The sequence below is a fragment of the Microtus oregoni genome, unplaced genomic scaffold, assembly GCF_018167655.1.
Source record: "Microtus oregoni isolate MIOR12 unplaced genomic scaffold, Mior012 000005F_ref0000423, whole genome shotgun sequence".
NCBI classification, from domain to species: Eukaryota; Metazoa; Chordata; class Mammalia; order Rodentia; family Cricetidae; genus Microtus; species Microtus oregoni.
The window spans coordinates 35,741,251-35,852,576 of record NW_024543064.1 but is presented as its reverse complement, the minus strand read 5'-3'; the positions used below and the strand labels follow the sequence as shown (position 1 = coordinate 35,852,576).

Below are 111,326 nucleotides of genomic sequence, written 5' to 3'. Positions count from 1 at the left end.
TTGTAATAACCAAATAAAGTTCTAGCAATAAATTGAATTATTCTGCTATATTTGTATATATTGTAACATAAATAGCATGTCTGTACCTGGAAGGTATTTTTTTTTGAGAACTGATTTATATGATATATACTGAGGGTAATGTAGCTTGTCCTTTTTAGTTTTAAGTTTTTATTTGTAGGCAGATACTTTCAAGACACCTTAACTCTTTGTGGTATATGCTTTCGGGGGGAAGCAGGGTTTGTTTCTTGGTCTTTCTTCTGTTCTTCTTCCTTCAAGCTTGTCTGCCAGCATTACCCCTGAGCCATGCATTGTCTCCTCCCCTACCCTACCAAGTTGGCCAGAGGTATCCATAACTGTCCTCTGCCTATGATAACTCATCCTGCCTGAGGCATTACCAGATCTCTTGGGTAGAGGTAGGCATCTTATCCTCCTTTGCTAAAAACTGGAGAGGCTCACTGGCTTCGGAGCCCCAGACACCTAGCACTCGGTGCAGACTGGGGTTTTCATTTGTATACTGTTAACTTGTGCATCGGTGCCTCGTGTTAGTCAGCCTTCACCAGCCACAGATCTCCTCTAGGAGAAGAACCAGATGGTGGCGGCGTTTAAATCCTGTGGCCTTGCCAATCAGCAGCTCTTGAGTGCTTACCACCTTAGTTTCTTCAAGCATTGCTCCCTGGCCCTTCGCTCCATTGCTGTGTACCATCCAGCATTATATTTGCTGAATAATCTTTCTCAAGCTATTCATGGTAGTACATGCCTGTAACTCCAGCCCTTGGGAGGCTGAGGCAGGAAAATGATGAGTTCTAGTCCAGTCTGGGTTACACAGTGAGATCTTGTCTCAAAAAAAGGACCTAGCTTAGAGATGACTGCAGTGGCATTTAAGGAGCAGAACAATGCTTGGCACTTGAGAATGAGTCTGATGCGAAAGAGCTAAGGAGTGGACAGTCGCATTTCACTGCTGGCTCTTTCCCCTTCCGGTGTAGCCTTCTCTTTGTCGTTTCTGGACACAGCCCTATCAGCCTCCCTCTCTGGTGCCTGCGGTCACAGTTGAAGATTTTGACTGTGATAGGCTCACACTCATAATGGCCTGTTGAGTTGTTTCTAGTGACAGCTTTTGTTTGCTGCACACCTCATTGGCTTGCTTACCAGCCATCGAGATGTGGTCCCTTCTCTCATAGTCAAGCCAGAATACATTTGGGTATTTCTGAGACTGGAGAGAGCATGTATTGTTTGTTATATGAACCTAACCTACCTTGTTGTTTTCTCATATTAAGAAATGTAAATCTACTTTATATTAATGGAGCTATTTTGGCAATGTATAAGCAATTTTGGTTCTGTTTAGGGAGTGGATTCAAGGTTTCCATGACTTCCTTTGAGCTTTACTGACTTCCTATCAGTATAGCCATTTTAATTTAAATAAAACATTTCCTTTCTCTCACTGTGTCTGACTAAAATCTTCCCTGCTTTCCTAATCCCGATTTTTGTGAACTGCTTTCTGCCTCCGCTTAAAATCAAAAGCTATTAGTATCACAAGACAGTATTCAAGACTCTGCCTTAGGAATTACCATGTTTTGTCAAGAAGGCTCCTGAGGCAAAAAAAAAAAAACCCTGCAAGAATTGTCTCTGCTGTTGGCTACCTGCCAGACCCCTTTGTGGGACCCGCCTGCAATACTCGTTTGCTGAAGACACCACATACTCTGTTCACGGGACAGAAATCAAGTTGGAATTGGACAGGAAGCTTCCTTCCTGATGGATAAGTAGCCCTCCTAATGCATGGAGGTCTCTCCAGGCTGCAGGAGAGAAAAGCCATCAGCAGTCAGCTGTGGATCCTGTGTACCATGCTACCGACTGCCAGGCAAGATGTGCCCATGTGACAACAGGGAATTCAGGACTAGTATCGTAAGCCCAACTAAAAGCCTCTGGCTGGGAACCACCCAAAGTGAGGGTTGAATGTCCATCCATAATTGAGACATATGTCCTCTCCAGGCTCAGGGCCCATTGTAGAAGGGGTAGACGGAATACACGAGCTGGAATAAATAGGGCAGGGGATAGAATACTAACATTGAACTTGATGTGGCTTTGTGCTCTCAGACCCACTGTAGTTGTGATCACCTACACAAGACAGGACCTGCCAACATCCGGTCATAGGTCAGGAAAGGAGCTCATGAGGCCCCACCCCTCCCTGAGGACTTAAATGCAGTTCATGGTTGTCCTGGATGGGACATTTATTTTTGTAAGTAATTAGTGTAGCCACTGGTAAGCAACCCTAATGAAATTCATTGTTGGGTTTTTCTTTGCCTTTTTTGTTTTTCAAAGAAGACATGAAAGGATTATAGTGTTTGACCTGAGTAGTGAAGGCTGCAGAGCTCAGGCTTTGGGCAGATTCAGGATGAGAGGGAGCGCAAGGTGGGGCAAGGACTGAGGCTGCACTGATGTCCATCCGAAGCTCCACGTGGACCTGTTTATGTTTTCAGATTCTATTTAAAGAACGTGGTTTTAAAAAAAAAAAAGTTCCATTGGATTGGAGGAAGTAAAAAAGAAAGATAAGGGCCTAAAACCCATTGCTAGAGAGTTTGTATAGACAGGACTGGGATTTTTATATACACAAAAAAAGTAAGTACATGTTTACCAAGTTCTGGGAAGCCTCTTCTCTCCCTTACCATACACACACAAAATCTGAGGACCTTCCACTCACCATTCACAAACACGGCTTTGGCTCATTTCCCTAGTGAAAGGGTGTCTGGGAATACATAGTTCAGTGATAGAGCTCTTGCCAGGCATCCACAAATCCATGTTCAATCCCCAGTGCTGGGGTCGGGGGGAGCAGGGGATGAAAAGGAGAAATTCCTGTTCTATGGCTGAGCCACTCCTAATCCTAGAACTGGTAGTGTTATAGGTAGTGTTAATCATCAGTCCTTTAAAGGTTGTTTGCAGAAGATAGTAACATTCCCATGTAACGGATCTTAACTTCTGAGGAGCCATGTTTATCTTTAGGAAAGATATAAATGGTGCTATAGAAGTGGCTTAGTGGTTAAGAGCGCTGGTTGGTTTTCCAGAGGACCCAGATTCAATTCCCAGCGCTCACATAGAGGTCCACAATTGTCTGTAACTCCAGTCCTAGGAGATCTAATGTCCTCTTCTAGCTTCCATGCGCACAGACATACATGAAGACAAAACATCCATACACATAAAATTAAAGAAAAATTTAAAGAAAGATATAAGCAATTAAGCCAAGTATGAGGATGCAAACCTGAAATCCAGCACTCAGAAGACTGAGGCAGGAGGAGCAGGAGTTTAAGGGTAGCCTACCTACGCAAGCCAGCCTGGAATATAGTGAGCCCCCATCTCAAAAAAAGAAGATGGGAGAAGAGGAGGAAAGAAAGGATAAGATACAAACTAGGTGTAATTCTAGAAGATGTGCTGACCAACCAGTCTGTCAATTAATGACAACCTCCACACACTAATGCTTTTAATCAGTGTTCTAACAAGACATGGCTAAGCAAATACACCGTGGGGTATGGTTGGTAGAATTACTAGGAAGTTAGATGCCAGAAAAATGTGAACTGGAGAGCTAGCCATGCAACAGTGAAGGCATATGCACGGAGAACCCGAGTCTGCATCTCCTGACAGGAGGATCTGAATTGCAGCTGGTTGGCACGGTGCTTGGGGATATTAGAAATACAGGACAAAGACAGCCAGCTAAGAATCAATACATGGCAAATAACAGTCCAGCTATACTGTCATGGCATTTGTTAGGCCTATGACGTAGCCAGCGTTGGTCACCACAGCCTCCAACAATGTCCTCTTATGGCCCCTGTGCTTCCCACCCTGCTGAGCAGTAGTGTCTGGAGGCCTGCCTAGGTCAGAGCCTAGCACTCGTTTGGGCTTGAGTACTGGCTGGAGGGATATTGAGTCCAGCCACAAGTAGTGGTTCAGCGTGTCTCCCAAATGCTAACCTTCATTCAGTTCCCGGAACATGCAACAGTGAAACTCGTGACCAGATTGATTTGCAAAGTGCTGTAGTCACATGCTAAAGACATTGTCCTTCTAGGAACTAATGAGACAGGGGAGAGACTTAAAACTTTTTTAAAAAAAGAATTTATTGATGTGATGTCCAGATGGCTCTAACCTCTTTGCCAATACCAACTCCTTGAGGTTATTTCTGCTTTCTACCAAAAAGGAGCCTTTGGTACCTGCAGCTCCCACCCTCAATGAGAAGAGACTACAGTTCTGAAGCAAAGGGCTTGGCATTAAAACAGTTTGTTCCATGGGCCAGTATGGGGAGGGAACAGAAATGAACTTTCTTCTCAGGGTAGTTGGTCAAAGGGTAGGAGACAGAGTGGTTCAGCATGGGAGGCAGGTTGTGGAGGGGCAGGGCAAAGGGCACCTCTTGAAAAATGGGTAATGGGATTGGGGAGTCAGTCCGAGGCTGTGGCATTGTTGAAGGCTGGGGCTGCTTTGGAACCACCAAAGCATGTTGCAAGGGACCAGCGGCTTCACCTCTAGGACTGCTGTCTTGCACAATACAGTTCCCACCTTCAGAGATCTCCAGCTCCCATAAAGAATCTGAATTCTGAACTTCGGTCTCGGTCTTGGTGCCAGCAAAGGGAGGGCCAGTATTAATGGCTGTGTTCATGCCATGGTGACGCCGCTTGTTTATCCAGTACAACAGTGGGCTGTAGGTGAACATGGCAGCTCTCATCACTTCCACCCACTGCTGGGCGTGTTCTTCTCTCTGCAAGTTCTTCTTCCAATGCAGAAAGAGTATGCAGCTGCCTACTAGCGAGGAACACAGCCCCAGGAATCCAACGCACAAGGAGATCCACACTAAGGCAGTGAGAAAGAAATCCGATGTGCTCAAGTAAGGCCTCATGCCTCTCTTGCCCTCATCACCATTACTCTCTCAACTCCTTCCCTCCCTCCTCATTCTCTTGCTAGACTTCCAAGTTACTTAAAGGACCATTTTAGCTATTTACAGATAAGAAACACTAGGTCTAGAAATCGTAAGAGCTAAGTCGGCATCTCAGGAGTCCTGTTTCTAGGAAAGATTACCATCTAATTGCTTAGCACCCCAAGCAGCCACTACTCCTTTGTCCATGCAAAATATTTTCCCTATTTGTCCCCCATGTTAAGGGCACAAAGTGAGGGGCAGGGACTAGAGGTCTCTTACTTACTGCCAGGGAAGCTCAGGTCCTCCTTTTAGGAATCCATAAAGGTCAGCCTTAGCGTCCAGCCTATCGCTCTGGGGAGAAGAAATTCTCTCCACCAATAGGAGTCCTCAGAAGGCCCAGGCCTCATTGTTCTCTAAAGGAAAGGTCACCAGGTTCTGTCCACTGAGCATTCCAGGGGCCATGTTTGTGGAGTAGTCCTGTTAATGGACGGGAGGAACCCATCCAGTGGCATCTCATAAACATTACCTACTGCTTCTACCAAAGGAGAGTTGTCTGCCCTCACCCTTGCAGTGAACCAGTAGAACTAGCCCCCAGGAAAGGGCCCTGGCACTCTCAAGGAGCTAACCACGTGGTTGGTGATTAAGGAAACATCTCTGGATACCTTCCCCAATGCCGATTGGGACAGAGAGCACACAGAACACCGGGCACGCCTGCCCTCGACAAATCTTGAGCGAAGTTGTCAGAAGAAAACTGGCTCAAGGGAACCAAGTAGTCAGCACCTCCTTTGGCTCCTACAGTCTCTTTTATTTATGTTTCATTTCTTCAACAAGTGCTGGCAAGTGTCTTGGGCCCTGCAGGAATCTCCTCCATCCTTCTCCAGCCTAACCTCCCTCCTTGTCCTTCACACTCCATTCCCTTCTGGCCAGCCCAACAGAGCCCCTCCCCTACACACACACACACACACACACACACACACACACCCCCTTGGGAGTTTTGCTCATGCTTATCATTTTCCCACTGAGTACCCCCCTAATCCTCTGCAGTATAACAAGTAGCTTCTCTTCCCAGAAGAGCATTAGAGTTGTCTAGTCCAACTCCCTTCAGGTTGCCTGAGCCCTGAGGCGTCCAGGGCTCACCTACCCAGCAACCAGTCTCCCAGGATTTATTGAAGCCAGGGCCTTGCTTATCACTTTGTAAGGTAGCTTGATCTATTTATGGGCAGCTCAGTTAGAAAGCCCTTGCGAGTTAAGCCTAAATCAACCTACAGAAGGATATACCAACCTGTCCTAACTTGAATTCTTACCATTTAGTTTTTCTCATTATAGCCCCCATTGTGCCTTGAGACACTCTTGGTTGCTTTTGTATTTCCCTGACCTAAATACCAGACAGAAACCATGTAAAGAGGAAAGGTTTCGGGCTGGAGAGATGGCTCAGAGGTTAAGAGCACTGGCTGCTCTTCCAGAGGTCATGAGTTCAATTCCCAGCAACCACATGGTGGCTCACAACCATCTGTACTGAGATCTGGCGCTCTCCTCTGGCGTGCGGGCATACATAAAGGCAGAATGTTGTATACATAATAAATAAATAAATCTTTAAAAAAAAAAAAGAAAAAAAAAGAAGAGGAAAGGTTTCATTTAGCTCCTGGTTCAGAGGGTTCAGTCCATAGTTGCCTGATCCCATGTGGATGGGCAGAACATCCCCACCTCGGAGGAACAAGTGGTAGAAGACCCAACCACAGAGGAACATGTGGTAGAAGACGCAGCCGCAGAGGAACATGTGGCAGAAGACGCAGCCGCAGAGGAACGTGTGGCAGAAGACGCAGCCGCAGAGGAACGTGTGGCGGAAGACGCAGCCGCAGAGGAACGTGTGGCGGAAGACGCAGCCGCAGAGGAACGTGTGGCGGAAGACGCAGCCGCAGAGGAACGTGTGGCAGAAGACCACTGCTCATATGGCGCTCACATCGCAGCAAACGGGAAGCTCAGTGCAGGGCCAGAGCCCAGGTCTGAGCCATAACCTTCAAAGTCCTGCCCTTTGCGACCTTCTAGCCAACCTCTTCACAGTTTCCACAGCCTCCCAAAATAGTGCCACCAGGTGGTATTTTGAGCTCGTTGAGGTCATTTCAGATTCAACCCAGAGCAGCACTGTTTACAGAGTTCTGTTCTACCTATTGCCCCCACTTTTCCTCCTCCTTATTGGTGCTTTCCTTTTCTCCTGGTCTCTAAGTGTTAGCATGCTCCAGGGCTCAACCCTTAGCATTCTATCTACATTCCCTTCTCAGGGAACTTATCCGCATTTCTAACATTAAAGAACACAAATACCATGATAATTCACAACTTCATACCTCCAGCCTGGAACACACCTTGAAACTTTAGAGTCACATCCCCAACAGCCTGGTTGCCGTCCTTCCTTACCTTTCAATTAAGTTATACTTACTCTTGGTTTTAGAGTAGGAAAATTACTCACCCTTAGAAGTTTCCATATTTGCTCCACATACTGGAGCAAATTCCACCATCAGGATGACCTTTTGAAAGGAGGCCATGTTACTCCTCTGCTCAAAGCCTATGGCAATTTCCCATCTCGCTCGGATAAAAGCCAGTTAGCCACAGCCTCCAAAGCCACCCATGGGCCTCATCTCTGCCTCTGTCTCCTCACTCACTCAGAACTTGTGCTTGGGCAATCCCCCTGTTTGTGTCTCTCCTCGCCCTTTGTTTTTTCTACATACAAGCATTGTCACTTATCCTTCCCCCACTAAAACGTAAACTCCATGGATTTATGTAAGCATTGTGCTTGCATTAGTTACTTTTCTGTTGCTCTAATAAAAAAATTACCCTCTCTGAGGAGTGGATGGGGTAGGGGTGAGGGTGGGGAAGAGGGTGAAGGGAAATGGGAGGAGGGGAGGGAGTGGGAACTGGGATTAGTATGCAAAATGAAAGAAGATAGTTTGTTTTCTTTTTTAATAAAAAAATTAAAAAGAAATTTCCTTCAGGTCACAGCCAGCATGAAAAAATTAGTAAAGAGAGATTCTGCAAATATTATGTAAATGTGTGTAACAATGTACTGTATTAAGAGTCAAAATCAGAATCTATTTTAGTGTTAACATCAAGCCCATAGGAGAAATTAAAAACAAAAATTTAAAAAAAGATACCATGACTGAGGCAATTTATAGAACAAGGATCTTTTTGGCTTAGAGTTCCAGAAAGAGGGTCCGTAATGACAGAGGCAGCATGGCAGCAGGAGGATGGGGCAAGAAGCTGAAAGATCACATCCTTATCCAAATGCAGGAAGCAGAATGCAGTAACTGGAATTGGGGCAAGCCTACAAACTCTCAAAGCCTGCCCGCTGTGATACACTTCCACCAGCAAGGCTCTGCCTCCTAAAGGTTCACAGCCTCCCCAACAGGGGAACAAATGTTCAGAAACCCGAGTCTATGGGGTAGTCCTCCCTCAAACCACCATAGGTCTAAAGTTTTAGCGATAACTTCTGTAAAAAGGAGAGGGCGGTAACAGGGTGAAGTCAAGTAAAAATACTCTAAAGGGAGATGGGGGTGATATGGCTCAGCAGTTTAAGGCACTTGCCATGTGAGCCTGGTGACCTGTGCTGGATCCCTGGAAACCATGGAAAGGAGGAAGGAGAGAAAACTGTCCTCAAAATTGTCTTCTGCCTGCCACACAATTGTCTCCCCAACCCCAACGCACATACTTTTTTCAGTGGTGGAGAGGTTCATCAAGAGAGGTCTCTCTGAGGTGCTGAGATGTGAACTGAGTTCTAGATGAGGAGGAGGAAGGCAGTGGTTGCCTTATTTGAGCCAGGAATCCAGAGCCAGATGCAGAGCAGCAAAGCGAGACTTTCATAATCACACTGCGGTGTCCCAGCACTGGGTGTCTCATGTCTAACAGCAGGCTGCATTGAAGTTTAGAGGCTCTGCTCCTGCTTCAGGAAGAGTTCCTATCAACCGAGGCCCAGATAAGGACTTCCATGTGACTGCCCTCACATAGGGTACACTCGTGATGGCAGCAGGTGAAACAGAGATGAGGTCATTGTCCCCAAGCTCACATCTTGTTCAACAGGTGAAGACTATGGTGACATTTTAGTTCGGTGGAAGTGGGAGAACCAACACATTCTAAGGATGAAAACAGAGCCTGAATAAAGATTTGTCAAGGACAATGCCTAGCGTCTCTGAGAGTAGTTTAATTACATGCCAGAAACAGAAGGAACCAGACTTCAGAGACACTGTGTTTTAAAAAGAGTTCAGCTCTTAGGTGGAATTCGTGTTTTAATGAGTTACAGCCAATTTAGCATCCCCGTCTGTAAAATGAGGGTAGTGCCTACTTCATAGGGTATGAGGCCAATGGAACCTTCTGCAAATAGAAACCAAAAAAGAGAAGCTTCAGCTGTAGATGTTCAAACATCCTCTGCTGCTAAAGTAACTATTAACAGCTAGAGCCAAGTAAATTTAGAAAAGGGGCAAATCCAGCGAGAACCCGAAGATCCAAGCCAGTTTTCTAGAAGCTTGGCGCGCAGAGGCTGCTGGTCCTGGGACGTGAATCCCGGCAGACTCCTAGGAGGAGAAGCACCACTACATTCACAGAGCCGGTGGGCAGAGAGAGCCACCAGCCCCTAGCGTCGCTATCCCTTCTCCACTCCGGCACCCGGAACCTTGCGCGCGCGGAACCTCGGTGGCGGAACACGGGCGTCACGGACCTTGAATGCGATGGAGCAGGCGCGCGGGCCGGGGGCCGAGGCTGACGCCCCAGAGGAGGAGGAGGGGGAGGCGCGGGCGGCCATGGCGGCCGTGGTGTCTGCTGCGGGTGGAGCGTGCCCCGCAGTCCTGCAGGTGGCCGGCCTCTACCGGGGTCTGTGTGCAGTTCGCAGCCGCGCCCTGGGGTTGGGGCTCGTGTCACCAGCGCAGCTGCGCGTGTTCCCGGTACGCCGGGGCTCCGGCCTGCCCTCTGGGGGAGCAGAAGGCAGCGGGGTCAGCGAGTTGGAAGCTAACCCCTTCTACGACCGCTACCGGGACAAGATCCAGCAGCTGCGCAGGTGCGGTACTGACAGGCGGGGCGTTGGGGGTGGGCACTCGCGGCGCGCGGGCAGAGAGCTTCCGTCATCTACTACTAAACTACCCTCCTTGGTGGGCTTGTAGTGTCCCCACTATACCAATAGTTTGTTTCCTAGTTCAGAGAGGCCTGGTCCCTTGCCTAAGGTCACATCGCTGGTCTCTGCAGCACAGTTGCCCTTGTGCTTGGTTCTCAGAACGCTCCGGTGAACTCTAATTAAAGCCCTTTGAGGAAGACAGCTCCGAGAGAGTTGTCCCCTCTGTAGAAATGTGAAAATGAAGCCCTCAGAAAAGGCACTTGGTTTGCTCAAGGTCACATGTTGAATCAGAGCAGACACCTGGCCAAGAGATCAGATTCCCAGGCTCCAAGCTGATCCCTGGCTGAGCGGAGAGGAGACTGGGAGTGGGAAAAGTGCTGCAAAGACTAGTTTTTGGATCGCCCATTGAACCCGTTCACTAAGGAAATGTAGGGGGTCTGGAGAGAGGTGAAGGCTTGCAGGAGGTCTCACAGTTGCTTATGGTTTGCCTGACGCAAACCAGGGTTCCTAATGCTTCAGCTTCCAGAAGGTAAAACCTAGAGCGGAAGAGCACTTGCTTAGGATGCACAGGGCCTTGAGTTGCATCCCCAGCACTGAGGGGGAAAAATGGGGTAGGGTCATGGCTGTTAAGATAGGTATAGTGGGTGCCTAGTTCCGGGTGGATGAGTTGAAGGTCGAAATGGAAAGGGGCTTTGAGAGAGAGTTTGGTGGTGTCAGAAGGCAATTTGAAAGGACTGTAAACTCTCTGCATTTTGTCTCATTTTAGTTCCACTCCCTTAATTTCTTCTTCTTCACGTGTACAACATCATCCTCTAACTAACTAGCGTTCACCCCTTCTAGTCTTGGAACCCTCCTCCCATCCCCTTTACATGAACATCGTGATCTGTCACACTTTTTGAAGCAATGATGAAACAAATGAATGGGTACTTCTACTGTCCTTCAAACATTAGATATTCTCAAATATTTGTTATTTTAAAATAGTTTTTTGACCCACAGTTCTCCCCACCCGTTTCTCTCTGATCTTTTACCCACCAGCATCTTCAAAGAAATGTCTACTCGCACTCCGAATACTTAGCGGTTCCAGTCACACTTACTCAAGAGCCCATAATGATTTCTTCCCTTTCTCTAGGTCATTCCCATCAACAATTATACCTACTGATATTCCAGAACATGGCCCATTGAATTCTGTGCTGCGTCCAAACAGCTTAGTGTTCCACATAAAGCTTTCACACCCTAGCTCCTGCTAGTCTCTCTCACCTGATGTAGTACCAAAACTTCTAATAGTATGGTCTAGGTCTAGCTCGCAGATAATGGAGGGAAGGGAAGGGAAGGGTGAAATGTGCTCCAAATATGAGAACAACACAGTTGAAAGTACAGTCATGAAACCATCTCGGTCATTTAGGGCTGTTTGTGCACTTTTTTGTTTTAATGATCAGTAGTGCTCATGTACATATTTACGTATCTGCAACTAGATAGTAAGTTTCAAGTAAGGACGGTGTCTTAGTTATTTTCTATATTTCCCTGGAGCCTAGGAAGAGCTCTGCTGCCCAGGGTACCCCACTGTGACAAGCTCAGGTACATCTGTGACTGCTAGCCATGCTTACCTAGTCCTTCCAGACAGAAAGAAAAAGGTCAGCCCATCTACATAGTAATGAAAAGAGTGACATTTGGTGTCACATCCAAATGGAAGAGAGGGTACCCTATATGTCTTGACTGTGAAGGTCTACCAAAGGATTAAACAAGATGACTTTGTCTCCTCACCCATGGTGTTGTGTGTCTCCCAGCCAAGTAGCTAGAATGATGTTTTCATCTTAGCATATAAAGCCAAACATCCGTGGTCAGCTACACATTCTGAAGTATTCCTGGCAGCCCCAGCCTGGCTTTCAAGCCAGAAGAGTGTCCCCATTTTAAGATAAAAGGCGAATTCTGATGTTCTGTCTGCAGGTTCTCTGGAGGATAGGTCAGGGAGATACTGGGTACTAACTCTTCTCCCAAAGCACCCACTTGGAGCCCAGGATCTGAGGGTAGGGATAGAGGGAGACGCCAAAAATTAGATATATTCAGGTAAAAGCTTAACACCTAGTAGGAGTGCTACAGGATTTCTGCCTGCAGAGCTGACCCAGCAATATGACTTAAAGTATTCTTTCTATCTTGAGTAGTATGAGTATCTACAATGTTTAAGTATCCGAAACTAACATATGCATCATCTGGGAATAATCTGCAAGAGATAAAAAATGTTGAGGCTTAATAGTTGATGAGCTGGCTTTGCTTTCCATTTTCTTGACTTCCAGGTTTATGCCCAGTTCTTAACAACTGAAAGCAAACCTTCATAATGCCTGTGTCCTGTCTTTGTGGATGTGATCTATGATGCTTTGTTATTTCAAAATCCTTTGATTTCCTTTTGGGCAGGTCCGACCCAGCTGCCTTTGAGTCCCGCCTGGAGAAGCGCAGTGAGTTTCTAAAGCAACCAGTGGGGCACTCCAAACAAAGTGAGTTTATCAGACGTGTGGAGCAGAAGGTAAGGCCTGCCTGGTCCTTTTGTGTGTTATAAGTTTACTAGCATTCCTCTCAGCCCTTACCCTTGTAGTGATCTCATTGATGGGTGAGATGGTAGTAACCTGAACATCTGATCTTCATCAATAAATGCATGTTCAGTTCTTTCTGGGCAAGATCCTGTAGTCATGATGGAATGTAAAGGAATGAAAGAATGGCCTCTGCTCACAAGGAATGCAGTCTAGAGATCAAATCAAGGTACACATGGCACTGGGCTATTGGGAGCAGGGAAGTGTTTACACTAGAGGTCCGGGGTTTAAAGACAGGGTCTCACTGTCAATCTGGCCTGGAACTTGCCATGTAGACAGGCTGACTTTGAACTCGTAGATTCTCTTGTGTCTGCTTTCTGGTAGCTGGGATTAAAGTTGTACACCACCACACCCAGCAAGTTTTTTTTTTTGTTGTTGTTTTTTGTTTTTTTGCTGTATGTAGGTGTGTGTGCATGTGAATATGTACACATGACTGCAGAGCCAATTGAGTATAAGAAGTGAGGTAGATGACTTCCCTGCTGAGAAGACAGGTCTGGAAGCAAATGCCAGGGGCTCAATCACAGCCTTTAGCTACCAGCTCGGTAATTATAGACAGATTGTGTGCCTCGGTTCTGCCTATTTGTGAATTAGAAATAATATCATTAACACCTGTCTCACAAAATCATGCTAAAGATCGAGTGAACTAGTATCATCAGAACTTAATGTATTATTAGCCATTGGGACCCTTGAGCAGTCAAAGCTGGAGAAAGCACATAGAATGCTGTGTCTATAATTACCCAGGACAAGGCTTTCCAAACTCTTTGACCATAACCCACACTAGGAAATACATTTACACTGCTACTTAGAATACACATGTATAACATACACATTTTTTATGGGACAGCACTCTTGTGATATGTAATACATTCCTATTCTATTTTTAGGCTGGCTCTCACCCTGTAGACCAGTCTCACCTGGCCCCCTCCACCTCGGCCTCCCATGTGCTCAGATCGCAGGTGTTGCAGGTGTGAGCCATCATGCCTGGGGAGCACATTCTTAGTTTCATTTTCTGAATAATTCTGATAACAATCCACCGAATTGATTTTACAACCTATAATTTGAAAACTTCCAAGCTGGGAGATGCATGGAACAAATTCAGGAGCGACTTCAGCCAGGTTGGGCCACTTTCAGTCGTTTCCGGCTGTGTTAGTTGTTACCAAGTTTCTGTGACGGAATGATGGGTGGATGAATGAGGACATGGTTCTGGCACATGGTTTCAAACATGTCAGCACATCATGTCAACTAGGGTGTGGGCTCAGGAATCAGAGAGAGGGGACTATGAGAAGAGACCACGATAAGGTAGGGCCTCTAAGGACATGCCCCTAGTGACATACTTCCTCAGGTTAGCCATCCTTCATCACTTCCCAATTTCATAATACAATGAATCCGACAGAAGATTAATCCATTCATCAGGTCAGAGTCCTCATGACCGCATCATCTCAGGAAATGCCATCTCACACTGACCAGAGGTGTGCTCTGCAAGTCCCTGGGCACCTTTCAGTCCAGTCAGTGTAACAGGGACTATTAGCCATCACCAGAAGTTGAATTAATAGAGAGAGTGAGAACTCAGCAGAACTCTAGAATGTTGACGACACCTACCACAAGAAATGCTATCAGAAATAATTAGTTTTAGAAAATACATCTCTCTATTTCCCACCTGATCTATGGCTGGTGTGGAATAGGTCAGAGGGCCAAGCACAGAAAGCCCAAAAAGAAATGGGAAGGAACCCATGGATTAGAATGAACTTTCGTACTGGGATTCAGTGATTACTAACAACCCCTTTCTCATCTTTGCATCTCAGGATCTTAGTGGAAGGAAAATTATCTTTAAACAATAACTCTTAGAATAGTATGTACGGTGTTATAAAGAGTGGATAGAAGTGAATTCTTAGGTACAGAATTACTTAATGAGATTGAGTACTTCTGTGACTTGGTTTTCTTTTTTTATGAGGAAAGATAGTTTAATAACCTGTCTCATCATGTATTTCAGACAGATGCCTCAGGGAAACAGCCTGTGAGCAAAGGATTCACTAAGGACAAGGTAAGTTTCTAATTAAATACCGAAATCCAAGTCTGAAGTCATATGGGACATCTATAATAAGAGACTGCAAATTTGAACATATTTATTGTGCTCAGTGATTTTTTTGTATAAGGCGATTTTTTTTTCCAACAGTAGAGATGAGAAATACTTCTAGATTTTTGTGTCCTTGACATGACCCCCAGCTTCAGTGTGAGTCCAAGGAGGCTACAAGAAATGGAAAGAAATGAGTGCTCTCCTTTCTATAGGAAGGAACTTTCAAAATCAAAACACCATTTGTAGCCTGCCCTTAACCGATCAGATAAGGAGCTTCCTGGTAGAACAGCAGCCAGGGTTTCTTCTTTCTCATCAGTTACAAAGTGCTGCAGGACTCACTGGTGAGACAAGCATTTGGGGAGCACTTGATGACCTAATAGCTACTCCCCAGGAATAGAACTGTGAAGGTCTGTGTGGGAGCAGAGACTCACATTCTCGGAGCATGTGAGTGTCGAATGCTTATTCTGTACCTACTAAAATCTGCTTCGCTGCTGACATTCTTTTCTACGAGGCTTTAGACAGAATTAAGCTGGGGTTGTCGTTAATTGTAAATATTAATTGCTATTTTTTTCTTTCAAGACTCTCAGTTCAATCTTTAACATTGAGATGGTGAAAGACAAAACTGCAGAGGAAATAAAACAGGTAATGAATGAAAATGAGTAGGTATACTCCCTGGAAGTATGTGCTCTGAGCAAGTCTGAGAACAGAAAAGGTCACACGTTTTTCTGACACCATTTTCTATCCCAGATGCTTTCATACGTCTAGTCAACTTAGGCTTGCCCTTTGTTTTTTCTTCCTGTTGCCGATGTACTATTTAAATCATCAGAACTCTATACCTGGATCACTGCACTGCCTTTCCAAACAGGCTCCCTGGGGCAGTGCTGATGGATAGTGGTGAGCAGAGCTGTCCTGCAAGTCGCCTTACCTGCGCCCACTTTACCTTCTCATAGCTGAGTGTGCTTAAGGTTCTGCTTGCCTTGCAGAGAAGATAGTATGCTGGTGAAAGTGGAGACTTTCCAAATGAGCTGCCATTTTAAGTCCTAGCTTTGTCACTTATTTGACTAGACAAGTTAATTTTGGGGGGCCTCGGTTTCCCCACTGTAAAGTGATAACTACTGGACACCTACTTCTTGAGCCATTTGAAAATTAAGAGTTAACTTTTGTGAAGCACTCAGAACAAATCCTGGCACAGAGTAAGTGCTATAGCTATGTTTTAAAATAAATGAAAAATTACTGTGTTGGGAGCTTGTTTGCAGGTGTCCAGTGACAACCACTCCCCTAACCCTGTGTTCACTTCCTTAGCATTGTGTCCTAAGGACCTTCTCTAGAAGCTTCCTGAACCTTCCCCTAGGAAGCACTCGTGATCTCTCCTGCCTCTTCGTCATTCTGTGTACCTTGATTTGCATGGCTTGTTTTGTTGTTGTTGTTGTTTGTTTGTTGGTTTTTTTTTTCCTTCTTGAGACAGGTTTCACTGTGTAACCCTGGCTGTCCTGGAACTCACTCTGTAGATCAGGCTGGCCTCAAACTTAGAGATCCACCTGCCTCTGCCTCCCAAATGCTGGGATTAAAGGCATGTACCACCATTGCCTGGTGTTTGTTACATTTTTTTATACCTATAGGTTTTTTTCTCTCTAGCCTGTATGAAACTATTTGAGCATTCTTTATACTTCCAAGAGTCATATTTTAAGTGTATGTGCTGATTAACAGCATAGTAATAAAAGAATAATAAATAGGCAGTCATATGCTTATTGCTTCACTGGTATTTCTTCGTTAAATTCTAATGTCCACCCTAGGAAATACGTGCTGTTATTCTCAATTTAAAGACATGGGGTTAAAAAATGAATATTTATGCAAAGCAGTGTTCTCAACATTGGCAATTTTAAATTTAAAAAAATATAACCAGAAGCATACTGAAGATTCTTTATAGCCTATTGTAGTAATAAGGGTGGCGGCGGGGCTGCGTCCCCAACACCCCAGCCGCCTGCCCGGCTAGCTTATGCCCCGAAATAATTACACGGACACTGTATTCTTTTAATCACTGCTTGGCCCATTCTCTTCTAGACTAATTCTCACATGTTAATTTAGCCCATTTCTAATCATCTGTGTGTAGCACCCCAAGGTGCGCTTACCGGGAAGATTCTAGCCTATGTCCATCCTGGGTCGGAGCTTAATGCCGTGTGTCTGCCCGGGAGCGGGGCATGGCGTCTCTCTCAGGCATCTGCTCCCAAGAGGAGAGATGTCGAGACTCTGACCTCACTTCCTCTTCCTCCCAGCGTTCTGTTCTGTTTACTCCACCCACAGGGCCAAGCAGTTTCTTTATTGGCCAATGACCTTCCTCCATCAGCCTATAATATCAAATTCCAGCCAAGATTCAGTTATTTGTTTAAAAATAAGCATACCCCTCTCAATAGTATACAATTATACGTATGTGAGAATTATTTTGAATGTTTCTTTATGATTTATTATCAGTAAATGTTTGATTTATATGCCTATTTTCTATTATATATACCTATATTCAAATTTCTCAGTCAAAAAGGAAGTAACAAGTGGAAAAGTATAAATCAAATTCCCTCCCCTTGCAAGCCCTGCTTCAATCCTCCAGCAGTTCTGGGAATTGAACCAAGACCTCATGCATGCTAACCAAGTTCTCTGCTACCGAGCTATACCCCAGCATCACAGTCATCTAATACTGTTGGATTGCTTACTTCCTCGCTCAGCCTGGTTTTTTTTTTTTGTTGGTTGTTTTTTTTTATTTTGTTTTTTTGTTTTGGTTTGTTTTGGCTTTGGTTTTGGTTGTTTTTTATTTTTTGTTTTTTGTTTTTGTTTTTGTTTTTGTTTTTTTTTTTACTGACAGATGGCAAGATCCACAATAGGCTGGATCCTTCCACATCAATCACGAAGAAAATTAAGAAAATGTTGGGGGGTTGGCTCAGCAGTTAAGAGCACTTACTGCTCTTGTAGAAGACCCAGGTTTGATTTCCAGCATCCACATGGTGTCTCACAACCATCTAGAACTCCAGTTCCAGAGGATCCAACAATCTTCTGACTTCTTAGGAACCTAGCACAAATACAGTGACATACATATATGCAGGCACAAGAGTCATATACATAAATGCACCATAGCTTTGTCCACAAGCCAGTCTGGTGGGAGCATTTTCTCAACTGAGGCTCCCTCTTCCAAATGACTTTCTTCTGTCAAGTTGACACAGAACTAGCCAGCACAATCATTAGAGAGATATGAGGTGCAAACATTTCATAGGAAAACTTCTGACTGACGAAATGAAGGAATATTACATGGCGGGGGGGGGGGGGAGCATATAAACTTAGCCTTGAATGTTAGGAAGAATTAGTGGAGAAGGAAATCAGAGATAGGAAAATGAAAGCTTTCCAGTAAAAACCAGTAATGTGAAAAGGCATGGGGGATAATAAAGTCAATAGGAGTGAAAAGTACAGGCAAATGTGCATATGATGTGCTGAAGGGGAGTAGTGCATGGCTACGATGTCTGTATAATACATCGTAAAAACATATTTCTTAGACACCAGAATAACTCATCTAGGTTTATAAAACTGGATTTATTTTTTTCCTTTTCTCTGTTCTCTAATTTTACACTGTGTAAACCTATTCGCTACTTTTAGGTATTTGCATCATGAAAGTCAGCTATACCCACTGCCTTCTTTGCTGCCAGGAGGAGGGGTAGGATTGTGGCCGCTCTGTAGTCTAGTCAGACCAGCAGACTCTATCTCTTCCTGATATGTAGAACTTTCTGGAAGCAAAATTTTAAGAGCTGCCTAAAATATAACAATAAAAGCTGGTGTGATTTTTAGTGTCTGTTCTGCCAGTCTCGGGGTTCTATTGGTTCAGTCAGTCTTCATAACAACTCTGAGAGGTTGGCATCACTGCTATTTTATTGATATTATTTAGGAAGTTTCAGTGATTTGCCCAAGGTAGAATAGCTAGTAAATTATCAGGGCTACCATTTGCCTCCCAGGCCGTTGACTATAGACCCTAAACTCTGAAAGGGCCATATCCTTGCTCCCTGAGAAGGCCCACAGTTGACTCGGGAGGTGTGGGTTTGGGAAGGGATAAAGAACCTGCTAAAAACCTATCACCAACAAGATCTATCCTGAGAACAATTATTTCAGAAATCTAGAGGCAATTTCTTTGACAAGAGTTTGTTATTTTTTTAATCTTATTACTATTTTTTATGTGTATAGGTGTTTTGCCTGCATGTAGATCTGTGCACCATCTGCATGCAGTACCTGTGGAGGCCAAAAGAGTGTCAGATCCCCTGGAACTGAGGTTACAGATGGTTGTTAGCTGCCATAAAAGCAGTAGGAATTGAACCCAGGTTTTCTGCAAGAACAACCAGTGCTCTTAACTGCTGAGCCATCTTTCCAGGCCTTTTTATTGTTTTCAGTTGTCTGCTTGTCTACGGGTATGTACACATGAGTGCAGGAGCCTGCAGAGGCCAGAGGGTTGGGATCCCATTGGTCTCCTGACACTGGAATTACAGGTAGTCATAAGTTGCCTGATGGATGCTAAGAACCAAACTCAGGTTCTCTTCAAGAACAGTAGATGCTGTTAACTGGGCCATCTCTCCAGCCCCCAGGGTTATTAAGAGGTACAGTTTGGGGCTTGGAAAGATAACTCACAAGTGAAGAGCACTTTCTGCTCTTCCAGAGACCTGAGTTCAGCTTCCAGCACCCACATCAGCTGGCTCACAACTGCCTTTAACTCCAGCTTCAGGGAACCCAAGGGCATCTAAATAGTGCTGTATACACAAACATATACGTTTTTAAAAACTGAATCTTAGGCAGTTTTAAAGAATTACAGTTTAATCATTCAGAAGAGCATGTGTTATTAAATTTGTTATAATTATGTACTAGTTGTAAAAACATTACAGTGTGTTTTCCTCCCTGTTATCAGATAGAGTAATCCTCGACCAGTTTAAGCTATCACTATTCCTTGGCATACAAGGAAAGATTACCCATATGTCACAGATTAGTTATGTATTTATTTATTTATTACAGATTTGGCAACAGTATTTTTCAGCAAAAGACACAGTCTACGCAGTTATTCCTGTAAGTAAATTGAAGGGGAAGTAGAAGTATTACAGCATGAAGGTCAGCGCTCTAGCCCTCTCGGGCAGTTGCCTGTACTTTTCCTGTGTTTATGACATCTTGAGAACTTACACTTTACAGCTCTAAGAGTTTTTATTATGCCCTGAGCACCAGAGATTGGATGTTCCATGTGGTATATTTATGACGTTTGCTTTCCCTCCTTCTGGTTCAAAAATGTTTCCAAGTCTCTGACCAGGGAGGCTAGTGTATGTACATGTTTCTGAGTGGTTTCCAGATACATTTTATTTCCTTCTCATTTTCCAACCAAACTGCTGGTATTCAAGACACTGCCTCCAGCATTCTTGTCTGGAAACGGCAGATGCCTGAGCTGACCTGGAGCTCCCTCCTGGCCTTTCTCCAGTTTTCCCCTTAGCAAGTGGCATTTTCTTGGTTTTACCGTATTGAAATTGTCTTTAGAGATGATCACTGGCCATTGCCTTACCCTTAAGGTCTATGACTAAGAAAGGATAAAGCTGTCTTCTCCAGTTAAAATTAAATCTTACTCTACACCAGGCATGGTGGTGCATACCTTTAATCCCAGTGCTTGAGAGATAGGTCTCTATGAGTTCGAGGCTAGCCTTAAAGTACACTGAAGAACAGTTATATTTTCAACTTGCTTATGTGTAAGATTAAGGAGGAAAATGCACACAGAAGGAAAAGCCAGACCTTTTGGTTATGAAGAAGTCCCTATCCTTTGTTTTTTAACTTCCTATGCATATATATATACTCTTGCCTTCATGAACTCCATAGTCTAAAGTCTGTACTTGTCGTTATGTTTTAGATCTTTCGTTCCAACTCATTGTTTGAACAGGCTTTCACAAGTCTCTCTTGGATTCAGCCGGTTCCGTGGAGACTTTAAAGCATGAAGCACTTCATCTTCACATGGAATTTGTAGCAATGAGCAGCAAAGCATGCATCTGGTTTTTCCTGCTTTTTGTCATAGGATGATTTGTAAATGATAGAACTTAAAAGCCTGTTTCAACCATAATAGAGTTCTAGAATTCAGCCTTGGAAAACTCAGTTGATCATGACTTTTCATGTTTTCCTATTTGTAAGTTAATTTTATTCTTTTCTAATTTGCAGAAAGAGAAGTTTGATTTGATCTGGAACCGGGCTCAGTCCTGCCCAACAGTAAGTCTGTGGTAACCATGTAGAATTGTTTATAAATGCTACCAAATAGTTGGCTTCAAACAGTCCTCATGATATAATGCTCTATGAACAGAGGTCCTCACATGTCATTTGTTTGATAAGTGATATTTTCATCCTTATAAATGGCGTTTTAGCTCTCTACCACATTAGGCCTTTCTGATTTGGATCTTAATCTCTCAGTGTACGTCCATAGGAAAAGGCACCTAAGAGCCCAGTGCCTTTAATTCCATTCAGCCTGGTCTATATAGCAAATTCCAGGCCTGCTAGGGATATAGAGAGACCCTGCCTCAATAAATGAATGAATGAGCCAGGCAAGGGTGGTGCACACCTTTAATCCCAGCACTCAGGAGGCAGAGGCAAGCGGATCTCTGTGAGGTTGAGGCCAGCCTGGTTTACAGAATGAGTTCCAGGACAGGCAGCAAAGCTACAGAGAAACCTTATCTTGAAAAACAAAACAACAACAAAAATGAATGAATGAATGATACTAGACCTTAATCTTTGCTGCCTCCTTCAGGTTCCTGTATTAGAATTTCTCTTTACAGTTTTGCCCATGCTATTCTGATAGTATGTGCCAAAACCAAATGATTATTTTGTTGCTGAAGTAGTGAACCACCAGAAGGCTCCAGGAAAAGGGAATGGATAGCTGATGTGACAGCCAACTTGTCAGCAATGGTTGCTAGGGTTTTTTCCAAACATTGCTTGCAGAAATAAAAAATACCTAAGTAAACTGGATATATATATATATATATATATATATATATATATATATAATTTTTGCGTGTTGGACAGCAATATCGCTTAATGTCAGCTCTCCTCAAATTTCATCTCTAATGCTTTTCTTCTTAGATAGGTTTGAGAAAGGTAGAATGAGAAATGTGTATGTTTGTTATGCTATCACATAATTAATTTCATAATTTAAAAAATGTTCTTAAAGCCAAGCATTATGGGATGGGAATATAAGTCAGTTGGCAGGTTTCTTCACCTAGCATGCACAGAACCCCAGCTTCAATCCCCAGCACCCTATAGACTGGGTGTGATAGCACATGCTTAATCTAAGTACTTGAGAGATAGAGGCAGGAGAATTAGGAATCAGGTCTTGCTTGGCTGTATGGAACTTTGAGGCCAGCCTGGGATATTTGAAACATTGGCTTTTACAAAAAAAAAAAAAAAAGGAGGCAGAGAAAAGAAGGAATGAAGGAGGAGGAGAAGGGAGGAAGGAAGGAAGGAAGGGAGGGAGGGAGGGAAAAAAGGAAGGTAGGAAAAATTAAAAAGCCAGACATTGAAGAAATAGAGTGGTACAAGTGATTAGACATTGAAAATAACTTCATTTGTCCATCTGTCTGCTTGTTTTTCTGTTTCCCACAGTTCCTTTGTGCACTACCAAGAAGAGATGGTTATGAGTTCTTTGTAGGACAGTGGACGGGTACTGAACTCCACTTCACTGCTCTTATAAATATTCAGGTAGGTCACGTATGCCCTACACAACACAGGAGGCACTAGAAGCCTTCCCAGGGCTGGAGTACAGTATCTTCTGACTTCAGCAGTACTTGCTGTGCACTGATGAGCTGTCATATGTTGACAAGTTAGGCTAGTTTTCTAGGCCTCACTTAATACCAGAAATTTGAAGTCCGTATACTTTTCTCCCACTTCACTGTTATCTTTTGTCTTCTCCCTAGAACTCTGTGGCATCTCTTGCATGTGCATACTGAATAAGCATGGATGAGTTAAAATGTTATCTTCTTAACCCAGATGTAAACCCTTTGAGGAAGGCTCCATGTCTTACCTGTGTTTTATTAACCGCACTGTTAGGTGAATAGCTTTCATTTCATAAATATGAGTTTATTTGCTTTCTTTTCTTTGTTTTATTCCCAAATTGTTTATTACAGTAAAAAAAAAATAAGCTCAAAATATACTTAAAGCTCTTTCAAAAAGAAGTCAGTATTTTTGTTCACAGTAACTAGGATTGACATTCTATGTTTAGAGTTCACAGCTGGTAAAAAAAAATCATATATTGTTTTGACTTTAGTGTTGAGGCAGATGGCACAGAATAGAATAAGGAGAAATTTTTACATTTTTGTCTGATAAATTATTGAGTATATACTGTGTTAACATTTGATAGATATTATACAATGTGTTGGAAGAGGCTGCTTGTTCATTTCCCGGCTGCTCACAGCTCAGACCCGAAATAATTACACTGAAACTGTATTAATTAAATCACTGCTTGGCCCATTAGCTCTAGCTTCTCATTGACTAACTCTTACATATCAATTTAACCCATTTCTGTTCATCTGTGTATTGCCATGAGGCTGGGGCTTACCAGGTAAAGTTCCAGCATCTGTGTCCAATACGGTACATAGCTTCTCTCTGACTCTGATTCTTTTCTCCCCGCATTCAGTTTAGTTTTCCCTGCCTACCTTAGTTCTGCTCTATCAACAGTTTCTTTTTTCACTGATGGTATTCACAGCATACAGAGGAGAATCCCATATCACCTCCCCTTTTCTGTTTAAATGAAAAAGGAAGGTTTTAACTTTAACATAGTAAAATGACATATAACAACAGGTATTATAGTTACAGGGCTGGAGAGATGGCTCAGTGGTTAAGAGCTTGCCTGCTCCTCCAAACGTCCTGAGTTCAACTCCCAGCAACCACATGGTGGCTCACAACCATCTGCAATGAGGTCTGGTGCCCTCTTCTGGCCTGCAGGCACGCACGTACAAAGAATATTGTATACATAATAAATAAATAAATAAATAAAATTACAATATTTATTTCTACTCATCTTTTATCATAACTAAGAAAAATTATAATTATCAATTCTTCAACTTCATCAAAGACCACAGAAGGATATAATATTACCTAAGTTAACAGGACATTCATTGTAAGCAACTTCCAAAACTCTAGAAATGACAGAGACATCTCGCTGCCTGGACAGTCACCCAAAGTTCTTCTGTACCATTGGGGCATCCATCTTCAGTTTACAGGCCCATAGTATCCAGCAGACTTTTCCACAGAGCAGGAAATTTCAAAGACATTTCTGCCTATATTGGTAGTTTGTCAGTCACGTTTTTCTGTGTCCTGTAGAATATGTAGCAGACTCTTTCATGAAGCAGGAACCCTGAAGGATGGTATCACCTTTAGGCAAGTTCAACAGTCATTTCTCTGCAGGTCCTGCATGTCCAGTTCATAAAGCAGTCCAGGCAAGAGCAGTTTCTTGCCCAAATGGCTAACCAACTCTATAAGAAGCCTCTTCGATGCCTATCTTCCTCTTGATGTAGATTGGTGTTGCCAGGAGCAGATGTGTCTTATTGTCATGAAAAGTCCTAAATTCTTAAACATTTTAAGTGCCATATTCTCTAGTCTTTGAAAGGTTTGAAGAATGCTTATCTATCTGCAATACATCTCTGTACATATAGAAAATCTAACTAGCATGACTACAAGCTTGACTATTAACCTATATTTCTTAATTATACATTACATTTTTTAATGAGCTGTACAAACATAATACCTTAATCTAGAGCAGAAATATGTATATATACATATATATAATATATATACACTGTAGTAATAGGAGCGGCGGGGCTGTGTCCCCAGCACCCCGGCCGCCTGCTAGCTTATGCCCGAAATAACAACACACAAACTGTATTCATTTAAACACTGCTTGGCCCATTTCTATCTAGCCTCTTCTAGGCTAATTCTCACATATTAATTTAGCCCATTTCTAATCATCTGTGTAGCACCGCTAGGTGCGCTTACCGGGAAGATTCTAGCCTACGTCCATCCTGGGTCGGAGCTTCATCGCGTGTGCCTCAGAGAGCAGAGCTATCACGTCTACCCGGGAGAGGGGAGCATGGCGTCTCTGCTCCAGAAAGCAGAGCTGTTGAGTCTGAGCTCACTTCCTCTTCCTCCCAGCATTCTGTTCTGTTTACTCCTCCCACCTATGTTTTAACCTATCAGGGCCAAGCAGTTTTCTTTATTGCTTAACCAATGAAATCAACAGATTGATATATGACACTCCCACATCACGTCCCCTTTTTCTGTTTAAACAAAAAAAAGGAAGGCTTTAACTTTAACATAGCAAAATTACATATAACAAAACAGTTATCAAGAAAAAATTACAATAATCTTTATCATAACTAAGGAAAACTGTAACTATAACTAACTATTCTTAACTCCATCAAAGACTCCAGAAAAGATACAATATTACCTAAGCAAACAAGAAAAAAGCAACTTTCAAACTCTAGAAATGACAGAGACATCTCACTGCCTGGACAGTCATCCAAAGTTTCTCTGTACCGTTGGGGCATCCATCTTCGGCCTACAGGCCCATAGTATCCAGAGACATTTCCATGAAGCAGGACATTTCAAAGGCAGTCACTATCTGCTTGTCCTGAAGAATGTCTTGCAGACTCTTTCATGAATCAGGAACCCCGAAAGATCACCTCACCTTTAAGCAAGTTCAGTAGTCCTCTCTCTGTGGGTTCTCTGTGTCCAGTTTATGCAATAGTCCAGGCAAGAACAGTTTCTTGCCCAAATGGCTATCAAACTCCATAAGGATCCTCTTCGATGCCCATCTTCTTCTTGAAGTAGATTGGTGCTGCCAGGAGCAGAGTGTCTCATTGTCATGAAAAGTCCTAAGTTATTAAAACATTTAATAGCATATTCCGTAGTCTTTGAAAGATATGAAGAATGTTGATCTAACTGAAATATATATCTATATATCTAGAAAATCTAACATGACTACAAACTTGACTATTATTAATGATTATCCATTAACAATCTATATACATTACATTTTTAAATGAACTACACAATCATAATACCTTAATAAAAATCAGAAATACATATACATATAACAAAATTGACCGTAAATCTCTATCAATAAAGCAAAATCTATACTAATGCAAATTATTCATACCTATATCATATCCCCCTTTAAATGTTAAAGAACGTTTATAAACCATATTTGGGAACATGGGCGCAGTTTTTTCTCTCCAAACTGCTTCCTGCTGAATGGGGGCATCGTTAATTAGGTCTTTCATGGTATAACCTGTGTGCTAGTTTCATCTCAGTTGGCAGTTGAGCGAAGCAATTTTCTGAAGATGTTTACAGCAACCCTTCAGGAGGGCGTGGTCCATCATACCATATTCGGATAGAAGAAATCCACAGACTCTCACCCTCTGTGAAAACAAAATAAGAAACTCCTTTCCAAAGCATCATGTCCTTAGATCCAAATTTCAAAGTCAAGGCATTTTCAAAATATCTATTTTGGATTAGTTCAGCAGCATTTATAAACAAATACCTTTTAGCAGCTATTGCTCTTTTCTCATCATTCAAACAATTCAAACAGCATAATAGCATACAGTATCAAGATTCTCTGTGTATTTTTCATCTTTGTGCAGCTTTGTTTTAACCTCTATTTTGTTTATTTTTACTTTTAACTTTTTGCTTTTTGAGACAGGTTCTCTGTATCTTTGACCTGGAATAACTCTGTAGACCAGGCTGTCCTTGAACTCTCAGATATCCGCCTGTCTCTGCTCCAAGGCATTCGGGATTAAAGGCGTGTGCTACCACACCTTGAAGTCACAGAGGTCAATCTCCCTCTGCCTCCCAAGTGTTGGGATTAAAGGTGTGTACTACCACACCCAACTACTTTCTTTCTTCCTCTTTTTTTTTTTTGTTTTTTACTTTAAGAACTTTAACTTTTAGTCTGAATATATTTTTAACACACTTTAAACCATTTAGAAATTTTCTTTGTCTTTGAATCTCTCTTTACTGTATATCTCTCTTTTTCTGACCACACAAGCCTTTAAATTACCAAGCAATATCAGTAGGACTAAAGCCGTGGCTATGCCAGCTAGATCCAGTCCATTCCTTAGCTTTCTGCCATTCCAACCTTGTGGCTGAGGTACCGGCCAAAGCCGCATTCAGTGCCAAAAGTCTACAGCGTTTCAAGGTCCTTGCCATCAAACAAGCTGCAACAGACAACACTCAAGTCCTCTCTGTAGCTGGCCCTCCTGCCTCAAACAGTCAGAGTTTTCCCTGGCAGGACGGCCCAGAAAGCCGGCATTTTAAAACAACACAGGTTTTTTTCCTGTTACTGCTGAAAACAAACAAGCATTCAGTCGACTTTTATCAACACAATTTAAATGTTTCGTGGCAGGACCTCTTAAGAGCTGCAGGGTTTTACAGCTGAAGCTGAGTCAGGAAGCCTCTCTTAGATGAGAGCGCTTGCTTGCTTCTAGCAAGCAGAACAGACCCGAGAAATCACTGCTACCAAGAAAACATGCTTTACTCTTTCCCAAGCTTTTTCAGGCTTTCAGTGGATTCAGTTGTCCACACATCTGGGCACCATTCTGTTGTAATATGAGCAGCAGGGCTGCGTCCCCAGCACCCCGGCCGCCTGCTAGCTTATGCCCGAAATAACAACACACAAACTGTATTCATTTAAACACTGCTTGGCCCATTTCTATCTAGCCTCTTCTAGGCTAATTCTCACATTAATTTAGCCCATTTCTAATCATCTGTGTAGCACCGCTAGGTGCGCTTACCAGGAAGATTCTAGCCTACGTCCATTCTGGATCGGAGCTTCATCGCGTGTGCCTCAGAGAGCAGCGCTATCACGTCTACCCGGGAGAGGGGAGCATGGCGTCTCTGCTCCAGAAAGCAGAGCTGTTGAGTCTGAGCTCACTTCCTCTTCCTCCCAGCATTCTGTTCTGTTTACTCCTCTCACCTATGTTTTAACCTATCAGGGCCAAGCAGTTTTCTTTATTGCTTAACCAATGAAATCAACAGATTGATATATGACACTCCCACATCAATACACAGTATAACAAAATTGATCTTAAATTTGTATCAGTAAACCAAGATCCATACCAATGCAAATCTTTATTGCATATTAAACATATAGCAAATATTGTTTAAGTATTTATAAACAATATTTGGGAATTTGGGCGTAGTTCTCTAGACTACTTCCTGCTGAATGGGAGCACTGTTAATCAGGTCTTTCATGGTATTTCCTGTGTGCTAGTTTCATCTCAGTCAGCAGTTGGGCAAAGTAATTTTGGGGGAGTGTTCACGGAAACTTTTCAGGGTGTCTTGGTCCATCAAACCATATTAGACTAGAAGCAATCCACAGGTTCTCATCTTCTGTGGAAACAAAAGAAGAACCTCTTTTCTAAAGCAACATATCCTTAGACCCAAATTTTGAAGACAAGATACCTTTAAAGTATATATGTTGGTTACTTAGCATCTTCACAGTCAAAAAATTCATAGAAAACACAATAATATACATAATCCAGACTCTCTGCATATTCTCCATCTTTACGTGACTTATTTTTTTAAATCTATTACTTTTTCGTATTTATTTTATTATATTTACTTTACTCCTTTAATCTGTGACTGTCTGTACTCTTTCTCTTTAAAGACTTTACCCTTTTTTAAAACCATTTACTTCTTTTTATAACTGTCTATATGCTTTTCCTTTTCTCTCCCAAGCCTACGTACATCCAACATTTTACTTGTCATTTAATATCCTCAAATGAATAGGTTACTGTTGCTATTTTTATTTATAAAGAAGAGAGTGAACTTAGGGAAGTTAATAAGCTACGCTGAGTCCAGGTTGTCTGACTCCAAAGTCTATAAACTTAAATATTTACCATTGTCTTGAAAACTCTGCTAGGTCCTGTAGATCTATGAAGAAAGGAAGGAAGGGAAGAAGGAGGGAGGAGTTTATAGAGAAATATATTTAAGAGAAAGCCAAATACAGAGTAGATGTTAACTCTAAAATGGGATTGGAAAGGGATACAGAAGGATCCTCTAATTGTATCTCTGTCCTTGTTTGCTTTCTGTTGCTGTGATAAAATACCATTCTAGAAACAACTCATGGAAGAGAGGGTTTATTTAGGCTTACAGTTCCAGAGGTAGACTCCACAGTGGATGGGGAGGCATGATAGCAAGTGGTAAGAGCCAAAAGTTGAGAGATCACTCTTCATCCACAGACATAAAGTGCAGAGCAAACTGGAAATAGGTGAAGCTATAAACTCTCACGGCCTCCCTCTGCCTCCAAGATGTTCTTCCTCCAGCAAGGCTCTACCTCCTAAAGGTTCCATAACTTTCCCCAAATAGTGCCACCAACTGCAGAGCAAGCCTTGAGGAGACATTTTCATTTAAACTACCAGTCTCTAATGCTTTCTTTCTTACATGGATTGAGAAGTGTATGTCTGTCTATGATATTATCATGTGTATTTCATAATAAACTATTAGTATATTTTATAGTCTACTATTGTATATTGTATATTAGCATGTTGTGTAGTATCCTACTATCTTATAAGTAGAATTATCAGTATATTAGAAGCGTGTATGAGGGAACCAAGAGGATGAACTGTTAAGATTGCCTTAGCAATAGTTAGGTACAATAATTAAAGGATGCTTGCTGAAGCTTCAGAGATGAAGCCCTGGGAGCTGTTTTCTGTCATTCTACATGAAGGCGTTGGCTTTAAATTCAGCTTCTCTTCCTAGACTAGACTTAAAATCTGGTGACCTCACTTATCATTCTTCATGAAGTTACACAATTCCTATTTTTTTTGTCTCCTTCCTGCCACAACCAAATAATATTTTGAAGCCACACAGCAAAAATCTGGCTCCATACACAGACTCTACAGTGCTTTGCTATAGCGTAAAAGAGCTCCATTTTCAGAGCCACCACAGGGAGTAGATGAAATGCACTAGTCCATAGAAGTGGCAATTACACAGGCACATCGCTTTCTTTAGAACTTGACTTGGTAGCTGCCTGTACCATTTTGTTTTTAAATGTATGACCACAATGAAGGATTCACTGCCTTCGTAAACATTCTCTGGGAAAAAAGCCAGATCTTTTCCAATTGAAGACACAAATAACACCGTGAAAACTGTCAGTTCACCATGCCTTTGCAGGCCTGACCTTGCCCATACATACCAGTCCTCTAATTCACTAGCTACCCAGAGGGCTATTAAGAGCTAGAATTTCCTCCAGACTCTGTTGCTTTGAAACTGCAGTTTGTTGTGGTGGTACCTTATTGAGCTTTGATAAGTGTTTCTCCGTGTAGACCCGAGGGGATGCAGCAGCCAGCCAGCTGATTTTATATCACTATCCTGAACTTAAGGAAGAAAAGGGCATAGTGCTGATGACAGCTGAAATGGATTCCACATTTCTGGTAAGAATCTACATTTGTCTCTTTGGGTTTACCTCGTAGTTCTGTAGGTGTTAACTCTTGTCAATGCCTCAGGTCTAGATTAGAGAAAGATACCTTTGTGTATTTTGTTTCTCATGGTTGAAAATAATTTTGTCTTGCTTGTATACATTTAAGTTGAAGTACAGTTAGCTACAGATAAATGGATGGTTTCCTTTGTCGGTGCTAGTTTGTTTCATTTTACTTTTTAAGTGTGTGTGTGTGTGCACGCATACATTGTGGGTATGGGGCAAATGCCAAGTGCATGTATGAAAGTCAAAAAATAATTTCTGGAAGCCCGTTTACTCCTTCCACCCTCCAGGTTCCAGGGGTCAAACTCAGGTCATCAAACTTGCAGCAAGCACCTTAACCCACTGAACTACCTCACTGGCCCTAGAAATAGGTTGTTTTATTTTATTTGAGACAGGGACTCACTATATAGCCCTGGCTGTCCTGGATCTCACTAAGCAGATGAGGCTTGCCTTAGAATCAGAGACCTGCTGAGTGCTGGGTGATGTGGGAGTGACTTCTTTCTAATCTGTTGCTTTCATTGGTTAATTAATAAAGAAACTGCTTCGCCCATTTGATAGGCCAAGCCTTAGGTGGGTGGAGTAAACAGAACAGAATTCTGGGAGAAAGAAGCCAAGTCAGGAGTCACCATGATTCTCCCGCTCCAGACAGAAACAGGTTAATATCTTCCCTGGTAAGCCACCTCATGGGCTACACAGATTATTAGAAATGGGTTAGATCAATATGTAAGAGCTAGTCAATAAAAGGCTGAAACTAATGGGCCAGGCAGTGATTAAAAGAATACAGTTTCCGTGTAATTATTTCAGGTAAAGTTAGCCGGGTGGCTGGACACAGCCCCGCAGCTTATTACAGCAGCTGGGCTAGAGGCTGATGGTGAAAATAGTTTCACATCCTCATTTGATCACAAATTTTCCCTGTGTTAAATTCTTTTGAAGCTAAATTTTCATTTAAACTGATATGAGGTCATTTATAGTCATTATTCTCATGTAATATAGAATACTATATATTTTATTAAGGAAATATGAATGTGTTTGATTATGGGGCATAATGTAGTTACATATTTTCTTCACCTATGGCTTTTTTAAATCCAGTAATGCCAAAACCAAGACACATCTGGCCCTGGAGATTTCAAACAAGGTTATGGGCATATAGCTGACTTCTGAAATGTAAGATGAGTTCAAAATCTAGAGTAATAGTTGTGTCTTTTTCTTCCTTTACCTTGTTCATGGGAACATTCACCATTGGATTTCCTTTTCTCCTTTTCCATTCCCAGTTGTGTTGCTAGGGAGACTATCAACCACATACCCATAACTAATGATGCCCATTGTGTTTCCCTGTGCATCTAGGTACCAGAGACATTTGTCTGACAGAGACTGTTTAGAATGCCCTCAGAGGACTGGGCATTTCAAAGCCTCTTCCTCCATTCCAACATTCCACTTATATTTTTTCTTCATCTTTATCAGATACATAGTGAGAAAGTGATTTCAGCCAGCTACTGTCTTGTAGTAACAGTAGACTCCAAACCTGGAACATAATGGGGACTCTGCCTCCCTGACTGTTATTCCTAAACTACTCAGTTTTATTTCTCCCATTTTTCCTTCCTCCTAAACTGTTTTTGTATCATACTCAACCGGAAGTCACTGATCCAGAATCTTATTTATAAATATATATTTACCATTAATTGAGGTAAGGCTGCAGAAAAAAATAGTTTTGAGAAGACCTCACTTTTAGACTGTTAAGTCTGAGATGCCCATTAGTTATCTTTGTAGTGTAGACAGTTAGATACCTGAGCCTGGTGTTCAAAAAAGTGACCCAGGTCTAGTATGTGGGTTGTATTTAAAGCTGTGGATTGAATGAAATACCAAGAAAATAAATGAGGATGTAGAAGAGAAAATATATAAGAACTAAGTCCTTGACAGATGAAGAAACATCAGAAAATTAAAAAAAAAAAAGCAAAACAAAAAACAGTTGTGATACGGGTGAGATTAAGATGGTAGAATGCCTGGAAATAAAAATAAAGTATTCTAAAAGCAAAAGGGGGTGTTTAGTTGGTCACTCTAACTTGCTTATAGGGCAAATGAAATAAAGACTGAAAGTGCACTAGATTTTATAAACATGAAACTATTTAGTGACCTTTATAGGAACAGTTTCAGAGGAATGGTAACACTATAAATAAACATAATTAAATTTAAGAATGATGGGAAGAAAAATTAGGAAGGGTATGCATTAATGCTTTCAGGGGAAAGAATAGTGTTAGATGGAGGAAAGAAGTGGGAACAAGGATGTCTTTTATTTTAAATATCGAGTAAATATATGGAAAAATATGGTAGGGAAAAATATTGGTCATATAGGAAGAGGAGTAATATTCTGGATAGACAAGTCTGGAAATGAGGGTTTAATCTTTGCCTGGAGTATGGTAACTGAAAGAAGTTAGGTTATGAGGACATAGGTATGGAAAGTTAGATGAATGGTTAGTGGCAGCTTGTGGAAGTTCTTGCCAGATTTTATTTTATATATATATATATATAGTGTGTGTGTGTATTAGATACATTATTGTGTATATATATATATATATATATATATATAGAGAGAGAGAGAGAGAGAGAGAGAGAGAAAGGCCATCAGCTTGAAGTAAACATGTAAGAATAGAGTTAGATATTTGAGTCAAAAAGAAATAGTATGCCAGCCATGGTGATACACACCTTTAATCCCAGCACTTGGGAGGCAGAGGCAGGTGGGTCTAAATATCAAGATCCAGGACAGCCGAGAACTACATAAAGAATCCCTGTCTCAAGCCAAAAAGAAAAAGGAAGCTTTACTTACATATCACTTAAGATTGCTTTAGTTGGGGCTGGAGAGATGGCTCAGTGGTTAAGAGCATTGCCTGCTCTTCCAAAGGTCATGAGTTCAATTCCCAGTAACCACATGGTGGCTCACAACCATCTGTAATGAGGTCTGGTGCCCTCTTCTGGCCTGCAAGCATACATGCAGACAGAATATTGTATACATAAAGAAAAAAGATTGCTTTATTTCTGTAACAGAGTTGAGTAGTTTGACTTTATGGCCCCCAGAGCCATAAAGTCCCTAGACTTTGGTTTAGGGAGATGGAAAAGAGAATGTGTGTAAATACATGCATGGAGAGGATGTCGGATTTAACTGGTCAGCCATGTGGTGTAATGAGGGTCAAAGAAGCTTAGAATGAATACAAAAAGACGCTTGCTTACACTCATTGACCAGAGAATAAGGCTGGATAAAGGAGAAGTGAGAAGACAGACACACTAAGAATTGTGGAGTTCAGCTGCAGGCTGTTAGAGTTTGCAGTGAACTAGGAAGGTAAAAATAATAGACAGTGCAAATGTTTCAGACTGAGATTTAGGGAGGTTATCATTGTTGATGGCAAAGAAACAGAAATAGGACATACAGACTGTTCTATATTTTTTGGTCTTTAGCAAAACACGGTGTCTAACCATGTTTCAGTGAACTCTAGAGGTCAGAGGAAAGAAACTTTTTCTTGGTTCACTCTGGTAGGCTCAAACTGATGCAGTTTTAGCATCATTAAGATTTTGGAGGGTGGGAGTTTTCTTTTTTAGCTTTTTTTTCTGGCTTTATAACATTTGACAACATATCAGACAATATTCATTTGCCTTGTATAAACCACATTGACTGTGAGATCCCTGTGCACTTGGCTCAGCAGATAAAGGCACCCATCACCAAGCCTAATGGCCTGAGTTCAGTCCCCCAGGACCCACGTGGTAGAAGAAAAGAACTAACTCTTGGAACTTGTTCCTGACCTTCACTGGATAAACCATGGCATACCTACTAATATATACACATAATAAAATGCAATTTTCAAAGATATACCTTATTATTTTTAAGATATACCTTATTATTATGTGTATATATGTGGGTTTGAGTATGAGTATGTGCAAGTGCCCTCATTGGATATCCTTAGAGCTAGAGTTATCCACTCAGCATGGATACTAGAAATTGAACTCAAGTCCTCTGCAAAAGTAATACATGCTCTTAGCCACCAAGCCACCTCACCAGCCCCAATTTAAAAAATAGAGGTTTAACTGAATGCTTTATAGGAAGAAGTGCAGCATACAGAGACAAGAAGCACAGCCTCTGGTATTTATAAATTCATCTGCATCGTTGTTATGTGAACCCACAAGAGTCTGTTAAAGGTCTCAATAATAGCATCCCATAGCACATCATTCTATAGCTAGGCATAGCATACTTTTCTTCTTCCAGTGCTAAGAGTTGAACTTAGACCTTGCATTTGTTAAGGCAAGTGTCCTACCACTGAGTTAAGTTCACATTCACATAGCATACTTTAGGCAGTCATTTTTTTTAAAACTTTTTTTTTATTTATTTACTTAACTTTATTATGTTTGTTGGTGTGAAGGTGTCAGATCTCATGGAACTGCATTTTCAGACAGTTGTGAGCTGCCATGTGGGTGCTGGGAATCGAACCCGGGTCCTCTGGAAGAGCAGTCAGTGCTCTTAACCGCTGAGCCATCTCTCCAACCCCTAGGCAGTCATTTTTCAAGTGATTTTTTTCCACGTTTGAGTAATAATAGATAAATGTTTCTGGCCAGCTAGATCTACAGAATATGTAGAAAACAATAGTTATTTCAGTTCATTGTTTTCCTTTCATTTTATTTACTGTTATTATACGTGTATACACGTGTGTGATAGAGGTTACAACCACATCACATGTGTGTGCAGATCAGAGGACAGACTTATTGCACATGTATATACATGTATGATAGAGAGAGGTTACAACTACACCACCTGTGTGGAGATCAGAGGACAGACTTATTGCACATGTATATACATGTATGATGGAGAGAGGTTACAACTACACCACATGTGTGGAGATCAGAGGACAGACTTATTATTGCACATGTATATACATGTATGATGGAGAGAGGTTACAACTACACCACATGTGTGGAGATCAGAGGGCAGCTCTTATTATTGTACGTGTATATATGTGTATGGTGGAGAGAGGTTACAACCACATCACGTGTGTGGAGATCAGAGGACAGCTCTGTGGAGTCAGTTTCTTCCCTCCATCTTTATTTGGGCTCCAGGGATCAAGCTCAGGTCCGAGGCAAGGCCCTTTTCCAGCCCTCAACCAGTTCTTCCATGAGGTTCCAAGGATGTTGCCCATGCATTCTCCTGTATATTCACCTGTCATGTAATATGTTCCCCATTTCCTGATAGTGCACTTTCTGTACCTTGGAACTGGTTATAAATGGTTGTATAACAAAGAGTCCCACAGTTTCTATGGGACAAGAACTCAGAAATAGCTTAGCTGGGTGATCCTGCTCAGTCTAATGAGGTTGCTGTCGGGATGTTGGTAGGAATGCAGTCATCTGAAGATTGACTGAGCTTAAGGGTCCATCTTTTTCCTGAACACATTGGCTTTTCTGCAGGCCTACTTGAAAGTCTTTTTAATACGTTAACTTTCCCCAGACAAGTGATTCAAGACATATTCTTTAGTGATTCAGTTGTTAGAAGCAACTCGTTAAGTACAGCCTCACACTCAGAATGGAGGTTGGACTCGCCAAAGGAGGTATATGTACCAAAGTGATACATACACAAGTATGTGTATGACTCTGTAGCTCAAGTTCATTGGTGAAAAAATGGTGGCCATACAAGCCTTATGAACTCAAAGCCGTTGGTGTCCTTCAGTATTATTGCTGGTCCCTATACCACACCTCTCAAAATGTGGACATTTTATAACTATCACAACTGGCTTTGATACTGTGTTCCTGACTGGGGTACCATCAATAATAGATTTTATTCAAGGGTATCTAATTAGCCAGAAACTTAGTACTTACAAACTGATTCTTAGAGCTGGGTAGCTTTTTCCCCTCTTCCTCAGATGGATGTAATAGCTATTTAAGAACTAAATAAAAAGAGAAACTGTGAACATATGAACTAACTTACCTAGCAAACATCATGTCACTATGTACAGGAAAATACAAACAAGCCTCGATATCTGTATCTTTGAGGAATTTAAATTAGAGAGTACAAACCAAAAGTGACAAGTAAGAGAAAGGGATGACAGGTGTACAAAATGCCATGCTTACATGAGGAAGGAACGTCTAGCAGAGACTTGAGAAGTCAGGGAGTCAGAGAAGCTAAGAACAGTGCCTCCACCACGAACTCAGGCACAGGGCTTTGATCCTCTGCGGGAAGGTGCCTCACTCCTCTCATTGCCTTGCAGAATGTTGCTGAGGCACAGTGCATCGCCAATCAGGTTCAACTCTTCTATGCCACTGATCGGAAGGAGATCTTTGGGCTAGTAGAAACCTTTAACTTCAGACCAAATGAGTTCAAATATATGTCTGTCATCGCTGAATTGGAGCAAAGTGGACTTGGAGCAGAACTGAAATGTGCCCAGAACCAGGATAAGACTTAGAGATATCTGAATTGACCCTTCGCAGAGTTGACTCAGTCCTGGATAGCCTGAAGTCCACCCAAACCCTTGACCTCCAGAGTTCAACGCAACACGCAGTCTGTAAAGAGTTACCATGTATGCTACTACAAGAAGAGACTATGGGCATGAGCCCTAATACTTGATATTCAGAACGAAGGTATACAAATACTTTGATAATTACCTCTCACTCTAACGGTTCCTTTTATGTGTTTCTGGGCATTTAAACAAGAAATATTCAGGGATCTGCAAGACTATTGACAGGGTTTTATTCAGTGTAACAGTGAAGTTGCATTCTGGCCATTTTGACTTCATAGCTCCCAGTTCTTTGTCTTTCTAAACCTGTAGCAATAAGCTTGAGGATCTTAAGAGATGTCGGCTTTATGCATTCTTTCCATGCACCAGTGAACTGGCTGAAAACAACCCGAGAATCCTGGCCAGACTCAACACAACTTGCTATTCTCCTCAAAATAAAGACTTCTGGCTGCCCCTCCAGAGTTGTCTTCCGTGTAACTCAGCGATTGCAGGTACAAGTGCCTGCAATAATAAACAAATACAATGCCTGCACACTGTTAAACCGTTGCTTTTGGCCCTGCTCCCTGAACTCTGCCTGTGAGAAGCTAATGAATCAGTTCAGTGTAAATAAAACCTTTTTAGAAGATCATTCCAGATTTGCATGATTTGAAAAGTTATATGAAAATGTGGTAGAGCACATGTTCCCAGACTTGAGTGTGGAGAATGTAGCAGAAAGTCTGGTTTTCAGTCTTTGCTCACAGAACAGTGGAAACTCAGCTGTGTGCTGTTGGTGGCATCAGCTGTGGGCTAATTTTATCAGAACTCTTCTTGGGGCTCAGTGATTTCTTGAAATGCCACAAATAAGCAAGTTATTCTTCACCAGAAGTACATGTCTCTCTCTAGCTCCAGGTTCACTTGTGAAAAAGAATGGTGGATCCAGACCAGCCTTATGAACTCAGCCTCAGGTGTCGCCCAGTGTAGCCGGTCCCTGTACCACACCTCATCTTATCTAATGTGCTCCACTTTAATCAACCTCAGTCTGATGTTGTTAGATGCCACCAGACATGGTGAATAGAAAGTTAAGTAGTAGTTTCAGCTTATGTCTATATATTATTCATTACAGGTTTTTTTAGGGTGGGCTTCTCAAAGCTTTTTAAGTGGGTGTGGTGGTCTGAATAAGAACGGCTCCCATAGGCTCATAGATTTGAATGCTTGGTCACCAAGGAAGGAGTAGAACCGTTTGAAAGGGTTAGGAAGATTAAGAGGTGTAGCTTTGGAGGAGGGGAGAGGGGCTTTGAGGTTAAAAGCCTGTGCCAGGCCCAGAGTGTGTCTCTCTCCCTCTTCCTCTCTCCCTCCCTCCCAGCATGCAGGTCAGGATGTAGCTCTCAGCTACTCCTCCAGTATCATTCCTGCCTGCTACCATGCTCTCTGCTGTGATGATGATGGACTGAGCCTCTGAAACTGTAAGCAAGCCCCAATTAAATGCTTTCTGTTATGAAATATGCCGTGTCATGGTGTCTCTTCACAGCAGTGAAATGTGACTAAGACAGCAGGGTTGGCCAGCCCATTATTTTCTGGATGGAGAAACAGATAGTGTTTCTTTAACCTGGAGAAGCTATGCTGTGCTTTCAGTTTCTCTGAAGGTTGAGTGTTTTCTGATGCAGCTTCTAGACCTGCCATGGTCACAATAGTCCACATTTTAAGAACTTGAATGCTATCAACTCTGCAGTTTTCCTTAAATGCCTTCCACGCTTCTGGGTGATATAAGTCTGGAGACTCGGCCTTGGGTGGGGCTGCTTTTGTGGGTATCCAGCTATGTTTGTTTTTCTCTAGAAAGGCCCAGTTCTTAGTCACAGAACATTTTCATGACACCACTACTAGCAGGTAAAAAAAAAATGATGATGATGAAAAAAGTAAAGAACTAGCTGTTCATGTCATATCTCCTCCCAGCTTTACCCTCAATCCCATCTTGCCAAAGAAGGATGCCATCTGACTGTTGTTAATATTTATTTTACCAAAGAGATCTAACAGATAAATGAAAACCGTAGTAGTTAGTCTGTAAATGCATTCCCTGATTCCAGCATACTGTTTCTAAGGTGGGCTTTGGAGCTCATTGAATTGGGTTCACATAGCAGCGTTACTTTTCTTAGCTTGTTAATGATAAATTACTTAAACTCTAATTCTTACCTTTCTTCTGAACACGGGGACAATATCTACCTCATTGGATTATTTTGAGACTTCGATAAGCTTCTATATAGACTACAATAGAATTCAGTACATGCTGGATCCCTTCTTCTTTAGTTCTTCATTAAAGACCAACACAGGGGCTCGGAATAGCTCAATGGTGGAACTATGTTTCTAGCATGTATCAGGCCCTGCATTTGGTTCCCAGCACCAGACAGGAAGAAAGTTAAGTCAGCATTTCAAATGCAGAGATCACAACAAATTCTATCTCACTGGTTCCCAACTTGAGATGCAGTGGAATCACTTAAGAGCACTTAAAGATGCAATTCGTGGGTGCTGGCCGGCTGACTGAAGTATGCAGAAAGCCCTGACAACCTACATTTTAGTATGTATGTACTAGGTAATTCTGATGTGGGTAATTCGTGAGCTTTTGTGAGCCATCACCTTGTCTCTTATGAAAATGTCCACTAGGCGGTCTTTTCTCACCTACAGACATTCACAAAGGATTTAGATTCCTCTGCTCGCTGTCTTTCTAGTAGTACTCTAGTTACATTGCATTATATTTATTTTTGTGTGTTTACCCCACTAGACTGTGAGCTCCTTGAGGGCCAGGATTTATCTTTATTCTCAGTGCCAAGGACATGACGTGAACCACAAAAGAAACTCAACTGTTGAACAAATAAATGATACAGATTTTAGCCATAAACTCTTATTGATGTATGTGTTTCTCTATTTGAATCATGTAATGTTGTGGTACCCCACAGGTTCCTGTATTTGAACACTTGGTCCATGGCTGGTGACACTACTTTGGGAGGTGTGGGACCCAGCTGGCAAAGGTAGGTCAGCAAGCAAGGCCTTAAACATTATGCCAGCTTCTAGTTCAAGATTACTCTGTTTCCTGATCCATGGCCTCAGTGTGAACAAGCCTCAGCTACCACCATCCAGCTGTTGGGAACTCTGCCAGGCCTTCCCAGCCCTGATGGGCTGACTACACCTGCTGAAAGCACAAACCCAAGTAAATCTTTATTTTAAGCTGTCTGTCAGGTGTGCCGTCACAGAGACACAAAGTAACTAGTGATACACTTGAACTTAAGACTATCTATCTATCTATCTGTCTGTCTGTCTATCTATCTATCTATCATTTCTATCCCTCTTTCACTCTCACACTCATTCTCGCTCTCTCCCACCTGCCCTCCCCGGGTCTTCTTTTATTATTATTTAAAAATTTTATGCCAGGGAGTAGTGGCACGTGCCTTAATTCTAGGACTCAGGAGGCAGAGACAGCCAGATCTCTTGAGTTCACGGGCCCGCCTGGTCTACAGAGTGAGCTGTAGGAAACCAGGGTGGTAACACAAAGAAAAACCTCGTCTCAAAAAACAAAAGTATATGTATGGGTATTTTGCTGGTGTATATGTTCGCATACCATGCATGTCTGGTGCCCGTGAAGGCCAGAAAAGGATGTCGGATCCCCTGGAAGTGGAGTTCTAGGTGGTTATAAACCACCGTGTGGATGCTAGGAATCAAATCCAGGTCCTTTAGAAGAGAGGCCAGAACCCTTAAGAACTGAGCCATCTTTCCAGCCTCCATCTCGCAATGCCTCTCAGACGTTTAAGACAAGATCGATCTCATATAGCCCATTATATCAGCTATTATATCATTATATGGCTAAAGCTAGTCCTGATCTACCAGCCTCCACCTCCTAAGCGCTGGGATTATAGGCATGCACCAGTATCCCTGGCTTCTCTCTCTTTTTAGTGCTAGGAATTAAACCTTCACACATGCTAAGCAGTGAGTTATAGCCCCAGCTGTAGCAAATGAGCAGCTGCCCACAGAGCACCTACTGCTGGGTTCGGTGCTGCACATAGGAGGCTGAGGAGGATATGACCCCTGCTCTCGGGCTGTGTATCCGCCACCTGTATCTTGCCTCTGATTCTGAGCCTTATCTAGAACCTGCTTTGCTTTGTTCTCAGAATAGTCATACTTCTCTTCCAACTCATTTAGAAGGTAGAGCTATTCTACACAAGAGTGACCTTTTGTTCAGTCTTGGAGAAGAGGCACAGATGCCAACTCCCCCAGGCACTTGATAAAGCAGTTACACTTACCAAGCACCTGTTTAATACTGAGCACTTAAAGTGAGAATACAGCAGTGGACAGGACAAACAGCACCTCTGCTCTCAGTAGCTTATATTCCCATAACAAAGACGAGTAAACTAGCAAAATTATCTCAACTCTGATGTTGGTTGTTTACTTTTTGGCTCTTTACTTTTTTTTGTGGGGCCCTCCACCCAGCTCCCAAAACACACACACAGTCTTATTCTTACTGATGAATACCTGGCCTTAGGTTGGCTTGTTTTTAACCAGCTTTTCTTAACTTAAATCATCCTGTCTACATTTTGCCTGTGGGCTTTTACCTTTCTCTATTTCTTTTCTTCTTCCGTTTCTGTCTGTGTAGCTGGGTGGCTGACCCTTTCTTTCTTTGTTTTTTGATCCTTTCTTCCCAGATTTTCCCTATTTATTCTCTCTGCCTGCCAGCCCTACCTATCCTTTCTTCTGCCTTGCTATTGACCTTTCAGCTCTTTATTTGACAAATCAGGTATTTTAGACAGGCAGAGTAACACAGTTTCACAGAGTTAAACAAATGCAACATAAAAGAATGCAACACATCTTTGCATCATTAAACAAATATTCCACATCATAAACAAATGTAACACATCTTAAAATAATATTCTACAACACGACTCAAATACCAGCAACTATAAAACAAAGTGTAATGTAACTGTTGAGTGAAGGCAATGACTTACTAGCCAGGAGAGCCATCTTTGCAGAGGTCACTGTGGGGTATGTAAGTGGGAGAGAGAGTACCAGGTAAAGTGAAGCAGGGAGAGAGATCCACTGCCCACTCTCCTTGTACTCTCCTGCCCTCCCCCACCCCCAGCTCAGAAGAGAGCAACCTCCAATCACCTCACACCCCAGCCACAGCTGTAAGCTCAGGTCTCCAGAAGGCAGGGGTAGTAGTAGGGCCAGTCCAAAGAAACTTGTCTGCCAACTCTCCTGGGGATGAAAGAACAATGTGAGCGTTTTGAAGGACACCCTGATCTAACCACAGAGAACCCTTCTGGTGCACTGCTTTATGCTCATGGAGCATTTGGTCCTCTCCATTCTGCTCGTATAACAGGATGGGGGCATTTTTATTCCTGTCTGCTAACAGAGAGACTTCAGGCAAAGGGGAGAGGTGACTTAAGGCACCTGCCTGCATCAGGAGCCATGCCAAGAAAAGAAGTGATTGTCCATGTTCTAGACATACGGCTTCCCTTTGTCACATCCATTCACACAGGGTCACTTCAGGCTGTTTGGGCCTGAAGAACTGAGATAAAGAGGCCCACCTATCCTTGAGTCAAAAAGAAAAAGAAAGAAAAAAAGAAAGAACCATGATATCTATCAGAAAGAAGGTTTCCAAGCAAACAAGCCTGCTAGGATTCAATGAACATTAAGGACAAAGTTCCTTTCTTTGGATCATCTCACAGGGACTTTGCGATCTGGTGCCTTCTGACTCTCATCTCTTGCTGGGCTCCTTAGCTACAGCCATTTTATTGACAGTGCTCCAACTTCCTACCTCTGTTCCGGTGTTTTTGACTATGTTTGTCTGATTGAAATGCCTATACCCATTTCATGAAGTTATTTCCTATCTTTCAAACTTCCATTAATGCATCTCAGCCGCCTTTTCCCAAGTCCTGCTGTCCCCACATTACCCCTGCATGGGTTATATGCTCTACTTCCTCAACATTCCATGCTCAGCCTTTACAACGATGACGCCCTTTAGCGACAGAATTCTATTCCTGTGTTCCAGCATGAAATCTTACCGAAAGATAGGAGGTCCTGAGGAGTCTGAATAAATTCCCCAGTGGCCACTAAACTCAAACCCACAGGAGTCTATAAGCATCCCCGAGGTCCAGCCCTGACAAACATGGTGTTTGTGTCCAGTTTCAGTCAATGGCTATTTTGCTTACTCTAGAAGCTACATGTAGAAAACAAAGGCAAGGTGCTGACATGAGAAGCAGCCAAGTCAGCTGGGCAGTGGTGGTGCATGCCTTTAATCCCAGCACTTGGGAAACAGAGGCAGGCAGATCTAGCCTGGTCTACAAGAACTAGTTCCAGGATAGGCTCCAAAGCTACAGAGAAACCCTGTCTCGGAAAACATACAAACAAAAAGCATGTTGAGAATTTTGGGAGTCTTGACTGGACTCCAAAACCGGAGGCTAGGAAGAAAGAAAAGAAAGCAGGTTAAACTCAGGCCAGATCACGCAGATTGGGGTAATGATTTAGCACTCACTAGTCACAGCCTGCTGAACCCAGTGCCCACACATAGGCAAAGACAGCAAGAGGGTAGGAAGTAAGATGCAGGAAGGCCTACAGCCAGCAAGCTAACATCTGGATCAGGAGCTAGTCAACACCTGGAACTTGGGGCCAAAGTATATAAGCTTGTATCATTATTTATACATGGCTTATCTGAGAATTATTTTTGTTTGCAAAAAAAATATTTATTTTATGTGTAGGTATGTGCACCCCGCCCCTCAAAAGTTATAGCTTTTAGAGTAACCTGTTTGTGTGTCAAGTTGATGGTTGCTTTTTTGTTTTGTTTTGTTTTCTGAGACAGGGTCTCTCACCACATACCCCAGGCTGGCCTTGTACTCACAGAGATCCTCCTGCCTTTGCCTTAGTGCTGGGATTAAAGGCGTGTGCCACCACACCTAGCTTTTTGATGGTTGCTTTTAATGTCACCTTGCTACAAATTAGAATCAGCTGAGAAGCTTCACCAGAAGAATTGTCCTGACTGCCTCCATTAATAGGGGAAGACCCCATCAGCTGTGTAAGCTGCCTTCCGATAGCAGGCCAGATTTTGAAAGGGGGACATGGGCAGAAGGAAGAGGCTCTTGCGTGCTTGGCCTGCCCTCTCACTGTCAAATTGATTAGCTCTTTTGCTGCTGCTGCTACTTCCTTTCCTGAAATCTTCAAGAATCACCATTCCCAGGCTCATCATTAACTAAGATCCACTGGCTTTCCAGGACCCTCCAGGTTCTCTGTGCTAGACTGTGGCTGCTGAGGCACCCAGCCCCATGAGACTGAGCAATGCTGGGTTGTTGAAAAGCCACTATGGGACCCAACCGCTAGGTCCAAGCAACAGCCAGGTTCTCAGCCTCTATGATGGGGCACTATTAGGAGTTATTTGGGCAGCACAAACTGGATTTGATGGGTTAAGAAAGAGAGGACACAATGCGGAGTGAGTAGGAAAGGAGAGGTGGATCTGGGAGGAGTTGAGGGAGGGCTTGAATATGATCAAAATATGCAGTACACATTTTTCAAAGAACTGATGAAAAGGAAATAAAAGATTTGCCAGTCGTTGTCCTTGAGGAACATTTTCCAGAGAGTGAAACACTATTGCCAGGATGTCTTAAGTGAGGACCTCAGTGTAGAGGCCTTTACAAACCCATGGGGCCCAGATATTTTCCTTGTTTGACTTTGAGAGCTGAGACTCCCCCTGGCTCGTGATCCCTGGAGCCAAACACTGGATTAGCTCTAGCTCCTGCTGATTTGGCCCTGACCCCCGTGGCTGTGTGAATTCAGTGCTGCCTGTACAGGCTGCAGCTCTCCATCTGTCCAGCATGCATTTGTTCTGGCCCATGATGAGCAAGCAGAGGGGGATGAGTTATGTGGAGCCAGGCAGGCAGCTATGGAAGAAGTCAGGGGATTGATGGGAACTCAGCTTCAGAGCTCATTGGGAAAACTCACACCCCATTGGAGCTGGGATGGATTGCCTGAAATCTCTCATTTTCGGTTTGACTCAGAGCAGTCGCCTGCTGTGTTCTCTGGAAGCTCCTGCGGAGAGAAAATTGCTCACAAGGTCAGAAAAGATCTAAATTTCTTTGTGGGTCACTTCAGGCCTTCTTTCCAGAAGTAAACAGTCTGTGTCTAGAAAGCGAGTGGCCCTCGGGTGGCCTTCTATAGCCTACTTCATTTTTCTTCTTTCTCTGTATGGCCTTCTCCCTACCTCTCTCTTCTTTTTACTCTCAGCTAAATGGCTTTCTCCTCCGTTTGTGCATTGTGTGGAATATGGTTGGTCCCAGAAGATTTTATGCTGTCAAAAGAATAGGGAATCTCCGTGGGGTCAAGGTTCCTGAGGATGGCTAAGATAATTCATTCTGTTCATTGCTTTAACAAGCACCTAGGCACACATGCCTGTGCTATCTCCTTTCCCAGGAAAACATTTCTGGAGTGCCTCGCCCCCATTCCAGCCTCCTGGTGTGTCACATGAGATGGCTCTCTAAGCAATGCTTTTGCTAAGTGCTTGGGCGGGAAGGAGCCCAAGTGCAGGCCCTGGGACTGGGCCTAAGCTTGAGTCCCAGCCATGCCATTTGGGGCTGCACTTCTTGGCCAAGTCATTTCCTCTTCTGAAGTCAGTACTCTCTTCTCTAGGCTGTAGACAGATTCAGAAGTAACTGGAGTCTTGAAAGCGCTCCCTAAGACAGAACGTTCCTTACAACTCTTCATGTTGCTACAGGGTCCCGTGAGAAGTAAAATAAATAAGACTCCATTTTAGGGGTTTACAGAACAAAAGGGAAGACAACGGAAGCATGTCTGCAAGGCAGCAAGAACTCTGCAGCAACGGCTCCAACAGAAGAGGCTCTTTCTGGGTAGTTGAAACTATTCAGGAAAACTCTTGGAAGAGAACATACACACTTGGACTGTAGTGGTACTTCAATTGTATTTTAATAAATGAAGACTGCCTGAAGATCTGAGAGTAAAATAGCCCCATTGGTCAGCCTTATAGACAGTTCATGGTAACACACACCTTTAATCCCAGTAGCCACAATGTCACACACCTTTAATCCCAGTAGCCACAATGTCACACACCTTTAATCCCAGTAGCCACAATGTCACACACCTTTAATCACAGGAGCCACAATTACATGCACCTTTAATCCCAGTAGCCACACTAATTGCCATAGAAATCTGGCAGTGCTTGACTTTAATCCCAGCCCTAGAGCGGAATATAAAACGGGGCAAGACAGCTCTCAGAGACAGTCTCATTCTAAGATTCTGAGAGGCGGGGTCGCCATTTCAGACTAAGGTCAAGGTAAGAGCCAATGACTGTCTGTTTTGCTTTTCGGATCTTCAGATTGAACCCCAATTTCTGACCCTGAGTTTTTATTAATCGTGCTTCATTGGACCACCCCCAGACTGTTTCTCAGTAGAGTCTCACATGCCGCCCCATGACAAGCCAGATAACAACTGCAGGAAGTCACAGGCTATACTTGGCATGAAACCCAGACTTCATGGGGTACAGTTGGGTCTCCACCAAGAAGTGAACCCTCCCCCTGTCTGAATTGCTGCCAGTCAGCTGCAACTAGCACAGTCTTTCCATCTCCTAGAAGGGACAGCAGGAGGGGGCACAGAGGGAACTGCAGAACAGAGTTTGGGATCTTATCCAAGTGTCCAGGCCCTGCTGGCTGAACCGTATCTTTCCCACTCCTCCCTCCCTCCCTCTGACTTGAAGACATCTTTAAAGCTCTAAAGACAAACTCCCCAGGTTGCAGAAAGGAAGAAATGAGAAAATGTATCTCAGTCTATAGAAGTTTTACTGAAGGAATTTTTTATGATTCAGCATTGGAACAGTCCATATTTCCCTGTGCCTCAGTTTTCTCAAGTACTTCAAGGATATGGGACTAAGTGATATCCAGAGATCCTCTGTGAGAGCCACCCACTTCCCAGACAGCATTCACTAATGTTCCACTCCAGTGTCGGTCTTTTGAACTAGGCACTGGGATGAGTAGACCACTTAGAAGTTCCTTAGAAGATGTGAGCCCCACCAGGTAAGGACAAGGTCTGCTTCTAGTCCATTACAATTAAGACCCTTACTAGGTCATTGGTAAATACTTGTTGAATGAATAAATGAACGGGTGACAGGTGAAAAGTGGCTATGCGGTTTGCATCCCGTCATATTCTGTTATAACTGTACTAATTTCCTAGCACAACTAAAAGATACTACTCAAGCCCCAAAAGGACCCCCACTATGTCCGCACTGGTGATTCTAAGGCAGGTATTATTGAACACACTTGGAGAAAGGAAGCTGTGGAAGAAAAATGAGAGTGGGTGAGGACTGGGGAAGCATAATGAGGCTTCCTATAGAAGGATTTGGACTCAGTGCTTTAGAAAGGTGGCCCTAGGAGTTGAAATAGAAGGAGGGGATAGGACTGGACTTCTAAATGTAGCTTTCATGGTAGGTACCATGGAAAGCTTAACCTGGGACACTGGTGAAATCTCTTTCCCAACTGTCACCTCCAGTCGTAGGGTGCCCCTGGCTGTGAACTAGCCCAAGAGATTGGAAGATAAAATGTCTACCAGAGCCATGCTGAGGTCCATGTCCAGGCTGTTGTGGGATATTTGTACACTATGTGAAGATGTATTGCTGTGACTGGTGCCAATAGCTAGGCAGGAGGTATAGGCAAGGAGGTTCTGGGGAAAGAAAGGAAGAAGAGGAGGAATCTAGGTGTGCAGGGGAAACCAGGAGACACATAGAGGAAACAGGAAGTACAAGATGGAAGAGAGGTGATGTCACATGGCAGGACATAGATGAATATAAATGGGTTGATTTAAGTTATAAGAATTAGTTAGAAACAATCCTAAGCTATAGACCAAGCTTTCATAATTAATTAAGAAGTCTCTGTGCCATTATTTAGGAGCTGGCCAGCAGAGACTCATTACATATGGTGCCCAATGTGGCTCCAAGAATGCTTAAAAAAAAGCTTCCAAACATACAAACACAGAGCCAGACATTGCTTCCTAGCCCTGTAGTCTCTCAAGCGGGCCTTGGCATACAGAGATATGGCTCCTAGTAGCTACCAGCAGGCCTGAGCCAGCCAGCACCATGTGCAGAGCTGCCATGTGCAAAGCCCACAGAGGGTGAGTTTAAGACTTGACTCACATGGTCAGAGAAGGCTGCAGGTGCACAGTAAAGCAGTCCAAACTGAGAAAACCTGTAGGCAGATACAATACCAAATGGGTATAGACAGTCATAAAAAATAGTTTAAAAATAATAAAGTCTTTAAAGAAGAGTAAAGTAATATTTTTTAAAAAAAGGCATGTAGGATGGGAAATACACAGAACAATACCAAATGGGTATAGACAGTCATAAAAAATAGTTTAAAAATAATAAAGTCTTTAAAGACAGAGTAAAGTAATATTTAAAAAAAAAGGCATGTAGGATGGGAAATACACAGAACATCTGATCCTGGATGGTGCTTTGTTGCCTTTGAATTTTTTGAATTCTGATGAGTGAATGGCATTTGCTGAGAGGCATAGGATTATGGAAGGGACTGCTGGATTAAACCAGCCTGTATGCTTCAAAATGGAAATCAGACAATGTGTTGCATTGCAGGAGAGGTTGTGTTTTTGTTTCCACATTTAGATTCCTTCAAAGTTAATCAAGATCAGATTTGACCAGGGGAGACCTCCTGAGGATCTTAACTACAGACATGAGAGGAAAAGGCAGGAAACACTACAGGACAGATGACGTATATGCTGATCCCTCTACGTGGGAACAGCTCTGAGACTGGATAAGACTGGAAAATTTTTGTTGACTACAGAGTCCTCATGACTTATTGTTACATGCCAACCTTTCATATAACATGGATGGAAATCTGTATTACAGTTTGGTTTACAGTCCAAATGGACTTATAAAGTTGACAAATGCTTTTTATCTGCTCAAAAATAAAACAGAAAATCATCTTTAGCTGACTTGTGCACAATGCACTTTCCATACTTATGTTTACAAATATGTGTGTTATCTTTAAAAGTTTGTATGTTTTCAGAACTAAAGGACTAGATACCAATAAAGACAAGACAAATAGCCAAGGTGATCCAGCCTCACAGACTACTCCAGCCAGACTTTAGATAAGCCCTACATTTTCCCATCACACCAAGACTAGATAACAGCTAACTCTCCCAGAACTTGACCATTATCCCAATTTTCTCAGGGTCCCCTTAAGACGCCATAACACCAAGACAACGGGAAGCAGTCTAGAAAACATGTTGCCCATATTCCCAAGAGGCAGGGTAGGTGGTTTCTGATCGTTCAGTGGATTATGGATGTTTGACATTTGGGGGGAAGGTGGTTACAAATTATTATTGGTCATAGTCAGGAAGAAAGCTGAACAAAGGAGATTAGATTCAGGAATCTCTTTCTAAAGGGAAAAGGGGGGATATAGTATAGAAATGATGGGATAAAAGGGTCAATTGTTGAGTCTACTTTTGAACAATCACTATTCTCAAATATTTTACATTGGTATGAATTTTTGTATATTGATAGAGTTTTAAGGTTATCTTTGCTATTGTGTATATAAGTTCTACTCTTGTTTAAGGTATTGTACCTATGCGGCTCATTTTAAAATGTTATATAAAGTTGTAGTCCTTGAAAGTTATTATTACAAACTATTTAGGATAACTTAAAAATTCAGGTTAGTAGTTAGTCATCTATAACAATCAAACTCGTAGTCATGGTAGGTATGTTTTTGAGGTTAAACAGATATAGTTTAGATAAGTGGTCTTCAAACACTTCAGAGACCTACAGAATATGGCATTCAAGATGCTTTAATAAAGAAGGCTTTCCTTGACCATGAAACACATCTACTCCTGACAGTGCCAATCTACTTCAAAAAGGGATATTGGGCATCAACCAACCTCCATATGGAGTTTGTTTTCTTATGGCAAAGCTAGCCACTTTATAAGAAATGGCCCTTCCCTTGACTGCTGACAGTATGTGTGAACAAGCAGGACACAAAAGAAGGCAACTGCAGAACTTTGCCAAGACAAGGTAGGACAGTCCTTCAAAATTCCTCCTTCACAGAAAAGTCTGTCAGATATTCTAGGTCTATAGACCAAAGATAGTTTCCCCAATGCTGCAGAGGAACTTTGGGTGACTGTCCAGGCAGACAGCTATTTCTGTCATTTCTATTGTTTTGAAAATTGTCTGTTTTGCACTTCCTGTTTATTCAGGTAATATATTTTCAGGTATTTGTTATGTTGAAGACTAGATAGTTATAGGTACAATATTCCTTGTTACCAAATTCAAAAACAAAACTCAAAAAAGAGGTATAAGGTGTATAAGATTAAGAGACATAAAAGCTTAAGTTGTTTTTCTAAAAAGCTGTTTTGAGATCTAAAAAGATACTTTTGGGTTGGTAATACAAGTTAGAGTAGAAAGCAAATTAGGTATAAAACTTCAGATTTATCAAGATAGGATAGATAATAGAGTATTTTTGCCAAAATTGCCAAATACAAATGGACTGGACATTATAAATGTAGTTCATACCTGACTATTGTTCTCATTGTATATGCTCTTATTTACTATGTTAGAGTTAAAACTGTCCCTTTTTATTTAGACAAAGAGGGGGAAATGTTATGGGGTATTTGTACACTGAAAATTTGTATTGTTGTTATTGGTGTAGTAAAAAGCTGACTGACAAACAGATAGGCAGCAGATATAGGTGGGATTTCCAGGGAGAGAAAGAAAAAGAAGAAGAATTTAGGTACACAGGGAAAGCCAGAAGGCATGGAGAGGGAACAGGAGATGCAAGATGGAAGAGAGGTAATGCCACATGGCAGGATGTAGATTAATAGAAATTGGTTGATTTAAGTTATAAGAACTAGAAATAGGTCTAAGCTATAGGCTGAGCTTTCATAACTATAAGAAGTCCCATGCCATTATTTGGGGGTTGGCTGGCAGAACAGAGTCTTGTTACACCAGGGAACTATGAATTTACCTCATTTATGCAAACTGGATTCCTATTTAAAAAAAAAAAAAACTACAGACATCTTCCCAAGACAGAAGACTGCTAAACCTGGAGATGTGACTGTCTCCAGCTCAAGGGGTGAGTGAGAAGTTGGGAGGGAGGGAGACTTTGGACCAAAGGACATGGCAGTCTGAAGTTCTCAGAGAAGCAAGACCCTGAATATGACATCACAAGGGGCCGGTTCACTTCTGCTTGCACATCTCCTTCCCAAAAATGAGTACAACCATGGAGATTCATGAGTGGCCAGCTCTAATATGCCAGTGTCTTCTCATATTGTCCCAAGCCTTTGCTTTGGTGGTTACTGTCCCCCGGGACTCCAGAACAAGCTCAGCTCTTCTACACAAACACTTTGAAGGCAGCACCCCTCAAACATACCGGCCATTGTCTTCTGCTGTTTGCAAGAACTGTCACATTTAATCCTAACAGCTCTTCAGAGGAGCAGATGGTGTTTCTATTTTAGAGAAGGGGAAATAGGCTCAGGAAGAATGTGTGCCTTGTTCAAGGTCACACTACATCTTAATGTATATTCTTGTCAATCCTGTCTTCTCTGGTCATATTCCACTGACCTTTCTCCTCTTCGAGCTCAAGGAAACCTCACCTCAATTCCTTTGGTTGCCAGATTTCCACTAACAGGCTAGGATGTGCGCTCCTGCCTCCTGGGAAGGGCAGAGGCTGACTGAGGAACCTCAGTGAATGAGGAGAGGGTGGGCCCGTAAAAGGCTCTCTTAGATGCCAGATGCTTGGTAAACTGAAGTGGGTGTGTGGCAGCTCATTTCAGGAAGGAGATGGGGGAGGGGTCTCTCCTGGCCTGGGAAGGGCAGGGATTTCCCAGGAAGAGGCCACTCTCTACCTGGGTACATGCCGAGACGGATACAGCAGAGAGCTAGTTCTGATAAGGCATTTGGAGAACACTTGGTGTAGCTACAAGATGCTTTGGTGGTACAAGTGGGTCCCAAAAAGGGGCTAAGGGCTTTCCCAGAACACCAGAGGGTGTGGTTAGAGGATTAAAGAGTCCAGGTCGCCTGAACACCAGAGGGTGTGGTTAAGGGCGTATGGAGTCCAGATCTCCCCAACACACACTTGTACCTGCCATCATGGAGGTAGGTGTCAGGGCTGTGCAATGGAAGAGGGCAATACTCTCCTAGAGCCTGAAGAGATGGGCCCTGTTTGAGCCCTCTGGAGCCAGGTATCACATTTAAGACACAGGAGGAGGGAACAGTGACTTACCTGTAGGGGTGTACTGTGAGTGCTGGATGGTTGTTGTATACCACCAGAGAGGGTGAAAATAACCCAAGGTCACACAGTAAATGCACAGTGAAGCAGAAACTTGTCGGCACGGTCTGGGTCTTCTCAGCCCCATGAGGGTCTCCTGGAAGAATGCAGTCCTTCCAGCCCAGACTGAGAACAGCAGGAAGGGGTACAAGCTTTAAGAAATCTGGACCATTCCTGTGCTACCTCCACCCCAACTTTTCCTACCTCCTGCCCTGAAGACATCCAAGACTGCAGATGAACCCAGAACTTCTAAAATTCCTTCAGAATGGGTCACCTCCATTTCCCACAGAGTGAGAGCCTGTGCTTTTCATCCTTCACTAAACCCTGCCTTTCCTATAAACCTAGCTCAGAGGCACAGAAAATGACCATGTGCAAAGCCACAGAGGAAGTCGTATCAAAATTCCAAAGACTCGCATAGACCAAGTTCTCTGACCACAAGGCAATGTAATGAGAGGTGAAAAGAAAAACACAAACCTTCCTAGGCTGAGAAACTAAAAACCCACTCCTAACTCACCCGAGAGTTCGAGAGAGGAAATTATAAGTGGCATTTGTAAAATATTAAGAGTGGAATGATAAGCACAAGCAGTCCCTAAGTCATTTCCTCTGTGAAGTCATCTCTGACCCCACACTGTTCCTCCAGACAACTTTCTACCCTCCCAGCTCTGTGTCCCGGGGGCTGATCTCTGGGCTGTGGCAACAGGTTCCCCTATCCTTGGCTTTTCTGGGACTCGGCTATGGGGAACTTGGCCAAAGATGAGAGGAAAACAGAGGGAAATGAGGGCTTATTTGGCCAGTAGATTTCCCTTGGTTGCTGTGAGCTGGGTACGGCCTCTATTTAGGCCACAGAGCTTCTCATAGCTTCCATTCCCACTGCACCTCAGCCTAGGGTTGCTGACGGCTGTCTGCGGTCCTTGCTACCTCATCGGGAATATAGTCTCTACATGGCTCCCCTAAAACTAACTACACCCATAGACAGCGCCACTATTAAACGCTCCTGAAAACACTCAGGGTGCTCTGTGTGTTTCCTGTGGATTCCCCCACTTTTGCCAGTGTTTGACCATCAATGCATTATGCTACCCCATGTCCACTTCTGACCCCGTTACCTGTGTATGTCATGTCCCAAGTGTTGGCCTATCAGCACCTGAGATCAGAGACTGATTCATCATCTGGATCTCAGTGTGCTGTCATGCTCAACAAAATGCACTGGTTGTTATATCAAATTACGAGGAGCAAATGTGAAACCCATAAATATGTGTTTATATGAAATTTGGGACAGATTAAGACTTGGGCACAAAGCAGTAGAGAATTTTATGCTGGAACAGAAATAAGCTCTTTGTCAAAAAATGGGTCCTCAGTTCTGACCAAAATTCTCAAGGATCTGTGTGTTGTCATGCAATTGAGAAAGCAGGCCCAGGCTCAGACCCAGGGAATCCCAATAAGGCATCTGTGCCATGGTATAAAACCACCTGTAGCTCTAGCAGGTCCCCTGTCATACCTGCTCACCGTTCACTTCCTCCATGGTGACTTCAGCAGCCCAGCTGCCTGCCTTGACCTTCTGTATTGTTTTTCATGCTGTGACTAAATGCTCAGGAAAAGTGTTTTGTATCAGCTCACTCTTTGGGAGTGCAGACCACCACGGTGGGGAAAGGTTGGCAGGAAGAGGCAGGAAGAGCATGAGACAGCTGGTCACACTCCCAGAGATGTGTCTCCTTGGCAGTTCTGAAGCCAGTGACGCTGACAATGAAGAGTAACCATAATGCCTAGTCTAGAAAGTCTTCAATCTCCTCACCCCGAACAGAGCCTGTAGTCTGGTTTCTGGGAGCAAGCCATGGTATGTGTTGAGCCCTGTTGTGGGATATCGGCCTGTTCTCAAGGGAGAAATCTAGGTAGAAGAGTAAGCAATGCAGATCAAATATGTAAAGGTTTGAAACCGGGTGGAAAGGGCTGTGGGAGGAGCCACTCTGCAGAACAGAGACAAAGGTTTGGAGATAGGAAATGGTGACTTTGGTTGGTGTGAGAATCTGCCCAGCCAGCCAAGGTCTCCAGCTGGTGTGGGGAAGGTGACGAATTCTTTGAACCTTCTTTGGTGGGAAGGAGGGTGGAGGGATCACTCCAGTGACCTAGTCCACGGCTCCCACTGCCTATTCATTCACTCATTCGTGTGTGTGTGTGTGTGTGTGTGTGTGTGTGTGTGTGTGTGTGTGTTTTGAGAGGGTCTCGCCAGGCAGCCCTGGCCAGCCTGCAGTTCCAGCCTGCAGTTCAGAGATCTGCCTGCCTCTGCCTCCCTCCATCACCTGCAGCCTCTAGTCGTGGATCTTTGAGTGCTGTGTGTGACAAGGGGTTGAAGCTCTACATAGGCTGCTAGGAACCCTATTGAGTTCAGAGACAAGTGAAGCACAGATGACAGTAGGAGGGCTAGGAAACCATTCAAACCACTGTCTTTTTCTTTCTGCTTCAGGAAGGAGCTGGGCTTGTTCCCATTCTACAGCCTAGGAATCTGAGGCTGCGTCCTTAAGGAAGATCCAGACGCCCCTTGGGGCCCGCTGCTCATCAAGTCCTTGGCCCTCGGGGAGGCTGCGAGCCCCATCGGACTTCCCATTTCCCGGAAAGGCTGGAGAAACGAGTGTGTGTCCTGGGACGGGGGAGTCCCTTTCCCCGCCCCTCCCCGCCCCGTGGCCACGGCGTGGCTGAGCCCGGGGCGGAGCTGGCGTCTCCTCGCGGACGGGCGGCGGGACGGCGGCCGCAGCCCGGGGCAGACAGGCGGACAGTCACGGAGCCCGGCCCGGCGGGATCACCCGCAGTAGGACGACCTAGCGCGCTGCGGTGCGGCGGCGCCGACTGAGACCGGAGCTGTCCACCTTGGCGGAGCGCGTGAGTGAGCGCCGCGTCTCCGCACCCCTCGCGGCCCAGTCTTGCTTCCACTTTCAGTTCTTCTTGGTCCTTGCCTGGCACCTTTTAAAAGCGGCCCCAGCCCGAAAGCAGGCTGGCCACAGTCCTCAGCCCCGGGTCCAAGGCTTAGCGCCCTAAGTCCGGGGTGGGGGTGGCGGTGGCAGTGGCTGGTGAGGGGGCGTGTCTTCAAGGGCGGAAACGTCAGGCTGGCTCCTCTGGGTCCTAGGACCTGTTTGGCCCTAACAGCTGAAGATAAAGGGATGTTTTTAGGGGCTGGAAGGAAGCTGGAGCGGGTCTGGCTGAACAAGTGCTGTGTCTTATGCTCCTACTTTTATATTAGATCTTGTGCTGCAGGGCATACCAGGCTAGATTCTGAGTTCAAACTGGGGCTGTTTCTGAGCCAGACCCAGGGAGGGGCAGGTGTGTCCCTGGCAGGAGGCTAAATATTAGAAACAGGCTGGGTCAATCAATCTGTGCTCTTCATCTGGGAAGATTAGTGAGCAAACCTCTGGGCACCCACCCAGTAATTAAAGTGGAGGGACCACGGGGAAAGGGGAACAGAAGCTGTGCGAGAAACAATCTCAGTGATGGCATGGGGAGAGAGCAGCAGTAACAGGCATAGGAGGGCACCTGCTCTTCCCTTACCTCCTTACTCAGCCTCCATGTTTACTCTTTCTAGAAAAAGTTCTGGGCCTTAAAGTTCTACAGCAAGAAGATGGGGCCTCTCTACTCCCTTCCTCTCCCCTTATCTACACTAGGCCAGTGACCAGACAGAGCAGGAAAAGGGTCCTTCGTACCTTGTCATAGGCTAAGTCCTTCTTTATCCCAATCCTCTACTTCTTACAATTTGCTATGCAAAGCCAGGCTCCTCAGATCCTCTCCCTGGACTTCACTTTCCCCGTCTGTTCATGTAGGTTGAGCCTCTTGATTTCTCAGAGCTATTTAACTTGAAGAATTGTGTTCCTCTATGTGTATGTGTGTCTGGTATTGTGGGCAAGTGCAAGCAGACATGCAGGTATGGAGGCCCAAAGTTGGCAACAGTTTCTAACTCTCTCCAATTCATTTACTGAGGCAAAGTCTATTTAAAAAATAATAATAATTACATTTACTTGTGTGTATACATATACACACACTCGTACCACAGTGTACATGTGGAAGTTAGAGACAGTTTGTGGGGGTTCTCTCCTTTTTCCATGTGGGTTCCGTGAAATCAAACTCCAGCAAGCAAGTTTTCCCACTGAGACATCTCACCAGCCCAAGGCAGGGTCTTTCTGAATCTGGGGCTTCCAGGGATCCCCTGCCTCTTCCTCCTAAGTATTAGGGTTACAAGAAGCCACCAGGCCTTGTCAGGTTTTTCACGGGTTATGGGGATCAAAACTGCTCCTCAAGCTTGCTGCAGTCTCTTTACCCAGCGAACCATCTCCCCAGCCAACTCTAAGACTCTTGAGTCTAAACTTTCCCTAAAACCAGGCCACCAGCATTATGCCAGTCCTGACTTAGTCTAGAGAGGGCTAGTGACAGAAATGGTCAAAAAGCAGTCAACCACACAAGGTTGAGATCTGGAGGAGGCTGATGAAGGAGGTAGCATTCGGCCTGATGGAATGTGAAATCCGGAATCAGCCAGCAAAAGACACAAGGGCAGGAGAGAAGGGGCATGCTCAGGGGTTAAGGAGAAGCCCAGGGTGACTGCTACTGGGGAGGTGGGGTGGAGAAGTTAGGGCGTGGAGTTGAAAGGCTGAGTGAGAGTCTGTAACAGTCAGTAATGGGGTGATCATATCAAGGTGGAGGTTCCTGAAACCGCACTGACTGCATGAGTGATTTTGGAAGCCCTGGCCCAGGTAGAAGCTACCTTCCAGTTGGAAGGTAGCAACTGGAGTGTACAGAGCTCTTCATTCAGGAAGTTTAGGCCCCGGCCTGGCATTTCTTTGGGAAGAAGCTGTGTGTGTGTGTGGGGGGGGGGGGGGTGTCAGAATAAATGAGAGAACCTTCCTTGTCTTCAAGCTTCTCTCAAGAGGTCAGGAACTCTCTCTGCCCTCCACACTGCTCTCATTTTTCCTGTTTGTTCCATTCTGCCTGCCTGCTGTGATGAGAAGGAATAACTGTCCAAACATTTCTGTAAGTTGGATTTGTGGCCAGAAGTAACATCAGTCTATGCTCCATGCCTTTGTTACACTAACCACCTTATTCCCACCCTCTCTTCCCCCATCCTGCCACAGCAGTTAGCAAAGATCTGAGAAAGGAACCTGCTTCAAAGTCAGGCCAGTCTGAGGTGAAGGATAAGCTTTGTCCGCCACTAACTTGAGCCTCATTCAGTGTGGAGCTAGGCTCAGAGCTCAGACTAACCAAGGTTGAGGAGGGGTTAGTCAGCATGGAGCCCAAGCTCAGTGCCCAAGCCTAGTGATTAGGGTCTGTCAGGGTCTGCACTCAGCTGTGGTTGTCCCAGTCTCAGCGATTGCCTGGATCTGCATTGGTGGGACCGATGAAATGCCTAAGATGCTCTGAAACCTGACTGCATCAGGGTCTTCAAGGATTTACATGGACTAAATCTGTGGTGATGTTAGCAAGGCAGTTTTGAAGCGGGTTTGGTCCCAGGACTTTGAGAGCTCTGATTGATGCCCCCTGGAGTCTGCTCTGAGTCTGGGATCCTTCCATTCTAAGAGGCAAAGCAGACATCCAAAAGGACCAGCAGGATGGGTCTGGCTGCTCTCCCTCCAACCCCCAGTGCCAAGTACATAGTAGGTGTGCTGGTAATCTATGGAGTGTCAGGTGCAAGGGGAAGGCCAGTGGCTTATTCAGGTTTGGGAAGGAGGTCGGCTTGGAGGAAAGGAGCCAGTTGTAGCATTCATCAGAGGAAGTAGCGCTCTTCGAGACCTGCCACCCGCCCCTTCCTGCAGCCTCTGCAGCCACACTTAAGGCCACCCAGCTGGCCGTGTGAGGGCCCTTTCCTCTTTCAGTGTAAAGAAAAAGGAAAGGACATTTTTGGTAGAAAAGTCCCTTTTGCTCCCTGGGAATCCCCGGTGGCCGGATGGTCTTCGGGATATCCCAGAGGAAATCAAAGCCCATGGCCCACCCCTTCAACCCCCTCCCACTCTCCACCCTGGTCCCCTCTAGCACAATGCAGCTAGGTTCTCTCACACTACACAGCTAGCCTATGGGGCTTCCAGAGAACACCTTATCTGAGTCCCCTGTTTCCTGGTTAGCCTGCAAAAGCCTCTTGTCACTTCTGTAATGGTCAACAGTTAAGTCCTGTAAGTACTTGTCTGGAGCCCAGGCTACACTGCAAGATTCAAAGAAAGCAGGGAGGGGGGCTGGAGAGATGGCTCAGTGGTTAAGAGCACTGACTGCTCTTCCAGAGTGACCTGGGTTCAATTCCCAGCACCCACATGGCAGCTCACAACTGTCTGAAGATCCAGATGCAGGGGATCTGACAGCTTCACACCAATGCACATAAAATAAAGTTAAATAAACCATAAAAATAAAAAAAAAAAAGAAAGCGGGGAGGAAGCTAAACAAAATGAAAGGCATGTGGGACTGCTGGAGGGTGGGGTGGGGGCTAAAGTACTCCCCGAAAGATTAGCCATTGCTAGGGCACGAGCGTTGGGAAGTCAAAGTTCATTTTCTAAGGCCCTGACCACCTACTTCTGCCCTTGTCCCTGGCAGGGCATCTCCAGGTCCCTGGGTCTGGACATCCAGCTCTACTAGGCCTGGCCATGGCATTGTGCCTGAAGCAGGTATTTGCCAAGGACAAGACTTTCCGGCCCCGGAAGCGCTTTGAGCCCGGCACACAACGCTTTGAGCTCTATAAGAAGGCACAAGCCTCACTCAAGTCTGGCCTGGACCTTCGCAGTGTGGTGAGGCTGCCACCTGGCGAAAGCATCGATGACTGGATCGCTGTGCACGTGGTGGACTTCTTCAACCGCATCAACCTCATCTATGGCACCATGGCTGAGCACTGCAGTGAGACCAGCTGCCCAGTCATGGCGGGCGGGCCTCGCTATGAGTACCGCTGGCAGGATGAGCGCCAGTACCGAAGGCCTGCCAAGCTCTCGGCGCCCCGTTATATGGCATTGCTCATGGACTGGATCGAAGGTCTCATCAATGATGAGGATGTCTTTCCGACACGTGTTGGTGAGCACTGTCAGGCTGGAGAGTTGGCCTAGCCAGGGAGGGTCGTTCCTCTATTATAGATCCCATATTGTAGAAAAGGAAGCCAGTTGAGGTAGGATCTTAGTTACAATCAAACATTTGCCAAGGACAACCTGACTCCAGTTTGGGGATCCTCATGTCCTCCTCATGGAGCCAGAACTCAACCCTCTTTGCCCAGCAGCACCTCTCAGAGATAAACCATACAGATCCTGCCCAGCCAGGAAAGGCCACGAGAACCATGGGAAAGGCAGTGTGTGCACAGACCCCACTAGGGACTCTCCCAACAAGACCACAAACGCTGCTTCTCCCCTTTCCAGACCAAGTAACACCCTGTCATGCTTGGGCTGATCTGGCTTCCAGCCTCCTGAGAGTCCCCTTTGAATTCTGGCCCCAGAAAGGGAAAGATTGGAAGCTGGATCAGCTCAAAAGGTACCTTTTCCTCAGTACTCCATAGTCAGGTCCAGGCCGTGGGGCCTTTCCTTACCTCAGATGGACCTGGGCTGGGAGGAGGGGAGGGAAAGGAGATGAATGATTCACCCTGGCCCAGGCTCCCCACCCAGGAGACACTGTGTTCATCACAGCAGCCTTGCCTGCAACCCAGGTCCCAGCACCCATCTGAGCTACGGGGATTCGAATGGGTGGGGCAGATGGTCAAGCCCAGAGGGAAAAACTCTGAATGCTGAGGAAAGCGGGGCACTGAGTCACAATTCAAGTCTGCGGCTCCTCCCCAGCTGCCGCCACCATTTCCCATACTACTGTGTACTACAGGACCCTTCCATTTTACACGGAAGCACACTGAACAGAAAAAGGACCAGAACTGGAGCCAGGTGTGGTGGGGCCCAGGTGCCATAGTCTAGAGGGGTGGGATAGGAGTTGCAGGGACGAGGCTGGACTCTCCAAGAAGCAGAGCACAAGCTCCGAGGAGCAGTGAGAAAGAAGTGGGTCTGCGGAGGTGAATGGACTAGGGCTCAGTCTGCTCCTGGCTTTTATTCTCCTCTAGCCTACATCCCTGGGCTGGTGAGCCCCCGGGTAAACTTTTAACTGGATAACTGGAAGATTTTGTCATAGCAGACTAGAGAGTGTAAGCCACCAGGATCCCTGTCCTGGATTGGGGTCTGTGCACACACTGCCTTTCCCATGGTTCTTGTGGTCTTTCCTGGCCGGGCAGGATCTGTATGGTTTATCTCTGAGAGGTACTGCTGGGCAAAGAGGGTTTGAATGCTGCCTGCAGTCTGTACTAGTGAATAATTACGTGTCCTCCGGCAAGTGGCCTCCCCTTCACACATCACCTGCATTTTATCATATCTAGAGTGACTATCAGACCCATCAGCACAATCGAAAGAGCAGAGGACAGAGGTGCAAAGGGCCCAGCTCAGGGCTGGACTCACAGAGGGAATTTCCTTTATGTTATTGGCTCTCTGAAGGAACGAGTGATATCGGAAGTAGTTCTTGAAGTATTAGCGTGGAGGGGAGGGTGTGAGCCAGCTGTGAGACTCGGAAGCAGAGGAACTGGGGTGTGGCTGGAGAGCAATCAGGGTTGGCACATTAAAGGCTTTCCTCCATGCCCTACCAGGATATTAAGACTTAACCCTGAAGGCCCGTGTTCTTAAAAACTGGCTCACAACCTCCACAGTGGACTGTCTAGGAGAGGGTGATGTGCATATCTCTGTGGGTGCACAGGTTTCTAGAGACAGGTTAGGCCATAATTTTCACTGTGGTCTGAGGCAGACTGGCCGGTGACAAGCTTGAAAAGCCCTGCTTCAGGCAGTGGGAAATGGGGACGGTGATCTGTGTTACAGCACAGGGACAGGAGGCACTTTTTGATCTGTGCTTCATTTAAAAAGGAAAGTTGGGGACTACTGGGGTTAGAGCTCAGTGATGTGAATGAATTCCTGAGTTCAATTCCAACAAAGAGGAAAAGTATAGGAGAAAACCAAGCCCTTGCTCTGCCTTCCTCTATGGGTCCTGCACTGAGGAGAGGTGAGGAGTGCCTGTGGGAAGGGATGGAGTTTGCCCTTAGGATTTTGACCCCCTCTTCCATCCCTCTCCACCCCCAGGAGTTCCCTTCCCCAAGAACTTCCAGCAGGTCTGCACCAAGATCCTGACCCGCCTCTTCCGAGTCTTTGTCCACGTCTACATCCACCACTTCGACAGCATCCTCAGCATGGGGGCAGAGGCACATGTCAACACCTGCTATAAGCACTTTTACTACTTCATCCAGGAGTTCAGCCTGGTGGACCAGAGGGAGCTAGAGCCACTGGTAAGGCCAAGTCTCCCTGACCCTTCACTGCCAAGGCTCGTCCTGAAAGTTCAGTTCCAAAGGATTTGTATGAAACTTCCATATCCGGGTAGATAAGTGAGGGAGACAACTCATTTACCACTGGATTCAGTTCGCTCATAGAGAAGTCTTGGAGGTGTCAATTTACAAACCCAGATCTGCTGCCATGGTTTGCAGCTATAGTGGGGGAAGAATGAGGCCCCCCAAACCCCATGATTTGGCAAGGAGTTGCCCAGCAGGCTGAGCTCAGACTAACCCTTCTTTACTTTGTGTCTCTACAGAGGGAGATGACAGAACGGATCTGCCACTGAGTCCAGATCTAGATGTTGTTGCCTATCAACTGGACCGTCGGACACAGTGTAGCTGGGAGAGGGGACCCTTAGCCTGTCGGTAGAGCAATCTGAAGGCCTGTAGGACCCCTCTACATACCCAACACCTCTGGACTTCTCAGAAGTCCGCCTGGAGAAGGGAGGGCTTCAAAGTGGGCAACTGAAGCAAAGGAGTTTAGCCCCTCACATTCAGTCCAAGAGTAGGGTAGGCTTCCAGGTTCCTGCTCTGATATTTCACCCTTTCACCCTACCATGGTGGGTCCCAAATCTATTTGGGGAATATGGATGTGGCTGAACTGGTGGCAAGAAAATTGTGAGAGTGAGTGCCTGTATCTGAGCAAGCGGGTAGGTGTGTGTGCGCGCGAGGGGTGGGGGTTTGATTGTGGGATTTGTCTGAGAGATTCAGGTCCTTTCTGGCACATAGTAGGCCCTCATGTTGGATGGGTGGGTGGGTGGGTGGATTGATGGATGGATGGATGGATGGATGGATGGGTGGATGGATGGGTGGATGGATGGATGGATGGATGGGTGGATGGATGGGTGGATGGATGGATGGATGGGTTGATGGATGGGTGGACAGACAGACAGGATGATCTAAGTCCGTGACCCTTTTAGGAGTAATGACAGCTTTGTTCCCCAGCTCAACTCTGACCATATGTACAAGTGTACAGAATGTGCATGTAGTTGGAGTGATACCTCTGGATCTTCTAGAACACCGTTTTCTATCTACATGAGTCCCATGCAGTTGAATGGAGGCTAGAAAGTTCAGCTTTGCCCTGAATTCCTTAAACCCCTGACCTACCACCATGTGGGCTGATTTGCTCAGCCAAGGATGTCCACAAATTGTTATGTCACTCATCTTTCTGCTTCCAGGAGGGTCTGATAACAATAAGCCTCTAAGCTACTGTGGTGGCACATACCTTTAATTCCAGCATTCATGAGGCAGAGGCACGAGGATCTCTAAGTTCTAGGCCAGTCTGGTCTACATAGTGAGTTACAGGACAACTAGGGCTACACAGAAAAACCCTGTCTCAAAAGACAAAACACAAAACAGCAAAGCAAAACAGTAAGCCTCTTGAGGATTGAGATTGATCCCTCATGTCCACAAAGGTCCCTGGATCTTCAATTGAGACTTGAGATACTTCAGGCTCACACCCAGAACCTACTGACCTGACTGAAGAACAGCACAACATAGCCCTCTAAAACAGAGCTACTGGAACCTGAATTGGGACATCTGGAGTCTTTTCTACTGTCTCAGGACACGGAGGATCATGTAGCTGGTGGAGACCTTCTCATCCTGAAAACACCTGCCTCCACCCAACCATCCCAAGACATACCAGCTACTTGGATCTCCAAGCACGGCTATCCAGAGAGGCGGGGATGCTCTTTCAATAGCCATTACTTAGTACCTCCATGCTGAGCCCTGTGCACAGGTAGGGAAACCATGATCCTTCCAGAGCCTTAATCCTGAGAGGCCAGGATGGAGAACAAGAAGTAACACAAGAATCCTGTCTGTCTCTCAGTGTACAAAGGAGGAAACTGAAACCCGGAAGCTTTTTTAAAGCTGGTATAAAAGCCAAGGCTCTTGACTTCTACTCTAGGGTCTGCTGATGTGACACCGAGATGCTTGTGGAAATAGGGTTTGTCAAATACTCTCTAGGACACAACTGTTCCTGTTTTGAACAAGGATTTCTAGCCTGATGCCAGAGAGCCCCACCACCCCTGGGTTGGCTCAAGTTGGTTACTGAGACAAACCTCCAAAACTAGGCCTATCGTTATGGTCTAGGAACTGCCTGCCCTCTGAAGAAACAGCAGGGCTCTCCAGATCAGCAGGACCTGGAACTTTCTCTGCCAGCTCTAGAAAAGTCCCAAAGAAAGCATGCTGTCCTACAGCTTTGGCAGTGGTTCGGAAGTAAGGAAAGTGGGTAATTCCCCATAGTGGGCTACAGGACATATTCTGAAATCTCGGCTGTGAACAGGGATGATGGGGGTGGGGAGGGAAATATATTTTTGTGAAAAAGGGAAGATTTTGCTATTTTTGGTAAAAATAAAAGACAAACTAAATCAACCACTGATGAGAAGCTGTGGTCTGGGTACCATCTGGGTCTTGGCGGATTGTTGGAAAGACCTCCAGAATGGGATTAAAGGCGTTCTATGCTCAGCTCCTGACCATATGGGCATAGTCATGACTTACCCAGTCTCCAATGTGAGGACACCCAGGTTCTCTCGGGGCTCTACATTCTAGACAAGCTAACTTGGGAGCCTTGAGGAGGGTAAGAGAGGAACTTAAGGAACTCTGACGGGGAGATTTTGTTTAGGCACTTGGCACTAGCTATCCCCATTCATATCTGGGAGGTGTGGAGGAACCAATGGCTAAAAGTGCAGTGGGAAATTCAGCCACAACCCCATTCACAAGAGAGGAAGCCTCTCTCAGGACTCAAGATAGGAGAGGTACGGCAGGTTTCACTCCAGATCTTATTCCCCAGAAGACAGCATTCCCTGCCTCTACACCACAAGGCACTCAGACAGGAGTTAAAGCAGTTTGGTTGTAAACAATCAACAAAGGCCAACCTAGAGCTCCTTCTACACCTGCAAAGGAGCCAGTAGGAACCTGGGAGGTGGATGCCTGTGCTCTAGCCCCAGCCAGCCCCGAAGGTCTCATGGCAAGTACCTTCCCTCTCTAAACCACTTCTTATCTACTTTATGGTCAGAAGTGGTGAGCTAGCAAGATGGCTCAGTGGATGAAGGCATCTCCTGCCCAATAATGCAAGCTTCATGGCCTGAGTTCAGTTCTCAGGACCCACGTAAAGGTGAAAGGAGAGACACCACTCTGGCATGCATAGCCACACACATGCATCACATACACAGTAGTAACTTGATTTTTATTGTTTTGAGACAGGTCTCATCATGTAGTGCTGGTTAGCCTGGAACTCACTCTGTAGACTAGGCTGGCCTTAAACTCCTAGGGATCCACCTTTCTCTGTCTCCTGGGTATTGTGATTAAGGTGTGCACCACCACACCTGGTATAAATGAACTTTTAAAAAAAGTGGGAGTGAAAGTGAGTGATCCCTAAGCTCCCTCATTCTCAGACCGTGGACACAGATGATAGTGACTTAGCTAATACTGGCTATGTCTGGTACAGCCTCAGGTGCTTGACACATAATCAAGGCTCTCTTTAACCAGCTGTCTGATCTTCCTCCCAGCCCCCAGTATCTCTCCCCTCTTTTTACTACTGTAGAATCTAGAAAGTTCTCCATTTTGATGCTCCTTCTAGTGCCCAAAGCCCAGCTTTCTAAAAAAGTGGTGTTTTCAAACCTATTGGGCAGTCCAACTGTTAGCAAGTTCATGTACATTATGGAAGTAAGATTTATCTCAAAATCAAGATGCCTGGAAATATATTAGGATATATTGTGGCAGGGAGCAGGGAAGAAGCTTCTCTCTCCACCCTGCGGCAGAGCATCCCCCACTGAGTAAACACTACTGCATAACCTGGGCTTTCATGAACACTGCTTCTATGTTCCCTGCTGCCCCTGTGGAGCTGTGGAATGGAGTAGCATGGGCCCAAAGAAGGTCTGGGTTCTGCATTGTTTGCCCTCCTTCCGGGCAGCCCCTCAGAGCTTATTTTTTCTTTTCTTTTTTTATTTATTTATTTTGTATACAACTTTCTGCCTCCATGTATGCCCGCACGCCAGAGGAGGGCGCCAGATCTCAGTACAGATGGTTGTGAGCCACCATGTGGTTGCTGGGAATTGAACTCAGGACCTCTGGAAGAGCAGCCAGTGCTCTTAACCTCTGAGCCATCTCTCCAGCCTTTTATCCAATGTAAATTAACCATGGTTGTCATGTATGTGGGAGAGTAGTGACTTTGAGAATCTGGATCACAATCTATGCTTGAGCAACTCAGGACTAGTTGGCTATTGAGAATTGGGGAATAGGCTAGAAAGGCCTGTGAAGACATGAAGCTTGGCGGGCCTGGAAGGTTGGAAGAGGTTGGGATATACAGCCTTTGGGTAGGACTCAAATTCTGGGAGGGACAAAATTCAAAAGCTTGGGGGAAAGACTCTCCTTCCCAATCTTCATCTAGATTGGAAATCTAGCAAAGTCTTGAAAACTCCCACTTCCTTCCATCAGAGAGGAACACAGAAGGGAGCCCATGTTTTCAAGGTCACTGATGGGAAAGCCGAGAAGCTCTTTAAGCGCCTTGCTCACCAGACGCTCACAACAATACTGAATGGGATAGGGATGTTTATTTCCGCCACACAAAGACTGCTTTAGATCCTGAACTGAAGCCAAACAGCGCTCTTCCTCTCAGGCACCTGCAGCCTGTGGAAGTGAGACAGGGAGGCTGGCTGAGGGATTAATCTAGTGTACACACACACACACACACACACACACACACGCACGCCCGCACAGCTGGTTGAGGTATTAATCTAATTAGTGTATGCACACATACACACAGCTGGTTGAGGTATTAATCTAATTAGTGTATGCGCACATACACACAGCTGGTTGAGGTATTAATCTAATTAGTGTATGCACACACACACACAGCTGGTCGAGGTATTAATCTAATTTTAGCACACACACAGTAAAATAAGAGTTTGTTTTAGCTGGTGTAGTTGTGCACGCCTTCAATCTCAGCACTCCGAGAGGCAGAGGCAGAAGCAAGTGGATGTCTGAGTTCGAGGCCAGCGAGGTCTAGGACAGCCAGGGCTACATAGTGAAACCGTCTCGAAAACAAACGTTTTTAATTATTGGAAGTAATGTTTTGGTCATACTCTCATGAAATTCTGTATACACAGACCTTTACAGAAACTTTATAGTCGTGCCTGGTGGTGTGCGAGTCTGTAATCACACAACTCTGGAGACTGAGTCAAGAGAAAAAACGAGTTTGAAGCCAGCCTGGGGTATACAGCCTTGGCTTTGTCTCAAAATGAAACTTTAAAACCAAGAAATTTTAACAGAGCTGCCCTCAGGTTAAGAAACGCTTTCGTCCTGGCTCGCAGAAATAACTATTTGCACCTGCGGGATCCTCCTCTCTGAAAAAGAGTAACGCACATCAACAACCCGCCACCGCTCGGATTCGCCGCGCCTGCGCGGTGTAATCGACTCGCCTCTGTGACCCTCGGGCGCATGCGTGACTCCGCCCCTCCCGCCCCTTTCTGCCTGGGCCCTCCCCCCCCCCCCCCCGAGTCTAACTCCGCCTCTTCCGCGTTCCCGACAGAGACCTGCAGGAGGGGGTGCGCGCGGCCGCTCCCGTGGTGGTCAGCTAAGGTAAAAGCGAGACAGCCAAGAGTCCCTCCGGGCGGGTCGGGGCCGGGGTCTGGAGTGCGGCGGTGCGCCCGGAGCGGCAGTCAGGGCCTTCTGAGCAGTTCGAGGTCACGACCCGATTCCTCTGCGGAGGGACAGCCGAAGGGGACACCCTTTTAGGACTGTCCTCTGAGCTGCTTCCCTGCCGAGACAGCAGTGTGTAAAATCCCGCTGGCCTTCAGCCTGTGCCTGGGGTTGGGCTTGGATTGTGACAGGTTCAGGACCCGGTTGGGTACCCACGGTCGGAGCTCAGCCTGTAAGGGGTTTGAGCCTCAGACCAAAGATCTGCTCAAGGCTGTGGAAGGGCTCAAGGCTCATACAATCCACTGGCATGAGTACGTTATAAAATGTGTGTACTTCGTTGTGGTAAATTAACTATTTCCAGTTATTTTTGCAATACAGTGTTTAAAGGCTCCTGCCACATTTGTCCAGTATAGAGATGTAGGACCGTGGGTAGGATGCAGGCTCTCTTCTGTAGCTGTAGTACTGTGGAATGAGCGTGGGAGTTTGTGACTTTGGGGTCAGGCGTGCTTTCCCATCTCCTAGCTGCATATCCTAGGACAACTCGCTTTCTCTCTCAGAACCTTTTCTCTATTAAAATGGATATAATAATGTCATTGCGAGGGTTACGTATGATTATATGCAAATTGCCTACATAACTGTTGTGATTTCTAGGAAAGAGTATTTTGGTCTGGCATATTCCAGGGAGGCCCTGGGGGAAAAGCTGATGTAATCTGAGCCTCGGAGCCTCTGTGGGGTTTACATGCCGGAATTGACCTTGCAGTGTGAGGAGGGAGCTAAAACTTGTTGACCACAGACAGGCCTTGTGCCAAGCACTAGCTGAGTAGTTGACATACAGTGTCTCCCTGGATCCCCAGTCATCAAACCAAAGAGCTTCAGCCCACTGTCCTTAGCTTCAAGCCTTCTAAAGGGCCCCGGGCTTGGAGTAATATGAAGAATAGACACAGGGTCTGGATTCTGGATAGATGTGAGCTAGTTGGGACCTTTGGAGCCCCTTCCCCAATCTGCTCCCACCTCCAAGTGTCTTTTTATAATTGATGACGGTTAGTAGCTGGGCTTTGGCTTGTGTAGGAATGTCGTTGCTCTCCTGCTTCAGCAGATTTGGCAGTCAGAGGGCCTGGCAACAGCCAACCAAACCATGGGAGAGAAGTTCTGAGAACAAGCTGGCAAATTGCAGTACCTGCCTAGCCAGGAAGATCAGGGTCTCCTATTATGTGACCCATAGTAATTCAGTAATATGGTGCCTTTTGTAGCTTCTCATGGTTGCTCACACCACATCTTACGACATCCTCGGTGAAGCTTCTCACCCCCCTGTTGGAGTAGACACTCCCATTCCAGCCTCCTGTAGCAGAGACTGAACCTTCCAATCGAATTCTCAGCAAAGAACTCTTGGGATACATTACTCATATGTACCCTGACTACAGTTGGTGGCAAGGAGCCATGACTGTGACTTACCTCCTCTTCATGGCACGGGACTGGCACATAGTAGGTCTCTGTAGTGCTTGTGGTTAAATGAGTCAGTGACTTTTTAAAAATTTACTTGCTTTGGTCCTTGTTTTACAAGCTGTCAGGTTTAGAAGGAGACCTTGTGTTTTCCTTAATGGCTAAGGAGGGCCCTGGTTTAGATGGATGATGCCCTACTTACGGGCATCAGCTGTACAAAGGGGCAGGAATTCTTCATGAGCCAAGATTCTTCATCGCTGTTATTGATTTCAGGCCCTGGTCTTGCTGTTGTTGAGTTTAGTTACGAAAGAAGTTGTGCTGTGTCCAGGGACCTGTATAGTGTGTGATATAGTTCATGTAGGGAAAGCTCACAGGTGGCAGAGTAATCAATTGTTCTGCCCTTGGCCTTGGTAAACAGTAGTCCCTGCCGTGTGGGACCAGCAGCTACAAATTCACATTTTTCCTTGCCAACAGCCCCAGCATATGGAACAGAAAGTTCTTAGTTGCTCGTGTGTGTGTGTGTGTTCTTGAAGGCAGAAGGAACATAGCAATAAACCATCTGACTCTACTACCTTCATCTTATGGATTGGGAAAAACTGGATCAAGACTACACTAGGATTCAGTCAAGGATAGAGGGTTCTGGAAGTGAAATGTCCAGACACTTGTTTGTTGTTGTTTTTTTTTAATTCTACTCTAGTAGATTAATTAACTAATTCAGAACAGCATCTCGCCATGTATCTCTAACTGGCCTGGAACTCAGTATGTACACAAGCTGGCATGACACTCAGAGAGATCCACCTACCTCTGCCTCCCACATGCTGAAATTAAAACCACTCTCACCACCTCTGACCTTATTTGCATTTTTTAATTATGCACATCTGCACATGAGTGCAGGTGCCCAGGAAGACCAGAAGAGAGTGTTGGATTTCCAGCTGACATTACCGATCATTTTGATCATTTTGATCATTCACTCAGTGTGAATGCTGGGAACTCAGCTCAGGTCCCTTTGCAAGAGCAGCACTTGCCCTTAGCTACTGAGCCATCCTTCTGGTGCTCTAGTAAATAAAAGAAAAAAACTTAATTAATTTTAATTCTTTGAGATGGACTCTGTGATGCCTAGGCTGGCCTCTGATTACTAAACTCAAGTGATTACCCTGCCTATGAGACCTCCCAAGTAGCTCTCCATAGTTGATAAGCTAACACTTATCACGTACTTACTATGGACTGGACTATAGTTTTAAGGATCTTAAACTATTTTATAGACTCAGAAACCAAGGCAGATAGGAATCATTCCCACTGTTTTCTAATCCTATATAGTTCTGGGGTTTGAGTATGGTTGTAGTGGCAGTCACCCAATGGAGTGAGCAGTTCTCTGGAGAGCTTGCTCCTGGAGCCCCCTTACTCTGGGAGTGAAAGCCACCCTCCCAGCAGTGTCTCCCTGAACACTGAAGAGATGTCCTGAGAGGAACCCATGGTGTGCCAGAAGGATGGACAAAGGAAGGAAGCAAGTCCGCATGAGTATTAGCAGATCTTAGTTTGAGACTGTGAATTACTTCAAAAATTGCCTGTCGGACTGATACTGTAGCTCAGTGATAGATCCATGGCCTAGCGTTCACCAGGCTCCAACTTTGATCCCCAGGAACACAAAAATTGTCTGTTTATTGTCAGACAGTAAAATGCATAATTTTAGGGAAAATTCAGTCCTGGATCTTTCAATAACATTCCCAATGTGACACAGAAAGATTCAATTCAGCAGCACATACAGAGCTGTTGCTGTGAATGAGCCTCTAGTATTAAGGAATACATGCCCAAGGATAACAACTTTTTTTTTTTTGCTCTCCTATAAGTAATTGTCTCCTCGAAGCCTTCTCCTTGTGCATAGTTAGGAAGATGGATCAGTACATAAATAACTGAAATCAGACTGACTTGGGTAAATGAAGTCAGGGATGTAAACCAAGAGGGAGTTTGGGAGGAGGAGAAATCAATCCCTACATGACCAGATTCCTGATGGTGAGAAGTTAAGCTGGAACACGGAGGAAGTTCACTCCAGGAGAAAGGGCAGCTGGAGTTGTGTCTGGAGGCAGAAAGGCATGGAAGGAGAAACACACGTGATGCACAGGCATGCTGAGGAAGATAAGGGGTTCTGCTGATGTGGGGGGAGAAGAAGCTAACGTTCATCCAGTACTAGCCTGCTTGTGGCCTGCAATAAGCCACATAGCCACTCTGTAATTTGCTTAATCCGCACAACCTCTGTAATAGAGGGACACTTATCCCCAGTGTAAAGACGAGAAAGCAGACCTCAGAAAGATTAAAGTAGCTTCACTAAGGGTGGACAAAGCCAGTAACTGGCTGCATGGTTCAGACGACCTAGGAGGGTTGGGTTCGAAGGCTCCTGTTCATTCCATTATGCTGTAGGAATCTGGATGCCATGATGAGGCCTCTGTTGAGTGTGGCTGTGGGACAGAGGCTAACTGGAACAAAGAGACTTCCAGAATAGGGACATGAGTGAGGAGGCTTCAGCTGTAAAATACCTGAGAGGCCTGGTCTAAGTCTGCTGTGCCGGCTATGCGAGCCTATGGCTGCTCTCACAATGCTCTCAGTCAGTGTATCTCTGCCCTTGGGTCCTGTGATCTTAGAATGAGTTTACAGAGGCTGTGGCGCCCTTGGATTTCAGGTGCAAATCCTGAGGTAAAACTGACATTATCATAATGCTTCATTTTCTCACCTGTTGTGAAATTCAACAGGAATCTGTAATGGAAAGAGCTGGAGCCAGGAGTCTGGCCTTTGGTCCAGGTAGTACTCATCCCTCATTGTGTTTCTCAGCCTCCATCCCTGGGATAAAGGGTCTGGGCTTTTGACAGGTCTCTCCTGCTAATGCCATGTGTTGCTTTGCTCTCCCTGAGACTGTGTAAAGATAAAGCAGAAGGGTTTAAACTCCATCCTCTGTTCTCTGTGGGGAAGCGGTAGGTCGGGTACAGGCTTTAAATCGGACTGCCTGGGTTTGAGTTCTGCCTCTGTCACTGGATAGCTATGTGACTTGGACAAGTGATTTAACTCTGCCTAGTTTCAGATTTCTTCTTCTGGAAAATGGGGTACAGATGTTCCCAACCTCATGGGACTGCTTTAAGAACTAAAATGACATTAAGCAGCTCAATGACCAGCAGGTAGTAGTATCAGTAACTAATATTAATAATAATAGTAATTAATAGTTAATATTAATAATAGTAGTTTTAGTAACTGTATTAGTAATTGCCTTAATACCCAGTTTTGTATTAATTTCATAGGAAGTGTGTTTATTAGGGTCATTCTCCCCACTATCTTACTCTGACATTGCTGTTTTCTCTTTTTATTGCCCCATCAAGAAACTTAGAAAGGCAGATGATTCTATCTCAGGGTTCGAAAGCATGACATCACTTAAAATGCTTGGTGGGAAACTGTCAGTTAAAAAGCCAGTGTCTCGATAGACTATCTCACCTGACTCATGTACTCCACACCTCTCTCCATAGTAAACAGGACCAGAGCAGGTGTTCGTTTCCTTTTGCACAGCCTTCTGCAAAGCACCAAACAAGGCCCCTTCACTTGCCAAAAAGAACAGCAGTATGGCATCTCTGGATAGTGGTGTCTAACTTAGCTCCTCCCAGCTGAAACCCCTCGAGCCTTAGCTTAAGTGAGTTCTTATTGTTCTGTTTTCCATGAATATGGAAAAGTTCCTTCTGATTATAAAGGGGGGGATGAGATCAAGATTTTCTCATGAGAACCTTTCTATACTTAAAGCCAGAATCCAGTTAGGCCTCATCTTCGCTTCGCCGGGCTACACCACTTGGCTGCTTTCACCTCATCCGCAAAACCTATTTTCCATCGCTTGGATCACATTGGTTATGCTTCTTTTCTTTCTCTGAGGTTTTTCCTCTTCCTGGTGGTGATCCAAACTGTGCTCAGTCTGCTAATAAGTCCAACTAGAACAGTTTGAGGGGTGAATGCTGCAGAAGTCAGCCACAGCCTTGTGCCAGGTAGAAGGACCCAGAGCTGACCCAGGTTAGTCCACTCTCCCTGGCTCAGCCTGCGGGGAGTCTGTGATAAGATGTACACTCATGGGAAGTTGGCAGTGACTTGGCCCTGTGGCTGGACTGCAGGTAAAGACTCCTAGAAAAGAGCGGAAGCATGGTGTAGGAAACTGATCTGGGCAGTGCCAGAGAGGCCGAGTCACCCAGCAGAGGCCATGGCACCTATCAGACATCCAGCAAAGACATGGCAAGCTCAGGTCTGGCTTTGGGGAGTAAGAATGTAAATGCCACAAACCTTAGCCTTTTCTGTATCCTCCAGATGCTCTGTCTTGAAAGTCAAGTGATGGATCCCTTGCTGAAGAAGGAAGGTGGCCCAAAGGAATAGGAGGGGTGACTAAACAACCAGGCTCCCTGGGCCCTTAGATCCCCTGTGTGTATCTAAAAGTTCCTCTCTGCTCTTGGCCTTTGCTGACACCATCTTCTCTCTTGCTGTCCAGATGTGGCTTCCAGAGCTATGATTGACATAGGGAAGCTGTCTCAGAAGGTGTAATCGTGGGAGTTATGGAATGCCTCGTAAATGCCACAGGTTGGATCTGTACACTCTGCTTAATTCTCACAGTGTTTGTTATTGCCCCTGTTTTGTAGCTGATGGCAGTGAAGAAGGGTTAAGGAGTATGTCCAATGCTGCCTTGCTAGTAGATGTCAGGACCAGGAGTTGAATCTAGAATCTAATGTTTGAAAGCCCATGTGCTTTCTACTTCCTCAGCCCTAGAGTGACTCCTAATGGCTGGGTAAGACAAAGTCTGTAACAGAATTCTGGATCTTGTTTTTTTTTTTCTTTGTGTTTTTTGATGGTTTATTTTTGTTTTTGTTTTTTTTACAATAGACTAGTTGCTGGCAAACCTGGTGTGCCACCTGTTTTTGTAAAGACTGCAGGCTAAGATGCTTTCTTGCAGCTTTAAGTGTTTGGAGATGGAGAATCAAGAGGGGGTAAACGTTTTGTGAGACATGAAATATATGTGAAATTCAAACTGTGGTTTCCATAATTAAAGTTTGGTTGATATATGTCATAATCATTCATTTACATACAATCTGTGGTTGCGCTCTTCTTTACAAAGGCTGAACTGAACAGCTGAGGCAGCAACCGTGTGGCTCACAAAGTGTGAACTATTTACTCTCTGGCCCCTTACAGAAAAATACTTGCTAGCGTCAAGTTAAAGCTCATAGATATTCGAGGCTGACCCTGGAAGGGCAGTGGTGGGAACAGGAAAGCTTATCAGCCAAGCTTCCTTGGATTCTGGAAATAGTTTCATTGAGCCTGGGAGATCCCTTTGGGAACCAAAGCACAATAGATAGGACTGTCCAATGTGCTGAAGTCTCTAATCAGCAATGATCAGGATACTTTGTGGATGAAGTAGTTCATTCAGATTCACTGGAGCCCTTTTGTGCCAGGTGCTGTATTAAATGCTAGAAATATCTAACTGAAAATATCTACATCTTGCCTTTGAGGAGCTTGTAGCTTGGTGGGAGAGTCATGGTTCATATTTTGTATTGTAATGGAATGCTGTGAGCTAAATGAGATGCTGGAGAGAATAGAAAAGGAAGTCCAGACTGCTTCTAAAGTTGATAGGATCCTCTCGGTAATTTGCTATGAGCTTTGAAAGATAATTGGGAACTCCTTTGCAAAGAGCTATAGACAAGGGTGAGGGGAAGACCTGGACCATGAGCCTGTGGAACTTAGATAGGTGGGGGAGAAGTGAGTTAGTGGTTCTGTGACTAGATGACTGGCAGGATGCTGTAATCAGATAGAGCAGAAGAGAAATCGGAAGGAAGGAAGCCATGGGAGGGGCTCGGACACGTCCAACTTGGAAAATGTGATTTGAGGCAGCGTTGAAATGCATCCAGCTTCCGGTTAGAAACCTTAGAAATTTTGGTACGGAAGCCCAGAATTGAGACTTAAGCACATTTTCAGTGCTTTTCCCCAGGGAAAAGGGGAAGTGCGCGCGTGTTTCACTGAGAAAAAGTTGAGCAATTTTGACACATGATAACTAAAGCCAGGGGGTTAAAAATAGCACTGGGCCTACAGAAAATGCAGTCGTCACATTGGGAATCAGCAGTGATGATTTTGGGCACAAAACGATCTCCGTTCTCACCACCTACTGCTCTCAGGGTCTGCTGTATCTGGCACTGTTAGAGACTTGGGCATGGCTGTTAGGAGCCAGAGTGAGCGCGTGAGCCTCTCATAGCAAACAACTGCGAAGTGCCAACTCGAACCCTCTATGTGAGAGTAGGAACCAAGAGAGGGGTCCAGCTCTGTCACCCTGGTGAGTCATGGCTTTTAGTGCCTGGAATCCACACAGGAGCAAATCTGGAATTTCTTTATTCAAACTCCCAACAAACCTTCTAGTGCTTAGCGTAAGTAAGTATTTTCAGTTAGCCATGGGTTTTAAAGCCCGGGGACATCTGTGACTCCTGTGTACACATCCGCTTCCTAGTGGAGCTTCCTAGCAGGAACACTTGGGTGGATCAGTGTCTCCTCTGGTCCTCTTGACGAAGCCACCAGTCTCACACCCTCTCTCCCTTTGCTCCTTGAAGATTTCCATGCTGGATGCAATGAAGCAGAGGCAGGTTGAAGGACATTGACTGGGCAGAGGCCAGTGGATAGCTCCCTGTGTCTGGAAAACAGCCACCTTGGGATTCCTCCGGGACTTCAGGAGCCTCACTGCTGAGTCAAAGAACTTTGTGGGTAAGATTGGGTGAGCTGTTCACTTCCTCCCTTTTTCCTAAAGCCACATCATATCGCTTATTTTGTGTTCATTGGGGATGGGCCATGCTGTTGTGTGTGGAGGTCAGTTCTTTTCTGCCGTGCGAGTCCTCAGGCGTGGAGACGGGTCCCTTTGTTCACTGAGCCATCCTGCCAGCCCTACTTCCCCTTTCACATTACTTTGAATTGAGCTTCTCGTCTCTGTCCAGAGAAAGGAGTGAGTTCTAGATCATCTAAGCAGTTGATGGTTTTCAGTATTTGCTTGGGCAACTTGGCTTAGCTGTCACAGGTCCCAGTAACTTCCTGTGACAGTTACCTAGTAAACAGGATCACATTTCTTCTGGAGCAAAATGGCAGAGGGACAGAAGGAAAATAGAACAGTAAATAAAACGTATTTATTTCCTTTTAGCTATAAAAGGAAATCCACTGCATCGTAACAAGATGAACCAAGTATAGCAGACATATAAAAAGCGAAATTCTTGTGCCCATGGAGTCTTGTTCTTGCTGAGGAACTGTTGAAAATTCTGTTTGTTTTATATCTCACACATGGCACAGATACTGAGGCTGTGGCATGTTCCGTGTTTTGCTCAAGTCGGAGGCCTCATCATGAGTGGCAGGTTATCCGTCAAACCTCAGGGACTGATTTGGGGCACATGAGGGTTGAGTAAGATTGTTTTAGCCTGGCCTGTGCTTTTTCGTAGTACTCAAGTGCTGTGTATCACCTGTCTTCAGCTGAAGCTTCCTGGTGGCTCTGCCATCTTACCCTGCTCCCCACTTCCATAACTGCCCCCCCAAGTTCTCCGCTTCTCTGATGACATTGTTGTTCTTATGGTTGTTTTCCATTGAAAAACATATTTTCATCCACCTGCCTTGAGGCCCCGCTCTGTGACTGGTTCCATGCTAAGCCATGGGGTTAGGGAAGAATCAAACATTCCCCTCCATTTCAAGGATGGTCATAACTGTTAAGGACACTGACTCTTCCACTGTCTCCAGTCGTCTGCCTCTGTGGCTGCCTCCCTTGCTCTGTAACAAGCTCTCCCTTCCTGCCTGCTGCTCTTGCCCCTAGTGTAGGCTTCCCCGCCTCTGTCTGGCCTGGTGCAGCAGTGTCCGTCTCTCCTGTCTCTAGGCAGCTGCTGGTTACTGTCTGTCACAGCCAGCTTGAAGGCCACAGTGCTCCTGACTCTCTCTCATTGCCCACAACAGAGGCTCACAAGTGTGCCACACAGAAACCCTTTCAGGGGACCTGCAGGATCAACAGTTTTCACAGTAGTAGTGACTGGGTATTATGTATTGTTGGACAGCGGCAGTGAGGAAGCCGCTGATGGCCGTAGTAGAAGTCAAGGTGGTGACACGGAGCTGTGCTCATAGCCACGTTGTTCCTCCTGCCATCTACTTATCAGCCGTTTTCACTTAAGAACATCCTTGCTGAAGCAGCAGAGGATGCTAGTTTTACTGAGCCTCACCTGAGGACCACCTCTAATATCCCGTATGGCGTGTGGAAGATGCACTTATAAAGCACTTCTTTCGTGCAGCAAAGCACAATGGTAACATACCGAGGAGTGGCACTCGTGAGCATTGTTTGAATTGTAAGCTGAGCAAAAAGCAACTGTCGTCATTTTTCTGTGGAAGAATGGTTGATAGTTATTAAGGGTGGAAAGAAGCCAGGGACCAATGCTGAAGGGCCTTGTGAATTGTGTTAATGAGCTTAGGTGGCTAGCTTAGCTTGCTTTTCTCAGCCTTTGTATTGTGCTTCCTACCCAAGCCCTGTCCTTTGCTCCTGCTTTGTTTCGTCTGTAAACACACACTTCCTGTTCCTGCTTCCATGTCCTTCTGATGTCATTCCTTCCACCAGGAATTGCAACGTGGCTGTGAAGGCTCCCTGTGATCCCAGGATCCCAGCAGAGGAAGATGGGTCTGGGTGTTTGCCTCTGGGCATCTGAGTCTCACAGTCTGCAGAGTATCTCCTTGATGCCATTTTCACTGCAACCGTGTTGAACCACATGGCCCGGCCTTTCTACACATGGACATTGACTTAATTAGGGTTTCTATTGCTGTGAAGAGACACTATGAACATGGAAACTCTTTTTTTTTTTAATGTTTATTTATTTATTACATATGCAGGGTTCTGCCTTCATGCCAGAAGAGGACTCCAGATCTCATTATGGATGGTTGGTTGTGAGCCACCATGTGGTTGCTGGGAATTGAACTCAAGACCTCTGGAAGGGCAGCTAGTGCTCTTAACCTCTGAGCCATCTCTCCAACCCCCAACACTTATAAAGGAAAGCATTTAATTGGGGTAGCTTAGTTTCAGAGGTTCAGTCCATTATCATCCTGGCAGGACATGGCGGTGTTCAGGCAGACACGGTGCTGGAGGAGGTGAGAGTTCTTTCTACATCTTGATCCGAAGGCAGCAGAAGTGAATGCTACACTGGGCCTAGCTAGAGCCCACTCCCACACGTGACACACTTCCTCCATCAAGGCCACACCTCCTAACAGTGCCACTCCATTTGGGGGCCACTTCCTTCAAGCCACCACACAGGTCCTGAAATAAAAACCCTCCAGTTCTGTGGACTCTCACAGACTGTCCTCCGATGGAGCTACTTCCATACATGACTCCTGACATTTATTGTCCGTTAAATTTGACCAGCTTCTGCTCAAATGTGCCTTTTCCTTTGCCCTTATACCTAGGGATTGTTCAGGTGGAAGCTTCACTCCAGCCCCCAAAGAATCTGGAATGTTCAGGTGGAAACTACACCCCCAGCCCACTTCCCTGGAGTTGCCTCAGTCCAGACTCTGCCCCCGACAAAGCCCCATCAGAGGCTCCACTCCCAGAGGGCATTAAAAGCCCCCACCTCATGGGTTCCAATTGTAGTCTCCTCAACTTCTCCTGGGTCTGCCTTTGCTTTGCTCAGAATAAGCCTGGATTTATTAATTAGATTTGATTGGCTTATTACAGCTGTGGTGGCGGATTCCCAATAACCAGGGATTCATCTTAATAATGATGTCATCAGAAACCACATCCAACTCCTAAGTCAGACAAAAGAAGGTTGCCACCTTGCTTCATTCTGAACTGCCATAAATAAAGTGCTTAGACACTGGTTTGTAGCTCATCTTCTGTAAGATGACAAAACACAAAAACTAAGGTGTCTCAGGGCAAGAAGAGACTTCTGGAGATTAAAGTTAACTAATACAGTAGTGAGGATGTGAATATTAGGGCTTTGTGCTTAGGTAAGCTGGATAAGAGCTGCCCAACCTTTTTGACATCAGAGCACATGCAAGAAACATGTGTGTAAACAGTGAGCTGAGGGACTGGACAGCTGCTGAGAGGTCAGAGTCTCAGAGCACTTGTCCTAGAGTTTCTGTTGCTGTGATGAGATACCGTGAGCAGAAGCAGTTTGTGGAGGAAAGACTTTATTTCAGCTCACACTTCCAGGTCACAGTCCATCACTGAAGGAAGTCAGGGCAGGAGCTGATGCAGAGGCCATGGAGGGTGCTGCTTACTTTTTTGCTCTCCATGGTTTGCTCAGTCAGCTTTTTTATAGAACCCGGGACCACCAGCCCAGGGGTAGCTCCACCTACAATGGATTGCACCCTTCCTCCATTAAACACTAATTAAGAAAATGCCCTACAGCCAGACCTTATGGAGGCATTTTCTCAGTTGAGATTGCCTCCTTTCAGATGACTATACTTTGTATCAAGTTGGCATAAAATTAGCCAGCACAGTACATCAGTAAAGAGGCACTTACCAGGATTTATAAACAATAGCATTGGTGCCTGGTTGTCACCAGCTGCCTCCTTTGCCTTCCAGCATTATTGACTGAGAACAGCATCGTCACAGGTTAGAATTCTAACAGAGTCCAGGCTTAGGTCCTAGCACGACCACTTACTCGTGAGATGATCATGACATACCACTTTTACCCATTTGTACCAGCTTCTTCATTTGTAAAATGTGGGCAGTAATTATGCTTGCTTCGGAGTTGTGAAGCTTGCATCAGTGGGTCTGTAGAGTATGTAACTGTAAAGGGCTTCAGACATTGCCTGGCACGTGAGGACCACATGAGAGTGTGCACTGTAAATATTATGGTAGTGTGCACCATAACTTTTGTCTACAGGGACACAGATGACCCCAGTCTCCTGTGTTCCCTCTTCCCTGGTCTCACATGACTTATTCAACCCCTTCCTAAAGTGTGTTCAAACTTCCTTCAGTTCCTCCATTTCCTTTTTTGTCTATGGTTTTGTTTTGGTTGCTAATGAGGCTGGGACTCGGGGTCCTGAGTGCGGTAGACAAGCACTCTTACCAAGCTACTCCCAGCCCCTGGGTTTCCTCCCATTGTCCGTTCTCCTCAGCTGACCCTGAGGACACAGCTGGGTTTGCCTCTGCTATGCCCTTCAACCTGCTTGCCGCTATTCTCCCTTTCCTAGAAAGCCTTCAAAAAAGGAAGTACTCAGGCAGACTGGGATCCTTAAAGAGCTCCAGAGTTGCAGCGGGGAGGGAGTAAGAATTGTTTTCAGAGCCGAGTGAACCAGGTGACCCTCTGGTGTCACACATGGATATGGCAGCTGGCGATCTATGTATAGACTCTGTCGAAGAATGGAGTGCTGTCTGGTAACCTGAGGGACAGTGGGGCTGGCTCATCAGGCTCTATCAAGAAGTGACAGTTACTTTGGAAAGGTTGTCTGCTGGGGAGAACACCAGCTCGTACCTGTTGTTGCTATAGGTTGTGTCCCCGCCCCCAGGACTCCTTAGCCTCTTTCAATTGTTCCGTGAGTAAAGGTGCCAGACTGAGTCTTAGATCTGTATCCTTAAAACCTCTACTGCTGTACTTCTAGTGAAATCTATTCATGTGGATGTATATATGTATCTAAATAAGTGCAGATATACATTTGTGCACAGAGGTGTGGAGGCAGGAGGTTGGCACTGAATGTCTTCTTCAGTTACTCTCCCCCATTGTGTAGTCAGGGACTCATTGTGCCACCCTGTCTCGACTCTTGATTTGTAGACCAGACTGACCTTGAACTCACTGAGATCTGCTTCCCTCTGCTTCCTGAGTGCCAGGATTAAAAGCCTTTGCCTCCACACCCAGCTAAACATTGGGTTTTAATACAGAGAAATCTAGACACCATTTGAAAAACTGCAATCAGCTTCTAAGTTACAAAGTGTTTTCAATAAAAGGTTTTTTTTTCTTCTTCCCCAGTGTTGAAAATAAAAATTAAGGCCTTGAACATCTAAGTAAAAGCTGTGCTACTGAGTTTCCTTGCAGCCCCAACTCTGAGCTCTGTGAACCACCCCCAGCCCACTTATTTTGTTTGAAGTACAATTTGATTCAGACAATGATGGGATAAAATGATAAATTTCAATCATGTATAGTTTGGAAAATCCTGAAAAGAATGAAGAAGAAAATAAAAACAACCCCATCACATAGAGTATGTCTATAAATTAAAAATGGTATGGACATTTTTTTTAAAAAGCATATAAACACCGGGCAATGGTAGCACACGTCTTTAATCACAGCATTTGGGAGGCAGAGGCAGGCAGATCTCTGTGAGTTCGAGGCCAGCCTGGTCTACAAGAGCTAGTTCCAGTACAGGTTCCAAAGCTACAGAGAAACCCTGTTTTTTTGGGGGGGGCGGGGGAGGCATATAAACTATTCAGCATGACTGGACAGTTTAAATTGTCATATTAACAGGTTCCTGCATTTCTGCCTAGACTTCGCATTCTGTCTGTGTTCATATGCGTGCATGCATAGCTATACACGTACAATACATTTTTAAAGCACATTTGTATAAACTGTGTCATTGAGATCTTATAACAATCTAGCAGGCAGCCGGAGGAGGTGTGTTTTTAGACCTATTCTCAGGATGAAGGAACTAAGGTTTTTAAGAGGCAGAGTTGCTTGACTTGAGGTTATCTGGTAATACCAGCACCAGATGTTTCCTTTGTTCTCCTGACCCAGGCCCATGTGCCTTCCCTATCTGCAGTATGCCTCCCCTCATTCCACGTGTGCCTCCACCAGAATACACAGATGGGGTTCCCAAGTACTGCTGATGTGAGCGTGAGGGCTGGAGACCATCAAAGTGCTGGGAGCCTCCAGACCACTGCAGTCTGTCTGGAAACGGAAAACTGCTTGCTCACGTCCTCCTCAAATTACCTAGTCTAAAAGAGGACCAGGCTTCTAGAACTTTTGTATCTGAGACCTTTTTGGAGAGGGGGTGTGATAGAGTTGATGGAGTTCAGAGCCCAGAGCTCCCTTTCCCTGCATCGTCTGCAAGGCACTTGCATACCCACATTTCTTTCAGAGTGTGCACTCGGCCCCTAAGGGGCCTTTGTGCCATGCACTGTATGTGCCCTATACTCTTCCCGTTTCAGTGCAGTTTGTGATTGACGGTGCTCAGCTGAAGCTGTTCTGTGACTTACAGAAGAGACAGTGGTGCTTAGAGGACAACAGGAACCCAGGGAACGATCAAGGCCAGAGAAAATCAGTGTCCTAGTGGAGCGTCTCTTGGAGACAGAGGCAGACATACCAGCCACTAGTTCTACACAGTGCTACCTCATTTGTCTCATGCCTGACTTCCAGAGTGATTGATTGCACACACTGTAAGTCATCTGGAGTTACTGGGGAGCTGCAAGGGGTAAGGACATTTGAGCCGGCTTTGATGGCCAGGAAGAATTCCTACAACCAGGGGAATGGGGAGGTCAAGGTACAGCGTGATTGTGGGGCTTCCCTGAGGATGCATTTGTCCAGTGGCTGGGACATACTCCATGCTAAAACTGGAGTGTGCCCGCCTCATTCCTAGCAATCTCTCCCGCCCCATACCTCTTGCTATGAAAGCAGGGTAAGTTATACACGCTTCTTTTCATTTCACTGTTTTCCTACATGTTTCCTTCCTAGTTCCAAAAAACAACTCTCCCTCAACAAGTTCTGTTTGCAAGAAAAACCTTAGCCATTTGTCCCTCCTGGAGTACCGTCTTCCACTGAGATCCATGCAGAATAGACCAGGTATTCTGTCTATGTGTGTGAAGCCATAAAATCTAATATTCAATGTGTGGCTCTGCCCAGGGGTATGCTACTTCCGCTGGAGGCTCCACAGTCCTGCTGTGGTAAAGAGCACGTATAAATTGCTGCTAACAGGGTTTTCTATCTAGAGCTGTAAGTATGCCTGAGAGTCCCCTGTGAGTCACAATGCTGCCAGCTCTCCTGCTGTTCTCCACACTGCCTGCCTGTTGGCTGTTTGGTTTGTCCACAGGCCACTAATCGGAATGTGGCCAGGGGAGGGTGAAGGAGCTGAAACCACAATCTGTTCACTCCACTCTGGGTTTGCAGCACTGGTGAGAAAATAGTTGGGATGAGCATTGACCCTAGATTGCATACAGAGGGACATAGTCCAGCCGTGTCCCATCCTGTCCCATCCTGTCCCATCCTGCCCCGCTCCTCCAGACCTTCAGAGATGAATGACCTTGTGCTTTGTTTCTGAAGGATTTCTCACAACCTCCTGTAAATGCATCTGGATGGCATTTTTCCTTGTAATTTACCTTATGCGTGTGGCTACTTCAGTAGCAGTATTTAATCCTTTGAGAGCCATAGGGTGTTGTTGTCCCCAGGCAGAACCTGTGTTTGAAGCTGTCGGCAGGAGTAATATTTTTAGATACTCTGTGGATTCTCTCTCTCTCTCTCTCTCTCTCTCTCTCTCTCTCTCTCTCTGTATGTGTGTGTGTGTGTGTTTTTCCCTATTCTGGAGTGTAATTGAAAACCTGCTGTTATCTCCCTAAAATGGAAGGAGGGATGCCTCTAAGTAGAGCCGTCAGACGCTCCGCTGCTTAGCTGTGCTTTCTGGATTGTGGCACCAAAAGTGGCGCTCTGCATGCTTCCTGCTAACAGTGCCTGCCTCTCTGAGCAGCATGCATTTGGGCAGTGGCACTACGCAATCTTCCATCGGATCCTTGGAGGAGGGAGTGGGCCTTGCCCTCAGTGAGCAAAGAGCCAGATTCCATTTTGAATTCCTCAAGAAAAGCCAACCCTCAGAGCCTATGTTTATTGAAGTCTGGTGTGAAAGTCTCACATCCTCTGCCCATCAGCTCTCAGTGCCTCTATTTTAGAGGGTTTAATCACCCTGGTGGGGATTTAGACCCAGAGACTTCAGAGAAATCTTATTATTTCTAACTGCAGGCAAAGAGTATTAAGGCTCCACTCTGGATCAGGGCCGCGACATGTTCTATAAGTAATTTATCTTTAGCAGGGGAAGGCCCCTACTAGAGTGGCCTAGAAACAAAACTGCAATTGGCTCTCATTGTTCCTCTTTTTCTCTTTCCCCTCTCAGTCTCCTACTGCTTCATTCTGTCCTGACTCTTCCTGCCCAATATGTCCCATGTCTTTGTCTGCCAGCATGGGAGCCAGGTGCCTGCCAGGGCGAGATAATGATGTTTTTACAATAAGTGACCTCATCCAGCAGCCTGTCTTAGACTTGTCAGCTGCGGGCCTCTCTGCACTCTTTCAAGGAAGGACCAGGGAAAGAGAGGATGATGTGGCATTCAATCTGTGCTCCTGGGGTGAAAGAATTGGGGGCTAGGCTCAGCCCAGCCCCCACCCCTCTTGTTGTCTTTGAGGATAAAGCAGACACTGTAGAAGGCCTTTCACAGCCCCCTGTGCGTATCCATGGAAATAGCGCCCAGCTTCTGATTTTACCATCGGGTTCTATTCCTCGTCCCTTCCTTACCTAGCTCCTAGCCCCAAGGACCCTCCCTTTCTGATGATCACAGTGGGCTTTGCTTGTAGATTGCTTGTTCTGTTTGGGAACTCTGGTTTAGCTGGTGGCAGATCTTTATCCATGTGATAATGAGCTTGGCAAATGCAGGCTTGTGGTGGCCTCTCCTAATCTAGCTGCCTGTCTGAGTCCCTTCCCACAGTTAATGATCTCCTTTAATGGCTTTGCCTTTAGTTTTGCCTCCTGGGTCAAAACAAATCAATATCCCTCACAGATATTTAAAACCGTCAGTATAAAGCTCCTGGGTCTCTTTCTTTTCTCCTTATGCGTAAACTCACTGCTTGATCAGTACAGTGCAATTTCCTTCATGTTCCTTCTTGTCTCCCAGACATGGGCAGCAGTGAGCCCCTTCCCATCGTGGATAGTGACAAGAGGAGGAAGAAAAAGCGCAAGACCCGGGCCACTGACTCTCTGCCAGGAAAGTTTGAAGGTTGGTCTGGGCCTGAGTCTGGGCTGCAGGAGGGGAGGGGCATCTGTGACATCCTCAGGACCAGATTCCAGGACACCTCACCTCAGAGCCAGGTCATCCTTGTGATTAGTAAGACAGGTGAGTGAGAAGCGATCAAGAGGGAGAAAAGATGGGCAAATCTCTCAGGCGAGGTACTGGCCTCCTCTGAATGGCGAGAGCATCGCCTCAGTGGCAGAAAAGCCAATCTGAGAGCTAAGAGCCTCACATGTGCCGGCCCTCTTTAGATGCGAGCTGCCTTCTGGTGGTTCCTGCAAGGCAGGGGGGTAGAAGAACCAGAAAAGAGGAAGCAAGAACACTGAGGCTACAGCCACAGTGACAGTGCAGTCTTCTCTAAGTGGGAACTAGCCTCCCAGAGGCTGCAGCAACTTGTGGGGCATGTGCTTGGCTCCTTTTGAGAAGTCATTGCATCTAGGGTACACAACATTACGTCATCAGACATTTTGGATGACCAGGCTTAAGGCACTAAGCTGGGGGCCACCAGGGTTATCTCTGGGCATTCAATGAGAAGTCGTGAATCACTGGGTGTTTCTACTAAGTGATGAAGGGTCAGTAGCCTCTTTTAAGAATAGCATATCTCCTTTATGTGGGTTTCACTGTGAAACTTGAAATAACTTCCCCTCATGGGCCCTCTTCCTAAACTTGCACACACATAGGAAATTGATAGTTTTGTAGAATGTTTTGATAGAAAACACTGTATGAATCAGGAATACTTTACTCCTATTACCTAACATCCTGGTGTAAAGGGCAGTACTGAAGGATGCTGTGGGAGAGAAGCATGCCTTTTAAATCACCTGCAGGTAGTAGTCAACAGTGTCAACATGGGCCATCCATTCCTATAGACAACTGCAAGGATAGACTGTAATGGAACCAAGAGAGCACTTAGTATAGAGGTTTATTGTTTTTCTTTTCTTTTTTTTTTTTTCCTGAGATAGAGTCTCTCTATGTAGCCCTGGTTGTCCTGGAACTCACTGTGTAGACCAGGCTTGCCTTGAACTCATAGAGATTTATCTGCCTTTGCCTCCCAAATACTTGGATTAAAGGAATGTACCACCACATCTGGCGCACACGTGTGTGTGTGTGTGTGTGTGTGTGTGTGTGTGTGTGTGTGTACGTGTGTACACACGCACGCGTGTGCTGGGCAGTAGGGGAGAGAAGGAGTCCCTGGGGCTTTAGAAGGCATCACAGATCAGCAGGTCTTTTGTTTGTTTGTTGAGCACAGAAAGGTTTCCTGTCACACATGCAAGCACAGACAACAGACATCTCATGACTAAGAGTGATAAAATCTCCTGATGTTGATCAAGTCTTCTGCTCAGGCTGTAGGTTTAAAAACTAGGTCGCCTCAAGAGAACGGCTGAGGAAGGAGCAAGGGAGGATGAGGTCAGTTCCAGCAAGGGTTGTGGTAGAGTCACAGCTTCCTTTGGAAGAGGCTCAGAGAATTGTGTTTGTGGCCTTGGGCAAGTGTTCTGAACACTCCTCCCACCAGGGTCTGTCACTGCTCTGCCATGACCACTCTGACCTGGAACCTCAAGGCATTCTTTACATCCTGCTCTGTGTCTTCATTTCCTGTGGGTGACTTTCAGAAACCTCTGTGGCTCTTCTGGTGACCTCCATGTTGTGTGTATAAAATAGTTGTCCCCATGCCTGGCTCAGAGCTGGGCACATAGTAGGTGTTCAGCAAATAAGTAAATGAATGAGTGCATGCTGTTCATTCAAATGATACCCTTCTTCGAGGATCCCTGGGTTGCCCGGTGGGGTTCCCCATTCACTTCCCCTTCTTGCTCCTCCTCCACTCCTTGTTCTTGCTGTGCTCCCCCTGCATGGTACTCACCAGGGCCTGGGCTGGTCTGGGTTGCTGTGTATGTTTGTCTTCCCTACTGGACCCAACCCTTAGAGGGGAGGGACCGGATTCTGTTCCTCACTCTGTCCCTATTATGTTACCTGACACAGCAGATGCCCAGAAAGCAGGTGCCGAATTGAAATCCCTCCTCTGACCTCATCTCTAAAATGAGGAATAGGTGTCTGCTGATTCTTGTTGAGAGTCGGGAGCTGTCTGGGAGAGCTAGGGGGTTCTTGTCACTGAGGCTGCAGGCACCATGGCCTCTTCTGCCTGGATGAGCAGACCAGAGAAGCCAAGTGACAGTCGCTCTTCCCGCCATGGCTTGCAGTGGGGTGATTCACCTGGCTATTTTCTCACCTGTTTCCCTCTAGATGTGTACAAGCTGACCTCTGAGTTGCTGGGAGAGGGAGCCTATGCCAAAGTCCAGGGTGCCGTGAGCCTGCAGACTGGCAAAGAATACGCCGTCAAAGTGAGTATCCCACACGGTCCCCACCTCTACTTTGCAAATTGTCTTTCCTAGCTTGTCCCACGTCAAATAAATTGTGTACTATGCAGCATGGTAGCTCAGAAAGAACAGGACGGAGGGTGACCACACCTGCATTCACCGGACTCAAATCTGGGCTATTCAACTTAATTGCTTTGTGACCTTGAACAAGTTATTCAGCCTTCTGTCCTTCAGTTTCCTCGTCTGTAAATGGGTGTAAATTATAGCACTTGCATAGGATTATGGGGATTAAATAAGTTCAGATATGTAATGTACTTACATCCTTCTCTGTCACATAGTAGACTGTTTCTGATTACTGCGATAAGCGACATCAGCTTTGGAAGTAGACGCTCTACCTGAATCTGCTTTTTTTGTTTTTTTTTGGGGGGGGGGGGAGAGGGAGGGTTTGTTTTGTTTCTTTTTTTTTTTTTTTTTTTTTTTTTTTTTGAGATAGGGTTTCTCTGTAGCTTTGGGTCCTGTCCTGGAGTTAGCTCTATAGACCAGGCTGGCCTCAAACTCAGAGATCCACCTTTCTCTGCCTCCCAGGTGCTGGGATTAAAGGTATGTGCCACCACCACCTGGCAACCTGAGTCATTTTTAACAAACTTACTTGACTTCGGGCAACTCACTGAACTTGTGAAGCCCTGGTTTCTCTATGTAAATGAGAGTGACAGTTCCTGTCCTCAAAATCTGGTGAAGAGATTATGATAAACCACAAAGTACAAGCAAGGACCAATACCAGGACAGTGAGGACTAAGACCTGAAGTGACTGACCACTCGACTTTGGGGCAGATGTGGACTTCGCCTCAGTGTTGCCTTTAATTAGCTGCATGACGCTGGCATGTCTCACTTTCAAACCCTTTGGCTACTGAAGGGATAGAGGCAGAGCTGAGGTTCTCAAAGTAGGGCCCCTGGGACAGCAGCACCAGTGTCCCCTGGAGTGTGAGAAATACTCATGATCTTGCCTGAATGCGTTAGAAATTAGGCCTGGCCCAGCACTGTGTATGTATGTCACCATCCAGGTGTGATCCTCAGGATGGTTGGAAAACCCTGATGGAGGGCAGATGTCAACTGCAGTGGGCAGCCATCAACCAGTGAGCCAGTAGCACAAAGAGACAGGTTTCTCGGTGTAGGAGAGAGCCTGGAGCTATATCTTTGCAAAAGTGTCCCCATGATTCTGAGGCACACTGAGGACCACTGAGTTTTCCATGGAAAGGCTTACAGAAGCTGGGGAGGCATATCAGTTAGGTTTATTTTAGAACAGCCAGCTGAGCTATCCGGTCTAAGCATTGCCTCCTTTGGGGCAATCCTGCTGAACTGGATCCAAAGAAACATCTCTTCCAACCAGCTCTCCTCAATCCCAGCTGTGGATTATGATTATGAGGATTGTCTCTGCTTAGCCATCTGGCTGGGGTTTTGCTCCACATATAACAAAAGAGCTACTTTCTTTCCTCTTTGTAAACAAATTGCTATAAATTAAAAAGAATTTTTAATATGCTTAAAGATGATTAAAGCATAGGCACACATATGTAAATATTAAGTTGAATGGAGCCCAGTGTTATGGCGTGTAGACAGAAGTTTCTGTCCTGCCCAGTCCTGCAGCCTTTCAGTCCCAAAGAAACACACAGAGGCTTTTATGAATTATAAACTGTTGGCCTATTAGCTCAGGCTTATTTTTAACTAGCTCTTACAACTTAAATTAACCCATAATTCTTGTCTATGTTTAGCCACATGACTTGGTACCTTTCCTCAGTGTGGCATTCTCATTTTGCTTCCTCTGGGTCTGGCTGGTGACTGACTCTCTACTTTTCCTTTTCCCAGAATTCTCCTAGTCTAGTCACCCCACCTATACTTCCTGCCTGGCTACTGGCCAATCATTGTTTTATTAAATCAATATGAGTGACAAATCTTTACAGTGTACAAAAGCATTATCCCACAGCAGTGGTACACACCTTTAATCTCAGTGCTTGGGAGGCCAAGGCAAGCAAAACATCCTGAGTTCCATCCTGATTTACATAGTAAATGCCAGGTCATCCAGAGCTATATAGAGAGATTCTGTCTAAAAAAAACAGATGAATGGATGAGTGGGTGGGTGGACGAATAGATTGATGGGTGGGTGGGTGGGTGGGTGGGTGGGTGGGTGGGGTGGACAGATGGATGAGTGGGTGGGTGGATGGATGAGTGGGTGGGTGGACGAATAGACTGATGGGTGGGTAGGTGGATGGATGGATGGATGGATGGATGGATGGATGGATGGATGGATAGGTGGATGGATGGGCAGATGGATGGATGGACAGATGGATGGACAACAGGTCTGTTTCTTCCAGAGTGAGTCACAGGAGGAAAACATGGTCCTCTGATCCATGTTTCTCTGGAAAATTTAGGTAATTTAAAACAAGCCAGATCTCGCAGCATGACTCCCAAGACATGGCTTACTACTGCTTTTCCTTTAAGCATCCACACAGTGACTGCAGAACTGGGATGAAATGTCCCAACAATCTGATCCACACTGCCTCTAATTCAAAGTAGTTATCCATGTTCTGCTCCCTGGCTAGTGGTGAGTCCATCCATTGGTTACCTCCTCAGAGAGAAGTCAGCTGTTGCTGGAAAGCCTGCCTGCTGGAGAGTTGTCTCTAATTTTGACCATCCCTTGTAGTGGTGTTTCATTTGTATTTTAATAAATAAAACTTGCCTGAAGATCAGAGAGTAAAATAGCCCCACTGGTCAGCCTTACAGACCAGGCAGTGGTAACACACACCTTTAATCCCAGTAGCCACACTAGTTTGCCATAAAAACCGGACGGTGCATGCCTTTAATTCCAGTGGTGCACGCCTTTAATACCAGCCCTAAAGAGGATTATAAAATAGGAGGAGACAGCTCTCAGACACTGTCTCATTCTGAGATTCCTGGAGGCAGGATCACCATTTTGTACTAAGCTTGAGGTAAGAGCCAATGGCTGGCTGTTTTGCTTTTCAGATCTTCAGGTTGAACTCCAATTTCTCTTAGTTTTTAGTAATCGTGCTTCAATTCCTGATTGATGAATGTAGTTGAATAGCTCAGAGTAACATGGTTTCTGTTCCCCAGCACTGCACTTTGCTGATAGTTCAAAAGATGGGTCCAGCGTGATTTCCTAACAGGTGTGACTAACCCAAGTTACAGTTGGATACACATTATTGTGCTACATCAAAGTAGAATCTTTTGAAGTGTTGAGCCAGGCAGCTAGAAGGAAGGGACAGGATGTTCCCTTCTGAGCTGTGAAGTGGGACTAGCTCTGCCTGCAGGCTCTGTTTACAATGCTTCAGGGCTCCGCATAGTTCCAGAGGGCTTTTCAGAGTCATCTAGACCCCACACAAACCTCTATTGAGTGGGCTCATGTGTTCCTCAAGTCAACACTTGCCAAGACGCTCCAAGTGGAGATGCAGCCAGGCAGCAGGAGCTGCCCACACTATGGGAGGAGATGCAAAGCCCTTGGTGCTGAAGATTCTGTCTAGGCTGGGTGCAAGTGGGCTAGAGAGAGGACTGGGAGTGGACAGAAGATAGACGCCTTCCTTATCTTTTTAGCATGGTTGTCAGGGTTGACCAACAGAGAATGTCTGAATTACTTACGCAGAGCCTGCCAGAGAGGAAAGTTAGCAGAAGAGGAAGTATTTTCTTCTATCTGTAGGAGTTGCAGTGTGGCATCTGAGTAGAGTCTTTGCTTCCTCTCCACCCTGTCCTCCCTCATCCTTGCCCTTTCTCCATCTCAACACAGTCATACCTGCTCTTTGACATTAAGAGTCAGTAGAAAGTGCTGTCTCACTGAGAGCTCCAGCCCTCATGTGCAGCCAGGAGCTAGCAGATTCATATTTTACTGATTTTTATTTGTCTGTATGAGGGCATCAGATGCCCTGGAACTGGAGTTACAGACAGCTGTGAACTGTCATGTCGGAGCTGAGAATTGAACCTGGGTTCTCTAGGAGAGTAGCCAGTGCTCTTAACCACTGAACCATCTCTCCAGCCCCAAAGCAGCAGCTCCGTAAGCTGCCACAGTGGTGTACATGGCCAGAGAGAACTACATGGAAGCCCTTGGGCTGCTGTCCTGCTTCCCCAGTCACTGAAGGCTGTTCCAGCTCCTGCTGCAGAGTAGATTTGGACTGTGTCTGACCTTGCCTCCTCCCAGGGGCTCTGGCTGGGGATCTTGAGGTCAGGCAGTGTACTTGACACATTTCATTCTTCCCACAGATCATTGAAAAGCAAGCAGGGCACAGCCGGAGCCGAGTATTCCGTGAAGTGGAGACGTTGTACCAGTGTCAAGGAAACAAGTGAGTGTGTTATGTAGGTGGCCGATTCTCTGGAGAATGCTTGGCCATAGGAGGGATCCCTCTCACCACCCCCAGCTCTTCCCACATCGCCGTCACTGCGTCTCCACAAGCTCATGGAACTTCTATCTATCCAGGGCAGAGAAGGGACAGTAGTTAGTTCATGGGTAGGAAGATGAGCACCCCCAGTCGGTGTCTATTTGAGGAAGAAAAGGGGTTTCATTTTCTTCTAGTGCCTTGAAAGATGGCCCAGCAGAGTAATGCTTGGTAGCAATCTTTAGGGCTGCTTTAACCCGACACAGTGTTGAAGACTGTTCCCTGCTGTTTCTGCTTCTCGGTGGCTGCCTTACAGTGCTGAAGTCGGACCAGCACTCTGCTTGATAACCGGGCCACAGTAACCTTTAGCCCTGTGTTACACAGCTACAAATGAGTGGTCCTCCCTCTGAGGCTTTAAATCAGGGTCACCTCCAAGATTTGCCCCCCCCCCTTCCTTGGCAGGGTCAGCAGGGAGCCAGTGGCCTGGTATTGATGGCTTTGTTATTAAGCTCGGACGACGGAGGCCGCTGTTGATTTAACTCCAGGCACTGCCTCTACAATCTTCTTTCAAATTAGGCCATTTGGCCATCTTATTTGGACGCCTTCACACTAGTAAAAGCCTGGTATCTCCCCAAGTGGTCAGCATTTTTTTACGAGGGACAGATTTTTATTTTCAGCCCTGCAGCTTCTTAGTTCAGCATTAGAGACTCGACTAGGTTTATTTCGTTCTTCTAAAGAAAAAAGCCCCCAACACCTCCAATATCCAGGCTGGTGACTTCCCCGCTGAGCTACAAGACGACCTTGTTGGCAGAGCAGTGCAGTACTCGGGTAGACAGAGAGTGCTCACCGGGGAAGGCCACAAGTGCTACGGTGGCCAGGAGCGCGGCGGTTTCATTAAGCAGCGCTTAGCAGTTAGGGTCTAGCGGTGCCCACGTTAGGCCCCAAGTCTATTTGACAGATGTTTCCATTTTCTCCAGGCAATGTAAATACTGCCCCATGATTTATGGGCAAGAGGGAGGGCAAGTAATTATTTGCTGCTTGCCTCCAGGACACACACCTACTATTCAGTGTTATTAGCCGCAATTGCTTCCAGTCGGCTGCAGATTTTATTCAGTTTAATGTGACCAGGACTTTTTATAACTCTACCTAGTGGGTTTTAGGGTTGGGGTTTGACAGCACAGACTTGGCGAAAGCACCAGAGACTAAACATTATGGAAAGATAAGGTGACCTGAATCTGCTCCTCAAACATGAGTCCTTAATAAGCATTCTGATTCGAGTTGATTTCTGCCCACTACAGCCACTGTACTGGATGTTTATTAGTGGACATTAGCATATAATGCTCCCCCCTTTTCTCTGTTTAAGGAACATTTTGGAGCTGATTGAATTCTTTGAAGATGACACACGGTTTTACTTGGTCTTTGAGAAATTGCAAGGAGGTATATCTCATTGAGTATGTGTTTGGACTTTGGATTAAGACCCAGGGTGGTGATCATCCATCATGAATCCCAGAGACTTCTAAAAATGAGTCAAGCTAATAAAAAGGATGAAGGACTTAAAAGCTGCCCTTGGTTTGGGAGAAGGGAGGCCGCAGGGAAGGGTGATAATTAGCATTTTGCAGAGCTTAGAATGTCACCTGTGCGTGCAGTCTATAAATGCCTTTTCATTATAATAGGAGTCATATATAGATACTGTTAGTGATCAATTTATCAATCCGCTGTTTTGACACATTCACTATTTAACTAAATTAATTATGAAGCGGAAGCTTTGGCTTCTATTGTAAAGTCTAGAAAGGCTAAACGGAGAAGAGGGCCCGATTGTGTGGGACAGACTCAGGATGCAAGGAGGACAAGAACACGCCACCCTTGAGGCGGAAGGAAGACAGCTTTCTGCCACCACACTGCTGTCACTGGGATGTACATTTAAGTGGCTCTTCTGGCACAGTGAAAGCAACCATGACACATTCCCTCCCCTTTGCTCGCCCAGCCCAGGACACATTCACAAGGTGAAGTTACAGGGATGTGCAGAGCTCAGTCGAACGCCTCATGGAGGGGCTTTTAGAAACTATCAAAGCTAAACCTAAGTCACCCTTCTCAGCCACCATGACTTGGAAACACCAGCCTTTTCCAAAGGGCATTCTCATCTGTACAAGCTTTTGTTAGCACCTACCTCATAGCGCTGCTGAAAACTGAATGAGACAGTACTTGGGAAACACTGAGCCCTGTGCTGAGAGGCACAGAGGGGTCCATAAGTGCTGGCTGTTGGTGTTAGTAAGACAACTGTGCTTAGGGACACCTGGGAAGTATGCAGAATAGTATTCTCTGCCTCGCTGTTTAAATCAATTTAGAAACCAGAGACTTATTCAGCAGGGTAAAAGCCATAATGAATAAGCATAGACCATTTTTAGGACCACCTTCAGCCCAGAAATACTGGCGTCCAGTAGTGCGTATGGATTACATGTTAAGAATGCTGGGCACAAAAAAAAAAAAAAAAAAAAAAAAAGCCGGGCGGTGGTGGCGCACGCCTTTAATCCCAGCACTCGGGAGGCAGAGGCAGGTGGATCTCTGTGGGTTCGAGGCCAGCCTGGTCTACAGAGCTAGTTCCAGGACAGGAACCAAAAAGCTACGGAGAAACCCTGTCTCGAAAAATCAAAAAAAAAAAAAAAAAAAAAAAAAAAGAATGCTGGGCACAGCTAGGTCTTCTTTAGCCATATCACTTAAGGTGTGGCTCTGCTGAAGCCAGACTGTAGGGCTGAAAGGGTTGTGAATGGGCTCAAGACTGCTTACCTCCCTGCAGGGGTTGGACCACCAATGACAGGAAGTGTACACAAACTCTGAGGCTGAATTTACTGGGCAAAAGTCATAGCTCCATCACTTGCTAGTGTGTGAGCTTAGGCAAAATTGCTTGACCATTTTTGATATGAAATTGCCCATTCATAAAATGGGAATAGCTGTTCTGTCCATTTTATGCATTTGTGTTGAGATAATGTGTTTAAGGAGGACTGAACAGTTCTTGGCACATAGTAAATACTTAATAAATGTTAATCATTGCCAACAAAATTAACAATGACATGTAAAGGAGAATTTTAGGAGGAAAAGCAGTCCTGTCTTCTCATATCCCCCCCCCCCCAGGGTTTTACTTACACAATGAGCATAGGCATTTCCCCTGGAAGGCCTGTGTTCTCATCTGGATCTGAGTTCAGAGGAAGAGGAGGAAATGTCTCTAAGCCCCCGCACCCCTACGTGTGTTCACTTTTAGTTCCTTTTGGTTTCGGAAGCCAGATCAACCCCAGTAGCTTTAGTATCGTTTCCCCTTGTATATAATTCTTTTCCGTATCAGGACTCCTCATAGGGGTGATCCGGCTCAGCAGAATTATGCAGGTCCCACCGTGCCAGCACCACAGCTGGTGCTAGACATTCAGCAATGAATAAGCCCCGTGTCCCCACCCCAACCTTGTGCTGTAAGAAGTGATGCTTACCACAGCCTACAAAGCCATCTTTCTTGTCCCTCTGCTCCCCGCCAGGCTCCATCCTGGCGCACATCCAGAAGCGGAAGCACTTCAATGAGCTAGAAGCCAGCAGAGTGGTGCGGGACGTTGCCACTGCCCTTGACTTCCTGCATAGTAAAGGTGACGGAAACCTTTGCCTTGGGTGGGCAGGTTGGGCTGGCAGCCTCTAGGTACCAAGGGAGAGGTCACAGTCCTGGCAGGGGACCTGTCTACAGGTAGCACAGCTGGTTCCTCAAGATTCAAACTTGTGCACTTAGTAAGGGGAAGTGACATGTCTCTAGGGTTTGCTGTGGAAGATGGGAGATGGTAACGTGGCAAGACAGAGGTACAGGAAAAGAAGGGAGAAGACAGATTCCACACCCCCATAGCATGTGTGGGGCGGTGCGCCGTTGTTCTATGTAAGTGATGTTTCTTTTCTTTTTTAAAATTATTTTTTTTTAATTATGCATGTGTGTCTGTGTGGTGGTATATGCAAGTGAGGGTTGGTACACTAGGAGGCCAAAGGCATCAGACCCCCCTGGAGCTGGGCTTACAGGTGGTTACAAGATGCCTGCAGTGGGTGCTGGGATCCACATTTGGGTCCTCTGGAAGAATGATTAACACACTTAACCATGGAGCCATCTCTCCAGCCCCTCCTTTTCTTTGCAAATAATGTAAAACTCATAAACGAATGGCCCATTGCCATGTGAACATTTTAGCATCGTTCCTTTTCTTCTTTTAAAGCATATCACCTGTATCTCTCTTTTAAGTTGACCTGGTAGGGTATAGGTAGTCTTGTGCATATGATAATTTAAGACCTTCTGTAGTGAATTAAATATTTCCACATGTCCATAAGTCCATTAGACCATTAAATACATTTTTAATGCCATAGAAAACTGAGTTACCCTCTGGTAACACTCTTGTTGTGTTCCTTCAGTGGTCGCACCCACCTGTGGTGTTATGGTAAGGACTAGGAGAGATGACAGTGTCCTCCATGGTGGTTGACACATTACACTTGTTATGTATTAGATGAATTCATTTATGTATTTGTGTGTATCTTCTTTGTGTCTTGTGGGCATATGTGTGCACACAGGTTAGGAACTATACCCGTGTATAGCAATGGGATCATTGTGCACAGTTCTTGTCATGTATGTGCATATATACACAGCACATACAGAAGAATGCACACAGCTGTATACACAAATTCATATATAATAAAGGCTTATAGCAGTGTCGTGTACGTGGCCTCTGGCACAGAGTAGTCCTTTATTAGATGTTACTTCTCTTCCTCTACCCTCTCTCACTGGACATAAAGAGTTTTTATTTCTAAAATTACTTTCCTTGAAGTAAAGCTTTATGCCTGGTTTGGGCAGGGGAATGGAGGTGGAGCAAATTGTGAGTTAGCACTACTCCCTGCACAGCTGTGCTGTGAGGACTCAGGCCCAGCTATGGCATGCCATCCATGCCTTCTACTCTGCGTCTGACATAGAGCGCATCCAGGTGTGGCAGGGGAGCAGACGTTCAGGTTCATTGGCTCCTCCTGGTTCCTCGGTGGCTGAAAGTGATCTGCAAACTGCTGGTGTCCATGCTGGAGCCTGGCTTTGTACCTGAGCTGAAAATTCCTAGAAGGGGATGTCTGTACTTTGTGCGGCGTGATGAATGGAAGGGGCTCTGTTTCTGAAAGCTGGGATGCATGCAGGTAACACCTGCCTGACAAAGATTTACAACTGCTCCCCAAGCTGCCTCTGCAGATTGCAAAACTGGGTCACACTTTTCACAGGAGCATACCTTGGGGGAGGGGCAAAGGCAGTTTTATTTTTTATTTATTTATTTACAAAAATGCACTAACGGGAACAGAGGCCAGTGGTGTCTTAGGAGTTCCGAAGTGCCTGTTACCGTCTAGTTGGCATGCTGCCCGTGGACTAGAGGTTGGAGGGGATGAAAAACGATTTCCAGCTGAACTTGGCTGTTTTCTAAATAACTTCATGCCGGAAAGATGAATTGGGCAAGAATGGGTCAGCCACGAAACAAGTTCCCTACTTTTAAATACTGGGCATACTGCAGCTTAACCTCTGGGAAATGAACCGGAGCAGCTGGATGGCTGGCGCGTTCACTCAGGCAGGTCCATTATTACAGCCCGGCTCCCTGAGTTCTCAGGCTGGGGCACAGATGGACCACGGGCACCTATTTGGAGAGGAAGGCTCCGTGTACGGCTTGTGATCTTCTGTGGGAGCACTTGCCATAATAGAAAATATACTTCACTTTTAGTGCAGTGAGCAGTAGCCTGACTCAATTTGTGCAGGCCGGCCTGAGTTGCTCTGGGTTCTCATTCAATTAGGTGACTGATGAAGTTACTTAGCTTGCTGGAGCTCAGCTGTTTCCTCTCTATGAAGTGACTTCTGAAGCCTGGGCCTGGCCTGTTATAGGGAATTGGGAGGTTCCTGGAGAAGCTGATCATCCAGGGAGTTTGAGTATGGCGGTTCACTTTCCCCTTGCTCTCTCTTTAGCTGCTTCCCAGGCCTCAGAAGCTGTCTGACTCTTGTTCAGTCTTCCCAGTCTTGTGTCTCAGTGCTGTGTGTGCTGTGGAGGGAAGGAGGGGAGAATTCTGTTTTCTCTGCCAGAAACATGGCTTCATGTTGACTCTGTTCCTTTCTGTGGCTAGAAGATGGTTTTCCCCAGGTGCCTTCTTATCCATTTCAGCAAAAATTTAACCCCATCATGGGTCAGCCAGTGTCTGCAGGCCTCTGCAGGAGGTCTGGCCCAAGCACTGGGGTGTCTGTCTCTGGAGAGCAGCATGCTCTGTCAAAGCTTTGCTGCAGACAGGGCAGCCACGGACATGCCATGCCAAGCAGGTAAGAAGGAGCCATAAGAAGCCTTGGGAGAATTGCAGGCTAACGCTTGGTCCTCTGAGCATCCCAGGAGTCACATTGGAGGAATCTTTTTCTAAAATCAGTTGCACAAGAAGAAATGAGGTAGAGCCGTCCAGGCCCCCAAGATACTCTCAAACAAGGCACTAATTATTTCTGCATCACTGTCCCAAGCCTTGCCATCTGCAGGGCTGTCTGCTGTGCTCTGTGTCAGGTGGCACAGTAAGAACTCGTGGTCGTCTCTGCAGTGGGAAAGTAGGCTGGCTGGGATTCATTTAGCGCTTCTTATCCCTGCCAGACTTCTAAAGCTGCCACTTCAGAAGAACTCGCAGAATCCTGCACTTTCTGTCTGTGTCTCTGGGTACTGCCTCCTCCTGCAGCTCGTTGATTTTTTAATGTACCATAATTGGGAATTAATCTGCGAACAACAGCATTTGGAAAAAATTAATTGTGTGTGGAATGTTTGATAATTATGTGCATGTGTTAACCCCTTCTTTGCTGTTTGTCATTCCAGGCATTGCTCACCGTGATCTGAAGCCAGAAAATATACTGTGTGAATCTCCAGAAAAGGTACTGAGGACCTGGTTTGGGATGTTACTGTCCATGTTGTTCAGAAATGCCTCTCGGCCTCAATGTAGGGTTGAGAATGTTGTACCTAATATGTAATGTTCCCACATTCCAGCAAGAAGTAGCAGCTTATACCCGCAATCCCAGCACTCAGAAGGCTGAAACAAGAGAGTCACCATGAGTTCAAAGCCAGCTCAGCTACTAAATGAGACTTTATCTGAAATGACCCCCCCTAAAAAAAAAAATTTCAAGTAGTCTTTTTGATCTTACCATCTGTATAATTGGCTTCAGACTGTGAGCTCATGGAGTATATGAGCCTTGCACAACATTAATATTTCCTCTCTCAGTGCTTCAGAGTAGTTGTGTGAGTCAGGGACAACTGAAAAGCGTCCTTTTATATGGCTGTGTCTATACTCATAAATGCTAATTATGGTGTGGTATTATGCCTGTTGGTGTCCACTATTAGAACTAATAATTAGGAACTCTTCTTGATAAGAGTTTGTTTCTATTTCTGTCTCCAGAGGTGGTCATTATAGTAAAACATCAATGCTTACAATGAACAGTGCACCCTATATAAACATTACCTTAGCCCATCTACTAGTAAAACATCAATGCTTATGATGAACAGTGCACCCTATATAAACATTACCTTAGCCCATCTACTAGTAAATGAAAGTGTTTGCATTTCCGTAAGAGTATATGAATTTAACAAATTCTGTGTTAGAAGAGGTTGGTATACCAGTAGTCCACATTCACAGCTTCATGTGTGTGCATGCATGTACTTCTGCAGGAACAGTTTGAGTGCTAAAGCTTAGCTCATGACTAAGAGGTGGCTGGAAGGGAATGTGTGACTCAGTCCCTAACACACTTCTTTGCTGGGATGCTAATGTATTAGTGCAAGTAAAATTTTGTGACTTCTGCTGGTTGTGGTAATGCATGCCTTTAATCCCAGCACTCTGGATAGAGGCAAGCAGATCTCCATGAGTTCAAAGCCAGCCTGATCTACAGAGTGAGTTCCAGGACAGCCACAGCTACATAAAATCTGTCTTTAAAAAAAAAATTTTTTTGACTCTGACTTCCTGTCAGTGGTTCTGGCATACACTGTTGGGGGAAACCGCTCTTTTGTTTCACAACCACCCTGACTCAAAATAATCACATAGAAACTATATTATTTGTAATACAGTTTGGCCAATAACTTAAGCATATTTTTAGCTAGTTCTTATATCCTAAACTATCCCACCTCCATTAATCTGTGTATCGCCACATGGCTGTGGCTTACCGGATAAAGTTCCATCTGGCATCTGATGTCTGTCTCCAGCAGGGCTACATGACTTCTCTCTGGCTCCGCCTGTCCTCCTTATATATCTCTTTCAGCCTGACTATATTCTGTTAAGCCATTGGTTGAAAGCAGCTTCTTTACTAACCAATGGCAATAAAGCATAGTCACAGCATACATCACCTCCCACATCAATACACCTTCATAATGTTATCACTATTATGATCATTAATAATAGTTAACATCTCAAATATTCATATTGTGCAAGGCATCTGTGCTTACTTAGTGTTGATAAAACACTTTAAGATGGTCGTCCATGGCAAATGGAAAAGCCTGGACAAACACTAAGGTAACCTGACCCTAGAGCTGCACGGGTGCGCAGAACTTCCCATTACTGTCTCTGACTACAAGGTGTTTTCAGCCCCTTTGTTTCATTTGTTCTCTGTGGTACATGTTTATTGCCCCTTTTATAGTTGAAAAAACTAAATTTTAAGAGAGGCTAAATGTCAGAAGGCATTATCAAGAAATGGAAAGGATAACAAATAATGGGAGTAAATATTTGAAAGTAATTTACTTGATAAAGGTTTAACTCCAAAATATATAAAGGCCTCCTAAAACTCGACAATGGAGTTGCAACTCAATTCTGAAATGTCAAAGGGCTTGAGGAAGTGGACTTTACTCTGAAAAGATTTGCAGATAACTAGCAAGCACATAGAAAAGTGTCCTGCTTCCTTAGTTGTTAGTGAAATACAGATCAAAGCAACAGACGCCACTCTGTACCTACTAGGATGGCCATATTCTTATACTAGACAATGATTGGTGGTGAGAATGTGGGCAAGTTGAAATCTTCATATATTGCTGGTGCTTTGAAATGTGGCGAATGGTTTGGCAGGCCATCCAAAGGCTAAGCCTAGAAACACCGTGTCGGAATGAAGTTCTGATACCTGTTATAACATACGTCAATCTTGAAAATGCTTATGCCAGGACTGGAGATACGGCAGTGGGAGAGTACTAACCTAGCTTCTATTCCCGGCACTGCCCAAACAACAACAGTGAAAACATTATGCAAAGTGAAAGGAGTCCAGACACAAATATGTATGTTCTGGTTATGTGAAATATCTAAAACGGGCCAATTCATCAAGGCAGAAGTAGGCTAGAGTTGCCTGCGCAGAGGGTCAAAATGGCCAGGAATTGCTAGAGTTTAGTCCCCACTTGGAAGGATGGAAGAATTTTGGAAACCGATGGTAGTAATGGTATTTATAATTGATGCCACTAGGCTGTAATTTAGGAATTGCTAGAACAGGGAAGTGTGACGCACACCTTTAATTCCAGGACTCAGGAAAAAGAGGCAGGTGGATCTCTGTGAGGTCAGCCAGGCTATGTAGAGAGACCCTGTCATGAGGAAAGGGGAGGTAGGAAAAGAGGAAGGGAGGAGGCTAGATGAAAAAAGAGAGAGGAGTAAGAGAATCACAGTGAGCTCACAGCCGTCTTAACCCCATTTAGTTCAGCTCCCTCTCCCTTAGGAACTAAGAGTGTAAGGGAAAGGAGCCTCGCTAACCCGAGGACAGCAAATATGGCCTGGCAGAAAGAGCAGGTGCCGTTGACAGCCAAGCCTCTGGCAGTTGTGCTGCTGTCCCCATGACCTCCAGCTTCTTATGACAGCCCCTGGATTCTGTCTTCCTCTGCAGGTGTCTCCGGTGAAAATTTGTGACTTTGATTTGGGCAGTGGGGTGAAACTGAACAACTCCTGTACACCCATAACTACACCAGAGCTGACCACTCCAGTACGTATACCTCGTCCCCTGTGCCCCTGCTACTGTATGTGTAGGGGAGCAGCTGACTCTGTGACACTCTGAGTAGGCTAGGGAAGGAAATCAAGGTGGTCTGCTCAGGCTTAAGTGGCCGTTCGGCTCTCAGACCCTCCCACCCAGTTGCTAATGAGACTGCCATTGGAACTTTCACTTGGGGTGGGTCCCCTCTTGCCAAAGGACAGCCATTGTCTCCGCAAATAGACTGCATCCTATCTCTTGCCCCAAGTGAAAACGGACACTGCACAGCCTGCCCTACTGCATAGGGGCTGTGGAGAGCCTGTAAGCCCCTTTTCCCTGCTGAACTCTGTGCACCCCCCTTGCAGTAGAGGGTAGAAACAATCATCCCAAGCAGGAAGGTACACAACTCACTCTGTGGGGAAACTGAGGTCCCAGGCCATCTGCACAGAAGATCTCTTGTCCTGTTGTTTCTCCCCCTTCGCGTTTCAAATGGTAGCGTTGGGAGATGCTTCTCCGGAAGACATTTCTCCCACGTCCTTAATATGCTGTAATTAGGATGATTCTTTTGAGATTTGCATGCTTCATCAGTGAATTTTCCTAATAGCCTTCTTTGGAAAAAAAAAGACTTGCCTTTAAATATGCTTATATTGTGTCTCATTCTAAGCAGTGTTATTAGGAATGTTTTCATGTTGGCATCCAACATATGGCACTCCCTTGTTCTGGAATTCATTAACTCTAATTGCCAGTAACAGAAAATGTTATCTGTTCCTGAGAGCAGTTACCATCTTCTAATCAAATTAGTTAGGAGTGGTGGGGTAGAGGGGTAGGGAGGAGTAGGTGAGCGTGAAATAATGAGGGGGAAGCAAAATGCAAGCGTTTAATTCGTCTCGGCCGTCTTCCGCTCAAGGCCTGGGATGATCCTAGCCTGAGACTGCCACAGCCATGCCTCTGTCCATCCTTACCTTCCTAAAGGGCAGGGAGAGTGGACATTTCATTAGAGACCTTCAAGATTTGATGGCCTCTGAATTTTGAACCCTGAAGTTTCATTTCTCTAAGCTAGTGAAAAGATGGACAAGAGTCGCTTGAAAAAAACTCCCTGCGGGACAGAGGCAAATCTCCACAGATCCCCTCCAGTGCCATTCATATATTTAAGTGTATGCAGGGTCTGCTTTATAGAGAGAGGAGGTAAGCAGGCCCTCCTGGAGCTCCTTACCTGGGGCCACTGGAGAAAGACCCAAGAGCACAAGACAGTAACTTGGAGTTGGCCATGTGAGCTGTGGGATGAAGTTCCTTTTGTGTCCTTGGGATACTGGTGAGTCCTGCAGCTTTCCCAAGGACTTCTGTCTGTGGCTCCATCTCTGTCCTCTTGCTTAAATTATGTTCTGCATTTTGCCATCTGCTCACCCATGAACTTACCCTCTCTCTTTGCCATCTCCTCTTCCCATGCCCTTACCCTACAGTGTGGCTCTGCAGAATATATGGCACCTGAGGTGGTGGAGGTCTTTAGGGACGAGGCCACTTTCTATGACAAGCGCTGTGACCTGTGGAGCCTGGGTGTGGTCCTTTACATCATGCTGAGTGGCTACCCCCCCTTTGTAGGTCATTGTGGGGCTGACTGTGGCTGGGACCGGGGAGAGGTATGCAGGGTGTGCCAGGTAAGTGCTGCCTGGGCCTCACTGGGAATGGGGGGGATCAGCGTGATGGTGGGGTGCCAGACAGGCATAGGGTAGGATTGTCCCATCTCGGAGGGGCTTTGGTGCCCTCTTCTGGTAGGGAAGCCAGAGGTAAAATAGAGTGCTAACATTCTGAGGGAGGGTTGTTGAGAATGGCAGACCTGAACAAACTCTAGTATGTCTGGCTTAGGGGAAGACACAAGAACTGTAGGTAGGACAAGCACAGACCAAGACACATGGGTATGAAACTACCGCATATACATAGTGGTGGCTTCCCATGTAGCATAGCTATTTTGGCCTTCCAAGGTAGTGGGTGTTACTTGGGGTTCTAGGGGAAATTTAGGAAGGAGTCTCTGTCTGTGGCATTCTAAAACCATAAGCAATACTTTTAGCAGAGTTGGAGCCAGGTGACCAGATCAGCGGCAGCATATTCTGCCCATCCCTGGCCAATGTGACCTCAGAAGGAATTCTCTGTGCCTAGAACAAGCTGTTTGAGAGCATCCAGGAAGGCAAATATGAGTTTCCTGACAAGGACTGGGCTCATATCTCCAGTGAGGCCAAAGACCTCATCTCTAAACTCCTGGTTCGAGATGCGAAGCAAAGACTCAGTGCTGCCCAAGTTCTGCAGCACCCGTGGGTACAAGGGGTGAGTGACCACAGGATGGGTAGCATGAGATCTCTGCTGGCCTATCGGAGGTGTCACAAGGAAGCTGTCACCCCAGACAGTGTGGCTGCCCCAGGCTGGGGATAGGTGAGACAGAAGCTTCAGCCACTGTATGGTAGAAGGAGCTGAATCCTGGCTTAGCCCCTTAGTGTGCCAAATATTTGTCTCTAACCTTGGCCACTGACCAAACCCTAAAGTCCTCTGAGGATTTGACACATGGATCCCTCTCTTAGCAGAGGGACCCATCCCAGAGGAAGTCTGGAGTTGCCATTCAGGGTCTGTGGTATAAAATTGTGTTAGCGGGCTGGAGAGATGGCTCAGTGGTTAAGAGCGTTGCCTGCTCTTCCAAAGGTCCTGAGTTCAATTCCCAGCAACCACATGGTGGCTCACAGCCATCTGAAATGAGGTATGGTGCCCTCTTCTGGCCTTCAGGCATACACGCAGAAAGAATATTGTATACATAATAAATAAATAAATATTTTAAAAAATAAATAAATAAATAAAATTGTGTTAGCTAAGAGCACCCAGAGGGAAGCTTGTGTGGCTGCACCCAGGGATCATGTGATTCTCCTTGCAGTGAGGGTCAGGGTACAGGGGCCTAAAAGACAAGTGGTGGTGGTTTCCATGAGTTCAGGAACCAAGTTCTCAATAAAACACTAAACCCTGGGGGTTCCTTGGACTTCCCACAGGACAGGGAACCCTGATTGCTTTTCGGGCTGGGGGGGGGGACTTAATTGGGGGAGGGGGAGGGAAATGGGAGGCGGTGGCAGGGAAGAGACAGAAATCTTTAATAAATAAATAAATTAAAAAATTAAAAAAAAACAAAACACTAAATCCTTCATGGTTAGTCACAATACCTGATCTTTTCCTCTCCAAGAAATCTGTGTCCTTGATCCACAAGACCCTAACCAGCCTCTATCACCCTGCCACTGGAAGGAGGCAAGCATTGCCATCCCAGAGTGACGTCAGGGTGACTCAGTAGCTAATGTCCATCCACAGCTCATCAGAGCCAAGCAGAACAGAGATGGGAAGGCGCAGGCCTGTCTCAGCCTCCAGTGGAGAGAGGAAGACATAGAATAGTTTGGTGGGTGCTGTAGAAAATGCTAGGGGCACAAAGCAGCAAGGGTGGGAGAATGGCAGGGAAAGTGACCTTTGAACTGAGTCTTAGGGGCCTAGTAAGACTTTTAACAGGAAGGAGGGCTGTCTGCAGAGTCAGCTGCAACTTCAGAGTATACCTTCCTTGCTTTCCCTAACCCTGCGTCCAGCATAGCCAAACCCCTGTGCTGGGCCAAGCACCTAGAGTAACCTGCCCCTCTGCTGGCCTGGGTGGGGGCAACTCTTGGAAAGTGGGAGCAGCATCACCCACAATCTGTCCTTCCCATTCTAGCAAGCTCCAGAAAGGGGACTCCCCACGCCGCAAGTCCTCCAGAGGTAAATACTCATCTTACCCGCTGCCCTCCACCTCGGCCTTGACTTTCCCCTCTGATCCCCTCTCCAGAGAGCTCTCTGATCATTCTCCTCCTTCTCTCGACAATCTCCACATAGATCCCTCTCTCAGATTCATCTCAGTCTCTCCTTGCAAGAAAACTTCTGTTTTCTACCCACTTGAGTGTGGCTGTGAATTACCATTTACACCCCAAAGATGGTCCTTATCTGTGGATCATTCTCTCGGAGGGTTCTTGCTCCTAGCACTGGCAAAAGGAGAAGGGAGGTCAGGGCCACTGTGAAGCAGAGGGACAGGTTGTCACAGGAATGATAATGTCTTAAATGTTTGCCACATGTCCAATGTGGTACTAGCGGTATTTCATACATAGTCATTTGTAGCTCAAAGACCAGGCTCCATCCTGAGAAATGCAGTGAGAGAAATGTAGTTCCTTAAATCTGAGGGTGTAGTCCAGTGGTAGCACATAAGCTTAGAGCATCTACAAGGCCCTGACTTCAGTCCCCAGCACTAAAAGCAGAAGAGAGAAATACAATTTCATCATGTACAAACCTCAGAGATGACCCTGGGTGATAGAGTCATGTGCACGCGTCCGCAACTGTAATGCCATGCAGTGGGAGACAGTGCTATAGCCATAGTCTTCACAAAGATTTAAGTTTTCCAGTCCCCATTGCAGCTATAGATAAATCCCTACCAAGCTCTGCCCATAGAGCTGGAGCTAAGCTAGACAGGAACCCCGTCAGGGACCCAGCCTCATGCAAACCCACGTTCAGCATCCATGGGGCTCTGGACCACTGCAGCTCCTAGGAACTGCCCAGAAGAGTCTCCCTTAGTTCACCCCAGGCTTCTTCCACCCAGCTGGCATTCCCACCTGACTGACGCTGCTACAGATGCCTCCAAAGTGTCAAACCCTGGGTCCCTCTAAGATGATTATTTACCAGACCCAAAGTGTCCGGCAGATGCTAGTCCTAGGCTGGGTTCTAGGAGCACAGAGATAAATAACACAGGCCCTGTACCAGAGCCCTGTCCTAGGAGAAAGGGAGATAAGTCCAGCGTCTTGGCTTGGGAAGAGCTGAGACCACAGTAGAACTTGGAGGTGGGTGCTCTGAAAAGAGGCCATTTGTCCTGGCTGTCCTGCCCATAAGGCTCAAAGGCCATTCTCATCTTAGTCAAGCAAGTTTTCAAGCCCAGGCAAAGCTGCTTTGGAGAGAGCAGCTGACCCAGGAAAACATACTGAACTGTAGGGCCCAGCTGTGGGTGGGTGCATCTGCGAGCCTGCCTGATCTCAATCCCGCTGCTCTCTTCCCCATGCCTTTCCTGGCCCTACAGAAACAGCAGCACCATGGACCTGACGCTCTTTGCAGCTGAGGCCATTGCCCTTAACCGCCAGCTGTCTCAGCATGAAGAGAACGAACTGGCTGAGGAACCCGAGGCCCTTGCTGAGGGCCTCTGCTCCATGAAGCTGTCCCCTCCTTCCAAATCTCGCCTGGCACGAAGGCGAGCCCTGGCCCAGGCTGGACGAAGTGGAGATGCAAACCCAAGTTCAACACCCATGGGGCTCTGAACCATTGCAGGCACATCTTGTAGGCCTGTCCAGACGATGCCCCTGGAAACCTGTGAGGTCAAAGTATGAAGCAGGCAGAGAGGGATCTAAGCTGCAGCTCCAGGCGAACCTTTTCTGTCTACAAAGGCTCCACAGGTTCCCACCCATCCCCCATTTCCCTTGGGTCCTCAGAGGAAAAGCCTCTTCCAGAGGGGTTGTCTTTGAAAAGGAAAGCACTCGCTCGTCACTTTGCCTAATCGCCTGCAGCACCAGCGTCTCTTCGCGGGGCTCCAAGTGCTCCAGGTATGCAGATCCTGGATCCAGCTGGCGGTGGGGGCTCCTGGGCTGCAGCCTTCAGGGAGCCAAGCTTCCAGAAGCTGACAGAGGCTGCCGACACACGTGCCTCTTCCGGAGCTGTCACCTTCTGGCCGTCCTCCCACCTTCCTCTGTCCTACAGGCGTCCTCTCCCTGGCTGAGCGAAGCCCGTCCCCTCAATTCAGGAAGGGCAGGGAGCCAGATCAGTCTTCCAGTCTGTAGCACAGAGAAGCACATAATCTTTCTTTGCCGTGACCGAAATGTATTCCTCATTTATCATCCTCCTCCACGTTTGGGATTGCTGCTAGAGTCAGTATTATTTCTCTTTTTTAAAAGTATGTTTGCTATTTTAACCATGTTCTTTTAGCAGTCATAGAACTCCAAACTCCTACTGCTAGCCCGTGGACTTCCCCAAGCAGGATGTCCATGCGTTTGGGTTTTAACCCCCTCTTCCCACAGTCCCGGCAGATTTGAAGCTGTTACTATGACGAACATTTTAGAGACGGTGTCTTCGTCTTTTGTGGCGATGGGCACAAACCCAGAGCAGTTAGACTGCTGCGTCTGAGATGAAGCGAGGTCACAGCAGCCTTGCTGCCCTCCTCTGAGGAATGCTGTACCCACTTCCTCAGACACAGAGGTGCAGCCATTGTCAGATACGCCGTGGAGTCACATAAAACAGATTTGCATATGTGACACACACATTAGTCAACCACAGTCATCAAAATTTTTATAACTTGTGCTTGTTTTAATAAATAATTTAAAATTCCATCTGTGGCAGCCTTGGTGGTCCTTTTTTCAACTATAGACTTGAAGAGGAGGCAGGCTTCCAGGATCGGGGCCGAGCCTAGTGAGGTTACAGGAAAGACTCCCAAATATAATAGCACATTTGATCCACAAGGTGAGATGGGGACCTTTGCTTCTCTGTTTGTAGATGAGGAAATGAAATCCATCAAACACCACTTCTACAATAAACGGCTCTGCTTTTTAAGGGCTGTATGTCAAGAGGTTGTGATGGGTCAGTAGCTATCACACAAGCAGACTTCCAAAGGAGCTGTAATAGATGACCCAGTACCCACCCACGAAAGGCCGTATTTCTCCTGTCTAAAGCATTACAATGCCTTTATTGAGGACCTGCTCTATGCCCAGGACTGCACTTGTCCTACCAGAGTTGATGACAAAGAAATGGTACCTCCCAGCCACAGACGGACTAGAGAGAGCTAGGTAGGAAGGACCTTTTTAACTCCCCAAGGAGGTGTCAAGAGGAATCTGAATGGGATCAGAGCTCAGGTCATGGGCTACCAATATCCCATAGTATGGACGTCTCTACATCGTGGTGGCCCTCTCCCTTGGACAGCTGTTTAAATGAGACTATGAGCTTCGGTTTTGCTAGCTATTGTACATTTATTAAGTAGTAGGTCCGTTCCAGTTTACGGACATTACATTTGCACAGCTGTCCTGTGGGTACATACTATTATTTTATCCCACTGGACGTGAAAAACAGGCAAAGTAAAAGTAGATGCCCAGAGCCTTATAGCTAGGGATGGATGGTGGGACTTGAATTCCTTCCAGAGCGGCTTAGGACCTAAAGCCTTGCTGCTTTGTCCAGGTCCCAGCTCAGCCACTCATGGCTCTGTTTCCTGGACAAATGACTTAGTCTGTTTCTTAGCTCTAAATGTGGGGCAGTGCTGTTTAGCTCACCAAGCTATAAGAGCTACAGAGTAATAAAGGGTCACGCATTCCAGATGCATCCAGAAGGTCATCTTGGTTATACTTGTCCTGTCTTCTGGGAAGTAATAAAGCTACGACACCAAGGCTGGAGAGAAGCTGTCCTCTTCTTTGCCCAGGGAGCCCTCTGAGAGCCCCCTGTGTGGTTAAAGATTGATCTGACTTTGAGTCAGACCTCTGGCTCCTGAGAGTCTTATTTTGAGAGGCTGCTCTCCCAGCACTCTACTGGGGTCCCTCGGGGGGGGGGGGGTGCAGCCGTAGTGCCAAGGAAGAACCTACTTTTAGAAGCTGGAGGTCCTGGGTTCTAGTCCTATCTGTACCATCACTCACTGGGGTACCTTGGATGTCCTGGTTCTGCTAGACAGACAGGTATAGTGAATGCTCTGAGGGAGCTCTGGATAGTGGAGCCTGGTCCAGGCATTGCAGCTTGGGGTGGTAATAGCCAGCCTTCCAGCTCTAGAGGTCACACTGGGCTATAGTCTTCATGAGCCAGCTTCGAGGAGCTGATGGAGGCTGTTGACGTTCATGTCTCGGCACTATCAACTTCCTCTGGCAGATACTCCATCTTGGGAGAAGAGAACTGGTTCCAGTCCTAGATATCTCAGATATTGGGCTTCATTTCTCAAATCCAGCTAGAAGACGGAGCCATCTCCCTGTTACATCCACAATGCCAAACAAAACGCAGAAGTGTAAGATCAGGGTGTTCTTGAATCTGAAATTCACAGGGCAAGGCACCCCTGCCCCAGTTCTAGTTTAATTGGACCCCGGGAGCTCTGGTCATAAGATAATCAAGTCTTGGGGCTTCCATGTGTCCACCTGCTTGAACTCCGGGGTCTCTTCTGCTTCCTAGTCCACTGCCCCTCGCCAGACCCAGCTCCTCTGGCAGCTTGCATTGGTTTCATGCAACTACTTCAGCAGCTTCAGGTCTGGAAGGACCCTAGGAGCAAGGTCCCCACAAAGCTGACATTCTTGTTTCCATGGTAGCAGTTGCCTTGGAAGCTGCTTCCCTGACTTCAGCTTCTGAACCATCCAAGAAAGCTGCCCGTCCCCCAGGGGACTAGTAGATTAATCACACCCTGTACCAGGGTTCTCACCCTTCATGGAAAATAAATAGTACCAAACCAAGCTGGGGCTTGCTCAACCACTCTCCCTCCACACACTCAACCCACACTTAGACTTGGCACTTCTGAAACAGAAAGGGTGTAGACGGACACCTTGCATAGTCAGACACCTCTGTAGGCAGACACCCTCCCAGGCATCGCCTCCCTGGGAGATGCTATCATGGGACCTAGATGTGCCATGGCTTAGTTGTGCTCTGAGTTTGTGGCTCCAGGATAACTCCTGTCCCATGAGAAGGACTCTCCGTCTCCCATGGACAGCTCCCTTGAACTCATCTCTAACTCCAAGCAGATCTCTCAGGGATCAGCATGTGTTTTCCTCAGGGACTGTCTAGCATACACTGAAGAAAGACTAGGAGAGCCTCCCTCTCCGTGTGTGTGTGTGTGTGTGTGTGTGTGTGTGTGTATGCATCACATACATGTGCATGTGCACATGTGTTTGCATGCATGGAGGGGCCAGAGATCAACTTCAGGTGTTACTACTCAAGGGCCATCCATCTCAGGGTTTTGTTTTGTGTTTTATTTTGTTTTTGAAACAAAGGTTCTCGTGGGCACCTGAGACTTACTAATTCAACTAGATTGGCTGCCCAGTGAACTTCAGGGACCTAACTCTCTGTGCCCTGCACAGCCATGGAATTATAAGTGCGTGTCACCAGCCCAGCTTTTAATGCTTATCCTGGAATCAGACTCAAGTCCTCATGCTTGTACGACAAGCGATTTACTGACGGAGCCATCTCCCTGTTACATCCACATTGCCAAACAAAACACGGAAGTGTAAGATCAGGGTGTTCTTGAATCTGAAATTCACAGGGCAAGGCACCCCTGCCTCAGGCCTGAGGTACCTGTACAGGTGCCTGATGCAAGACAAAGCAAGTGGTGAAGCCCAGTCCCGCCCCCAGGAGGTTTATCTTGCTGACAGTGTGGGAGAGCCACCCTCAGCCTTGGACTTTGAGAGGAGCCAGTACTGGCCCGACTAACCCCTAGTGATGCCAACACTTAAGGGTGAGTGGGAGGCAAGGCATTGTGAACGCTGTTGAGACTCCTGAGGGAACATGTACGCATGGCCATTTATCTTGACAACAACTTCTAAAGCTAGCCCTCAGAGATGCTTCACAAATGACAAGGACATGGGATATAAATTGATGCTAAATTAGAGGAAAACTCTGGCCTTATCTTGGGAACAGGGAGATGGCAGTGGGATGGCTTGGCTTCAGAGGCACCATCTTTATGGGGCCTGAGGGCCCATCTATGCTTGTGGTCCTACAGCTGAGACTCCCAGCTGATGATCCTGAGACTTAGCTCCCCTCCCTTACATTGTACAGCAAGAGAAGACTTGGTAAAAATGGAGATTACTTGGTGCCCTCCTTCTTTGATGTCTCAAGGTGGGGGTGCAGGGCCAAGCCCAGAGCTCTGTCTTCTATCCACAGTCTCTGTGATCGTGGCATTCTGCAAAGTTCACAGTCCGCAGAAGACGAGGGGGGAGCCCCTCAGGCAGGGTGGCAGGGCAGCTCAGTCATGTTCAGGAAAGGCTGTCTATGTAGGTGTTGAGGGACAAGGAGAGATTGGTTCCCTAGGCAGAAAGAGCCAGGTGTATGCTCAGCAGGGCGACAAAAAAGAAGAGAGGGGACTTGAGGAGGGAGAAGCAGTGGAGGCAGGGGATTCTGAAGCTGGTGGAGACTGCAGGTGGTAAGAGACTGGCAATGAAAAGGCGGCCTGAGAATTTTGTGCAGGGTGATGTGACCTTGAGAAGTGTCTCCAGGTTAGAGCAGGGAATACCTGATCCGCATAGGTCCAGGAATGCAATTAATGATGAGAGTTAGAGCTAGGCTCTAGGAAGGGACAGGGATCAGGATGAGGCTTGATTGGGTCACCACTGCTCAGGCTGCCCGGTGGATCCTCCAAAC

General features: G+C 45.6%; 4 protein-coding genes across 11 annotated transcripts; 3 read left to right on the top strand and 1 right to left on the bottom strand.

The window, feature by feature from the left end:
- Positions 1-4,124: 4,124 nt before the first annotated feature.
- Positions 4,125-9,712, bottom strand: Tex38 (testis expressed 38). 2 transcript variants are annotated; one of them, XM_041652308.1, is made up of 2 exons: positions 9,594-9,712; positions 4,125-4,827 (listed from the first exon to the last, which is right to left on the bottom strand). In XM_041652308.1, exon 2 carries the CDS (start codon positions 4,700-4,702, stop codon positions 4,223-4,225), a length of 480 nt encoding a protein of 159 aa, XP_041508242.1. In that variant the 5' UTR covers positions 4,703-4,827; positions 9,594-9,712; the 3' UTR covers positions 4,125-4,222. The 2 variants fall into 2 exon arrangements, with proteins under 2 accessions (XP_041508242.1, XP_041508241.1); XM_041652307.1 differs by lacking the exon at positions 9,594-9,712 and adding an exon at positions 8,592-9,133.
- Atpaf1 (ATP synthase mitochondrial F1 complex assembly factor 1) lies at positions 9,579-39,497 on the top strand. The gene is made up of 9 exons (XM_041652306.1): positions 9,579-9,929; positions 12,393-12,501; positions 14,556-14,606; positions 15,219-15,281; positions 19,671-19,721; positions 20,844-20,891; positions 22,275-22,370; positions 29,993-30,100; positions 36,384-39,497. The coding sequence occupies exons 1-9, from the start codon at positions 9,604-9,606 to the stop codon at positions 36,576-36,578; spliced, it is 1,047 nt and encodes a 348-aa protein (XP_041508240.1). The 5' UTR covers positions 9,579-9,603; the 3' UTR covers positions 36,579-39,497.
- Positions 39,498-54,529: 15,032 nt separating this feature from the next.
- On the top strand, positions 54,530-61,976 carry Mob3c (MOB kinase activator 3C). The gene is made up of 4 exons (XM_041652647.1): positions 54,530-54,781; positions 58,460-58,927; positions 61,003-61,205; positions 61,505-61,976. The coding sequence occupies exons 2-4, from the start codon at positions 58,510-58,512 to the stop codon at positions 61,532-61,534; spliced, it is 651 nt and encodes a 216-aa protein (XP_041508581.1). The 5' UTR covers positions 54,530-54,781; positions 58,460-58,509; the 3' UTR covers positions 61,535-61,976.
- A 4,791-nt stretch (positions 61,977-66,767) lies between these two features.
- Positions 66,768-107,341, top strand: Mknk1 (MAPK interacting serine/threonine kinase 1). Of its 7 annotated transcripts, none has more exons than XM_041652660.1 (15): positions 66,768-66,827; positions 74,927-75,077; positions 81,463-81,690; positions 81,986-82,093; positions 84,184-84,285; positions 86,533-86,630; positions 90,867-90,946; positions 92,343-92,416; positions 94,501-94,605; positions 97,846-97,901; positions 100,863-100,958; positions 102,404-102,598; positions 103,098-103,262; positions 104,668-104,711; positions 106,051-107,341. In XM_041652660.1, exons 4-15 carry the CDS (start codon positions 82,078-82,080, stop codon positions 106,283-106,285), a joined length of 1,266 nt encoding a protein of 421 aa, XP_041508594.1. In that variant the 5' UTR covers positions 66,768-66,827; positions 74,927-75,077; positions 81,463-81,690; positions 81,986-82,077; the 3' UTR covers positions 106,286-107,341. The 7 variants fall into 7 exon arrangements, with proteins under 7 accessions (XP_041508594.1, XP_041508595.1, XP_041508600.1 ...); XM_041652662.1 differs by lacking the exon at positions 66,768-66,827 and adding an exon at positions 72,827-72,917; XM_041652663.1 differs by lacking the exon at positions 66,768-66,827 and adding an exon at positions 74,542-74,655.
- Positions 107,342-111,326: the final 3,985 nt, after the last annotated feature.

Excerpts from the sequence above, each read along its gene's own strand:
- Mob3c (XM_041652647.1), top strand. The coding sequence starts at position 58,510 with ATGGCATTGTGCCTGAAGCAGGTATTTGCCAAGGACAAGACTTTCCGG. Across the intron at positions 58,928-61,002 it reads TGTCTTTCCGACACGTGTTG|GAGTTCCCTTCCCCAAGAAC; the intron begins GTGAGCACTGTC and ends CTCCACCCCCAG. Across the intron at positions 61,206-61,504 it reads AGAGGGAGCTAGAGCCACTG|AGGGAGATGACAGAACGGAT; the intron begins GTAAGGCCAAGT and ends GTGTCTCTACAG.
- Atpaf1 (XM_041652306.1), top strand. The coding sequence starts at position 9,604 with ATGGAGCAGGCGCGCGGGCCGGGGGCCGAGGCTGACGCCCCAGAGGAG. Across the intron at positions 9,930-12,392 it reads AAGATCCAGCAGCTGCGCAG|GTCCGACCCAGCTGCCTTTG; the intron begins GTGCGGTACTGA and ends CCTTTTGGGCAG. Across the intron at positions 22,371-29,992 it reads CTGCTCTTATAAATATTCAG|ACCCGAGGGGATGCAGCAGC; the intron begins GTAGGTCACGTA and ends TTCTCCGTGTAG.
- Tex38 (XM_041652307.1), bottom strand. The coding sequence starts at position 8,616 with ATGAACCTCTCCACCACTGAAAAAA. Across the intron at positions 4,828-8,591 it reads CCTCTCCACCACTGAAAAAA|TGTGGATCTCCTTGTGCGTT; the intron begins GTATGTGCGTTG and ends TCACTGCCTTAG.
- Mknk1 (XM_041652661.1), top strand. Across the intron at positions 102,599-103,097 it reads AGGTATGCAGGGTGTGCCAG|AACAAGCTGTTTGAGAGCAT; the intron begins GTAAGTGCTGCC and ends CTCTGTGCCTAG. Across the intron at positions 103,263-104,667 it reads AGCACCCGTGGGTACAAGGG|CAAGCTCCAGAAAGGGGACT; the intron begins GTGAGTGACCAC and ends TTCCCATTCTAG.